The 144,179-nt window shown below is 44.5% G+C and overlaps 1 long non-coding RNA gene across 4 annotated transcripts; it reads right to left on the bottom strand.

Moving 5' to 3' along the window:
- Positions 1-54,951: 54,951 nt before the first annotated feature.
- Positions 54,952-129,162, bottom strand: LOC137378461 (uncharacterized). Of its 4 annotated transcripts, none has more exons than XR_010976612.1 (3): positions 129,087-129,162; positions 68,404-68,498; positions 54,952-56,742 (listed from the first exon to the last, which is right to left on the bottom strand). It is a non-coding gene; the product is annotated as an uncharacterized lncRNA (long non-coding RNA). The 4 variants fall into 4 exon arrangements; XR_010976613.1 differs by lacking the exon at positions 129,087-129,162 and adding an exon at positions 129,001-129,056; XR_010976614.1 differs by lacking the exon at positions 129,087-129,162 and adding an exon at positions 73,782-73,830 and having other exon boundaries at positions 54,952-58,108.
- Between the last annotated feature and the right edge of the window lie 15,017 nt (positions 129,163-144,179).

Raw genomic sequence — 144,179 nt, 5'->3', positions numbered from 1 at the left:
GTACTTACTCTGTTTACAGTCCTTGGTCTGATGACCTTCCTTCTTGCAGTTCTTGCAGACGACTGTGCTGCAGTTGGCTGCCACGTGACCAGATTTGCCACAGGTACAACAAACTCTGGGCTGCACCGCATAGACCAAGAAGCCTCGACTTCCCCCGATAGCAAAGCTGAAGGGGGGATAAATGATGGCTCCATTGGCATTGATCTTCAAGGTCACCTTTATCTACCGCTTGCTGGTCCAATCCCAAATGGGTCCTTGACATCAGTGCTGCTGCCGGCCCCCTCGACGTACCTGGCGAGGAAGGTGAGTACATCCACGACAGGAACATGGGGGTTGTAGAGGTGGATTGTCAACACCCGGCCGCATTGCGACGGCAGCAGGAAGAGTGGCTCCACTGTGAGGATCGACAGTGGCACCTGGCTTCCCCTCTCTTTAAACATCTTCAGGAACCTGATGCATCCCGCCACATTCTTGAACGTCACGTCGAAATATCCACTGCTGGGGAAGTCCTGCAGGCAGAAGATGTCTGCAGATTGGAATCCACAGCAATCAATAAGGATTTTCTTAAGACCGCAATTGTTGACAACGCGATCGGTAGGTGGCGCTGTTTTGGCACATGCGCAAATACAGCATGTGCCACGAAAACGTCACAGCTTGCGACTGCAGCAGCTGCCAGGACTAAAGATGGTGCTGCTCAAAGAATCACAGAGATGAAACCTAACAAACACGTGGCAGAATACAATGGCCGGAGTGAGAGAGTGGAGCGGGCCAGGGAGAGCAGCGCGGGGGCCGGGGAGAGCAGCGCGGGGGGCGGGGAGAGCAGCGCGGGGAGACCTGCGGTAGCGGTGCCGGGGGTGGGGAGAAAGGGGGAGAGAAAGGGGGGTGGAGAAAGGGGGAGAGAAAGAGGGGGGGAAGAAAGGGGGTGAGAAAGAGGGGGAGAAAGGGGGAGAGAAAGAGGGGGAGAGAAAGAGGGGGAGAGAAAGAGGGGGGGAGAAAGAGGGGGGAGAAAGGGGGAGAGAAAGAGGGGGGAGAAAGGGGGAGAGAAAGAGGGGGGAGAAAGGGGGAGAGAAAGAGGGAGGGGGAGAAAGGGGGAGAGGGAGAGGGAGGGGGGGAGAAAGGGGGAGAGGGAGAGGGAGGGGGGAGAAAGGGGGAGAGGGAGGGGGGGAGAAAGGGGGAGAGGGAGGGGAGGAGAAAGAGGGAGAGGGAGGGGGGGAGAAAGGGGGAGAGGGAGAGGGAGGGGGGAGAAAGGGGGAGAGGGAGGGGGGGAGAAAGGGGGAGAGGGAGGGGAGGAGAAAGAGGGAGAGGGGGGGGGAGAAAGAGGGTGGGGGGGAGAAAGAGGGAGAGGGAGGGGGGGAGAAAGAGGGAGAGGGGGAGAAAGAGGGAGGGGGGAGAAAGAGGGAGGGGGAAGGAGGGAGGGGTAAAGAAGCACATGCGGTGCCCCAGACAATGTAAATATGTTCAGAACAACTTACCTTGGAACAATCTCCTCTGTCTAATAAAAATGAAGCAAATGTCCAAAATGACTAAATAATTGAGATAAAATGCCCGACGAAACCTCTCCTCCTTCCATTTTCAAAAACTCGCGCCGAAGCTTTCGGAAGATTGACGCACATGCGCACACAGTCTCAGGCCCTCTGCGCATGCGCTGCGGTCCGGATTGCCAGGACCAGTTCCCCGAGGAAGATGACGTTACGCGATGACGTCATCTGCGCATGCGCAAACTGGTCCTGGCAATCCGGACCGCAGCGCATGCGCAGAGGGCCTGAGACCGTGTGCGCATGTGCGCACCGCGGCGCATCCTGATGACGTAGCGTTGTCATCAATCACTTTGTTTTCTTAATGAAAAAGGTACGGTCAACAGGTGCACCTCCTTCATTATCCTTCACCAACACCCGAACGGTGTTACACACTCCCTGGCCTGAAGCTCTAGAATTGGTTACAGCCATTTTTCTCAAAACTTACGTGGAACAGGATCAAAAGCCACTAATCATGGTCTCTCCCTTGCCAGGTAAGTAGTTGCTGATAAAAAAAAATTTCCCCCAAAATATACTTTATTCAGAAAAATCTGTAATGCATTACAAAACAGTTCCAAACAGCACCAAGTCAAACAATACAAAGAGTGCAAAGGAGATCACTTTCCTTCAATACAGGAGTGAGTTGCCTCACAACCCTTCCATTTCATTTTTCATGCCATGTACATTTTATAGCAAACAAATATTTCCCGGATACAGTTTGAGGGGTTTACCATGGATCCAGCCCCTCAATTCACCTTGGTGGGGGGACCTTACACAGTGGTCTTTCCCCATTGAGCCTTTGCTGTGGCTGCCCCAAGCTTTAATGTGTCCCTCAGCACGTAGTCCTGGACCTTGGAATGTGCCAGTCTGCAACATTCGGTCGTGGACAACTCTTTGCTCTGGAAGACCAGCAAGTTTCGGGCAGACCAAAGGGGCATCTTTCACTGAATTGATAGTCCTCCAGCAGCAGTTGATGTTTATCGCGGTGTGCGTCCCTGGGAACAGCCCATAGAGCACAGACTCCTATGTTATAGAGCTGCTTGGGATGAACCTCGATAAAAACCACTGCATCTCTTTCCACATCTGCTTTGCAAAGACACATTCCAGGAGGAGGTGGGCGACTGTCTCTTCCCCACCACAGCCAACGCGGGGGCACTGTGCGGAGGGGGCGAGACTTAGGGTGTGCAGGAAGGATCTGACAGGAAGGGCTCTTCTCACCACCAGCCAAGCTACATCTTGGTGCTTGTTTGAAAGTTCTGGTGATGAGGCATTCCGCCAAATGACTTTGGCAGTCTGCTTGGGGAACCATCTGACAGGATCCACCGTCTCCTTTTCCCGTAGGGCCTTGAGGACATTCCATGCAGACCACTGCCTGATGGATTGGTAGTCCAAGGTATTTTTCTGGAGAAACTTTTCCACGGTCCAACTGGATGGAGCGTTCCGCGGCAATGTGACCAGGCCCATCCTTCACAACACCGGGAACAGATAGAACCTCAGCACGTAGTGACACTTGGAGTTTACATACTGGAGGTCTACACACAGCTTCATGCAGCCGCACACAAAGGCAGTCATCAGCATGAGGGCGATGTTGGGTACATTTTTCCTGCCCTTATCCAGAGGTTTGAACATCGTGTCCCTCCGGACCCAGTCCATTTTGGATCCCCAGATGAAGCGGAAAAAGGCTCGGGTGACCGCCACAGCGCAGGAGTGGGGTATGGGCCAGACCTGCACCACGTACAGCAACAACGTGAGCGCCTCGCACCTGATGACCAGGTTCTTTCCCATCATGGAGAGAGATTGCTGCTCCCACTTGCTCAGCTTATGTTGTACCCTGGCTACCTGCTCCTTCCAGGATTTGGTGCACGCCCCGGCCCTTCCGAACCATATCCCTCGCACCTTCAGGTAGTCTGACCTAACGGTGAAGGGGACAAAGGATCGGTCAGCCAGTTCCCAAAGAACATGGCCTCGCTCTTGCCGTGGTTGACTTTGGCTCCCGCGGCCAGTTCGAACTGGTCGCAGATGCTCATCAGTCTGCGCACAGACAGTGCATCCGAGCAGAAGACGGCGACGTCATCCATGTTTTAACCTGAATGCCTCCACTGCCTGGGATTGTCACCCCTCTTATGCTCGCATCCTTCCTAATCGACTCAGCAAAGAGTTCAATACAGCAAACAAACAAGACAGGGGAGAGAGGACAGCCCTGTCTGACTCCAGATTGGATCGGGAAACTTTCTGATTCCCACCCATTGATTGAGACTGCGCTACTGATGTTTGTGTAGAGCAGTTTGATCCAATTGCAGATTCCCTCCCCAAACCTCATTTTGGAGAGCACATCCATCATGTAGGTGTGTGATATCCTGTCAAAAGCCTTCTCTTGGTCCAGGCTGATGAGGCAGGTGTCCACCCTCCTGTCCCGTACATAGGTGATCGTATTCCTGAGTAGCGCAAGACTATCAAAGATCTTCCTGCCGGGTACAGTACAGGTCTGATCAGGGTGGATCACCAACTCCAGAGCAGACTTGACTCGACTGGCTATGACTTTTGACCGAATCTTGTAGTCAACATTAAGCAGTGAGGTGGGCCGCCAATTTCTGATTTCTGCCCTCTCCCCCTTCCGCTTGTAGATGAGGGTGATGATGCCTTTCCTCATGGATTCTGACATGCTGCCGGCCAGGACCATACTCTCGTATACTTCCAGCAGGTCCAGGCTGACCCAGTCCCACAGGGCTGAATACAACTCAAACGGCAAGCCATCGCTTCTGGAAGTTTTACTCGTTGCGAAGGACTTGGCAGCCTTTGTCAGCTCGTCCAGGGTTAACAGCTTGTCCAGTCTCTCTCTCATGCTGTCATCTAAGACCTCTGTGATAGATGACAGGAAGGACTGGAAGGCTCTGCTGTCTGTGGGCTTCGCGTCATACAGCCCAGCATAAAAAGGTTTGCTGATACATTAGTACGTCAGACTGCGAAGACGTTACCGAGCCATCCTCTTCCTTCAGGCTGCTGATAACAGAGCTCTCTCTGCGTACCTTTTGGAAGAAGTAACGCGAGCACGTCTCATCCTGCTCAATGGAGCGGACTCTGGACTCTGGAAGATGAACTTGGAGGCCTCCATGGCAAAGAGCGAGGCCTGCTGACTCTTCACCTCATGGAGGTCCTCCTTGACCTCAACCCCCATTGACGGCAGCCGGAGCAGATTTTGCATACTTTTCTGGAGTCGGGACATTTCTCTCTCACCCTCTGAACACCTTTGAACATAAAGAACCTCTTGATGTTCTCCTTGATCGCCTCCCACCAGTGAACTGGAGACTCAAAGAGAGGTTTCACGGACCTCCGACCTTTGTAATCCCTTTTGAATTCCTCAACGTTCTCTGGGGTTAGCAGTGTAGCATTGAGGTTCCATATCCCCCTGCCAACCCGCTGGTTGTCCTGTAAGTGACAGTCAGCCAGTAAGAGGCAATGGTCGGAGAAGAACACCAGCTTGACGTCTGTGGATCCGACCGTGACAGCACGGGACACAAACAGGAAGTCAATCCTGGAACGGGCAGACCCGTCCGATCTTGACCATGTGTATCTTCGCTGTGCTCCGTCTGCAGGTTTGCTGAAGGCGTCCTGCAGTTTGGCATCTTTTACTGTTTCTATGAGGAATCTGGACGTAGCGTCCAGTTTGCTGTCGTCACTGCTGGATCATCCAGCTGCATCGATGATGCAGTTGAAGTCACCGCCTGGAATGACCAGCCTGGACGTCGCCAGCAGCAGTGGGAGCTGCTGGACGATGGTCAGCCGCTCGCTGCATTGAACCAGGGCGTACACATTGATCAGCCAGAGCAGAGCATTGTTATACATTACATCTGCTACGAGGAGGCGACCGCCCACCACCTCCTTAACCTCGGAGATGGTGAAGTTACCTCCCCGCAGCAGAATACCCAGGCCGGAGGAACGGGAATCATTACCCCCTGACCAGATCGATGGCCCGTGGGACCACCATCGCAACCATTGCCTGTAGGTGCTGAGGTGTGGTATTTCACACTCCTGCAGAAACAGTAGTTCGTTTTTGACCTTGGTGAGGTAATCCAAGGTTGAAACACATTGCGTAGTGGATTTAATGCTACGCACGTTAATTGAAGCAATCCTTATACCCATTTTTAAGTTAGTTGTTGCTTCCCATACCATTTGTCCTTGCTAGTCCCAGTCCTTTGGTATGTTCCTGCATACCCATAGTGTACATAAGCTGTTTCACGATCGTTGGGCTCACAAACCCCTTCTGTTTTTCATGCAGGGTTTGTTCCGCTGGGGTGACATCGGTGGGGGGGGGGGGTGGGGGGCGGTCTTGTAGGCAGCAAGGATTGAGCTGTCCTCTGCTGTTCCTCCTCAAAAACATCACTGCTCCTGGATTCCCAAAGCTGGAGTGCGCCAGACGTGACGTTGCTCTCGGTGTCCTGGAGCTGGGATGTGCTGGGCATTTTGCTAGGCTCGGCGCTTGGGGTTTGGGGTCTGCTGTGCCCATCACAGCTTCCAGTGCCCGGGGGCTGGGGGGTTTTATCTTCCAGCTCCTTTGAGTTCTGCTGCCTCTTTTGCAGGTACCATCGTTCTGGCACTTCCTCGTCCAGTGAGGAGGAGCTGCTGTAGTCTGTCTCAGACGGTAGCCTCCTCTTGCCACTGGTTTGGGTGGTGGCCTGTTCCGCTTTTGGAGGCTTTTTCTTTGTGGTTTTCCTTTGTACTACTTGCCACTGACCAGTTTGTTCATCTGCTGCCTCCTCTTCCAGTGATTCTGTCTGTGGAGGATGGGTAGGTGCTGGGACGCTAGTTTCAGCTGACTTCCCTTTCTTCTCCTTCTCAGGTAGACTTTCCTTACTGCGGAAAGGGTTGTTTATCTCCTTCCCAGCACCAAACGCATTCGTCGTTCCTTCTCCCGGCCTTTTCTTGGACCTTGCCGCCTGAGCATAACTGAGGCAGCGTTTGGGGCAGGTTTTGTAGAGATGGCCTGCCGTACCGTACAATGGCCTTCCTTCTTGCAGTTCTTGCAGACAACCGTGCTGCAGTTGGCTGCCACGTGACCAGATTTGCCACAGGTGCGACAAACTCTGGGCTGCCCAACGTAGACCAAGAAGCCTCGACCTCCCCCTATAGCGAAGCTGGAGGGAGGATGGATGATGGCTCCATTGGCATTGACCTTCAAGGTCACCTTTACCTGCCGCTTGCTGCTCCAAATCACAAATGGGTCCTTGACATCAGTGCTGCTGCCGGCCACCTCGAAGTACCTGGCGAGAAAGGTGAGTACATCTGCCACAGGAACATGGGGGTTATAGAGGTGAATTGTCACCACCCGGTCACGTTGTGACGGCAGCGTGAAGAGTGGCTCCACTTTGAGGATGGACAGCGGCGCCAGGTTCCCTTTCCCCTTGAACACCTTCAGGAACTTGATGCATCCCGCCACATTCTTAATTGTCACGTCGAAATATCCACTGCTGGGGAAGTCCTGCAGGCAGACGATGTCCGTAGCTTGGAATCCACAGCAATCGATGAGGATTTTCTTGATGAAGAAGGTATGATCAACCGGTGCATCGCCTTCCTTGTCCTTCACCACCACCCGAATGGTGTTACACACTCCCTGGCCTGAAGCTCAAAGATTGGTTATAGCCATTTTACTTAAAGCATACACAGGACAAGATCAAAGGCCACTGATCATGGTTTCTCCAAAATATACTTTATTCATAAAAATCTGTAAAAATTACATTGCCAAACAGTTTCCAAACAGCACCAAAAAATACAAACATTGCAAGGGAGATCAGTTTCCTTCAATACTGTCATGAGTTTCTTCCCAACCCTTCCGTTTCACAATTGTCATGTCAATTACAGTTTTACATTTACAGCAATTGAGAATATTAACGATACAGTTCGAGGGGTTTCCCATGGATCCAGCCCCTCAGTCTAGCTTGGTGGGGGAACCTTACACTGTGGTCTTTCCCCATTGAGCCTTTGCTGCGGCTGCCCCAAGCTTTAGTGCGTCCCTCAGCACGTAGTCCTGGACCTTGGAATGTGCCAGTCTGCAACATTCGGTGGTGGATAACTCTTTGCGCTGGAAGACCAGCAAGTTTCGGGCAGACCAAAGGGCGTCTTTCACCGAATTGATAGCCCTCCAGCAGCAGTTGATGTTTGTCTCGGTGTGCGTCCCTGGGAACAGCCCGTAGAGCACAGACTCCTGTGTTACAGAGCTGCTTGGGATGAACCTTGACAAAAACCACTGCATCTCTTTCCACACCTGCTTTGCAAAGGCACATTCCAGGAGGAGGTGGGCGGCCGTCTCTTCCCCACCACAGCCAACGCGGGGGCACTGTGCGGAGGGGGCGAGACTTCGGGTGTGCATGAAGGATCTGACGGGGAGGGCCATTCTCACCATCAGCCAGGTAATATTACTTTACTTTGGGGTAAATGCACCACAGTGCACTTGTTCTGTATTGGATTAAACTACATGTAAATCTTTACTCAAGTCCCTTTACAGGGTGTCTAGTTCAGTAAGTAAGGAATGTCATTCAATATATTTATCTAATTATTGTCCTGGACTTTCCTAATGGCCGACTGGGTAGAAGCAACAACGAGTGTAGCATTCAGTCATGCACACATAAATGGCAGGGTTTATATTTAAATGAGAGGGCGGGAATTGGGGTAGTTAGTCACTTAAACCAGCCTCTTGGGTTAACATTCTGGTTTCCCAATGTAAAACCAGCAGGCTCAAAGTTAAAAAGGCTCTGCTGAGAGCCGGAGGAGGCAACCCACCTGAGATCGATAAATGGCCAGTTAAGCCACTTAACACACTTGTTGTCAGCTTGTTAAGGGCCAGTTTTGAATTCTCTTTCTGACACTTGGCATCCACGCAGAGTCTCAACCACAACAGGGAGGAGGTGGTGCAAACATAGTGGGCAGCCAGTCCGAACGGCAGGATAGCAGCAAGACTCTCCATTAAAGAGGAAAGGCTCAGAAAAGGCCCTCGTATACAGGTAACCCCTCCCACAGATTCAGGAGAATTATCTGTCATATCTCTTCACTCTTGACAAGGGCACCTTGTGGGTGGAGGGCTTTGGTGGGGAGTGGAGGAGGGGGGTTGGTGTTGATGGGTTAGTCTGCTTACAGGCCTCGTGGGTTCATAGGGTGGGGGGGGGGGGCGGGTGTTCAGGAAGACTGTACATTCTAATAGAAAGGAAGAAAGTACATAACAGGAAATGGGATTCAGCTGCTCCCAGATTGTGAAGTTCCACCTAGAATGAACATAGGAACAGAAGGAGGCTATTCAGCCCCTCAGGCCTGATACGCAATTCAGTCAGATCTTGGTGCTCTGTACCTCAACTCCATTTACCTGCCTTTATTCCACATGCACTCACCAAACAAAAATCTATTGATCACAGTTTCGAAAATTTCAATTAACCCAGCATCGACAGCCTTTTGGGAGAGTTCCATATTTCCACTCACCTTTGCATGAACAAGTCCTTTCTGATTTCATTCCTAAATGTCCTAAAATTGAGCAGGTTGTGCCTATACTTATTAGAGTTTTGAAGAATGATTTGAAGAATTATTGAAACATATAATATTCTGAGGGAGCTTGATGGGATAGTTGCTGAGAGGATGTTTCTCCTGGTGGAGGAATCTAGAACTAGGGGACCCCATAATTTTAAGATCATGTCAGTTTGTTCTGAAGTCTCCCAGCACAGGACATAGCTTCACTATACCTATCTTATCAAATCATTTTATCATTTTAAATCCCTTGATTAAATTACCCCGCAATCTTCCAAACTCAATTTTATGCAACCTGTCCTTATAATTCAACCATTTAAGCTTGGGAATCATTCTGGTGAATCTGTGCTGTACTCGTTCCCAAGTATGTTTCCCGAAGTGCAGTGCCCAAAACTGAATGTACTTCTCTAAGCTCTGTACAAACGAAACATCACTTCCTCACTTTAGTATTCCAAACCCCTTGAAATGAAGGATAATATTCCATTAGCCTTTTTGATTACTTTTTGTACCTGCGTGCTAACTTTTAGTTATCAGTGTACATGGATACATAAGTCCATTTGCTCTGCCACAGCTTCTAGTCTCTCACCATTAAGAAAATATTTTGATTTGTCTTTCTTGGATCCAAAGTGGATGACCTCACATTTCCCTACATTGAATACCATCTGCATAGTTTGGCCAATCAGATAGTCTGTCTGCATCCCTTTGCTGCTTTTCACACAACTTACTGTGCTTCTTAGCTTGGCGTCTCCTGCAAGCTTGGATATATAACTCTCTATTCCTTTATCTAAGTCATTGATGTATACAATGGAAAGCTGAGGCCTGAGTACAGATCCTGCCTATTAGAGAACATAGCCTTTATCCCCTGCTCTCTGCCTCCTACCTCCCATCTAATTACCAACCCATGTCTTAGTCATAAGATATCATAAGAAATAGGAGCAGGAGCCCCTCAAGCCTGCTCCACCATTCAATAATATCATGGCTGATCTGATTGTAGCCTTAACTCCACTTTCCTGCTGGGCCCCCATTAACACTTGACTCCCTTGTAGATCAAAAACCTGTTCAACTCAGCCTTGAATATATTCAATAACCCAGCCTCCATTGCTTTCTGTGGAAGAGAATTCCAAAGATTAACGACCCTCTGAGAGAAGAAATTCCGCCTCATCTCCATGTTAAATGGGAGACCCCTTATTTTGAAACGGTGTCCCTAGTTCCAGATTCCTCCACCAGGGGAAACATCCTCTCAGCATCCACCCTGGCAAGCTCCCTCAGAATCTTATATGTTTCAATAAGATCACCTCTCATTCTTCTAAACTCCAATGAGTATAGGCAAAACCTGCTCAATCTTTCCTCATAAGGGGTTGGCATCCTTCCATCTATGAAAGATGATGGACGTGCAGCAAACCATCCATTTAGGTGGTGTGTCTTCTCTTGGTGCACCTTTGCTGATGACTGTGAAGGTCAAGCCTTGAGAGACAGGTTCTGCCACAAGTACTGCACGTGAAGCTGCCAAGTGATGCTATGAGTTGCTGTTTTTGACATTAGTGCTTGTTGTCATTGTGGTAGTGCACACCAGTCCAACAGAACGTGTCGCCATTTCCCTCTTTCGCCAGCTAGTGACTCCCAAGTGCGATAGTCGACATTTAGGGCCTTCATGTCACACTTGCAAGCATCCTTGAAGTGGAGTTTTGGGCACTCCACTGGTCATCTGACCCCAGCTACCTCACCATACAGAAGATCCTAAGGTATGCAACCGTCTTCCAACCTGCAGATGTGTCCGATCCACTGAAGCTGCCTCTATTTGATTAGTGCCAACAGACTGGGAGCTCTGCCTTTGAGAGGACTGCCACATTTGTGATTTTGTCTTGCCACGATATAGCCATAATGCGCCGCAGACAGATGGAAATTATAAGACAAAATAAATCGTAAGACAAGCCCTTTATTCCAGTTATCAGCCTAGTGAACCTTCTCTGAACCGCTTTCAATGCAAGTATATCCCTGCTTAAGTACGGAGACCAAAACTGTACACAGTACCCTAGAAGTGGTCTCACCAATGCCTTGTACAGTTGTAGCAAGACTTCCCTACTTTTATACTCCATCCCCCTTGCATTAAATGCTAACATTCCATTTGCCTTCCTAATTACTTGCTGTACCTGCATGCTAACATTTTGTGATTCATGTACAAGGCTGTCTCCAATCCCATGTGCTCCCATTTTAGCAAATAAACTCTTGTGCAAACCTTATCCAATGCCTTTTGATCAATAGAACACAGGGAATAATTGAACAGAGAGAAACTCTCCATAAATAATGCAATATAAAAGATAAACAAAAAGATGTTAGAAATGAATGACTGGTTGGTCAGCATCTGAAAGAGAAAGCATCTGAAAGGACGATCTTCTGGTGCTTCCTTTCAACATACTTTCCCAAAGCATTCCTAAAAGGCCGTCACTAGATTGTGATTCACCCAGTTCATAACAACAAATAGCATTTGTACCCACCCTTTAGTTTAGAAACCATGCCCTGTAGTACAATGGGCAGCTATGGTGCTTGCTCTGCTTTTGTTGTCTACATAAATAAGTTGCCTCTGCCAGTCACACTTGGTTACCAAAGGTACTTGGGATACGATAGTATCAAATAACCCAGAGTTTCAAGCAATTTAGGAATATTTAAAACTACAAATCCTTTCTTTCGAGAGCTAGTCCAGGAAGAGATTTCAACATGGATCATAAATTTTCTTGGAAGCTTTCAGCACATTACAGGCTTCCATGTGGTAACAACAATAGATGGGGGAAGGAAGGCTGTTAGCAGCTCATTAAGGCTGCTTTTTACAAAATGCAAATGCAAAAAGGAATCATAAAGGTTTCACTCATCTTTATTCAAACTATAGAATATAAAAAAGACACCATAAAAAGGAAATGCCTTAAAAAACCCATTTTGCAGGAATTGGATCCTTTAATAAGTATTGTATTGGTTCAACACCACAGGGTGGTTTATGGATTCTCCCCCCAAGGGTTGTGCACATTGTTCTTCAGTGAGAACTGCATTTGCTTTAAAAACTTAAGCATCTGATGAAAAGAGAGTTTTCAGCAGCCAGTCTACCAGGTTATAATAGGACATTCAGCACCCATGCTGATTGAATAGACTAATGATTTTCAGCTCTATTAATGCATTATACATTAATGCAGCTTAATTGAAGCAACAAATTACAATATAAAATCTCAAGTATAATTGCAGCTGATGAGGAGCTGAGTACATTTATTAAAAGCTTATGAACCTATCAACTTGTTTAGAAGTCTCTTCCAAAGAGCAAAGAGATTACATCTCAACTTTTTAAATCTATTTCTCTTTTGTCTTTGGCAGTCCCTTGGGAACGAGGATGACTTTCTTCCACTCCAGGGTTATGGGTCCTTAGGAGACTGAATTCTGGATCCGCACACACTGCCACAGGTGGGGCAGATGGTGTTTGGTGAGGCGAGTGAATGGGATGCTTGAATTTCCGCTGTTTACACTTGCTCACTGCCTGGGCATGTTGACATTGTTCTAACTGGCTGGCACCTTCGCGGATGCTTCTTCTCTATTTTGGGTGGTCTCGGGCAAGAGATTCCTACAATAGTGGAGATGTCACATCTTTTCAGGGAGTCTTTAAGGACATCTTTGTAGCATTTTTAAAACTATATATTTACAGCTCCAAAGACATGCAATTTTAGGAATTGATGTAAGCCTCCAAGTTATTCTTGTCAGCTGTTCAGATGGCTGAATAAGTTTATCCAGTGAGTATTTGAGCCATACATGTCCCAGGAAAGTCCCAAGTTCATTTCTGTGCCAATCTCAGATGGAATAGCATGGAGATTTTTTAATATTCTTTAATGGGATGTGAGCATTGCTGGCAAGGCCAGCATTTGTTGCCCATCCCTAATTATCCTTGAGAAGGTGGTGGTTTGGTGTAGGTACACCCACAGTGCAGTTAGGAAGGGAGTTCCAGGTTTTTGACCAAGCAACAATGAAGGAACGGTGGTGATATTATATTGGACGGTGTGTGGCTTTGAGGGGAATTCACAGTTGGTGGCATTCCCATGCCTCCGCTGCCTTTGTCCTTCTAGGTGGGAGAGGTTGTGGGTTTGGAAGGTGCTTCCCTCTGGTGGTACCAATTCACCTCTGTCTTCATCATCATACAGCTCACTGATGTACTCCACCTATCATTTCTCTACCCTTTCTTTTTTGAAGAGGAAGCACCTTCCTTGCTCCTTATACAGCCACTATTTGTGGCTATTTTCTTCTTGTCTGTCAGTGCTTTAACATTCTCATGCAATGCTCTTATATTATGCTTTTCTCCAGTTCTTCTATTTCTTTGCAACGATCTTCATACCACTTTTCCTTGGCCTCCCTACATGCTTTTCTTATCTGTCTTTCTATTTTGTCATATTTTTCTTTATTGTTCTTACTCTGTCTCCTTTCCTCCATCATATCTAGCATTTCATCAGTCATCCAGTCTTGATGTTTCCTCCTCTCTTTCTTAGGGACCATCTCAGTTACTGAGTATTTCATGCTCTGTTTCAACCAGCTTTCTCAATGCCTTTCCTCTTTTAAGGCACTTCTTAAAACCTACCTCTTTGACCAAGCTTTTGGTCATTGGCCCTAGTGTTGCCTTATTGAGTCATATAGTCATTATGGCACAGAAGGAGGTCATTCAACCCATCAAGTCCATGCTGGTTCTCTGCAGAGCAATCCAATCAGTCCCATTCCCCTGCTATATCCCAATAGTCCTGCAAGTTTCTTTTGAAATCTTTCATCATCTCTGCTTCCACCACTCTCCTAAGCAGCGAGTTCCATGTCATTATCATTCACTGTGTAAGTACTTCTTCTTCACATCCCCCCTGCATCTCTTGCCCAAAATTTTAAATCTGTGACCCCCAGTCCTTATATCATCAGTTAATGTGAACATTTCTTTGTTTACCTTACCTAAACCTGTCATAATCTTGTACACATCTATCAAATCTCCTTTGCTCCAAGGAGAACAACTCCTGCTTCACCAACCTAACCTTGTAGCTAAAATCCCTCATCCCTCCAACCATTCTGGCAAATCTGCTCTGCACTTCCTCAAGGACCCTCACATCCTTCCTAAAGTGTGGTGATCAGAACTGGATGCAGTACTCTAGTTGGGGCCTATCCAGGGCTTTACACAGGTTCAGCATAACTTCCCTGCTTTTGTACTCAATACCTCTATTTATGAAGCCCAAGATGCCATAAGCTTTGCCAACTTCTCTCTCAATATGTCCTGACACTTTCAAAGATCTATCCATATGCACCCCCAGGTCCCTCTGTTCCTGTAAACTCTTCAGAACGTTGCAATTAATCTATGTTTTTCCCTATCCCTTCTGCCAAAATGCATCATCACATACTTCTCTCTATTAAATTCCATCTGGCACTTGTTCACCCATTCTGCTAGCCTATCTATGTCCTGTTGCAGCCGATTGGTATCATCCTTGCTGTCTGCCATTCCAACATGTTTGGTATCATCTGCAAATTTTGAAATTTTACTCTGTATTCCAATGCCCAAGTCATATATCAAAAAAGAAGTGGTTCTAGTACTGAAGCTTGGGGAACACCACTGTCTACCATCCTCCATTCCGAAAAACAGTCATTTACCAAGACTCACTATTTTCAGTCCTTAAGTCAATTTTTTATCCAAACTAACACTGACCCTCCTATTCCGTGAGCCTCAGTTTTGTTAATTAGCCATTTATGGGATACTTTGTCAAATACTTCCTTAAAATCCATACATTCAACATCCATTGCTTTCCCTTCATCAACCTTCTGTTACTTCATCAAAAAATTCAATTAGATTAGTCAAGCACGATCTGCCTTTTACAAATCTGTGCTGCCTCTCCTTAATTAACTCAAACCTCTCCAGATGTCTGTTGACTTTTTCCCTGATTATTGTTTCTAAAACTTTACCCACCACTGATGTTAAACTGACTGGCTTGTAGTTACTAGGAATGTCCTTAAATTCTCTCTTGAATAAGGTTGTCACATTTGCCACTCTCCAATCCTCTGGGACCTTCCCCATATCTAGGGAATGTTGGAAGGTTATGACAAGCCCTTCCGCTATCTTCATTCCCAATTCCTTTGGCAACCTGGGATGCAAGCCATCCAGACCAGGTGACTTATCCACTCTAAGCATAGCCAGACTCTCCAGTACATCCTCCTTATCAATTTTCGCTTCATCCATTACCTCTACCCATCTCTGCTTCTACCGATATTTTGTCAGCATCCTCTTCCATTGTAAACACTGATACAAAGTACCCATTAAGTATTCTCGCCTTGCCCTGTGCCTCTAAACATATATCATCCTCTTTGTCCCTCATAGGCCCAACCCCACCTCTTAATAGTCGCTTACAAATTACATGCTGGTAGAAGATTTTTGGGTTCCCTTTTATGTTAACTGCCATTCTATTCTCATAGTCTCTCTTTGCCAGTCTTATTTTCCTCTTCACCACCCCTCTCGATTTATTGTATTTGGCTTGGCTCTTGCTTGAATTCACCTGACATGCATCATTATTTCTTTTCTCTTTCTTCTTTTTTGTTTCATCATATTCTCTATCTCCCTCATCATCCAAGAAGCCCTGGTTTTGGTTCCCTTACCTTTCGCCCTTGTTGGAATATGCCGAGTCCGTCCCTGAAACATTTCCTTCTTAAAGATTACCAATTGTTCTGTTACAGTTTTTTCCATCAATCTTTGGTTCCATTTTGCCCTGGCTAGATCCTCTCTCATCCCATTTTAGTTGCCTTCTTCCAGTTTAGAAATTCTGCTTTAGATCGTTCCTTGCTCTTCTCCTTTGCTAACCTTGTGATACAATGATCATTCTGACTCAACTGCTCCCCGCAGCGACTTGGTCCTATTGGCCCATCTCATTCGCCAGCATCAGATCCAGCAATGCCTCCTTCCTAGTTGGATCAAGAACATACTGGTCAAGGCAGTTCTCCTGAACACACTTTAGAAATTCCTCCTCTCCTTACCCTTTACTCTAAAATTATCCCAATTGATATTTGAGTAATTAAAGACCTGAATGTCTCCACTCTATAGTTCTTGCACATCACTCTGATTTGCCTGCAGATTTTCTCCTCTATTTCTCTTTCACCGTATTGGTGGCCTATAGAACACCCCGAGTAGCATGATCATACCCTTTTTGCTTTTCAACTCAAACCAAATGGAGTCTGTCTTTGTCCCCCTCAAGGACATCCTCCCTTTCCAACCCTACAATGTCTTCCCTAATCAGTACTGCCACCCCACCTTCCTTTTCTCCTTCCCTATCTTTTCTGAACACTCTGTATCCTTGAATATTAAGTGCCCAGTCCTCATTATTTTTAAGCTACATTTTCGTTATTCCCACATGGCTATTTGTGCTTGTAGTTCATCAACCTTATTCACCACACTTTATGTGTTTATATACAGGCATTATAAGCCTCTTTGTATTCCTTTCTGTCCTTCTTAGTCTACTCCTACATAATATGATACTAGTTCCTTCTCTAGTACTATCCAACACTCTCACTCTTTTGTGCACCTTATTCCACTCTTCTACTTCTATATGCTGCTGCCCATACCTCTGCCAATTTAGTTTAAACACTCCCCACCTACACTCCCCATGAGGATATTGGTCTCAGTCCTGTTGAGGTGCAACCCGTCCCTTTTGAATAGGTGCCCCCTGCTCTAGAACTGGTCCCAATTTCCCAAGAATCTGAAGCCCTTCCTCCTGCACCATGCCTCAAGCCATGCATTGATCCTTCCTATAGTCCTATTTCTACTCTCGCTGGTATGTGGCACTGGGAGTAATCCAGAGATAACTACCTTTGAGATCCTACTTTTTAACTTCCTCTCCAGCTCCTGAAAATCTGACCACAAGACCTCAATACCTGCCCTCCTATGTCATTGGTACCAACGTGTACCACAACCTCTGGCTCACTCTGTTTCCCCTGCCGAATATTCTGGACAGTCTGCATGATGTCCTTTACCCTGGCACCAGAGAGGAAACACACCATGCGGGACTCATGATGATAGTTACAGAAATGCCTGTCCCTTTAACTATGGAATCTCCTATAATGACTGCATTTCTACCTTAGCTGTTCCCTCCTGGGCAGTCCCTTGCCCATCAGTCCTTGTTCTGGACTGCACTCCTTCAAGGGGACATCACTTCCAGTAGTCTCCAAAGCTGAGTTTCGGTTTGAGAGTGGCACACATCCGGAAGACTCTTGTACCTCTTGCCTCTTCCTAATCTTCCAGATGGCCACCTGTCCACTATCTTAAACTCTCACTGCCTGTGTGCTGACCACCTCCTGGAATGTACAATCCAGGAAAATCTCATCCTCCCTGATGTTCCACAGTGACTCCAGCTGCTCCTCAAGATCAGAAATCCTGAACTTGAGCTCAAGCAGCTGGAGACACTTCCTACACACATGGCCCCCAAGAGACATGATGTGCCCCATTGTCAAATTTTCTTTGATAACACTGCTGTGAAGCACCTTGGGATGATTTACCATCTTAAAGGCACTTTGGAAATACAAGTTGTTGTTATTCGCTGAGATATTGGAAGGCCACCCATATCCTTCCAGGAGTGAACACCTTCAGGAAAGGAGACTGGAGAAAGATTGACAAGGAAAATATATGAGAAAAATATTTTCACTGACCAACTAAGTCGTGACTGTGATATATAACATCACCAGCTACTGCTGCTTCTACAAATTCATAGAATTTGAACTTTAATTTTAATGGAAAATGATTTTTAAAAGATTGAATGGTACTGAAATAAATACATGAATTATAAAATTCCACAATCTATGATCACAAAGCATTCATTCCCCACCACCCTCCACCCCCCCCCCCCCCCCGCCGCCACCCAACCACCACCCCCAATAGACATGTTTAACTTCCACCCCCTGCCACAAAGCACCATGAAGACAGCATCCCCTGACCCCACAAAAGACACAGAACCCCATGATCAGATGTTAAAGTAATTGACCCCTACACCCTCCTGAAGAAGAAAAATCACAGCACCTTTCTAAAATGGAGATACAACCCATCCCACTCAGTAAAGATGTCAAACACCCCCTCCGAGAAGGCATCTCCTACACTACCCGCACCCTACCCCACCCTCAATGAGCAAAGTATGAAGCAGGCCCCAAATCTCTTAAATAAAGTGCAGATCTGTTGGTCTGCAACTGAGCAAAAATAACCCCTTACAGTGCACGCTATTTAAGCCCCCACTCCACCCTGACCAGATATTTAATTCAACCCCCAAAATGAGCAGCAATTTAGACACAGGTCAGATGCCCAAGTGTGTACACCAAAAAAGTGGAAGCAAGCAGACAGGAGCCTTCTCCACGCACTAAGGTCAGAACCTGGACGGCCATGGGCAGACAAAGTGAAAGTGAAATCCTCCACACCTCCCCTCCAATTCATCAGAGATTGCTGTGCCCTTCAAACACAATCCTTCCCACTGAACAACATTTAAAAAAAAAATTCTTTCTTGGGATGAGGTAGTCACTAGCAAAGACAGTATTTATTGTACATCCCTAGTTGCCCTTGCGAAGGTGGTGGTGAGCTGCCTTCTTGCGCCGCAGCAGTCCGTGTGGTGAAAGTACCTCCACTGTGCAGATAGGCAGGGACCTCCAGGAATTTGGCCCAGCGGTGAGGAAGGAATGCTGATGTATGTCCACATCAGGATGGTGTGTAATGTGGAGAAGAGATTGGAAGTGCTGCCGTTCCCATGCCTCTGCTGTCCTTGCCCTTCTAGGTGGTGGAGGTCACTGGCTTGTGAAGTGCTGTCAAAGAAGCCTTGGCGAGTTGCTGTGGTGCATATTGTAGATAGTGTGGCACAATCGATCCCCTGAATTGAGCTGAAATCAGAAAAACCTTACGCTCCTTGAGCCCTTCATCAAAAAACAACTCTGCATTAACCCCCACCCTGAATTAAAAACCGATGAGAAGAAAAATGCTTCCACCATCACCACATTGAGGGAATTAGGCCATGGTCCAGTACAGATCCCTTTCCACTGAGAGAACAATTGGCCTTCATCCATACCATCCAAGTTTTCCCCATCATTGTTGCTCTCCCGTCAATTCTTCCTCTACTTGATCCCCTCTCCATTTCCCCACTTCCCGTGAAGAAATGGGCCCCGGCCTAGTGCCATGTAGGCCATTACTGTCTTATATTGCTCCGTCTCCTGCGCCCTCTCAACATGCCCTGCCCTCCTCTACCCCTCTCTGCCTCTCCCTATCCCCACCTCTTTCCACTTTCCCCCATTCCACTCTCCTCTTCTCCCTCTGTTCTTTCTCTTTTCTCCTTCCTTTTCTCTCTTCCACCATCTGATCCAGTCCTGTCTTCCTCTACAGCAAACAAAAAAAACTTGCATTTATATAGCACCTTTAACATAGTAAAACATTCAAAGTATCATTATTAATAATAATTTGACACAGAACCACAGAAGGGGATATTAGGGCAGATGAGGTAATTTTTAAGGCATGTCTTAAAGGATGAAAGAGAGGTAGTGGGTGGAAAAGTTGAGGGAAGAAATTCCGGAGCTTAGGGCCTCGACAGCTGGAGGCATGGCCACCAATGGCGCAGCGAATAAAATCAGGGATTTGCAAGAAGCTAGAATTGGAGGAGTGCAGATATCTCCGAACGTTGTAGGTCTGGAAGAGGTTACAGAGATTGGGAGGGATGAGGCCACAGAGCAATTTGAAAACAAGGATGAGAATTTTAAAATCAAGGTTTTGTTGAACTGGAAGCCAATGTAGGTCACTGAGCACAGGGGTGAATGGGACTTGGTACAAGTTAGGATACAGTTAGGATATTTGGATCAGCTTGAGTTTATTGGGGGTGGAAGATGGGATACTGGCCAGGATGCATTGGAATAATCAAGTGTAGAGGTAACAAAGGCATGGCTGAGGGTTTTAGTGGCAGATAAGCTGAGGCAGAGGCATAGTTAGGTGAGGCTACAAGGTGGAAATAGGCAGTGTTAGTGATGGCGCGGATATGTGGTTGGAAGCACATCTTGGGGTCAAATACCAAGATTGCAAACAGTCTGGTTCTACCTCAGACAATTGCCAGGGAGTTGGTGGCTAAGGAATGGAGTTTCTGACAGGGACAGCAGACAACGGCTCTGCCCTCTATTCATACTCTCCCCATCTCCCTCTGTCCTCTCCCCTATCTCCCTCACTCTATTCCCCCAATCTCCTTCCTCTATCCTCCTCTAGTTCCTCCTACTTCACGAGAGTCCAGTTATCCTACCATTTTCTAACCTCCTTCTGCATTGCCATGGGAAATTGACTGTGGTCTTCGTTTGCTGAGAAGATGCCAAATTTCTAACTTTTATTTTTTTTGGTAATTGCAATGTGGCTGATTCAATGAAATAAAAGCTACTGGGGCTGAAATTTGTCTTGGGGAGGAAGTGCAAATAGGTGACAGCGAATCCATAGCGATTAAACACAGTCCGATTTCCCATTGATGTCAAGATCAATTTCACCCCCATTATTATAATCACACACAGCAGACTGCACTTCCTGATTGAGGTAGAGAGAGTGAGAAAGGAAGAGAGGAAGAGAACAACAACAACTTTTATTTATATAGCCCATTTGACATAATAAAACATCCCAAGGCGCCTCACAGGACCATTATAAAACAAAGTATGCCACTTTAGGTCAGATGACCAAAAGCTTGGTCAAAGAGGTAGGTTTTAAGGAGTGTCTTAAAGGAGGAAAGCGAGGTCGAGGGGCAGAGAGGAAAAGATAACAAATGTAGAAACATGACACAGTATCTTGTAGAACTGGCCAGATTTACAGTGGAAAGCAGAAGTACCATTTCCCCCCTTGGACACATAACCAATCACAAGACAAGATCTTCAGCAAGGAGGGAATAAAGTTTAAAAAGTTAAAAGCAACAGATGTTTATACACTCACAGAAACCCAACATATTTCAAATAAGTCAGTCATATCTTACAAATATTATTGAAAATTTTCACATGTACATTTTCTATTGCAACAGATCTTTGCACATTGGTCCTCCTGACTCAGTAGAATGTGAGACAGTAGCAGGATTTTCCAATTTGTACTCATGCATTGCAACCATTGAAAGATAATTGATCTGTTTAGTTTAGAGATACAGCACTGAAACAGGCCCTTCGGCCCACCGAGTCTGTGCCGACCATCAACCACCCATTTATACTAATCCTACACGAATCCCATATTCCAATAACATCCCCACCGGTCCCTATATATTTCTTTACCACCTACCTATACTAGGGGCAATTTATAATGGCCAATTAACCTATCAACCTGCAAGTCTTTGGCATGTGGGAGGAAACCGGAGCACCCGGAGGAAACCCACGCAGACACAGGGAGAACTTGCAAACTCCGCACAGGCAGTACCCAGAATCGAACCCGGGTCCCTGGAGCTGTGAGGCTGCAGTGCTAACCACTGCGCCACTGTGCCTCCCTCTGACACAAACCAAAACCTAATCAAAAATACTTCAATGCTTAAACTAAAATACATTATTGAATTAAAAAACTAATTGTTGAAAAAAGATAGGAGCATCAATCTATACCATAGGGTGGCACAGTGGCGCAGTGGTTAGCACCGCAGCCTCACAGCTCCAGCGACCCGGGTTTAATTCTGGGTACTGCCTGTGTGGAGTTTGCAAGTTCTCCTTGTGTCCGCGTGGGTTTCCTCCGGGTACTCTGATTTCCTCCCACATGCCAAAGACTTGCGGGTTGATAGGTAAATTGGCCATTATAAATTGTCCCTAGTATAGGTAGGTGGTAGGGAAATATAAGGACAGGTGGGCATGTGGTAGGAATATGGAATTAGTGCAGGATTAGTATATAAATGGGTGGTAGATGGTCGGCACAGACTCGGTGGGCCGAAGGGCCTGTTTCAGTGCTGTATCTCTAAAAAACTAAAAAAAAACATAACAATGGTGGAATGTAGGTTTGATACCAAATGTCATAAATGGGTGAAATCCTTCTGTGCATTGTTAATAATAAATGTATTAAGATATTTCTAACAAGATTCTCCATCCACTATTTTAATAAAGGCACTAGTTTCTTCAAAATAAGCTAAAATTGCGGAGTGCAATTTCAAGCTATAAGCTCCCCGTCCCATCCATGTTACTGTGGGAGTAAAATGCAATTGTTCTGTAGCTAATCTCTCATCCCATCTGGGCTACAACCATAGAACAGCAATAGTGGAGATCCATCCCTAGATGGTGCATAATCTGAGACCAGAACGTCAGGGAATTAAGCAGAGGAACTTCATATGCCACTCAAAAAGAAACAATTACAATTCATAAATCATAGATTTTAATGCATGCATAAAACATGCAAAGGGAGTAGTTTTAATGATCTTGATCACACTGTAAAAGTTGTTTTCTTCTGGTCGATTGTATTTTATCCCCTCTGTGTGTTGCCTGAGATTTTTTTGCCTTTTTTTTCTATTTGCCCCATTTTGTTCTTTTCTCCCCTCTTCCTCTCCTGGAGACATTGACTCCTGATGGGTACAGTTCAACAGCCACAGAAGTAATCTGACAACTTCCCAAGCAGCCATTCTTCATGCGTTATCCTTTATTGACTATCAGAAGGTTATTTGGCTGTAGGAAAAATCAGTACCAATCCCAGTTCTGTACTTACATGACATCTCAGCATGCATGTATAACAGTTGACAATGAGAGCAGTAACAGATTTTCTCCTGCCAGCTGAGGGACATTGAGGCCAATTTTTTTTTGATTCATTCATGGGTTGTGGATGTCACTGGCAAGGCCAACATTTAATGCCCACCCCTAATTGCCCTTAATAAGATGGTGGTGAGCCACTGTATTGAACTACTGCAGTCCATATGGTGTAGGTACACACACTCTACTGTGAGGGGGGGAATTCCATGATTTTGACTCAGTGACGATGAAGAAATGGTGATATATTTCTAAGTTGGGATGGTGTGTGATGTGGAGGGGAACTTGCAGGTGGTGGAATTCCCATGTACTTGCTGCCCTTGTTCTTCTAGGTAGTAGAGGCTGTGGTTTTGTTAGGTGCTATCAAAGGAGTCTTGGCAAGTTGTTGCAGTCTATTTTGTAGGTGGCACACACTGCTGCCACGATGCGCCAGTGGTAGAGGGAATGAATGTTTATGGTGATGGATGGGTTGCTGATCAAGCAGGCTGTACTGAATGGTGTCGAGCTTCTTGAGTATTGTTGGAGCTGCACTTTTCTGGGCCACTCCTGACTTGAGTCTTGTCGATGGTGGAAATGCTTTGGGGAATCAGGAGGTGAGTTACTCGCCACAGAATTCCCAGCCTCTGACCTGCTTTTGTAGCCACAGTTTTTATGTGGCTGGTCCAGTTAAGTTTCTTGTCAATGGTGACCCCCAGGATGTTGATGGTGGGGGATTTAGTGATGGTCATGCCATTGAATGCCAAGAGAGGGTGGTTAGATTTGTTCTTGTTGGATCTGGTCATTGCCTGGCACTTGTGTGGCACAAATGTTACTTGCCACTCATCAGTCCAAGCCTGAATGTTGTCCAGGTCTGGCTGTATGCAGGCATGCATGGATTCTTTATTTGAGGAATTGTGAATGAAACTGAACACTGTGCAATCATCAGCAAACTTCCCCACTACTGCCCTTATGATGGAGGGTAGGTCATTGATGAAGCAGCTGAAGATGATTGGTTCTAGGATACTGGCTGAGGAAATCCTTCAGTGATGTCCTGATGTTGAGATGATTTGCTTCCAACAACCATAACCATCTTCTTTAGTGCTAGGCATGACTCCAATCAGTGGACAGATTTTCCCCGGATTCGCATTGACTTCAATTTTACTGGGGTTCCTTACATAAGAACATAAGACATAGGAGCAGGAGTAGACCATTTGGCCCCTTGAGCCTGCTGTGTCATTGAATAAGATCATGGCTGATCTGATTATGGCCTGAACTCCACTTTCCTGCTTGCCCCATAACCCTTGACTCCCTCGTAGATCAAAAATCCGTCTAGCTCAGACCTGAATATATTCAATGACCACTGCTCTCTGGGGAAGAGAATTCCAAAGATTAACATACCTCTGAGAGAAGAAATTCCGCCTCATCTCTGTCTTAAAAGTGAGCCCCCTTATTTTGAAACTGTGCCCCCTAGTTCTAGATTCCTCCACCAGGGGAAGCATCCTCTCAGCATCTACCCTGTCAAGCCCCCTCAGTATTTTCTATGTTTCAATAAGATCACCTCTCATTCTTCTAAACTCCAATGAGTAGAAGCCCAACCTGCTCAATATTTCCTCATAAGACAACCCCTTCCTCCCAGGTATCAGTCTAGTGAACCCTCTCTGAACTGCCTCCAATGCAAGTATATCCCTCCTTAAATAAGGAGACTAAAACTGTACGCAGTACTCTGGGTGCGGTCTCACCAACACCATGTACAGTTGTAGCAAGATTTCTCTACTTTTATACTCCATCTCCCTTGCAATAAAGGCCAAAATTCCATTTGCCTTCCTAATTACTTGCTGTACTTGCATTCTAACTTTTTGTGATTCATGTATAAGGACTCCCAGATCCCTCTGTACTGCAACATTCTGCAGTCTGCTTGACTTGACTCAGTCAAATGCTGTTTTGATGTCAAGGACAGTCACTCTCACCTCACCCAATTGTTGCTCCAGCTCACATTAGGTATATTAGCACAGACCACAGATTAAATTTGGGATCATCTTGTTTGTATGGTTCAGATATTTATCACTAACTGAACCATTGTTGGAGCTTATTATCCAATATCATCTCCATTTTTGTTATGGACAATTCAACTGCATTTGGCATTGTGGAAATGTTTAAAGGTCACATATATATTGTTTTATCATAAACCTGCTTGTATTAGAAATTGCAGACAAATCACTTGGTTGTTAAAAGCGCGAATAATGCCCTTTTATCTTTTATCCATCATTGGAGAGAGAATATGTGACAATAGTTATTCAATTTAATTGCAAATGTCCTTTAAATTTAAGGATCAAATTCCCCATTAAAGACTGAATCAATTTAAAATAGATTTTTGTTGGCTTTTACACAGGTTTATTTTTTTTCTTCCCTCTATGTTAAAACATCCATGTTACAGAGCTATGCTCCCCCTTGAAATACATCATGAATCCATTTTAGAGTCATACTCACCTTTAAAATCAATCATTATCCATTAACAGCTGACTTTTTCCTCTTTTATCAGGCAAATTGATTATCCAAGGTTTATAGATTTTTCATTGTCAGTCATAAAACAAACAAATGAGAACATTTATTACTCAGATTTAAAAATAAATTGACCCAGTGGTACAATTCATTAACGCGTCATGAACTGAGGCCTATCTTTGATCATGTCTCTGACTGACATTCACACTCAAGCCAAGTGTCCCCTAAATGTTACCTTCCTAATTTTGGCTAGGTCATCAAAGGCAATGCACCATCTGAAGACTCCTTCACTCATTCAAGGTGATAAATCTGCATCTCACTACTTAGGTTGGATGTTTTCCTGGTGGTTTCATCACATGACCACCCCTCCCCCGCCCCCCCCCCCCCCAACCGCCACCAATTACCCCGTCCAGTCAACCTTGCCCCCCATCTCCAATATTTTTATAAGTAATAAACAAAAGTGTTCTAAGAAAATTACATAAGATGCACAATGTTTTTAATTCCCTTATGATTTTTCACTCAGCTGCTTACAGCAAAGTTCTGAAAATTAAACTTCAACTCCTGGAGACTCAAGGACAATTCAAGAAATAAAAACAGAAAATGCTGGAAATACTCATCAGGTCTTGCAGGTTGATGACCTTTCATCAGAAATAGGAGTGTTTAGAGATATAATAGATTTTAAGTGAGGCAAGGAAAGGGGGGAGGTGAGGAAAGAACAAACGGGAAGATCTGTGATAGGATGGAAGGCAGTAGAGATTAAATGGCTAAAGGGATAATAGTGAAAGGTAAAAAGAGATGGCAATAGGACAAGCAAAGAAACAAAAGACGTAACTAGAGGAGGTGTAAGGAGGGTAGAATCAACACCAACAGTTGCGGTCCACAAAAAAAAGGTTATGATCTGAAATTGTTGAGCTAAATGTTGATTCTGGAAGGCTGTAAAGTGCCTAATAGAAAGATGAGGTGCTGTTCCTCGAGCTTATGCTGAACTTCATTCTAACAGTGTAGAAGGCCAAGATCAGAATGGTCAGAGTCGGAGTGGAATGGAGAATTTAAATGACAGATGACCGGAAGCTCAGGGTCACCCTTGTGGACTGAACAGAGGTGTTACTCAAAGTGATCATCCAACCTGAATTTGGTCTCCCCAATGTTGAGGTTACCGCATTGTGAGCAGTGAATACAGTATACCAAATTGAAAGAAGTACAAGTAAATTGATGTTTAACCTTGAAGGAGTGACAATCCAATAGGGTTAGCAACTCTAATCCCAATCTACAATTGAGCTTCACAGACCAGGAGGTCTCATGCCAATCATTAGCCTGTGCTGTCTTAGCTGATCTCAACCAGGCTGCAGGTGGGGCTTCATAAAGTGCTTTCAACATTTCAGGGCAAAAGAAGGAAAAGTCAACGAGAATTTCCATTCTGATTGCGATCAAATGACTCCTACTGAAAAGTATATATGCATAGAAATTCCCTCCACTCAAATATTGGAAAGACAGAATTATCTTTGGTCCCCGTCACAAACTCCAGTTCTTAGCCAGTGACTCCATCCTGACTCCCTGATCACTATCTGACCATGAACCAGTCTGTTCTCAACCTAAGTGACCTTATTTACCCTGCACTGAGCTTCTGACCCCATATACTCTCCATCAACAAGACCACCTATTTCCACTTCTGTAACATTGCCCATCTGCACCCTCTCTCTGCTGATCTGCTGCTGAAACCCTCATCCATACCTTTGTTATCTCTAGACTCAACTATACGAATGCACTCATGGCTAGCCTTCCACCTTGCAACCTGTGTAAACTTGAGCTCATCCAAAAAATTGCTGCCCATCACCCCTGTTCTTGCTGACTTACAATGACTCCCGGTCCATCAAAACTTCAATATTAAAATTCTCACCCTTGTTTTCAAATCCCTCTATGGCCTTACCCTTTCTTAACACTGTAACCTCCTTCAGCCCCACAACCCTCTGTGATCTCTGCACTCCTCCAATTCTGCCCTCTTATGCATCCCCAATATTAATCATTCCACCATTAGCAGCCATGCCTTCAGCTGCTTAAGTCCTAAGCTCTGGAATTCCCTCCCCAAACCTCTTCAACTCTCTCCCTCTCTCTCCTTTGAGAAGCTCCTTAAAGCCTAGCTGTTTGTTCAAGATTTTGGTCACCTATTCTATCTCCTTATGTGGGTCAGTGTCAAATTTTATTTGATGTTACTCCTGTGAAGTGTCTTGGGACATTCTGCTCTATAGGGGCATTATATAAATGAAAGTTTTTGTTGTATGGACATTGACTGAAAATGGTGCATTTATATAGTTGTCTATTTCTCCAGGGGTTCCGCTGATCTGCTAAAATTATTGAAGAAGATAGGGAGAACATAGGAACATTCAGGGCCAGTATGTCTCATGTCCTCAAAATGCTACACAGCCAATTAATTACTTGTGAAATGTACTCACTTTTGTTGTTTAGGCAACACAACAGTCAAGTCCAACTAACAGCAAAGAGTTAAATCTCTTTTGGTAGTGTTGACTGAGAGATGAATCTTGGCCAGGATAAGGGGAATATTTACCCTGTTCTTCTTCAACTATTGCCAAGGGATCTTTTACATCCATCTGAACAGGTGAAGGGATTTCTGATTTAAAATCTCATCTCAAAGATGGCACGAACTACAATGCTCTACTCCATATATACTGCAAAGTGCCTGCCTAGATTATATGCTTAAGTCCTGGAGATGGGCTGCAATGCATCAACCTCAAAATGAGAAGCAAGAGTGCCAAGCTGATACGGACACTAGAATGAGGTTCAACTGTAATGTTGCCAATAATTCACTAGCATATACCAGTGCCATGTGTTAGTGAGCATAGCAATAGGAGGATTGATCAATTGAACATGTGGCTGGAGAATTGGTGTAGGAGGGAGGGCATCAGATTTCTGAGGCATTGGGACTGTTTCTGGGGCAGGTAAGACCTGTACATGATGGACGGGCTACCCCTTAACAGGACTGGAACTAATATCCTTGTAGGGAGATTTGCTAATGCTGTTGGAGGGGGTTTAAACTAGCTTGTCAGTGGGATGGGAATCTGAGGGGTAGCTCAAAGTGGAAGGAAGTGAAGCTGGTAACTGGAGGTAGAAAAGTAGCAAGCGACATTAGAAGACAAGCAAAACAAAGGCAAGCATCAACTAAGTTTAGAATGCAGAATAATGTCATGGAGACAAGGTTAAGAACACTCTTCCTGAATGCATGTAGCATTCGCAACAAGGTAGATGATTAAAAGGCACAGATAGAGGTAAATGGGTATGATCTAATTGCCATGGCTATAGGGTAACCAAAACTAGGAAGTGAATATTCAAGGATATTCAAAATTTAGGAAGGACAGGTAAAAAGGAACATGTGGTGGTGTTGCGCTGATAATAAGGGCTGGAATCAGTACATTAGTAAGGGAGGATCTCAGTTCCGAAGAACAAAATGTGGAATCTGTTTGGGTGGAGCTAAGAAACAGAAAGGGGCAGCAAACCTTGATAGGAGTTGTTTAGAGGCCACCAAACAGTAGTGGTAGTGTTGGGCATGGCATTAATCAGGAGATTAGAGAAGCATGTAGCATGGGTAATATGGGTAGACATAATGAGCACTAATGCTGTGGAGGATAAGTTTCTGGAGTGTGTGAGGATTGGTTTTCTGGAACAGTATGTTGAGGAAACGACTAGTGAACAGGCTATTTTAGATCTAGGATTATGTAATGAGAAAGGGCTAATTAATAATCTTGTTGTAAATGAACCTTTAGGGAAGAGTGACCATAATATGATAGTATTTTACATTATGTTTGAAAGTGAGGTAGTTCAATCTGAGGCCAGGGTGTTAAATTTAAACAAAGGAAATTATGAAGGTACGAGGGGCAAATTGGCTGAGGTGGATTGGGAAAATATATTAAAAGGTAAGACAGTGCATAGACCATGGATAGTTTTCAAAGAATTATTACATAGTTTACAGCAACTATACATTCCTTCAAGGTACAAAAACCGCATAAGTAAAGGCAGTCAACTGTGGCTAACAAAGCAAGTTAAGGATTGCATAAGATTAAAAGAAAAGGCCTATAAAGTTGCCGGAAATAGTAGTAAACCTGAGGATTGGGGGGATTTTAGAATAAAGAAAAGGAGGAGCAAGAAACTGAAGAGATTCAGAACAGATCTAGCACCTCAAAACTGGGCATCGATGAGGCGCTGTGGACCATCAGCAGCAGCAGAATTATATTCAGCCACAATCTGTGACCTCATACCCCGTCATATCCCTCACTCTACCATTACCAACAAGCCAGGGATCAACTCTGATTCAATGAAGAGTGTTGGAAAGCAGAACCAGCCGTACCCAAAAAAAAATGAGGTACCAACCTGGTGAAGCTACGAAACAGGATTACATGCATACTTTATTCAAAAAGGGAGGGAGACAGAAAGCAGGAAACTACAGTTAGCTTAATATCTGTCTTAGGGAAAATGTTAGCTGTTATTAAAGATGTTATAGCAGGGCGCTTAGAAAAATTCAAGGTAATCAGGTAGCGTCAACAAGGTTTTATGAATGGGAAAGCATGTTTAACCAATTTATTGGAGTTGTTTGAAGAAGTAACACGTGCTGCGGATAAAGGGGAACTGGTGGATGTACTATACTTAGGTTTCCAGAAGGTATTTGATAAGGTGCCACATCAAAGGATATTGTGGAAAATAAAAGCCCATGGTGCAGGGGGTAACATATTGGCATGGATAGAAGATTGGCTAGCTAACAGGAAACAGAGAGTAGGCATAAATAGGTCATTTTCTGGTTGGCAAGAGGTAACGAGTGGTGTGCTGCCGGGATCTGTGCTGGGGCCTCAACTTCTTACGATTTATATAAATGACTTTGATGAAGGGGCTGACGGTATGGTTGCTAAATTTGCTTGTGACATAAAGGTAGTTAGGAAAGTAAATTGTCAAGAGGACAATAAGGGCGGCACAGTGGTGCAGTGATTAGCATCACAGCCTCACAGCTCCAGCGACCGAGGTTCGGTTCTGGGTACTGCCTGTGCAGAGTTTGTAAGTTCTCCCTGTGACTGCATGGGTTTCCTCCCACATGCCAAAGACTTGCAGGTTGATAGGTAAATTGGCCATTGTAAAAATTGCCCCTAGTGTAGGTAGGTGGTAGGAGAATTGAGGGAAGGTGGGGATGAGAGAGGGAAAATGGGATTCGTGTTGGATTAGTATAAATGGGTGGTTGCTGGTCGGCGCGGACTCCTTGCCCCGAAGGGCGTGTTTCGGTGCTGCATCTCTCTATGACTCTAAAGGGAGAATAGAATATGAATGTAAACTGACAAAAAATGTAAAAGCTTCTATAGGTATGTAAAAAAAGAAATGTTTGGTTAGGACAAATGTGGGCCCATTATAGGCAAAGTCAGAAGAGAATTTATAACAGGCAATAGAGAAATGGCAGAGAAGCGAAATGAATACCTTGTGTCTGTCTTCACTGAGGAAGATACAAGAAATCTCCCAGAATTAGAGATCTAAAGGATTAGGGAGAATGAGGAATTGAAGGAAATTAGTATTAGTAAGAAGATTGCATTGGACAAGTTAATGGGGCTGAAGGTTGATAAGTCCCCAGGACCTGATATTCTACATCACAGAGTGTTGAAAGAGGTAGCTGTGGAGACAGTGGATGTATTGGTGATCATCTTCCAAAATTTTATAGATTCTGGAATGGTTCCTGCAGATTGGAAGGTAGCAAATGTCACCCCACTATTTAAGAATGGGAGGGAGAGAGAAAACAGGGAACAACAGACCTGTTAGCCTTACATCAGTAGTAGGGAAAATATTAGAATCTATTCTAAAGGATATGATAAATGGACACTTGAATAATAATGATCTGATTGGGCATAGTCAACATGGATTAATGAATGGGAAATCATGTTTGATGAACCTGTTGGAATTTTTTGAGGATGTTACTAACAGAATTGATAAAAGGGAGTCGGTGGACGTAGTATACTTGGATTTTCAGAAGGCTTTTGATAAAGTCCCCCACAGGAAGTTGGTTTGCAAAATTAAAGCACACGGGATAGGAGGTAATATACTGGCATGGATTAAGGATTGGTTAACAGGCAGAAAACAGAGGAGGAATAAACGGGTTATTCTTGCGTGCAGGCTGTGACTAGTGGGGTACCGCAAGGATCAATACTTGGGCCCAGCTGTTCACAATATATATCAATGATTTGGATGTGGGGACCAAATGTAATATTTCCAAGTTCACAGATGACACAAAGTTAGGTGGGAATGTGTGTTGTGAGGAAGATGTAAAGCAGCTTCAAGGGGATTTGGAGAGAATTAGTTAGTCGGCAAGAACGTAGCAGATGGCACGTAATGTGGAAAAATGTGAGGTTATCCACTTTGGTAGGAGGAATAGATGTGTAGAATATTTCTTAAATGGTAAGAGATTAGAAAGCGTAGATGTACAAAGGGACCTGGGCGTCCTTGTCAATAAGTCACTGAAAGCTAACATGCAGGTGTAGCATGCAATTAAGAAGGCTCATGGTATGTTAGTCTTTATCGCAAGAGGATTTAATGTACAGGAGCAGTGAAGTCTTGTTTCAATTGCATAGAACCTTGGTTAGACTGCATTTGGAGTACTGTGTGCAGTTTTTGGTCTCCTTACCTTAGATAAGATATTATTACCATAGAGGGAGTGCAATGAAGGTTCACCAAACTTGTTCTCGGGATGGCGAGATTGTCCTATGAAGAGAGATTGGGGAAACTGGGCCTGTATTCTCGAGAGTTTCGAAGAATGAGAGATGATCTCATTGAAATCTGCAAAATACTTAAAGGGATAGACAGGGTAGATACAGGTAAGATGTTTCCCCTGATTGGGGAGTCTAGAACCAGGGGATATGAGTTCAAAATAAGGGGGAAGCCACTTAGGACAGAGATGAGGAGCAATTTCTTTATTCAGAGGGTTGTGAATCTTTAGAATTCTTTACCCAAGAGAGCTGTGGAAGCTCAGTCATTGAGTATGTTGAAAGTAGAGAGTGACAGATTTCTAAATACCAATGACATAAAGGGATATGGAGATAGTGTGGGAAAAAGGCATTGAAGTGGATGATCAGCCATGATCATATTGAATGGCAGAGCAGGCTCTATGGGCTGAACACAGACTCCTGTGTTACTGAGCTGCTCGGGATGAACCTTGACGAGAAACACTGCATCTCTTTCCACACCTGCTTTGCAAATGCACATTCCAGAAGGAGGTGGGCAACAGTCTGAGTGCCTGCTGAGAGCTGCCAGCCAATCAGAGACCAGCAGCTCTGAACTGCTGCTGGTACAGGACTCACCTGAAGTCTTGGAATCAAGTCACACGTAAGTCACAGTGGGAGAGGATTCATGAGGTGGCGGTTGCAGGGGAGCGGGTATAGGGGGATGGCGGCAAGGGCAGGGGGGGGGGGGTGGCTCTCAGCGGGCTCCCCCCTTCCCAATCCCAGGTCCCTCGTTCAGGCACTAACTCGTTCAGGCACTGTGCCTTTTAATGAGGGACCCATCCCACCCCCCCCACCAACCCTGGAGTCAGCAAGTAACCCGCACGGGTTTGCTTGCGGTGTTCCCCCTGCAGTGACAGGCCCGCCCACCGCTGGGCTAATTCTGGCAGCAGTGGGATGAGGCCCTTAATTGGGCATTAATTGCTCACTTATGGATCTCAATTGGCGGTGGGATGGAAAGTCTGTTATCAGGCTTTCCCGCCCCAGAATTATTCTGGGTGGAGGTGGGATGGTAGTAGGGTCCCCTCTCACCACCATCCTGCCCGATTATATGCTCTCCACGCCTCCAACCCCAGCATGGGGGAGAGCATAAAAGTCCCCCCTTTGTGTCCTCCTCACAACTTGCTCACCTACCTATCTTTGTATCGTCCGCTAATTTAGCTACAATACACTCAGTTGCATGTCAATAATAATGGTTGTTTAATTGCAGTGAAGTTACAGCATTTTATAAATACAAAACTGTCAGTCAACATGGCTACCTGACATTAAGGACAGTGCTCTGCAATCTGCTTATACCTTCATGTCTTTCATAGCGTCCTAATTGTTTAAATTAACCCACCCAGTCAACTCAATCATAAGCCAGCTTTATGAATACTTTGTGCTTGTCATAAAGTTACCAACCAAGATTTTTGAGCAACTGGACACCACTCCCTCTATTGTTCACTTATTTCTGAATATCAACTCACTCAATAATACTTTGCCACTCATTTCTACACATGCACAATTTTATGATAGATATGTTTAGTTTTATAAGCCACATATTATGCTCATCCTCCCTTACTTCTTCTATTGCTGCATCTCTCCATGCCCTTGACTCCACATTCAGTGCCAGTAACTTCACTGCTTTCGACAACTTGTTGGAAAAAAGCTGGCAGGATTCTCAGAATTGATTCCGAATCATTGATTCGAGAAACTTTTCTTGGGAGCAGCTTTATGAATTGAATCCAATTGGAAATAGTGGGACAGTTCAAACCAGGCAGTGTGGCTGGGAGGCAGGATTGCTTGTGTTTTGCTTCTAATATTTATTTGAGCAAACATTGGAATTATAACTTCTTCGGCAACTGTATTATAATCTCCATGGAGTCTTTTGTGTATTTCACATTCAAAAGGTTTCTTGTGCCAGTTCTCTTAAGGGAAATAAAGGTATACTTCTTGTTCAAGGAAGCCTGCGGGATTCCCTTTCTTGACTGGGGCTTTTCCTGGGAAAGAAAGTTACTGTTGTGGGTGCTTAAATAGGCTTAGTGTAGCCAACAGTCAAATGGGCCAAGTTAGCAGCTGAGCAGGTTTTTGGGAAGGAAGAGAGACTTCAAGAAAGAAAAAGAGGACAGAAGAAAATGTTTTTTATGGAAGTTTAAAAAAAAAATAGGACGTGTAAGTCAGTGGTGGGTTCTCCAGGTGGTCCGCAGTCTGGTTCAAAATGCAAGTCACTGACGCGCAATGGCACAGCCGAGGTCATATGGGAGAACAGGCCAGACCCCTCATCTCCACCACTTGCATGAGGTCACACAACCAGACCGGCTCTGGTATGCATGGCTTGAGTCATCATAAGCACGAGCAACGACAATATAGCTTTATAAGCAAGATATATATTATTGTTGATTTTGTTTGATTAATATAGATATAAGATAAGTACTAGTTTCTCAGAAAAAGGTGATGATTTTATAATGCATATAAGAACATTTCAAATAAATGTGTTCTCTTGTAGTAGTAATGTTTATAATATGCAAATTTCTATATTTTTGTTTCTGGCATGAATTAATAATTTACTTATGATATTTAGTTTTAAAAATGCACATAAATTCATTGTTTTATAGCTTCCAGTGACGTTCCCCATCATGTGATGTTTATAAATAATTAATATGGTTTCACATAATGTTAAAATCATTTCAATAATGAAATAAAACCTCAACGTAATTGAAATAAATGTTTCCAGGGCCCTCGTGAGAACTAGTTTCTGAAATCTTGAAAATTCATTTTTACTGAAATCAGTAGTAGAAGTTTCATGTACTTTCCATGTCTTTGTGTGAAATCATCGCACTGCTGGGTTAACGCTGCCATGTAGCTTCCAGCTGGTTTGCAGTTTATCCACTGGGCTCAAGGCCCATCAGTGCAGCAACACTAGGTACTTAATGGCTTCAATGGTCTTACAAGTATTCAAAAAATGTCTTGGATGAATATTCAATTTTGAGTTGGTTGCTCCGATATTGAATTAGATTAGGATTCCATATACTGTGAACAAAATAAGTATTAAAAAAGTTTTTTAAAAATCTTGTGTTAGTAAGAGCCTCACAATTAAGGGATGAAGTACAGTATTATGCTATTAGTTTGCAGCACCTCACAGGTTACTGTGTGGTGAATGTAATGTCTCGTTCTCAGCATTGAAAAGGTTTACAAGTAGTGTTTTGAAGTTTTTCTCTTTTTTTATGGTTGCTCGGGTGATTAATCACTAAGGAGCCAATGCTGCAAGGAGGCTTTCAGTTCCTGAGTTATTTGATTTTCTTCTTTTGTCCGAGTGATTCGGGCTTTCAAAGAATTCTTCCCGCATCCACCATAAATAAGACCATTAAGGCCACACAAAGAAAATGCTACAGTTCTCAGGCACTAGTTGTTCCTCAATCAGAGTGCTGAAGCTTTTAGTTTCTATGGATCTGAAAAAACATTTCTATGTCATTATTTCATATTAAAATAAAAGAGCAAACTCTTATTAGAGGGAAAAATAATGAGCTTTGTTACAATATTCCCTGATACTGAGAACCATTTTTAAAATAGATATCTTTCAAAGTCAGCAACAATTAGCCAGAAGCTAGAATTATTTTATAGTGGTAGCAGTATTATGATTTTTAGCATTCCTTATGGCACATTATGGGCTGAATTTTATCGACCCCCGACGTCAGGGGTTGTGGTGGTGGGGGGGGGGGCCATAAAATGGCTGCGGGAGAGGCCCACCACAGCCCTTGGCGCTGGGAAGGCTTGGCCCCATATTGCCAGTGGCGGTGAGGCCTCGTGGCGCTCCCCCTCCTTCCCCCGCTCCTGGCTGCTCCACGATGGAAGCCACATTTAAATATGTTAATTAATGTTAATTAAGGAATTAATGACTTATCTGGTTCTGCTGGCCATCCCGTTCCGACATTACGATCGGTGGCCGGCACTCCCACGCCATTGGTTCTATGATCAGTGTTGCAAGGCAGAACACTGGTGGGGAGGGATCAGGAGGTAAGTATGTCAGTGCGGGACGTGGGGAGTGGGGTCAAACTTATCTGATTGGTCTAGAGGGTGATGGGAAGAGGTAAAGTTAAAAGTTTCGGAATTTTGGGTTGGGCGGGGGGTGGGGAAGTCAGGTAGATGAGATAAATATTTTGAGGGGGGAGGGCAAAGAATGAAATGTAAGGTTATTGGTGGGGAGAGAGGGGCTGGGAACATTTATTTGATCATTTTTAATAAATTTTGAGGCAATGTGTCTTTAAAAATTTAAATTAAATGTAAGGGGTGGAAGCATTTTAAAAATGGTGCCGGTGCCTGTGCAGTGGCGCCAGACGTCATTGCCTGGGATAGATCGCCCACCCCCTCCAGGTCATTGGTGGGGAGTGGGGGGCAGTCCGCCATGGCCATGTAAATGAGCTGCTATGTATAATATCACGGCGGCTCCACAGAGTAAAACCCGCGTGTGCGGGCCACCATCTTATACAGCGTCAAAATAAAATCCAGGCCAGTCAGTTGGATTTTATGGGCCTCCCTGAGGAGGGGTCAGAGGCAGGGGAGCATGGAGAATCACAACAAGTGGTGAGGGGCAGAGGACCTGTTGCCTCCCCATCGCCAAGTGATCTTACTAGAGGCAGGATAGGCCAACGATGGCCTTCCCACCCAGTGGCCAATTCCGCCACCGCTGGGATCTAACTAAGACATACGGGAAAGGTGCCTTGTAACACAAGGACCCTCACTGGGAACCACTTTACCAACCCCCATGACCCTCTCTCTCCTTGGACTGCACGACCACCCACCCAGCACCCCTCACCAGGTCCTTCCAGACTTTTGTACAAGGTGCCCTCCCCGCAAGGCGGAGGCACCCTCCCGCTGCTTGTTAGATCCCAGAGGCAGCAGGAAGAAAACCTCAAGTGGCCTTTAATAGGCCATTTAAAGCCCTCAATTGGCCTCTGGGCGGGAAGGCTCTTGTCGGCCTATTCTACCCCCTGCAAGATCGCTTGGCGATAGGGCGGCAATTGGCCCTCTGCCCCCCGCCACCTGTCACGAGTCCATGGGCTCCCCCCCACCTCTGACCTCACCTCAGGGTGGCCCATAAAATCTAGCCCTGTGAAACTTAGATTTAAAAAGACTGGAGGATCACTCCAGGGGGGCACGAAAAGGCAGAGGCACAAAAGCAGAGGGGCTTTCCCCCAACTTTTCAGCCTGGCGCCAGCAGCCCTGCCTTTAACGCAAAATCCCAACCTATAAATTAATGTTTATGCAAATGTGCATTCACATCTTGCTGTAGTGCTACATGACAGTCTCCGTTTGCCAATAACATGCATTCACCTACTAGGAATAAATCGAGTCAAAAATATTTTTATTTATGTCACGTAGAAAAATGCCAGGGACATTTTTTTTGTCAGAATTTTTCCTACAGATTATCTTCTCCTCTACTTATGAATGTTGTACTTGTTCAGTGAAAGGACACAGACCATAGTCCAACCCCAGTGGATATCTCTGTATCACTGTCAACTCTTGGTTAATCTGCCAAAATTCAAACTTGAATGGGATGGGAAGAAACTCTCCCTCCTCCTTTCCCCTGGAAAATCCAGCTGAGACTTAACTTTTCTCTTTGGGACTACCTGGATACATTGAACATCCACATCACTTGCATTTAACCTAGATCAGATTGCTGACAGCCTACTCCCTAAAGCTGCATTTATGTTGGTCTTTGGCTGTTGGCACCCTTAGCCAGGGTGTCACACAATTGTTGACCATGTCAACTATTCCATCTCCTCTCCATCCACCCTCTTCCCCCGTCTCTCTACTCTCCTTCCATCCACTCTTCTGCTATCCCTTTCTATTCCCCCTCTTCCTCCCTCCACTCTCCCCCACCTCAGTCTATATATGCCCTGCTTGACCATGGTGTGACTCCTTATGACATATTGAAGTCAACTGGGCGGGTGCAAAATGGGCTGCTGATTCATTATCACCCATTTTACGCTACCGCTGAAGACCAAGTTCAGTCTGTGCGCCTTAAAGCTGATGCAGATCCCACTTAGCAGCAGAATAATACAATGTGCATTACATGATATAACACTCCTACCTTTATAAAACAACATATCATTCACGTTAGTGTGGACAATGGCACAGTAGTTACACTAGTATATGTTTATCAAGACAACTCCCACAGCATTATCCAGGAGTTTAAGGTACTATTATTGGGTACACTGATTTGTCAGCATTGGGCTATCATTAGATTGGGAGAAATGTGAAGGGGCCCATCAACTACTGGGATAGAGGGTCCCATGGTCTAGCAGTGCTTTTAAGATCCCAGGGTGTGGGGGCACTGAGAAGAGGGGCCTGGGAACACTGTGGCAAGTCCTGTGATCTTAGATCACAAGGAGACAGATTCTAGTCCCTGGAAGTATTGGGAAAAGAGGTCCCAGGATATGGGAGCTTTGGGGATGAGCTTGGGATGTGGAAGTACTGGGAATGTAGGAGCACTGGCAATGTAGTCTAGGAATTTGTGAACACTGTAGGGGGATTCTGATATCTGAAAGTGGAGGAGGAAAACCAAAGTAGGGAGGTCCTAAGGCCTAGCAGCCCTGTGGAGAAGGGGTTCAAGAGAATTAGGTTCCTTTCTGACCATTCACTGCCATCCACACCTCCTCCCTCACCCACTACCATTGCCACCCATCATCTCATCCCCTAACCCATCTTTAGCCCCTTCTGTGCCATTGGGCTTTCTTTCTTCCTCACTGTTATCACCTAAAGATTCCTGCCTTAAAGAATTTTGTTATTATTAATGAGTTTGCCAACCCAACTTGCACTGTCTTTAATATAAAAATAAATTTCCATAAATAGACATCTTACCTCAATAACATATGAAGTTAATCATTTACAAAGTTTTTATGTTTCAAAATAATATTCGTAAACTACAAAAATTGGTTCAGAAGAGAAATACTTTCAATAAAATTTAACTAAAATCGGAATTTTTAACTAAAGTGAAGAAGGAAGAAGCTTGAAAATGATTGACATGAATAGTAGCCAATCAGGAGGAACACATTAGTTCAAACTTATCTTCCATCTGTATTTAATTCACATGAAAAAAACAAGCTGAATTTTTTTTCGCTTTGTTCTCTCAACAAAGAAACTGCGGGTACCGACATAACACAGGAATTACCTAAGTGAGCAGTTTATAATAGAACAGGAGCAGTTGTTTAATATTTTAAATGAGGCAGCCTTGAGGTTTGAGAATTTAATCTCCAGTTTGTTTCAAAGTCTTTTGGAAGAAACAAAGAAACTCCTAAATCCTCGCAGAATGAGGGGAAACACCTTTTGCTTCAACTCAGAAACCTACTGAGATATGATGGGAAATTCAGCAAACTATACATGATCAGAATGCACAGAAGTGGTTGAGAAATCTCTTTAACTCCACGAAGAAAACATATCCAGTTGTAGCCCTGGCTCTTGAGGCAGCTAAGGCTTTGAAATAAAACTTTAAGGAAGGAACTGAAAGATATGAACGACAATTCAACTTTACACTATTATTGTGAAATATGTATTTTTTTGAAATGTTATTTTGTTGAAAACCTTTATTTGGGTACCAATAATTTTAGTTACTTGCTTCATTTTTAATACTTACATTCCGGCTCTCTTCTATTCTAATTTATTGCTGCTTTACTGTCAGCCAATCAGCAAAGTGTGATGACAAAATGTTGATTTATTGTTTTCCCATTGTCCAAAATGTTATTCAAAGATAATCGTACAAGAAGTAAGGTTAATGTGGACAGTAAATGCATGCTATTGTGTCCGCCTTACATTTTGTCTATAACATCATGCTTGCAAATTTTACACTAGTGAACGTGATTCTTGTTTAGTTACTACCCTGTTTATACCTAAAAATGGGACAGTAACAGGACCAAAGTCACATGGAGAAATAAGCTGCCAATTTACCACTAGCTGTTCACCTGTTCTAATTTTTGGATAGTTCTTGATTTAGGCGGCCAGTGGCTTCATTAATAGGAACAACGCAGGGTCAAATGATACAGTTAAAACCCAAACACTACTTTTCTGTCTACCTGAAGACACGGGGTCAGGTTACAGATGTACACTGACAACACCAAGCTCTACCTCTCTATCAGCATTCTCAACCTCGCTGCCTGCCCAACATCCTTTCCTACATGAGTAGCAATTTCCTCCAGTTGGACACTGCGAAGGCTGAAGCCATTATCTTTGGCCCCTAACTACAAACGCCATATCCATGCCACTGATTCCATTTCCCAGTCACTGGGCTGCATTTTAAGACTTTGCCGCCAAAATAGGCAGCGGACGTGAGAAAATGCAGCCCGCACGCACGGGAACCATGTCGCTGAACCTCTGCGATTTCAAATGTGGCGGTTCATTTGGCGGTTCATTAGCATGGCTGTGGTGCCTGCTGCACCCCCCCCCCCCCAATCATGTGGAATGGGCAGGAGAGCCATTGCCAGCAACGGCGTCTGGTGCCAGTGCCATTTTGACATGGTTTGCAGCCCTAAATGAGCATTTCCATTTTTAAAGGGCCCATTCCTTTAAAGTGTAAAGAATTAATGGACAGGTCTTCCCATGCATTCTCCCACCCTCCCAATGGCATATCACAACATTCCTGCCCTTTGCCCCCACCTTGAAAATTTGACCTTTTCCCTCCGCCACCAAAGTTCATCACCTTTGTCCTTTACCCCTTCCCATCACCCCCCCGACCAATCCGAGGTGTTCTAACACTGCTTCCCCCTTCCCGCACACAGAACAAAACCTCCCTCACAGATGTCATGCCATGTTGCCTGAACCGAGATTCGAAGGTGCGGCATTGTCGGCCACCAGAATAAAGATTACAACATGCTGGAGGAATCACTGCGGCCTGCATGGTAAGTAATAATCAACATATTTTAATGCGGGTCCCGTCACCGAGCGGCGAGGTGGCCACAACGAGGCCTCGCCGCCGCCGCCAAGAACGGTACGGGGCCTGTGGCGTCTGAGTTGGTGGCGGGCCTCCGCCATACCAATCTTCATTGCCCCCCTGCCACTGTTCCCAGCGGTGGAGGGTCTTTAAAATCCAACCCACTGTCTCAGGTTGAACCAGACTGTCGACAACCTTGTCATCGTAGTTGGCCCTGAACTGAGCTTTTAGCCCCATATTCTCTCCATTACAAAGATCACTGACTTTCGCCTCTGAAACACAGTCCACTTCTGCCCTTGCATCAACCCATCTGCTGCTGAAACTATTATTTACGTTTTTGTGACTTCCAGTTTCAACTATTGCAATACTCTCCTGGCCAGTCTCCCATCCTACACCCTCTATAAACTTTCAACATATCAAAACCCTCCTACCCATAGCCTATGCTGCCCTAAGTATCATACATTCATCACCCCTGTGCTCACTGACCAACATTGGCATTTAGTACCCCAACAACTCAAATTTTAAATTCTCACTCTCAAATTTAAATTTTTTCATGTCCTTGCTCTCCCTATCTCTGTAACCACCTCCAGCCCTATAACCCTCCGAGATCTCTGCATTCCTCCAACTCCAGCCTATTATGCATCCCTCTTCTCTTTGTCTCATCATCGGTGGCCATGCTTGCAGTCATCTAGGCCCTAAGCTCTGGAATTCCTTACTTAAATTTCTTTGTCTCTCCAACTCCTTCTCTTCCTTTAAGACTCTCTTTAAAACCCACTTCTTCCACCATTCTTTTATTCAACCTTGCTAATATCTCCTTCTTTGGTTTGGCATCTGATTCTGTGAAGTGCGCTTTGTTGCTGGTGTTGTACCAATGTTGCTACAGCCAGTTCCACAAACTATGGGCAGTACAAGGCATGTAGCAGCCATTTCCAGGGAAAGCTGGAAGCTGGTCTGGCACACACTTTTACAGCTTGTATATTTTGAACTTCCAATATTTGATCTCCTTGGCATTGCGAAGATTTTCCCTGTGCCTTACCACTGTACCATTTCACTTTCAATTCTTCCCTTTGAGGTGCTGCTGATGATTACCAGATTTCCAAATTGGTGAACCATATAGGATTTACGCATGATTAGTGTTGGCAACTTACTGATTCAATGCTAATGAGACCCGATCATGAAAACTGATCAGGCCTCTCTCTTGACTGCATCAGATAAATGGAGCAGATGCCCCACCCATCCCCCTTGCAAAATATGCCTGAAATAAAAATTAACCTAATATACCCCCAATGCACCAGCTCCACAGCACTTCCACATCCTACTCTTTGGCCGTCAACCTTCTGGAAGTCAATTGGTAACAATTGATTCTAAAGAGGTAGAAAATATATGAATTAGAAAAACAGCGCTACCATAGAGGAGTCAGTGAGTAGTAGAAAACTAGAAATCGAACTATAGTTAATCACGAACACTTCTCTCAAGCACCCATCTAAAAAGCCTCTTCAAATGTGCCTTCTCTGTTGCATCTTTTCCCAACTGTGTTGTGCTTTCATAACTGTCATCACCTCCCTATCACACTACATCATCTTTCCATTCCTGAACCTTGGCCAGGAATTGAGACTTCGACCTATGTACAGGGCACAATTGTATATCTTGAACTGCTTTCAGCCACAAATCTTCTGTGATCTAGCCTCCATTTTGCCTCTTTTTGGTTCCAGACCCTTTTTCCTCTCTCAGTACTCCAAGACCTTTCTCGTGCTTTCTCTCCCATCCTAACAGTGCTCGTAGAACCTAACTTCCTCCCTACCTCAGCGCTCCTACATTCAGTTCAATGCATCTAGAACCCCCATCATTGTTTGCTGACCCATCTCACCTTCTGACACTTCTCCCTGTGCTCCCACAACCTAATATACCCCCAATGCACCAGCTCCACAGCACTTCCACATCCTACTTATAACTTACCTTCTTCCACACATTCCCGGCCTGTCGCCCTCCATCTGCTCCTTTACATACTCCGGCTTCAACTCTTACTTCCTGCCAGCCACAAACCCCTCCCATCCTCACACCTCTCCCAACTATCTCTCTATGTTACCTCTCATCTTCCTATGCAAGTGTTCCTTAAAAAAGGTAAGACATTGGGGTAGATTTTGACTTTGTGTGATCGTGTAAAATGGCAGACAGCGAATCAGCAGCTCATTTTATATCTCTCCCAATTTTTATTTCCATTGACTCTTTTCCTACCTCCTATTGCCAATTGCAGGTGGAAAAAATAACTAAGCAAAGGGGAGATTCACTGCTGAGGCCAACATCTGGATCCGTGCTGACTACTTGTGGAGCAGGAATTGGACAAGTACTGTTGCTGCAAAAGTAAGGGTCACTAAATTTAAATGTGTGAAAAAGCAGCTAAGTCTTAGCTTGACCTGTATTGTTGTTTCCATCCAGGGGGTTAATGAGAATTTCTGTTGAATGTATGTTGCTTGCTCATACATTAGTTTTGATTCGGGGAGTGCACACACTCACAGCAGTATGCACAGTGTGCTTTAGTCTTGTTTCCTCTAATGTTTTGCACAAATTTGCCTTTATGCTCAATACAGCTCACATCAGGAACTGGATGGATTTGTAGAATTGAATCGATAGCCTCTTGCTCCATGGCACCAGTTCATGTCTAACCATGTCAACATCACTGTTATACTGTTTATAAAATGAACTGGCAGAAACAGAGAATAAACAATGAAATTAATGTAAGTCCAGCAAAACATAGAATGCCATGTGACATTAGTAAATATATAACTCATGTTTATGTACTTCCCAATGCCACACAGAGTTCTACGTTTTGGTGAACGGCCCTTTTTCATACATTATTTGTGTCAAAAAAGGTTTTTTTTAAAACTGTAATTTGTAAATCATGTAGCTTCTCCCTGTAGAGCAGTGCAAATCCATATGATGCAAAGTCTAACACAGTCAGCCTCAAATTGGCAGTAAAGCTTATGACCCCAAGTGACCCAAGGTTACTTGACATCACAGAAATTACTTCTGAAGGGAAACCAAACTGCAAATAAGGCACTGGTCCATTGCTGCTTCCAAGCAGTGCTACATTAACCACAAGTCAGGATTCAGATCGTTACACTATTCAGTTGGGTTATAGTGCTTTAGTACAGATCTATTAAAGGCACCTTTGATCATGTAAAGTGAAATGTAGGTAATAAAGCACTTTAGCCCAGCATGAGCAACTTTATCATGTAGTAATCTGATTAACGTAGTTTAAGGAAAACCAGTGTACTAGTTTGAAACAAAAATGATATGGGAAAATTAGAGGTGTAGGAAAAAGTATGAGCAAAATCACGTGACTGATGGCAGTTTGAAGATTTTCATATTCAGCCAATATTTCCTGATACAATCTTTACATTTTGGCTGCACAGCCAGAAAAAAACCTCCTGTATTTGCACTTGCGGACAATGGATGAGGATAGGACCAGACTTGGTTTTGAGTGATGGGGGTGCCACAAGAATTTAATGGTTGTCGCTAAGGGGCAGCATGTAGATGAGATATAGGAGGGTGACAAGAATAGATCAATGATACATCAATGGACAGCAAACTGAGATGTCGCAGTTGTCACCTGCGACAACCTGGAAGGAGCTTGTGGCGCATCTTCCAGCTGCTCCTCTTCTCTCACTTCTCAACCATTTTTTTACCAAACAAGAATAATTAAGTTGTGACAGTACAATTTCTGATCAAACAAGAGCAACACATTTCACAAAGCTGTAATAATTTTTCTATGTCACGCACTTCTGCTCTCACCCTTCCCCTCACTCCCAGAACCACAATAGGGTTCCCCTTGTCAACACCTTACACCCACCAGCCTCCATATATACAAAGGATTATCTATCATAATTTCTGCCACCTCCAGTGTGATGCTAATACTAAACACATCTTCCCCTCCCCTTTCAGCATTCCGAAGGGACTGTTCCCTTCGTGACACCCTGGTCCACTCTTCATTTACCCCCAACACCTTTTCTCTTTCCTACGGCACCATTCCATGCAAGTGCAGGAGTTGCAACACGTGCCCTTTTACCTCCTCCCTTCTCAAAGTCCAAGGCCCCAAACAGTCCTTCCAAGTGATTTACTTGTACTTCTTACAATTTAGTATACTGTATTCGCTGCTCACGATGCAGTCTCCTGTAAACTGGGCAGACCAAACGTAGACTGGATCACCGCTTTGCAGAACACCTCCATTCAGTCTGCAGACATGACCCTGAACTTCCTGTCTCCTGTCATTTTAATCCTTCACCTTGCTCCCACTCTGACCTTTGTGTCCTTGGCCTGGTGCAGTGTTCTAATGAAGCTCAACCCAAGCTCGAGGAACAGCACCTCATCTGGGCACTTTATTGCCTTCTGGACTGAACATTGAGTTCAACAATTTTAGATCATAACCTCTGCTTCCATTTTGTTTCTTTTTCTTGCTGGTTTGTTTTCTTTCTCTTGTTTCTTTTCATTTACTTTGCGTTTGGATGATTGCCGTTTTGTCATTCAAACCTCATCTGGACACATCTTTTGTTCCTTTACTTGTCCCATAGGCTTTGTACCATGAAACCTTTTGTCATTTAATATCTCCTGCCCTCCAATCTACAGACCTTCCCTTTTGTTCTTCTTCCCACCCTCCCCCCTTTTGCTTGCTCAAAACATATTACATTTCTAACTTTTCTCAGTTCTGACGAAAGATGACAGACCTGAAATGTTAGCTATTTCTCTCTCCACAGATGCTGCCAGACCTTCTGCGTGTTTCCAGCTTTTTCTATTTTTATTTCAGATTCCCAGCATCCACAGTACCATGCTTTTGTAATCATTTCTCTTATTTGTTCTTCTAATATTTTTGATTGCCTCACAGTTGATTTTTAAAACCATTTAACAGGTTCCTGCTTCTCTATTAACAAGTTAACTTCCCCTCATTGATTGGTTATCTGTTGTCTCTTTTCCCTCTTCACTTTTTTCCTCTTCCACGCTACAAAGTGACTTGCATTATCTTTCAGTTTTCAGTTCTGAAGAAGAATGCACACTGGAGATATTAACCTTTCCTTTCTCATTACAAATACTGATTTGACACATTGTAATTGCAGAATTTTCTGTTTTTATATCTAATACAGCTGCTTGCTCATATACCCCTGGCTTGGAGATAGACCTTAGATTTGAAAATTCTGAATTTTATCAGCCCTAACTATTTGGCCGGAATTTTACAGTGGCTGGAAGGGAGACGTCCACCGACTGAAAAGTTGTTGGTGGCGATCCCGCCTCCGGCAGGCCTGGGGAACCAGACTGCATTTTGCAGTCACTAGATCCTTAAATGGTCTTGGGTGGAACTTTCACCTCATTGAGGCAGGAAGTCCTGCCTAATGTAGCTGCCAACTAATCAGCGGGCCGGCAGCTCATAGTCCCAGCAGCGCCACTGAGAGCGGTGGCCACTGCTGGGACTGCAACCCGACTGAAGATGTTGGGGAGCCCCAGAGAATGGGCAAGTTTTTAGGGCCTTGCTTGGGACGATTGGTCAGGTCCCAGCAAGGCAAGTGGGTCGATTGAGGGGGGGGGGCGAGATCGTGTTGGGTGTTGGGAGCAGTTGGGGCATCGGGGGCAGCCCTCCATCGGGCACAGTGTGCCCAATCAGGAGGTCCCCCCCACCCCCCCCCAAGGCCGTCAGAAGGCTGACTACTTTTATCAAGCGGCTTTTCAGGGGCTGCGGCCACCCACCTGTCAATGGTAAAATCCCCTTGGCGGTGGGCGGAGGCCCTAAAGTGGCTCTTAATTGGCTACTTAAGGGCCTTGATTGGCCTGGGTCATTTCTTGCCGCCATTGCCCCGCATAAAATGGTGGCAGGAGCGGGTCGAGAAGGGTCCCCTGAGCCTCCCACTCCATATTATGCCACCCACCAGCCCGCTCTTTGGGGGGGTGGGGGAGGGTGTAAAATTCTGGCCTTTATTTAATTATTTCACTAAGTTGGATCTTCTGTCCACTGAATCATGGGTTTCAGGCAACTTCCAGGAAATCTGGCAGCAACATGAAGGATTCTTTTGCACTTGGTCACATCAATCTGGACCTTTAGCAAAGAAAGTTACGGGAGTTAACTCTAGGAGCTTGGAATCCTATGTTCATGCCAGCAATTGCACCTCACACTTTGAGAAACACTGCAACATGATAAAACTGTGTGGCCTTGTCATACATGGTGCTGCCTTACTAACATGCCAATCTAGAAAAATGTCCCAGCTCTCCTAAGAATTAGGCCAGTTACCTGGTGGATGCCGGCCTGGGCTGTATCTCAAAACCTTCAACTTGGAGCACTTATTTTATTTGGTTTTAATTTACCCATGGTGCATTGGAGGCACAAGTCATGGATTTTAACCACTGCTACCTCTGTCATCTTTATTTGCATTGATTACAATGAGTTCCCTTTTTAGATGTGTTGAGGATGGACATTTTGAGGAGTGGTTGATGATGGTGCTTTTGAAAGAGAGAAGGAACATTCCTACAACAAAAGAGTCACTAATATTATCATCAACATTGGAAACCCCAGAGGAATAGTTGACTAGCCAGTTGACTGGGGTGAGAATTTAGGAAACAGGAGATGGGTCTTATGGAAGAGATGAACTTGAAGAAGGGTAGATTGAAGAGAAACTTCAGACTAACATAGGTATAGTGGTTAAGGGACGAGAGGGAAATCTATTGGAGGTGAGGTTTGACGATGCAGAGTTAGAAGGGGAGAGTCCAAGGTAGCACTTGCTAATAAGAGCTATGTCAGTGATGCAGTAAATGATGAAGTTGATAACCTGTAAGCTAGGTTTCCATCAGGACCAAGATATCTACAGATTAATCCTTGAAGAGGATAATCACAAGGGAGTGGACATTCGTGGGTTAAGTTTCCACATCGGGTGCAATCAGGTGGTTGAGTACCAGATTGCACTGGTTAGTTTACAAACAGGTTTCCGCCAAAAATAATTTGCATAATCACAAAACAATAACAATTTAAATTTATGGGCTGGATTTTGTAGCCCCACTGCTGGGAGTGGCAGTGGGCACGGAGCATGATGACTGTCCCCCATGGGACCCACAGCACCATGATTACGTGAGGGGTGGCCACTTAGCAGATTCACGAATGCCAACCCCCCCCCCCCCCCCTCACCCACTTAATCACGTGGCGGGTTGGCATTGGCGACGCCGTTCATGGTGTCACCTGATGCGGAAGCAGCCGCTGGCGCATTTTTAAAAGGCTGCCAACCCTGCAGGCAGTTCAGTGAAATGCTGAGTTGACCTCTTCTCCCGCTTCCTTATACAAATACTGCAGAGATCACCCCTTCCCCACCTCAGTGGTGCCAGCTTTCCCTGGATGGGAAAGTGAAGACGCGTGACCGCCACATGTCATGCTGAAGATTGGAAACTGAAGGTTACATTTAAGTTAATGCAAACATCTAATTAGCATATGGAAAGCAGGATCCTGTTGCAGAGTGGGCGGAGTGGCCACCACGGAGTCTCCCCGCCGCCAGAAAGATCGGGCCCAGCAATCCCGGCGCCAATTTCCATGGCGGCTGCTGCTGCTCTGATTCTCCAGCCCCCCACCACAGAACCCAACATCAAGCTGGGAACAGAATTCAGCCCATCTAGTGCCTTTACCATAATAAAACGTCCCAAGGCCACAGGAGCATTTAAAACAAAATATAATACCAAACCACATTAAGGAGATATAAGTCAAGATTTTACCAGCCCTCTGGAGATGATCTCGGAGGTGGGAGGGCCAGTAAAATGGTGGGGGAATGTGTCGGGAGGGAAGCCAATGTCTTCTTGCCGCTACAGGATATTGTGAACTGCGGGACTGGCAACAGCTCAGCTGCCCGCCGACCAGAAGCTGGCAGCCAATTAGCTGGCTTGTTTCTGAATGCTTGATGGCCTATGGAGGGCACCCCCCCCCCACCTCACCCACACATCGAATGCTGCCACTGGAAGGTTCACCCCTTCAATCGACAGGGCCTGCCTGTTTGGCCCCAGAACATTACTTCTTTTTCTCCCAGCCCTTTGAGGGCAGATCAATATGGGGGTGCCCTCTTCTTCCCCTTGTGGCCTCAGCAGCGGCCACATCTATTGGTGTTGCTGCCGAGGCTGCCAAGCTCCAGCCCTCTGATTGGGCTGGCAACTCGAAGAGGCAGACCACCATCCTTAATGGAATGGTGGTAAACCACCCTGGCAAAATCCCCTCCACAATCCCACGCGATGCGCATTTGGTCCCAGCGGCAGGACCCACAACGTGCTGTTAAAATTCTGGCCATTAGGTCAAATGACCAAAAGCTTGGTCAAAGAAGTAGGTTTTAAGGAGTGTTTTGAAGAAGGAAAGTGAGGTAGAGAGGCGGAGAGGTTAAGGGAGGGAATTCCAGACCTTAGGGCCTCGGCAGCTGAAGGCACAGCCACCAATGGTGGAGTGATTAAAATCAGGGTGTTCAAAGCGCCAGAATTAGATGGGCTCAGATATGTTGGATTGTTGTGAGGCTGGAGGAGATTACAGAGATAGGGAGGGGCGAGGCCATGCAGGGATTTGAAAACAAGGATCAGAATTTTAAAATCAAGGTGGAAATAGGCAGTCTCAGTGATGGCACAGGTATGAGGTTGGAAGCTCATCTTGGGTTAAATATGACACCAAGATTGCGAACAGACTGGTTTAGTCTTAGAGTGTTGCCAGGGAGAGGGATGGAGTCAATAGCTAGGGAACGGAGCTTGGAGTGGAGACTGAAAACAATGGTTTGAGTCTTCCCAATGTTTAGTTGGAGGAAATTTCTGCTCATCCAGTACAGGATGTTGGATAATCAGTCTGATGATTTAGCAACAGTGGAGGAGTTGAGAGAAGTGATGATGAGATAGACCTGCATGTTGTCAGCATAAATACCAAAACAAAGGTAAAATCTTCTATGAACCATCGCAATCAGTGTTAATAGTTTTAAAATTGTTCATTGATATGTTTGAGTAGTAGCCTAGTGCAGTTTTATTATTCCTGCTGAAAATGGGTTTAACACAAAAAATAAGCTTTTTTATTAAGAGTGTCTAGTCCTCCATTTGTGAGTAACTTGATTTTACTGAACCATTTGCTAGTTTTGTTGGCATATGCTAGTCAGTTTCTTAATAAATTAAGTATGTTTTAAGATGTAAAAACTTTTAAAACATGCTTTCTTATGCCTGTGCGTCTATGAAAATGAGCTCAATTTGAAGAGCCTCCTTGAACAGTCACAAATGGGCAGAAACTCAACTTCCTCATTATTTCCATCTGGGAGCATGGCCTGTTTTGTGAGTGGGACGAGCTTTGGGCAAAATAATTCTTAAACCAGCGATAAAGATCGCACAACTCTTATTCTTCATGTAAGGTTTAAAATTCCCCGATTTTGCACTTGTTTGGCCAGTTTTGCTCAGATTGTGCTAGCCCAAACCACTGGAAACTCGATCCAATAGTGTTTGGTGATCTACAAATAGCATCAGAAAGCCTCAAACTAAATGTGAGACAGTTGGTGTTGCTGCTGTTGGATAACTAGTAAGGTACCACAAGGAGTGTGGTGGATAAATATCACAGGAGGCACAAATGTAGTCTATAGGTGCATTCAAGAGGGACTCGAGCCTCAGAGGAAGGCTGGAGAGAAGGTAGGCTGAAGAGGAAAGGGATAGAGGGAAGCATAGTGCTGGAATGGGAGGAGTGAATAAGAGCATGAGATGAAGAGGAGAGAACAGAGCAGGGAAAATAGAGTCCAGAACCTTATATTACAGAAAATTAAGGACAAAAATCACTGAGAAAATACGTGGAAACAAAAGACAAATACTCAACAAGCCCAACTGAAACATCTGTAGCCCAGGTATAATTTGTAAACTCTGCATTTATCGTGAGTGCCATGATATGACTTCACCATGTAGCCCATAGAAAAGAAAATTGGCTCTGAATTAAAGATTGCAGGCTTAAAAATGTACACTTAAAAAACTGATTTATTGTTACTGGCAGCAAGTTTAAAATCTGCTCCCACTGTCACTGACAATAAATTACTCTTTTATAGGGACACTTTCATGCCAGCAGTCTTTATTTCAGCATCAGATTTTCCCTTCCTACAAAGAAGTTGAATTAGTTTAGATGCGCCTGACTTAAAAAAAAATAAACGGTGCTGTGCATGCACAGTCCAAATTGGCCCAATTTAGAGTCATACCAAATAGTCCTGAAATGCCCCAAAACAGGCTCACATATACTGACAGATCCCCTGAACTCAGTTGAGTGTTTATTATAGTGGTTATTATCGATATGTGAGCTATTCTCACCAAAAGTCCACATCCCAGCAGGAACTTCTGGATAGTGATCTGGAGTAGGCATTTTAACTAGCCTAAATATAAACAGAAAATGCTGGAAATACTCAGCAGGTCTGGAAGCATCTGTGGAGAGACAAACAGAGTTAATATTTCACATCTGTGACCTTTCATCAGAACTGAGAAAAATTAGAAACGTAATAGGTTTTGAGCAAGTGAGGGGGCTGGGGGTTGGGGGGAGGATGGGAAGAACAACAAAAGGGAAGGTCTGTGATAGGATGGAGGCAGCACAGATTAAATGACAAAATGTTTCATGGTACAAAGTCAAAGGGAGTGGCAATTCGAAAAGTAAAGAAACAAAAGATGAGTCTAGATGAGCTGTGAATGGCCGGACAGCAGCCGCCCAAATGCAAAGTAAACGGATTAAGAAAGAAGCAAGTGATAAAACCAAACCGACAAAAAACTAGCACCTTAGCATTTTAAGTAACATCTTAGCCAGAGGACAGACACTTGGGCCAACTATAGCATTGTCATCAGTGTTCTGGCTTGGAATAGTAAGCTCAACACAGACCAGAGATTGAATTAAGGACCTTCTTTATCTACATTGTACATTTACATTATCTCAGTACTACATTGGGGTTGCATTACTATAACCATTAATAAGAGCAACTGACATTAGTTAAAAGTGTACCAGTGAGAACATTTCTGCAGGAAATCCCATGGATCAGCACCTGAGACTGGCTAGGATAATGATTCAGAGATGTCAAAGCTGGGAAAAGTCATAGATTGGATCAAATCACTGGCATGGTTTTTTATTGTCTATCCTTTGTTGCCCTGAGAAGCTGCTGGTGGGCCCTCTTCCTGGTGATGGTGCTTCCAAAATGCTATTTTGTAGTGGTTTGATACACCTGAAAGGCTTACTAGACCACTTCAGACAGCAGTTGAGAGTTGACTACGTTGGTGTGGACTGGAGTCACATTTAGTCCAGATCAGGTAATGGCAGCAGGCTGTAGAGGTTCTGGGCAGTTCTGAACCTTATTTGGGGTTTCTTGAACAAGGCAAAACAATTGCAGACAATAAAATCGATGCAACAAATTAGAGGATTTATTAAATAATAAAATTACACTTAACAACCAGACCATAGTTAGCAAGTTGCTCCCCACGGCGCTTGGATGCAGGTCGATGCTAGTTCTGGCCTCTTCTTACTTCTTTCTTGTTTTCTTTCTCCAGTAAAACTGTGTGCATTGACTTTTAACTCTTTCTCGGAGGTTTACACCCCTAACTGAATGACCCTCCCTCGTTCTTTTGATTGGTCTCAGGTGCATGTCTTTCTTATTGTTTTTTTAAAGTGACGGACACCCAAAGCAGCACTATCCATTTCACAGTCTCTTCATTCTCTAGAGATAAGTGACCACGTGTTTTACAGGTATTAGGGTCATGTGGTTTCCAAGAATTCTGTTTCATCACTGCAGTCTGAGGAAACCACATGATTTCCAAGAACATTGGGGAAGTCACATGGTTTTCAGGAATGGGTCTGTACTTCTTATATTGTCTTATAAGTGAAATTATTAAGGGCGAATAATGTTTTTAACCATGGCAAAAGTAAGAGAGTACATAATCTCAAAACTAATACAACTAAAAGCTAGTCCATGTGATAAGTATGATTTATAACAATATACATAAACATATAACCGGAGTGTATAAAATACTAATGCATAAAAATATGGTGTATAAAGTATGGCCACAAGATTTCAAAATACACTTGATTGATACATGTGCATGGATAAATGAATTGGAACATAGTTTTCAAACCATGAAACGACATATGGAGTCTTAAGCATCTGCACTCGTAAATTTCACAATCCTTATAGAATCATAGAAAGTTTAAGGCACAGAAAGAGGCCCATTGTGTCTGAGCCGGCCGATAAACGGTCCACCTATTCTAATCCCACCTTCCAGCAGTTGATCTGTAGCCCTGCAGATTACGGCACTTGAGGTGCATATCCAGACTCCATTTGAATGAGTTGAGGGTTTCTGCCTCAACTACCCTTTCAGGCAGTGAGTGCCAGACCCCCACCACCCTCTGGGTGAAAAAGCTTTTCCTCATCTCCCCTCTAATTTTTCTACCAATCACTTTAAATCTATGCGCCCTCGTCACTGACCTCTCTGCTAAGGTGAATAGGCCCTTCACCTCCACTCTATCCAGGCCCCTCAAAATTTTGTACGTTTCGATCAAATCTCTCCTCTGCCTTCTCTGTTCCAAGGAGAACAACTCCAGCCTATCCAATCTTTCCTCATAGCTGCATTTTTCCAGTACTGGCAACATCCTCGTAAATCTCCTCTGTACCCTCTCTAGTGTAATTACATCCTTTCTGTAATGTAACTGCACACAGTACTCAAGTTGTGGCCTAACCAATGAGTTATGCAGTTCCAGCATAACCTCCCTGCTCTTATATTCTATACCTCAGCTAATAAAGGGAAGGATTCCATATGGCTTCTTAACCACCTTATCGACCTGCCCTGCTACTTTCAGGGATCTGTGGACATTCACTCCAAGGTCCCTCACTTCCTCTACACTTCTCAGTGTTTTCCCATTTATCGTGCATTCCTTTGCCTTGTTTGACCTCCCCAAATGCATCACCTCACACTTCTCCAGGTTGAATTCCATTTGCCACTTTGCTACCCATCTGACCAGACCATCAATATCTTCCTGCAGCCTACAGCTATCCTCCTCACTATCTACTACACGGCCAATCTTTGTGTCGTCTGCAAACTTCTTGATCATGCCCCCTACATTTATGTCCATATTGTTAATATATACCATAAAAAGCAGGGGACCCCGTTCTGAGCCCTGTGGAATGCCACTGGGAACAGCCTTCCATTCGCTAAAACCCCTGTCAACAATTACCTTTTGTTTCCTGCCACTGAGCCAATCTTGTATCCACCTTGCTGCATTTCCCTGGATCCCATGGGATTTTATTTTTTTAACCAGTCTGCCATGTGAGACCTTGTCAAAAGCCTTGCTAAAATCCATGTAAACCACATCAACTACACTACCCTCATCTATCTTCCTTATTACTTCTTCAAAAAATTAAATCAAGTTGGTCAAACAAGATCTTCCCTTAACAAATCCATGCTGACTATCCTTGATTAACCTGAGCCTTTCTGAGTGACAGTTTATCCTATCTCTCAGAATAGATTCCAATAATTTTCCCACTACTGAGGTTGGACTGACTGACCTGTAATTATTCAGTCTATCCCTCACTCCCTTTTTAACCAGAGGTACAACGTTAGCAGTTCTCCAATCCTCTGGCACCACACCTTTATCCAGTGAGGACTGGAAAATGATGGTCAAACCTTCTACTATTTCCTCTCTTGCTTCTTTTAACAGCCTAAAGTACATTTCATCTTGATACTTTTAAATCTTATAATCGCTATCCCTGTATAGGTAATTTTGATATTATCCAATTTTGTGTGTTTTTACTTGTTGTGTACAAGACTTACCTTTGGAAAAATAGGGGATTGGATGATTGCTTTAAAAGTGATGTCCATTTAAGAACTCAGAATGCTAATGAGCTAAGTACCAGGATGTAGTCATGTGACTAGAAGCCATGGTTTCTGCACTGGAACACCCTAAATAGAGGTTCTGTATATAGTTTGCTCTGTATTGTATATACTAGTTTAGCTGTTAATAAACCCTCCAGAGATCTTCAAGGAACTGGAATCGACATACCTCATTGTGTTGCTTAAGATAACAGAAAGAAACTCATGACACAATCTAGTCCTGTTAATTCAATAAGTTTTTATTCAAAAAACTCAAGTTAAAGAAACAGCACAGGAGATGCTCTGTGATTTCAAATTAAAATAACAGATAATTTAAAATAAGCAACTATGAATAAAGAGGAGCAAATGTTTCCAAACATTTTGACTGACAGTCATGCTTTCCCAAGCAATAATCAAAACATCAACTTAACCTGACATTGATACTTGTCAACATAATAAATATACTTAGAGAAATATATAAATCTGTAATATCATTTTCACATTTCTTTTGGATGACACATTAAACTGGGGCATGATCTTCCTGTCAAAGTGGGTGCTTTAGGTTAAAGAAGAGCAGGCAGTTGTCCTGATGCCTTGGCCAAGATTCCTACTTCAACCAACAGCACCAAACCTAGTTCATTCAGCTCATAGCTGTGCACAAGGAGTTGCTGCATTTGTGAATGATCAAAGCACTTCTAACTGATTCATTTACATCAGCACATCGTGACATCTCTGAGATATAAAATACTTTCTTTTATAAACCAGCCTATTGGCATTGTTGCTCCTAGTTTACTCCCCTCCTTACCTCTCCTGAAAATGTTGACTCATTGCTGGTGTACAGTTCCATAGCCACCAATTATAATATCTGATCCAATGTGCATTATTCATGTGTAAGCCTTGACAATATGTGTCAGCAGGCTACTTGGTTGCAGAAGTCATCATAGGTGAACCTGATCATATCCTCATGTGATGTCGACAAATGTTGTTTAAGGACAGGATTAGGAATGAGCAGTAAAAATCTTGGCAGGTTTTTCATCTTTCTAGCCCAACAGCGCTGTGATTAATTGTAGCCCACTGCAGCCAGAGGGTCAGCTAATGCCACACAGAGCAGGTGTCGATGCTAGATCAATACGTTCTTCGCTTTCTTATATTGAAAGTGCCTTTTCGATCGCCTGAGGGGGTTGAAGAGGAATTTTCCACATTTATTTTTCTCTTATTGGCCCTGGTTTATGCCTCTCCTAGGAGATTACATTGCTGCAGGGTGGAGTGAAGGCATCATGAGTATGAGGAAGGCTTGATGGGCAGATTAGGGGTAAAGGGTGTATCCATTTCTCATACAGTTATGCACAGTGACATCACAAATACATTCATAAAGATTTCCTTTATTCAATATTTCTAACAAAATCGTAAACACTTTTTTCTCAGAAGTACCAAACATAACAATGCTTCACAAATTCATTTAGAATGTTGCTACAATTAATTGTGATCAGAAGAATTCATACTTATTGTTCTTAACTCTATTTTCCAATTCGCATAATTTCCATTGCAGATTAGTTCTAATTCACATAATGTGTTTTACATTACCATTGGACTACAAGAATATGTACTCAAAATGATTTAAATGGTATAAGTCTTGTTAAAAAGTTGGAACATTTAAGTCACCACTGATGCAATTTCTCTATCCTTCCAACCTGAATACACAGCTGTCATAATAATGAAATCAAATGTGCCAAATTAGCAACTTAAACACAAACAATATAAAACTACTACAATTACACTACAGTGAAGAACTCAATTTATACAAGAAAACAACATTTCCAATTAAAAAGATATCAGTTTACCTAAGAACATAAAAAAGTCCTTGATTAAAACAACTTGTTTAGCTGATCGAGGTTGTACCTCCTCTTCTATCTGGCCAATTTTTCTCTGTCAATTTTGTACCCCGTTCTTCCTGAAGGCGTTGATCCCTTAATGTTGTATGGATGCTGGTCGCTTGCCAATACCTTATCCAAGGAGCTATTCTTCATGCAAGAACCTATGGATATCAGCATGCTATTTGAGTATGGGAGGCAACAGGAGCAAGTCAATCCTTCATACTTCTAGGAGTCACTGGATAGCAACCAGAAGCATGAACCCAAGAGTGCTGACACCACTTATAGCACTTACACTGCAATTCTAGCTAACTCTCAGATGGACCAAAAAGATCCCCTGGCAGTATTTTGCAGAAGAGCAGGGGAATCCTGGCCAATATTTATCCCTCAGCCAATACCTAAAAACAGATAAATTAAAAGCAAAATACTGCGGATGCTGGAAATCTGAAATAAAAACAAGAAATGCTGGAACCACTCAGCAGGTCTGGCAGCATTTGTGAAAAGAAAAGCAGAGTTAACGTTTCGGGTCAGTGATTCCTAAAAACAGATTATCTGCTCATTTATCTCATTGCTGTTTTTGGGACCTTGCTGTGTGCAAATTGGCTGCCTTGTTTCCTGCATTACAATGGTAACTACATTTCAAAAGTACTTCATTGTCTGTACAGCAATTTGGGAAGTCCTGAGGTAGTGGAAAGCATTATATAAATGACAGTCTTTTTTTTCTTTCTCAGGACAGACCACAAAATAAAACATGGGACTTTTCTGATCTGTAGGCTTCATGACACGGTTACGGCCAGACAAGGAAGGGGTCAAGACTCCCCTCTTGCCATTCCCCTTATTTGACCATAACAGGGTTTATTTCTTCTTAAACAGCGGTTGTGATTACCACCTCAGTAAGTGTTTTACCTTTAATGTGATCATGAAAGAATCAATCGGACAGGTTTTCTTAAGTTTAACCAAGAAAAAGGGGAGTCTATTATACTAAACAATCTAAACCCGATGTAAAAAAAAATATGCTACACATTCATGCACCTACTCACACGAGACTCACACACACAAACAAATAGATTACTGAGTGAAAAGTAGATTTTGTGGTTGGATTAGAGTCCAGAATAAATGGAAATTAAATACACAGTCTGTAAGGTTGGATGATTTGGTGGTCTTCCGGCAGAAGTTGTATTCTTGAAGCCTTTGGCTGGTCAAAGTGCACTTTGTGGTGGCCTGCTTGGTTCAGGGCTTTCTTGGAGGCAGACATGTAGGTGGATCTCTTCCCCTGGTTTCTGTCTGCAGCAATCTGTAGGCTTGGAGGATCCACAGTTACAGACGGTTTTCAAACTTGTGGTGTTATCTGGGAGAGAGAGAGAGGGATGCACACAGCCTTTCTGCTGCTGCACAGTCTGAGTTACTGGCTTGACTGTCTTTGTTCAAGGAAATTCCCAGCTTTCACAGAGATGGACATGTCACATGACTCAGTGTATTCTCTGGCGCCTTCTAATGAAATTCTAGGTTCAGAATTGGCTGAGGCTATACCTATCAAGAGAAAATGAACAGGTTGGGTCTTTTTCCCCTTGAAAAGAGAAGACTCGGGGTGACCTAATAGAGGTCTTTAAAATTATGAAAGATTTTGATAGGGTGGAAACAGAGAGTATGGTTCCACTTGTGGGGAAGAGCAAAGCTACAGGCCATCAATATAAGATAGTCACCAAGAAATCAAATAGAGAATTCAGAAGGAACTTCTTCACCCATAGATGCATTTAAGGGGAAGTTAGATATGCATATGTGGGAGAAGGGAATTGACAGTTATGCTGATACAGTTAGATAAGGAAGGATGGGAGGATAAATGAAAGCATGGACTTGTTGTGTCAAATGGCCTGTTTCTGTGCTGTATATTGTCTGTAATTCTAACCATTGGATAAGCCATTGGGAGGTACATGATTCTAACTCAGTGACAATCATCTAACTTTCCCTCCCACCTACCAGGTGACCCTCACCCAGCACCTCTGCACTTTTTACAATTTAGGATGTGTTTACACTACAAGATTGCCAAAAGCAGATACATGGTTCCCCCTTCTCTTTGCTGCATTCTATGGTGTCAATTCCTGAACATTTGGAATACCAATACTATGCTAGACTCATGAAAATCTGGGTCCATGAATGTGTGATCAGGAATAAGGCCTGCAGCTTCAACAGAGTAAACAATGGGAGGTGGTCCTGTCGGAGAGATAGTATAATTAATATATTAACTGCCAAACAGAAGTTATTCTGTCATGGTGAGATTTTAATTGCAACTGTCATGCTCATGCACTACGAACTTTTGAACTGTAAAAATAAACTTATGAATTAATAACCCAGAACGGACACTATCCTGTAAAACAAAATAGAGTTGAGAGGTCAGGTGACCTTTTCTTTCCTGCCAATACACATGGAACTGCAAGAATCCCGAACTAATTGTCATATCTGGACAAGTCTTGGCGAAGTCATAAAAATGCAAATGACCTATCTGCACATATCTTTAAAAAATTATTAAAATGCGGTAACGGACGCATTTCTCCAACTAATTAAAAAACAACTGGGTTCACAATACTGTTGCAGACTCTTCGACTCCAAACTTAAAATCTGGAAAATGGGTGTGAAAAGCTCTATTTTATCAAGGTGGTATGTGGATGATTGATATCCAGTCTGACAATGGACTAACCCTCAGAAACCATTTATGAGGACAATGGGAAGAGATGCTCTGGTCATGACAAAACTAGCCTTAGAATTATCAGAATATTTATTATATGGTGGCAATGGTAAACTGAAGAAAAGATGGAGAATTCATTGCCTTTACCAGAGAACTTCAAAAAAGTAGCTGGACTGAACCAAGCTGAGGCATGGCCAAAATGGGCCCGGAGGTTTGCAAGGTGTTGTACTGCATCGGATCTCGTGCTGAAGTCAGACAAGGAGCAGGTTATTGTATGCAATGGGGGATTGTGCAGATGACATCCTCATTACACAAGGCGTAGGCGAAGAGAAGGCTAGTTATGAAGAAGTCATTAAGGCACTCGAGACTTACTTTAATGTAAGAAAAAACATCATCTTGGAGTGCGCCAAATTTAAATCGCGTACTCAGCAGAAAGGGGAAAGCATTGATTCATTTAGCAATGATTTATATAAACTCACTGAAGATTGCAAATACAGCAGTTTATGGGAAGAGCTGATTAGAGACAGGATTGTGATCGGTGTAGTAAAGACACCCTTTCGGATCATCTACAGTCGAGGAATGAACTTATGTTAACAAAAGTGATTCCGTTGAGCAGGCAAGCAGAGGTTAGAAAATTTAACCGATTCATTGTTGGAGGGGACAAGGAGAGTCCGTTTGTGAAAGTAGCAGATTCCATTGAATACCTAAAGAAAACAAAAGTAAAAAATGGCAAAGACAGGAAAGGCGGGAAGAGCATCAGGAGGCAGCAGCATGTAATTGCAGGCCAAGTGAGGCACTGGCGGGAAAACTGCCCAGCCAGGAAAGCAGAGTGTTTCTTATGTAAAAAGAGGGAACATTTTCAGTCAGTCTGTTGTAGTAAAAAAAAGCACTGCAAATAATTGAAGTGAAATCCAAAGAAAATAAAAAAGTTAATGAAGTACTGGATGTACAATATGTTGAAATTCCATTCTTAGGGGAAATCCAAGGTACAAATGAGAGTTGCTGGACAGCAGAAATTCTTGTAGAAGGCAACACGACTAAATTTAAACTGGACACAAGAGGAGCAGTTTCAGTGCTAACAGACACAGACCCGTGGCTGAAGATGAAAAGTCAAAAACCATCAGGTAAAAAATTATATGGGCCTGGAGGCATCGAGTTGAAGATAATAGGAGAGGTGAAAACAATTTTGAGTTACTGGGGAAAATAAATTCTTAAGGCCTTATATGCAATCAAGAATCAAAGTTGTTCACTCCTGAGCAGAATGGCTTGCATTGACCTACAACTAATATGTAGAGTTGAAGAGCATAAAAGTTCAGAAGAGCAGCCTAGGAATTTTAGGTCTGAATTTCTCAATTGTTCAAAGGATTGGGAAAATGAAAAACAGCATACTACATCGCTCTGAGAAAGGAAGCAGAGCCAGTGTGCTTGTATACACCTAGGAAAGTTCCACATCTACTCTTACAGAAAGTTAAAAATGAGATCCCGTTAATGATAAGAGAGGGAGTCATTTCACCTGTAACAAAATCTACAAGATGGTGCTCAGGTATGGTTCCAGTGAAGAAACCTAATAAGGGGAATTTTATGCTGGCGGTGGGGGTCTCGATATTGGGGGAAACTGACGCTGAGATTCCCATGTCCCCTCTTCCATGGGAGGCCCGTCGAATTTACTGCCAATCAATTGTTCGAGGGGACAGGGAGAGTCCGATCTCAAAAGTAGCAGATTCCATTGAATACGTAAAGAAAATGAAACTAAAACATGGCGGTCAAAGACAGGAAAAGCGGGAAGAGCATCTAGAGGCAGCAGCATGTAATTGCAGGTCGAGTGGGGCACTGGCAGGAAAACTGCCCAGCCAGAGAAGCAGAGTTAATAAAAACAAGAAATGCTGGAAATACTCAGCAGGTCTGGCAGCAACTGTGGACACAGAAACAGAGTTAACGTTTCAGGTCAGTGACCCTTCATCAGAACTTCATCAGAGAAGCAGAGTGTTTCTTATGTAAAAAGAGGGATACTTTCAGTCAGTTTTTTGTCGTAAAAAAAAAAGGTGGGCCTTCCACAGGTTTTAGGACCCCGTCGCCGGAAGCCCCGGCCTTGCAGATGCGGATGCGATGGCTGCTGCTGTAGCTGCAGTGGCCAGACACCGAGGAGTGGCGCTGGAACCAGGCTTAAGGTAGGTCAGGGCGGGAGGGTTCTCGTGGGGTGGGGTTCACGGCGAGGGGGGGGGGCCGCAGCAAGGGCGAGGGGGTACAATCAGTGTCTTTGAACGAGGGACCGCCCCCCCTCCCCCCGACCCACAGAGCCGGGAAGCAGTCCGCACGGTTTTTTGTGCTGTGCTTCCCATGTGACGGGCAACCCTTAATTGGGGGTTAATTACCCAGTTGAGGGCCTCAATTGGTGGCAGGGCAGGAAGGCTATTCCTGCCTAAACTAAACTTTGGCGGAAGCGGCATGGTGGCAGGGCACCCCTGTCACCATCCTACCCAATTTTATGCACTCCCCACCCTCAAACCCGCCGCAGGGAAGAGCATAAAATTCCACCCAATGGGTCGATTCAAATTTGTGTTGACCTCACACAATTGAATAAGGCAGTGGAAAGAGAAATACATCTAATTGTATCAGTAGATGACAGTTTGGCAAAGCCAGGGAAAAGCACAATTTTTACCAAGTTAGATGCTAACAGTGGATTTTGGCAATTACTATTGGATGAGGAATCTAAACATTTGACAACATTTATAAGTCCATTTGGAAGATTCTGTTTTAACAGATTACCATTCGGAATTATAACAGCCCCGGAGATCTTTCAAAGGATGCTGTTGAGAATCCTGGATTAGATTAAATGATATTTTAATCTATGGAGCGAATCAGCAGGAAGAGGATACAAGAGTAAGAGCAGAAGTATAGAAATTGGAAGAAGCAGGTCTCATAATGAATGAAAAATGTGCTTTCTTTTCACAATCAAGGGTGAGATTTCTTGGACATATAATTGTTTTCTGGTAGAGCAGATTCACAAACGGCAAACGTGATAAAGGACTTCCAAGAGGCAAAAATCATTAGAGTATTACGATGAGGTGAGAAAGAGGTCTAGAGTTCCCTTTCAGCCTTCACCTGGTCTGACTGTAACAGGGTTTAATTTTAAACACACTGTGTTCACCACTTTCCAATTATAAGGCTAAGAACCAGCACAAACAGGTTTTCTTAGGTTAGAAGAAGAAAAGTTGAAATTTATTAAACTTAAACTCTAATTCCGTTAACGCCTATGGATGCATGCCATGCCCCATGCTAGCATGCATATGCGATACACATGCAGATAGAGACAGAACAGAGCAGAAGAAATAAAGGTTTGAGGCAATATCTGAAGAGCCTTTGTTCTGGCTCTTTGAGCTCACTGTAGAGTCCTTGATTGTAGGTAGATCTTGCTTTTTGTTGGGGCCCAGTATTCTTCTTAAACCTTGTTCGCTGTAGGAGACTTTTCTCTCTTGGGGTTCATGTGTCTTCAGTGGATTCTGAGGCTTTTGAGAAACAGATGGGAACAGACAGGCGAGAGATCTTCTCAGTCCAGGAGCAAACAGCTTTCTGCCAGTTCAAATACCGTCTCTCCAATTTAAAAACTCTCAGTTGAAACTCTGCCGTAGCCAGTTAGCCATGTGACTAACTGGTCTGACCATGTCTGTTTGTGGATTGAATTGGAGCTCCTTTGTCTACAAACCTGTCTATTAATATGCAAAAATGGCAACCCCTTGTATCAGGCCTTCTCTTCCCAGCAACAATTTGAAATGTAATGTCCAAATGGTGAAATTAATATGCCTCACTCTTGGCGGGTGGGAGGCCTGCATGACATCTCCCCACCCAGGGGAATGAAATGCGATCTGGAAAAAAAGGCGCATTTCATTAAAAGAGTTGAGAGAATATATATAAGATGCAGAAAAAAACATGCATTTCTCTCATTAATTTCCATTCATTCATAAATTCTAAAACTTATTAAAAATTGCCTGTCTTTTCTTGGTGTCCAAGTACTGCTTTAATTGCCCCCTTTTTGGCATCTCAATAAACATGTGGTTCTTTGGGGAAGTTTTACTTAAGTTTGCCCATTGCCATTACTCCCTAGGGTCTTTGTTCCTGTGCGGAGGCCTACCAAGGCGGGGGTGGGTGGGCAGGGGGAATGGGGGTTAAATTTAATTAGCCCAAAGTTGGAGTTTTTTCCAAGAGAGTCAGTCATGGGCAGGTCTATCCTGAACTCTCTTTCACTGCTTTGCTGAATCATGCAAAGGCTTTTGACTTCAGAGGATGGGTGGTTCCCTTTTTCTCTGACTGTGGGGAAGGATTCTTTGTTAATCTCTCCTTTGTTCATTGGGACACTCCTGCCTGCAGGTATTTGTGCAAAGGCTACTGCACGCCCCTGTGGCACTTCGACTAGGTGAGACATCACCCTCACGGATTCTGTGTCCCATAGAGGTTATTCTTTGTTTCTGCAGGTTCCTGTAAATGCTATTAGCAACTCTGGTGGGGTGCCTCTAGAGTTTGCATTTACGTAGGAGGATGTGGAGTCTAACTTTTCAAATTTTTTGGGTTTAGCTGACTGGACAGTAGGGGTTTTCATCCGGGATTCCTCCCAGACCTCCTTTAACCTGACCTCTTGGTCACTTTTCCCCTTCCCTGTCTGACCTTTCTGCAGCCTTGTGCCTGCCTGACCCCTTTTGTTCTTGGTGGGGTTCCTTTACAGTTCACCAGCCCTCTGCTGGAGGGTCCTCCTAACACCAGTATAGGACTTAGGGGTGCAGGTTTAACTGTAGGTTGGGGTTTCCCCTCAACCTGGCACATGTGGCATCTTTGTGGAGTTTTGGCCTGTCAAACCGCTGTCTTATGCGGGCTTTGGTCATTTATATACCTGCATGTACAGGCACTGTAGTCTTGTGGGCCCTTCTTAATATTTTTCTCCGGTACCTCTGTGGCACCAATAACTGGTGAACTACTGTCCACTCCTTGCTCTCAGGTCTGTGAGGAGAACACCATTTCCTAATCAGTTCCTCATTCTTTAAATAGTAGCAATCAGGGACTCCCTCTGCTTCACTTTCAGACTGGGTAGCCTGTGCTAACTCTCACAATACTGGGTCGGCTCGCTGAGCCTCAGCTAGGGAAAATCCATTTAATTTATTCCCTGGGTCTCCAAACTTTCCAAAGAAATCCTCGGACAGGCAGACCTCATGGTCATCTGCCTGCAGTGTCAATGCAGTCTCCTCTGGGGGAGTTGGTTTGAGCATGGCCTGATCCACTACATATTCAGGGAAACTGCAGGGACCGTCTCTTGCCACTGCCCTGTCTCTCTGACCTCCTGTGGTCTTTCTTTCACTACTGGGGGTGGGGGGTTCTACCATGTTCTTCCCCGCCAGATCATTACCTAGGAGCTGGTCAACCCTGTCCCCAAGCAAACTAGGGGCAATCCATATAGTCACTGGTCCCAAAACTAGGTCGCACTCCAGGTGCACCCGGTGTACAGGCATACACTGCCCTCCAATACCATTCATCACCATTCTGGTGTTCACTGCACTCGCCGGGGGGAAAGGTCAGACTTTTTCCCAGTAAAAGGGATCTAGTGGCCCCTGTGTCCCTGAGAATTACTATGGGCTTGCTTGCCTCACTTGAGGGGTATGGGGTTACTTTCCCTTCAAACACAAAACCTGATAACCCTCAGGAATCCTATTAAATTTTCCTGCACTTGCAGCGTAAGATTCCTGGGTCTCATTCTTACTGCAGTTAAAGCCGCAGCTTGTTCTGCTGTGCTTTCCATCAGGTTCCATTCTTCACCGAGCGGGTGTGCCCTGATTAACCTTCAGGTTTTCCCTTTAGTTTCCAGCAGTCAGCTTTTAAATGCCCTGCTTTATTACAATGGAAGCACACAGGTCTCCGGGTCTCACTCTTGCTCACAGCACCTTCCTTTTTGGCTGGAGCAGGGCCCCCATGTCTTCTACTTTCTTTTCTCTCCCAGGACTGCCTGGGTGGATATCACCTTCCCATCCTTTGTCCTTTTTGGATTTGTGGGGGTGATGAAGAGAGGTTCTCCCCTGGCAAACCGACTTATAAATTAAAGCAAACTCATTGACCATAACGGCCGCTTGTCAGGCTCTCTGAACCCGCTGCTCCTCTACATGGGCCTTTATGGAGAGTGGGAGAGAGTGTTTAAATTACTTCTCTGAGATTCTCATAGCTGAGTTGTATTTTAAGAGCCCTCAGTCACTGGTCAAAAGCCAGCTGCTTACTTCTTTCAAACTCCAAGTAAGTTTGATTGGCTTGCTTCTTGAGGGTTCTAAACTTGTTGCGATAGGCTTCGGGTACTAATTCATATGCCCCGAGGATAACATTTTTGGTCAGTTCATAATTTGATGAACTCTCATCTGGTAACAGGGAATAAACCTCATGGGCTTTTCCAGTTAGTTTGCTTTGCAGTAAAAGAGACCAGGTCTCAGCTGGTCATTTTAGCTTCCTTGCCAGTTTCTCAAAAGACACAAAAAATGCCTCCACAGCTTCACTGAATTTTAATTATTATTAGTTTTAACAATTTTGTACCTAGCCCTGAATTATGCTCCTCCATATTGGCCATGCCTTCACTGGGGTTACTCTGTTGCTCCCTACTTAACTCACACCGCTGCAACTCTCTTTGCATTCCTTCCGAAATATTCTTTCACTCTTCCTCTCCTCAAATGCAAGTTTCCTCTATTCCAATTGTGCCTTTGCTAACAATACCCTGTCTGGGTCTGCTTCTAACCCCTGTTTCTGCTTCTTCAAATTCAAGGGAAAAATGGTTGGCCACTCGCCTTAGGAGCTCAGACCTCCTAGCCTTGCCACGTACACGCTGCTCAGCCATTTTCCTCAACTCCTCCACAGACAGTGCTTTTAACTTATCCCAAGTTACTTCATCCTGGCTTGGAGAGCTACTAGCTTCAGTGGCAGACATGTTAGTATTCAAGCACTCACAACCACAAGAAAACCTGTATTAATCTTGCTTTTTTTGATTGGGAACAATTTGGCTTCCCACTTCCAATTTCTCTCGTTTGTCTGTGGGTAAATTCCGAATGCTCGCTCCCAAATTTCTGTTATGACCAGGTGAGGAAGAGGTCTAGGGTTGCCTTTCATCTTTCACCTGGTCTGACTGTAACAGGGTTTAATTTTAAACACATTGTTTTTAGCTCCCCCTTGGTGAATCCTTATTCATCGCTTTCCAATTATAAGGCAAGAAACCAGCACAAACAGGTTTTCTTAGGTTTAAAGAAGAAAAGTTTAAATTTATTAAACTTAATATCTAATTCGGTTAATGCCTATGGATATATGCCGTGCCCCATGCGATACACATGCAAATAGAGACAGAAAAGAGAAGAAAAATAAAATGGAAATGTGTGAGGCAATATCTGAAGAGTTTTTGTTACAGTTCTTTGGGCTCACCGTTGAGTCCTTGATTGTAGGTAGATCTTGCTTTTCGTTGGGGCCCAGTATTCTTCTTAAACCTTATTCGCTGTAAGAGACTTTTCTCTCTTGGGGTTCATGTGTCTTCAGTGGATTCAGAGGCTTGTAAGAAACAGATACGAGCAGACAGGAGAAAGATCTTCTCAGTCCAGGAGCAAACAGCTTTCTGCCAGTTCAAACACGAACTGGTCTGACTGTGTCTGTTTGTGGATTGAATTGGAGCAGGGAGTGGCTCCTTTGTCTACAAGCCTGTCTGTTAATATGCAAAAATGTCTTTCTAGCCAGGGGGCTGACAACCCCTTGTATCAGGCCTTCTCTTCTTCCCAGCAACAATTTGAAATTTAATGTCCATGTGGCAAAATTAATATGCCTCACTGTTGGCAGGTGAGGGCCTGCATGACAAGAGCTTCAAAGGTTTATGGGAATGGTGAATCAAGTAGGGAAAGCATGATCAATAAACCATTACAACAGTTGTTAAAAAATGACAATGTTTGGTGTTGGAGAAAAGCCCAACAAGAATCCTTTGAGAAAATCAAGAACATCCTACTATCATCAGAAATGTTATCACTTTATGACCCAAATCCAGCAACCATCATAGGAGCGGATTCATCATCAACTGGATTAGAGCAGTCTTATTTCAGGTGCAGACAGATGGGAGATGCAGATCTGTATATTTTGATTCACGTCTGTTAACAGAAACAGAGCAGATACACAGTCATAGAAAAGGAAGCTTTGGCAGCAACTTGGGCATGTGAAAAATTTTAGGATTATGTCTTAGGTCTTCAATTTAAAATTGAAACAGATTATAAACCTTTGGTTACTCTATTAAACACCAAGGAGCTGGTGAAATTACGCCCAAGAGTATAGAGGTTTAGATTAAGGTTAATGAGATTTGATGCAAAAACTGAATGCATTCCAGGGAAACAGCAGATCACAGCAGATGCTTTATCATGTATTTCATCAACAGGACATGAAGAAGGCAATATTTTATTTCTTGAAGAAGTAGACGTTTTTGCTTTGATAACAACAACAACAACTTTAACTGCTACAGCTCAGAATGTGCGTGAGATCAGGAATGCTCAAAAAGCAGATCAAGTATGTACAGCAATCAAGGAATATTGCTTGCATGGATGGCCATTTCAACACCCCCCACCCACCCCCACCCCCCCCCACCCCGCCCGCTCTTATGCCCACATCTCTGTCCTGGGCTTGCTGCAGCGTTTCAGTGAACATCAACGCAAGCTCGAGGAACAGCACCTCATTTATCGATTAGGCACGCTACAGCCAACCGGACTGAACATTGAGTTCAATCATTTCAGAGCATGACTGGTTCCCCCGTTTTTTTTTAGTTTAACTTTTTAAAACATTTTTATTTCATTTTATTTTAGTTGTTTCATCATTCAATTTTTTTTTTAACCATATGCCTGCCCACTTTTTTTCACGTTTGTGCTTTTGGCTAGGGCATTCATTATTCTGTCATTTAACACCCTCTCTGCACTAACTGTCTTTCACCACACCATCAACAAACTTTGCCTTTGCCTTTGCCCCATGAGCTCCTTGGCAGTTATTCTCTGTGACCCTCTGTCCTATCAATACCTTCCCTTTTGTTCTCTTTGTCCCACACCCACTTTATTTGCTTAAAACCTATTACATTTCTAATCTTTGCCAGTTTTGATGAAAGGTCACTGACCTGAAACGTGAACTTTGCTTCTCTCTCCACAGATGTTGCCAGACCTGCTGAGTATTTTCCAGCATTTTTGTTTTCATTTCAATCAGTATGGTGGCCTGGTATATTGAAAGAAATTGAAGAGATGATATTGAGTTGAATCACATGTGCTATTGATCATCATGAGATAAAACAACCACTTCAGAATGGTTCAGCCCCATGCGAATTGTTAATAGGAAGAAGGTTGAAGACCCAACTTCCTACACATGCAGGAACACTGAACTCACAAGGCAGTGCAGAAGACTTGGAAAAAGTGAGGGAGAGAGAGGATAGAGGGATTGAATCAATCATAAAATTATGACATCACAGAACCAGAAACTTGTCAGACATCCAACCTGGGGAATCAGTTTGAGTTAGAGACCAAAATAAGTGATAGAATAATCACCATATCCGCGATCATACACTGTCCAAACTGACAAAGGGATGTTAAGAAGAAAGAGTAGGTCATTGGTGATGATACCAAAGAAGCAGCAAATGCAAGAGGACCAATCATCTCAAACGTTTGATGAACCAGTAATGGTGCAATCACCAAGTAACCCAGAGGTCAACCAGAATGAAGAACTTGAGTTATCCAATAGCTTTACTGAAGAACAGCAGAGTCAGAAGGAGGAACTTGAAGACTCAAAACCTCAAACCCCTTTGAAAGAAAGAAGAACACGTTATGGCAGACTTGTGAAAATGCCACACCAGTTATCAGTCTGAAAAGAGAGGCCAGAGACTTGAAGGGAGATGTAGTATAATGCAATATAGGGTTGTTACTGGGCAGAATGTGTAAATAGTCTGTGAGCATCATCACAGGAGGTGATGTAATAGAATCTGTATAGAATCTCGTGTAAAGTGTAAGTGGAAACCGTAGATGCAAGACGTGTGTAAATAAATTCCTGTTACTCCAAGCAAGTCCCTTAAATATTTGGTAATAAACCTTAAAATTACCAGAATATTAGATTATCCATGACTCATGTTGAAGACTTTTACATTTTGTACTCAAGCCTAAGAGTGAGTGACAATTCCAAAATCATAGATGAGAATAAAAAGAAACATTTTCTTTCATTTGAGCAGTAAAGACCAATTTAGATATCATTCTCCATCTGAGAAACAAGCAAGTGAATATAATCTTTGCTCCTCCCTCAAGATACAGAATCGTAGAATCATAGGACGGAATCTTATGATTGCTGCGTTACAGACGGCCACAAATCCCGTTTCCCACGTCATACTGTATTTAAATTAGCCATGTGGCGATGGGCACAGGGAACACGTGGGATCATGCAGTGGGACCTGCCTTTCATTGGTGGAACCTGCCGTCACTGCCCCAAGCAACATGATTGCCACAAATATAAAACATTCTGTGCTTGCAGCCTCAAGGATCAGCAGCCTTCCTTTCATGTAAGTATCCTCAGACTAACTTAAATTTAAGTTTTTACTTAAATCAAACTGTTTTGCCTCCCTTATTTTGTGAAAGTCATCACCAATTTAATATCATTTATTTCCCCTATAGCCAAAGTGAATGACATGGCAGCCAGCAGGCAGCATCCTACCCCACAGTTCAGTGATGCTGCCCTGCAGGTTCTCTTCCAGGCCACCAGAGAAAGGTGGGAGGTCCTCTTCCCTGCAGATGGAAACTTTCCCACCTTACCAAGGTGGCCTGACTGGAGGTAGTGGAGGAGCTCACGAATCGTGGGGGAACTCTTAGAACATGGCTCAGTGCCCCAAGCAAATCAATGACTTGCTCAGATCAGTGAGGGTAAGTGGTCCTGGCAAGGATTTTTTCTTCTTCCATGGCTCTATGTCTTTAAGGCAGGAATGCAGTTGAATGTGTGAGCAGCCTTGGTGCCATTTACTAAATGATGACGATTGGTATTGTTTATGTGATTGGATGTGTTGTGTGGAAGCCAATGCAGAATGAGTGATATTGATGCATGTATGCAATGGTTGTGATGCATCATTTGCCATGTCATTAACTCTGCACTGTCTGTTGCAGGATAAAGAAAGCCACAACCAGCACAAGTGTGCAAAGATGGGAGGAAGGGTCCCTGACATCAGGCTGCTGACCACAGCTGAGGAGGAAGCTTCAGAGATCGTGAGAGAGGAGGGAGGTAGGGTGAGCGGAGATGGCGAGGCAGAGCCACAAGGCGTAAGGATGAAGTGTCATCTCTGCTCTTGCAGCCATATGTGAAAACTCAAGGAAATGGTTTGAACTTAGGTGAAGCACATGCTTAATGTGCCTCTGTTTGTGTCTCCACTGCAGGTGCCTACACTCGAGTCGCAGAACGTCATGTGGCCCAAGAATCCTCCTCTTGGGAGGAAGAAGAAGCCAATGCCCCAGAGGGTGCACCGTCATCTGCCTCTTCTTCCACCTCCAACAGTGCAGATACATCCACACGGTCTGCGGAGGGTTTAAGATTAGAATCAGGGTCCCAAGCTGGTGCACACAACACAAACACATCGCAGCAGCTGAGGGAGCATGTGCCAGCTGGGTCTCCTGACAGTTGGAGGACTGTTGAGGAAGTGGAGACCTCCCCACAGACCTGCGAATGAAGAATGGACAGTGGTTCACCAGGTAGTGGTGATGTCGAGGTACCTTAGGAAAATATTGAGGATAGCCCACGAAATTCCAATGGCTGGACATGTCAGAATCCGAAAAATCCAAGCCTGCATAAGGCAGCACTTTGACTGGCCAAAATTCCACAAGGATGTGATGGAGTTCTGTAAAACCTTCCACATGTCACAGAGTCATAGAGTCGTACAGCATAGAAAGAGACCCTTTGGCCCACCGCGTCCATGCCGACCATAATGCCCATCTATACTAATCCCACCTGCCTGCATTAATTCCATATCCCTCTATGCCTTTCTCATTCAAGTACCTGTCCAGATGCCTCTTAAATGTCGCTACTGTTCCTGCCTCCACCACTTCCTCAGGCCGCTCATTCCAGATACCCACTATTCTTTGTGTGAAAAATTTACCCCTTTGATCCCCTTCAAACCTCCTCCCTCTCACCTTAAATCTATGCCCTCTAGTTTTAGTCACCCCTACCATGGGAAACAGACTCTGGCTATCTACCCTATCTATGCCTCTCATAATTTTATATACCTCTATGATGTACCCTCTCAGCCTCCTTCGCTCCAGGGAAAGCAGACCCAGCCTATCCAATCTCTCTTTATAACTCAAGCCCTCCAAACCAGGCAGCATCCTTGTGAATCTTTTCTGCACCCTCTCTAGCTTAATCACATCTTTCCTGTAGTGCGGTGACCAGAGCTGCACACAGTTCTCCAAATGCAGCCTAACCAACATTATGTACAACTGTAACATGATGTCCCAACTCTTGTACTCAATGCCTCAGCCAATGAAGACAAGCATGCCATATGCCTTCTTCACCACCCTGTGTTGCCACTTTCAGGGAACTATATACTTGAACCCCAAGGTCTCTCTGCTCAACAACACAACCCAGGGCCCTGCCATTCACTGTATATGTCCTGCCCTGATTTAACTTTCCAAAATGCATCACTTCGCACTTGTCTGCATTAAATTCCATTTGCCAATCCCTTGCCCTCTTTCCCAGTTTATCTATATCCTGTTGTAACCTTAGACAACCTTCTCACTGTCCACTATACCACCAATTTTGGTGTCATCTGCAAACATACTAATCATGCCCCCTACATTCACATCCAAGTCATTAATATATATGACAAACAACAGAGGACCCAGCACCGATCCCTGCGGCACACCACTGGTCACCGGCCTCCAATCTGAAAAACAACCCTCCACTACCACCCTCTGCCTCCTATCACCAAGCCAATTTTGTATCCAATTGGCTAGCTCACCCTGGATCCCATGTGTTTGTACCTTCTGGACCAGCCTACCATGCGCGACCTTGTCAAAGGCCTTGCTAAAGTCCATTTAGATAACGTCCATCGCCCTGCCCTCGTCAATCCTCTTGGTCACCTCCTCGAAAAACTCAATCAAATTCGTGAGACATGATTTCCCACGCACAAAGCCATGCTGACTATCCCTAATCAGACCATGCCTTTCCAAATGCATGTAAATCCTGTCTCTCAGAATCCCTTCCAATAACTTTCCCACCACTGATGTAAGGCTCACTGGCCTGTAGTTCCCTGGCTTATCCCTGCTGCCCTTCTTAAATAAAGGCACAACATTAGCTATCCTCCAGTCTTCCGGTACCTCACCTGTGGCTAACGATGATACAAAAATCTCTGCCAGGGCCCCAGCAATCTCCTCCCTTGCTTCCCATAGCATCCTAGGATATACCTGGTCAGGCCCTGGGGATTTATCCACCCTAATGCGATTCAAAACCTCCAACAGCTCCTCCTTTGTAATGTTGATATGCTCCAGGATATCGCTGTTCCCTCCCCTGAACTCATTAGCTTCCATGACCTTCTCCACGGTAAATACAGACGAGAAGTATTCACTTAAGACCTCGCCCATTTCCCATGGCTCCACACATAGATTACCACACTGATCCTTAAGGGGACCTACTCTCTCCCTAGCTACCCTTTTACTCTTAATATACTTATAGAATCTTTTAGGATTCTCCTTTATCTTATCTGCCAGGGAAATCTCATGGCCTCTTTTCGCCCTCCTAATTTCCCCTTTACTCCACGAGGGACTTGCTTGATCCCAGCTGCCGATACCTGACATATGCCTCCTTCTTTGTCCTGACCAGACCCTCAATATCCCTCGTCAGCCAAGGTTCCCTAAACTTGCCAGTCTTGCCCTTCCATCTAACAGGAACATGCCGGCCCTGAACTCTTCCTATCTCACTTTTAAAAGCCTCCCACTTGCCAGACGTCCCTTTACCTGTAAACAGCCTCTCCCATTCAACTTTTGAGAGTTCCTGTCTGATGCCATCGAAATTAGCCTTCCCGCAATTTCGGACTTCAAACTGAGGACCAGTCCTATCCTTTTCCATAATTATCTTGAAGCTAATAGAGTTATGGTCACTGGTCCCAAAGTGCTCCCCCACTGACACATCAACCACCTGCCCAGCCTCATTTCCTAAGAGGAGGTCGAGTGTAGCCCCTTCTCTAGTAGGGCCATCCACATACTGCTTCAGAAAACTATCCTGGACACACTTAACAAATTCTTCCCCATCAGATCCCTTTGCACTAAGGCAGTCCCAGTCAATATTAGTCACCTACTATTACAACCCTATAATTCCTATACCTATCTGTGATTTTCCTACATATATGCTCCTACATATATGTTGGGGAAGCCCCAACCTGCAATAATACCTGAACCCCTAATTCCCATACCAGCTTTTGGGGAACCCTTCAGCAGAGTGCTGGTGGATTATATGGGACCCCTGCCAAAAACAAAAGGGACCTACCAGTATCTTCTCACCATTATGGATGTGGCTACCCGATTTCCAGAGGCCATTCCCCTAAGAACTATTTCTGCCAATAAAAACATGAAATGCTGGAACCACTCAGCAGGTCTGGCAGCATCTGTGGAAAGAGAAGCAGAGTTAACGTTTCGGGTCAGTGACCCTTCTTCGGAACTATTTCTGCCAAGGTAGTGGTGGAGGGGCTAACCCAATTTTTCACGCAATTAGGGCTGCCTGCTGAGATCCAGTCAGATCAGGACTCCAATTTTATATCCAGAATATTTTTAAAAGGTCATGGTAATCTGGGCATAAACTAGCTAAAGTCCTCAGCCTACCACCCACAGTCACAAGGTACCACCAGGCCCTAAAGACGATGATCAGGGCAGACTGCTATGTGTACCCCCATGACTGGGACAAAGGGCTGGGATTTCTTCTGTTTGCTACCAAGGACTCACCCAATGAGTCCACTGGCTTTAGTCCCTTTGAATTCGTTTATGGACATGAGGTGAGAGGTCCTCTAAAACTAATCAAGGAGAGGTTTGTAGGACCCAGGGATGAACTTTCCATGTTAGACTACATCTCCATGTTCCATGAGCAGCTCACGAGAGCTTAAAAACCCCCCAAACAGCTATGAAAAGGCAGGCGGATAAACATGCCAAGGCCAGAACATTTCAATCTGAAGGCCATGTGTTAGTGCTACTACCCAGTACAGAGTGAAATACTGAAAGCCTGGTTCAGTGGCCCATCCAGAGTAGCTAGGAGGATTAGTAAGGTAAATTATTTAATTGACACCCTAGATCATAGAAAAAAGTAAAGGCTGTGCCAAATCAATATGTTAAAATGGTATCACAGCCAGGACGAGGACAAACTAGAACAGGCAGTCAGGAAAGAGGAGGGTGAAAGGGACAGTGAGGATGAGATAGAGGGAGGCCGGGAGAATTCCCAAATCGAACTCCTACCGTCCGGTTAGCTAACGCAGAAATGTTAGGGTGATTAGACACTGTACTCTCCCATTTAAACACAGAACAGACAGGAGACCTAACTCGGCTGCTCATAGTATTTAAGGAGAGACAAACCAGGGTGCACAATCCTAGCCCTACACAATGTGGATGTAGGAGAGACCCCTCCCATAAAGCAAAGTCCCTATAGGCTAGGTTCCAGGAAATTGACCCAGGTTCGGGAGGAAATTCAGTATATACTGGAGCACAAGCTGATTGAGCCCAGTCAGAGTAGTTGGAGTTCCCTAGTTGTGTTAATGCCCAAACCCAATGGCGCAACAAGGCTCTGCATTGATTACAGAAACGTTAATGCAGTGACCAGAGCTGACTGCTACCCAACTTCTCACCTGGAAGACTGCATTATTAGAGTAGGAAACACCACCTACATAATAAAAATAGTCTTGTTAAAAGAGTACCGGCAGGTTCCCTTAACCACCTGAGCTGAAGAGATCTCAGCTTTTGTCACTCCAGATGGCTTATTCCAGTGCCGGGTGATGTCCTTTGGATTAAGAAATGCCCCAACCATCTTCCAAAGGCTGATGAACCAGGTAGTGGCTGACCTGCTCAACTGTGTAGTGCACCTGGATGATCTGTTAGCGTACAGTGACACCTGGGGGGATCACCTAGACCAGTTAGAAGCCCTCTTCCGAAGGTTATAGTCGGCTGACCTAGTGGTAAATCTCGCAAAGAGCGAGTTTGCTAAAGCTCAGGTAACCTACCTAGGGCATGTTGTGGGTCAGGGGCGAGTGCTGCCCAGCACAGCGAAGGTACAAGCGTTCATGAATTTACCATCTCCACGACCAAACGGGAAATATTGCGATTTTTGGGATCGTGGGTTTTACCGCAAGCTTGTCCCAAACTTTAGCACTATAGCTGCCCCATTGACAGACTTATTACAGAAAAGAGTGAAGGTAGTTTAGTCAGAGGTACCAAACAGTTTTTGAGAGGCTGAAAGCCATCTTAACCAACGAACCGGTACTGGCAGCTCCAAACTTTAATAAACCATTTAAAGTAGCAATTGATGCTAGTGACCTAGGGGTAGGTGTTGTCCTGCTCCAAGATGATGAGTTAGGCATTGAGAGACCAGTTAGGTATTTCTCCAAGAAATTAAACAAACATCAAAAGAAATACTTTACCATGGAGAAGGAAACCCTGGGACTGTTACTGGCTCTCAAGCACTTTGAAATATATGTCTGAAATGGATATAAAGCTGATACCGACCACAATCCTTTGATATTTGTGGAGAAATTCAAAACCTAGAATGCAAGGCTATTCTGACGGAACCTGCTTTTGCAATTTTATTACATAAAGATTACCATATTGCAGGGAAAAGCAATGTGATAGCTGATGCTTTATCCAGAGTCTAACTCAGCACAAAATCATCCCGGATGAAAACTAGACCAGAGCACAGTTATGGCAGTGTGAGATGATAAGTGAGTGTTTGAGGATGAATGTGTGTATACAGTTTCTTTTTTTTATTTTACTGTCATCGCATTTCATTTCACGGGGTGTGGGGGTGTGACAAAAATGTGCTAAGTCGAATGATGTTTTATTTTAATCGACCAGCTGGAGACCTGAATATTAAACTGGTGGAGATGAACCACTCAAATCTTATAAGTTTCAAACTCTGCCTGCTGACCGTGAGCACCGAGGCATATTCCCTGCTGTAGACGGTAATATTCAGTGGTTTATTGATCTGTGTTTGATTGTGTTAGTCTGTTCACCAATCGATGCTCACTGTGCTTCATGACTTAAGCCTGACGGGGGAGCTAAAGAGTAGAGAACTTTCCGAAAAGAACAGACAAAGATCTTCGTTGAAGGAATTCAGTCACATTGCTGTCTCCCAGGGAACCACTGAATCAACATCCATATCTTCAAACCAGAAGCCTCAGGACCATCAAAGGAAAGTCATGCGACCACCGAATTCAGCCTGAAGCCAACTGAGTCACCAACCTCCACAGACTGTATATCTCTTTTATTTCGCTGGACTCTAATTCGACCAAACTATCCTTCCCCACTCTGTAACTGATTTGTGTGAAAGTTGGTGAGTAATTTATTATTTTTACTTAGATCGGTTTAAGTACGATAAAGTTAATCGCTTTCTTTCTGGGCAACCACCTGACTTCGAGCTCAATAAACAACAGAGAACTTTGGACAACTGGGAAAGTTGCTTACAAAATGACAGGTCAAGATTGATGGAGGTCAAAAAGTTGACCTCCTGTTGTCAGTTTTGCTTTTGAATTGCTTTGAGTTGGGGTTGAACGGTACAAAAAGGGAGAGAACTTCCAAGGAGAGAAAAGAACTTCCAAGGAAACCTGTCTGATTGGCTCATTTTATGATCATGGCACGTAAACAAGTAAACACTCACTGAATTGACAAATATATCCACTTAAAAAAATAAATAAATCTGTTGTGGTCAAACAAGGAGAGGGAAATGAGGGGACCCTTCAACCCCTCCTTACCTGATCGTAACACTCTATTTATAAAGCTGACAGTCCCATATGCTTTATTACGCACTTTCTCAACCTGCCCTGCCACCTTCAATGATTTGTGCACATATACCCCCAGGTCTCTCTGCTCCTGTACCCCCTTCAGATTTTATCCTTTATTTTATATTGCCTCTCCTCACTCTTCCTACCAAAATGTATCACTTCACACTTCTCTGCATTAAATTTTATCTGCTACATGTATGTCCATTACATTAGACTGTGTCTATGTCCTCTTGAAGATTATCACCATCCTCCTCACAGTTCACAATACTTCCAAATTTTTTATCATCTGTAAATTTTGAAATTGTACTCTGTACACCCAAGTCTAGGTCACTGAAATATATCAAGAAAAACAGTGGTCCTAACACCGACCTCTGGGGAGCCCCACTATATATCGTCATCCAGTCCGAAAAACAACCACTACTCTCTGTTTCCTGTCACTCAGTCAATTTTGCATCCACACTGTTACAGTCCGTTTTATTCCATGGACTCTAACTTTGCTGATAAGTCTGTTATGTGGCACTTTATCAAATGCCTTTTGGAAGTCCATGTACATTACCTCAACCGCACTATCCTCATCAACCCTCTCAGTTAGCTCAGCAAAATATTCAAGCAATAAAAGCAAAATACTGCGGATGCTGGAAATCTGAAACAAAAACAAGAAATGCTGGATTCACTCAGCAGGTCTGGCAGCATCTGTGGAAAGAGAAGCAGAGTTAACCTTTCGGGTCAGTGACCCTTCTTCGGAACTGACAAATATTAGAAAAGTCACAGATTATAAACAAGTGAGGTGGGGGTTGGGCAAGAGATAACAAAGGAGAAGGTGCAGATTGGACCAGGCCACATAGCTGACCAAAAGGTCACGGAGCAAAGGCAAACAATATGTTAATGGTGTTTTGAAAGACAAAGCATTAGTACAGATTAGGTGTGAATATCTTTTGGGCCTCCTTATCTCGAGAGACAATGGATACGCGCCTGGAGGTGGTCAGTGGTTTGTGAAGCAGCGCCTGGAGTGGCTATAAAGGCCAATTCTGGAGTGACAGGCTCTTCCACAGGTGCTGCAGAGAAATTTGTTTGTTGGGGCTGTTGCACAGTTGGCTCTCCCCTTGCGCCTCTGTCTTTTTTCCTGCCAACTACTAAGTCTCTTCGACTCGCCACAATTTAGCCCTGTCTTTATGGCTGCCCGCCAGCTCTGGCGAATGCTGGCAACTGACTCCCACGACTTGTGATCAATGTCACACGATTTCATGTCGCGTTTGCAGACGTCTTTATAACGGAGACATGGACGGCCGGTGGGTCTGATACCAGTGGCGAGCTCGCTGTACAATGTGTCTTTGGGGATCCTGCCATCTTCCATGCGGCTCACATGGCCAAGCCATCTCAAGCGCCGCTGACTCAGTAGTGTGTATAAGCTGGGGGTGTTGGCCGCTTCAAGGACTTCTGTGTTGGAGATATTGTCCTGCCACCTGATGCCAAGTATTCTCCGAAGGCAGCGAAGATGGAATGAATTGAGACGTCGCTCTTGGCTGGCATACGTTGTCCAGGCCTCGCTGCCGTAGAGCAAGGTACTGAGGACACAGGCCTGATACACTCGGACTTTTGTGTTCCGTGTCAGTGCGCCATTTTCCCACACTCTCTTGGCCAGTCTGGACATAGCAGTGGAAGCCTTACCCATGCGCTTGTTGATTTCTGCATCTAGAGACAGGTTACTGGTGATAGTTGAGCCTAGGTAGGTGAACTCTTGAACCACTTCCAGAGCGTGGTCGCCAATATTGATGGATGGAGCATTTCTGACATCCTGCCCCATGATGTTCGTTTTCTTGAGGCTGATGGTAAGGCCAAATTCATTGCAGGCAGACGCAAACCTGTCGATGAGACTCTGCAGGCATTCTTCAGTGTGAGATGTTAAAGCAGCATCGTCAGCAAAGAGGAGTTCTCTGATGAGGACTTTCCGTACTTTGGACTTCGCTCTTAGACGGGCAAGGTTGAACAACCTGCCCCCTGATCTTGTGTGGAGGAAAATTCCTTCTTCAGAGGATTTGAACGCATGTGAAAGCAGCAGGGAGAAGAAAATCCCAAAAAGTGTGGGTGCGAGAACACAGCCCTGTTTCACACCACTCAGGATAGGAAAGGGCTCTGATGAGGAGCCACCATGTTGAATTGTGCCTTTCATATTGTCATGGAATGAGGTGATGATACTTAGTAGCTTTGGTGGACATCCGATCTTTTCTAGTAGTCTGAAGAGACCACGTAAAGCATTAGTACAGATTAGGTGTGAATATACTGAATATAGAACATCAGCAAGTGCAAACCTGAAGAAAAACAACCTGAAAAAAACAGTGGGTAAGCAAACTGAACAAACTAAGATGAAATGAAATAAATGCAAAAAATGTAAAAAGGAATGCAAAAAAAAAAGGAAGAAAAAATAACTAAAAATGACTAAAAATGAAAGTAAAGTGGGGGGCTGTCATGCTCTGAAATTATTGAACTCAATGTTCAGTCCGGCAGGCTGTAGTGTGCCTAATCGGTAGATGAGATGCTGTTCCTCGAGCTTGCGTTGATGTTCACTGGAACACTGCAGCAATCCCAGGACAGAGATGTGAGCATGAGAGCAGGGGGGAGTGTTGAAATGGCAAGCAACCGGAAGCTCAGGGTCCTGCTTGCCAGTTCGAACTGCTCGCAGATGCTCATCAGTCTGCGCACGGACAGCGGATCCGAGCAGAAGACGGCGACGTCATCCATGTACAGGGAGGTTTTAACCTGAGTGCCTCCACTGCCTGGGATTGTCACCCCTCTTATGCTCGCATCCTTCCTAATAGACTCAGCAAAGGGTTCAATACAGCAAACAAACAAGACCGGGGACAGAGGACAGCCCTGTCTGACTCCAGATTTGATCGGGAAACTTTCAGATTCCCACCTGTTGATTGAGACTGCGCTACTGATGTTTGTGTAGAGCAGTTGGATCCAATTGCAGATTCCCTCCCCAAACCAATTGTAGCACCCTTACTATAATGCTGGCTGTGATCAGTTAAGTCAATGCAGATAGCAGATCAAGTCTAAGACCATCCTGATTTAGTACTGCAACCACCTCATTGCTCATGTCGACTCCCAAGCTCAGCAAACTGGAATGATTGTTTCAGTACGAAGTGGAGACCCGAACAATTTGCCAACAATATGCATACACATTGGAAAATTGTAATCTTGGTTATGAAAGAGTAAACTATTTCTGAAAATGATTAAGCTGCAAATTAAATTTGTAGTAACATTGTCTTGCAATAATAAACTGTAAAAGGATCAAGCAATTTAGTTGTAGGGCATTGAAGTTTTATTGTGTTAGCTGAGTTTAAATATTTGTAACTGGCAAGTTAAATCTGACAAATATAACATTAAGAAGATAATACTGAAGCTTTTAACATTCATTTATTCTTCATAGGGGAAAAATAAAGGGTGATTATGCAAATATATGCAATGCACTCAATATGTAATTGTATAAAGAGTATAAATTTGTATAAATTGTATATTGATGCAATAGTGGTCCTGTCTGATGAAAATTAAAGAGCAGATACAAAGGTGCAGTTGGAGCCTCTAAAAATTCTTATGCCCCTCCCCAGTCTACTCATTGAATTCCACACATGGCTGTAATTTTATGCAGATTGCTCATCAGTTCCTCCGGAGGTAAACAGAGTAAATGGCTGGGTTTTGTTATTACATGACTATGACAACTGCTTGCATCAACAAACAATGGGCTGTGAATCCCACAAGATAAGTCAAAGAAAGACATCTGTGAATGTTGCTCTTTTGAAATTCAAGATAGCTCAAATTCTGATGAGAGGCAATTTTTCACTGCACATTGCTATGGAAAATCTATCTCTATTATACTAGGATTCTGGTCTTTATGAACATGTCACATATGTTCAAATAAAAACAAACATTTGTTTATTTTATTTAAGTCAATTTATTAAGAGCAATCAATCTTCACAGTAGTTCCCATTAACACATTTTCACTTTAAAGCATTACACACTTTTTCTTAAATGTGAAACTTTGCTTATTGCTGAGAATTCTCCAATAACCCATTTAGTTTGCTGCTTTGGCTCCAAAAGGAACTCTGAAGCCAACAGTAAAATGGCAGAGCAGATAATGATATTTATATAATGCATCGAATAGCAACAAGCATTGATTTCCAGGATTGTTATGTTTTGTCCAGCTGGCAAATGGGTCAACCACATGTTTTGTTAATGACTCAACCAGTTGAAACCAGTTTTACAGTTGCAAAGTTTTAGTCTGCGTGTTTTGTGAAGCTTCATTCAAAAAATAATGAGGCACCGAGCATTACTGAAGCTACTGTGAGTGCTGTGAATAAGAGACATCATTACAGGATTTATCAAAATTATATACCCGATTCTACAATCTGTAAAAAAAAACTATTGATTCTTGCAGTGCTTCATTTTATTTGAGTTGCTAAACTTATTCTAATTGAGTACCAATTGTAATAGACATGATTATAACATGCATGTTGGTAGGTAAATTGGCCATTATAAATTGTCACTAGTATAGGTAGGTGGTAGGGACAGATGGGGATGTTTGGTAGGAATATGGGATTAGTGTAGGATTAGTATAAATGGGTGGTTGATGGTCGGCACAGACTCGGTGGGCCGAAGGGCCTGTTTCAGTGCTGTATCTCTAATCTAATCTAATCTAATCTAACTATGATGAATAACTATAATTGATTGGCAAGCACTTTTGATGAGCAATCCCCCCTGATTGGTAAGGTCTGGCAAGGGTTTTTCAATGTGAGCGCACATTGCAGCATATCAACATATTAAACAGACATGTTCATGATAGGTAGTTTATTATCATCTTAATCCTCATGAGCACAGCCATTACTCAAATTCAATTCACTTTCTGATTGTATCTAATTCAGTCGAAGGAGAACAGATGAAAGGTGCAGTTAATTTGATCATCAGAGAAAGAGCAACAGAAACGATAGTGTACATTCTACATTTCATATAGGATCAAGAGGAACTCCTCCAAAGGATAATTTGGTAAATATTACTGCAGCAAATCATGCAGACTAGAAAAGTCCTAGATTTGATTCTCAGCCTGTGCTGATTTGGCTGATCTCAGCTGGGTTTATAGGCATTACTATTGGCTTCACTGACTTTAACTGAGTAGCAACAACTTATATTTCTATACCATCTTTAACATAATAAAATGTCCCAAGGTGCTTCACAGGAGCATTATAAAACAAACTATGACACCGAGCCACAGAAGGACGTATTAGGTCAGGTGACCAAAAGCTTGATCAAAGAAGTCAGTTTTAAGAAGTGTCTTAAAGGAGGAAAGCGAGGTGAGAGATTAAGGGAGGATATTCCAGAGTTTGGGGCCTAGGCAACTGAAGGCACAGCCACCAATGGTGGAGCGATTAAAATCAGAGATGCACAAGAAGCCAGAATTAGAACAGCGCAGATATCTTGGAGGGTTGTGTGGCTAGAGGTTATAGAGATGGGAGGGGCGAGGCCGTGGAGGGATTTTGAAAACAAGGATGAGAATTTTAAAATCAAGATGTTGCTTGACCAGGAGCCATTGTAGGTCAGAGAGCACTGGGTGATAGGTGAATGGTATTTTCTCCAAAAATATACTTTATTCATAAAAATCTGTAAAACAAAAGGGCTGAATTTTACCGGCCCCTTGACACCGTGGGCCGTGGCGCGGGGGATGGTAAAATTCTGCAGGGAGAGGCCCGCCTTGACCCGCAACTTTGAGAAGGGTCCACCGCATTTTACCGGTGGTGGGGGTCCTCGGTGCAGCCCCCACGCCGCCTGGCGGTGAGCTCTTCATCTGCATATTTAAATTGACATCAATTACATTCAAATTAACTTACCTGCCGTCCTACGCTGAATTTACGGGTTCTGTTCGGCCTTCGCGCACCTTCAGAACTCCGCACAGAGTTCTGAGGAGAGAACCTCAAGGAATATAAAAACAGTCAGAGCTTCTACAAGCATGTAAAAAAAGACAAGAATAGCTAAAGTAAAAGTTGGTCCCTTAGAGGATGAGACTGGGGAATTAATGTGGGAAACAAGGAAATGGCAGAGACTTTGAACAAATATTTATGGGCGGCACAGTGGCGCAGTGGTTAGCACCGCAGTCTCACAGCTCCAGTGACCCAGGTTCAATTCCAGGTACTGCCTGTGTGGAGTTTGCAAGTTCTCCCTGTGTCTGCGTGGGTTTTCTCCGGGTGCTCCGGTTTCCTCCCACAAGCCAAAAGACTTGCAGGTTGGTAGGTAAATTAGCCATTATAAATTGCCACTAATATAGGTAGGTGGTAGGGAAATATAGGGACAGGTGGGGATGTGGTAGGAATATGGGATTAGTGTAGATTAGTGTAAAATGGGTGGTTGATGGTCGGCACAGACTCGGTGGGCCGAAGGGTCTGTTTCAGTGCTGTATCTCTAAACTAAACTAAACCTGGTGGGGAGGGGGAGGAATAAAATTTTCAGGGCAAGAGGGGTGGAGGAGCAGAGAAATCAATGTTTATTGGATGCGGGGATGGTGGGAAGGGATTGAAGGGCAAAGATTGAAGGTTGGGGGGAAAGTTCGTGTATTTGAAAAATCAATTGATGGTCATTTCAGGCAATGAAATGACAGGCAATGAAATGACCATTGGGGTGGTTGTGGAAGGGCCTCCATCACTTAGTTTTATATTTAATAAAAATCAATTATATTTTCCCTTTAAAAATTATACTTATTTGTAAACATAGAAAATAGGAGCAGGAGTAGGCCCTTCGGGCCTGCTCTGCCATTCAAAAAAGATCATGGCTGATTGTCTAATTCGGTACCCTGTTCCTGCTTTCTCCCCATATCCCTTGCTCCCTTTGGCATGAAGAAATATATCTATCTCTTTCTTGAATATATTTAATGACTTGGCCTCCATTGCCTTCTGCAGTAGAGAATTCCACAGATTCACCACCCTCTGAGTGAAGAAATTTCTCCTCATCTTGGTTCTAAATAGCATACCCGTGCGTGAAATATTGCGGGGACTCCTTGGTGGCCGCTGAATGTTGGCCCCCTGCTGAGTTTTAAGGGCGCCGCCATTACAGCTCTACGTTACAGAGCAGTTCCAATTTGACATTCCAGAAAGTGCAAAATAAATCAGTTTTCTTCAATACAGAACATGAGTTGAAGGGAAGTGAAGGTTCCTGTTCCTGATTGGTATCCTGTGACTTTCACTGGATGAAGAGATCAAGGGCAGCTGTGGTCCCCTTTCTGGTCAAGTAATGCAATGCCATTGATGGTCTTGCCTCAGACAGTTTCATCCATTTGGAATGAGATTCATTTATTGGACTAGGACAATGAGTAAATGGGCAGAGGTGATGGGTGAGCATGTTGCCACGATAATGAGGCAAACAATGCAAAGGTGTTCCAGACAGGGGCTGAGACAGGGTCTTCCAGGGCATTAGCTGGCCTCCCCCACATAAAAAATCTTCTCACTTCTGGGATGAGCTTTTTTTTTTAGTCCAGCTTCGACTCTGATATTTTATTTAATCTCCTGGCTCACGTTTCTGTTTCTCTAAACAGTGGCATCTTAATATATGCAAAAGGCTGAGCTTTCTTTTCATGCTCAAATTCTGCTTTGGATGTTTGTGGGGCTTTTCTTTTTTACTTACATGCTGCTACTGTGCTGTTTTGCTTTTAACTTGTTCCTGGTGCTTTCATAAAAATTCTCCCACCTTGAAACCTCCCCAGCCCTGAACCTCAAAAACCACTTCCTTTTTTTAAACAAATTAACTTCTCCTCATACCTTTTCCCTCACTAGTCTCTTCATTGTGACAGCTGTAACTCCCTCTCATATCTTATCCCACTAATCTCTTCTGTGCTCACGACTTGCCACCACCTTTCTGGCACTTGTCCTTTCCTAAACATTTGTGACCTTTAAAATTATGAAGGGGTTTGATAGGGTAGATGTAGACAAGTTATTTCCACTTGTGGCTGAATCCAAAACTAGAGGTGAGATGAAGTGAAATGGCAGAGGCTCATGCGGAGCTAGACTAGCTTAGACCTGTTGGGCCAAATGGCCTGTTTCTGTGCTGTAAATTCTGTGTAATTCACAACCTTTACCACATGCTCACCAGCAACTCCTCTGCAGCCCTATTGTTTCCTCCTTTAACATTTCACATCTCCCCATCAATCAGCTGAAACTCCCCAGTGCTCTCCCATCTTAGCAGGTCTCGCAGCATCTGTGGAGAGAGAAACAGAGTTAACCAGGTCGATGACCGTCTTGATGAAAGGTCATCGAGCTGAAACGTTGGCCAGAATTTTAAGCCCCCACAAAGAGCGGATTGGCCGGGGGCGGGGGTGGGGGGGGGCGGAGCCCTTCCTGACCCTGTCCCACCTCCACCGCCATTTTATGCGGGGCATAAAACCAGCAAAAACCAGCCCGCCCACCCCAGGCCAATCATGGCCCTTTAAGTGACAGCCAACAGCCACTTAAGGGCCTCCGCCCGCTGCTACGGGGATTTTACCCTTGGCCAGTCGGGCGGGCCAGGCCTGAGAAAAGCAGCCTGGGGGGGGTGGTCGGAGGGCCGCCCCCAATGATCCAACCACCCCCAACACGCCCCCCCCATTTCCCCAATCGACTACCCTTGCCTTGCCAGGGCCCGACCGATCACCCCCAGCGAGGCCTCAAATACTTACCTTTACCCGGGGTCGTCCTTCCTCTTCTTCTCGAAGCTGGGTTGCAGTCCCTGTAGTGGCCACCGCTCCCAGTGGCGCTGCTGGGACTAAGAGCTGCCAGCCCGCTGATTAGCCAGCAGCTCCATTAGGCGGGACCTCCTGCCTCAATGAGGTAGAAGTCCTGCCTCAGACCAATTAATGGCCTGGGGCCTGTAAAGTGCGGTCTGGATCCCCAGGCCAGGCGGAGGTGGGTTCGCCACTGACTTTTCAGTTGGTGGACAGCTCCCGTCCGACGAGGGTAAAATCCAGCCTGTTAACTCTATTTTTCTCTCCACAGATGCTGCCAGATATGCTGAGTATCTCCAGCACTTTCAGTTGTTATTTCAGATTTTCAGCATCCACAGTATTTTGCTTTTATTCTTCCATCTTAGTTGCTAAATATATTGATGAAGTCTAAATTTATTTTTGGTGAGTGTGTACTTTTTTGTGGATTGGAAAGTGATTGGCAATAAGATGTATGGTGGGGACAGAATGTGGTGGAATCTTTTTTGTTGGGTTCTGATGAAATGTCATCGAGCTGAAACATTAACTCTGTTTCTCGCTCCACAGATACTGCCAGACCTGCTGAATATTTCCAACACTTTCTGGTACTATTTCTTTTTTTTTGGTGTCTCTAATTTATGGATGGCCCCAAGCTAATTCACTCTGTCCATACTTGCAGATTTATACACGAGTCTGGATTCAAGGGCTCACCATAATGTACTAGTCTGTAGACTATTTGGGGCAATGAATTTATTTCAATTCCAAAACACAAACAGCTTAGCAACAGAGACGAGATAATGGCAGCACTTAATGAGATTTATGCACTGTAAATTGTTTCCCCATGATCAAAACTATTTTATCCTTCAGGCAAATTGTTAGAATCTTGTTTGACAGCTTTTCATAATGCAGCCTGCTAATGATAAAACACTGTGTGAACATGGGACCTGTGAGAGTAGCTGTAATTATTACCTATCATATGGACCAATACAGCCCAGAAACCTTCCTAATCCCCCCTGCTGGTTTACCACTTATAGATGGCAGGTTGATTGATTGCACAACATGCTGCAAATTGTAACAGCTTTATACCATTCCAAATATGAAAAAGATTCATTTTCTCCAATTTGTAACTTCAAAGACTTTTTAGTAGGAAAAGTCCAGCTACAAGGTAGGCATCTATGACTCTATCGTAATGAGCTGGAGTAATAATAGTGAAGAATAATTAGCCATCAAGAACTTTAATTTTTGCATATTTGCTCTCATCTCCTAAAGGCTCTGAGTCTTGCTGGGATACAGTTCCAGCAACACTTATGGTACCTTGCCTAAGTGGCCACTTTCCTTGTGAAAACTTGGACTGTGAATGTCGTCAGACCATCAAGGTACCAGAGCTGAGCCTGAAGCTTTCATCGCCCAATATCCTCACAAATGCATGCTTCAGGAACGGTCAGTGGATAACAATCCAAGTAGGGACCTTAGCCTATATTTTCACATATTCATCTTCGTAGTCCTCGGTTGCTGAAGGCAATAGTAGTTAAATCAGAACACAACAGAAATTGAGCTGGGGCCTGCTGGGCAGTGTGGCTTTATGTCATTCCAGGCAGTGCATTTACTCATTGGACCATTTGGGGAACTTGTACTTATTTTTCTATGGGACAAGGTTTCTGTAGTGCCACTAAAATCCAATGGAATGAGCCTTGGCTAAGTGGCAGCATTACTGCCTCTCAGTTAGAAGCTTATGGCTTCAAGTCCCATTCCAGACATCTGATGCTGAGCAGCAGATCAGAGCTATGGTTTCTGAATACAGGGCTGACATCCAGTGGAGTGCTAATGTCTGTTGGGAATGGAGGGAACATGCCTGCACCCACCCCCACCCCACCACTACATCACCCAAATGGCTGGTCCTCCAGGTAAGGAGTTGTGAGTCAGGCTAATGACCCATCTACATAAAATTGGGTCTTTGTCACAGAAGCAACCCACAACATGATCTGCTGGATGTAAAACAGTGAAAGAAAAAGCCTCATGTGCAACTAGGCACTGAGAGATAGAAGAATGGGACACTGCTAGTTTACAGAAATGTGTCATAAACTTGCCTCTGAGTCAGCAGTTTGCGGGTTCAAGTCACATGCCAAAGGCTTAGATAAGAAATTGGAGCATGAGTAGACCATTTGGCCCCTTGAGCATGCTCCACCATTCAATACCATGGCAGATCTTCAACTCCACATTACCCCACATATATTGAGTATTTCCAGCATTTCTTGTTTTTATTAACACACCATTAACATATTGTTTGCCTTTGCTCCATGACCTACTGGTCAGCTATTCTGTGACCTGGTCCTATTTACACCTTCTCCTTTGTTATCTCTTGCCCCACCCCCCACTTTACTTGCTTATAACCTTTTACATTTCTAATATTTGCTAGTTCTGAAGAAGGGTCACTGACCTGAAACGTTAACTCTGCTTCTCTCTCCGCAGATGCTGCCAGACCTGCTGAGTATTTCCAGCATTTCTTGTTTTTATTTCAGATTTCCAGCATCCGCAGTATTTTGCTTTTATCAAACAGTTCCGAGTTGACATTCCAGAAAATGCAAAAGAAATCAGTTTCCTTCAATACAGAATGTGAGTTGCCTCACAACCCTTCCATTCCATTTTACATGCAATGTAAATGCATGCAATGCATTACATAGCAAAACCATATTTTGGTGCATACAGCCCTAGGGGATTTACACAGGTTCCAGCCCCTCGGTTCACTATGGCGGGAGGACCTTACACAGTGGTCTTTCCCCATTGAGTCTTTGCGGTGACTGCCCCAAGCTTTAGTGCGTCCCTCAGCACATAGTCCTGGATCTTGGAATGTGCCAGTCTGCAACACTCAGTTGTGGACAAATCTTTGCACTGGAAGACCAGCAAGTTTCAGGAGGACCAAAGAGAATCTTTCACCAACTTGATGGTCCTCCAGCAGCAGTTGATGTTTATCTCGGTATACATCCCAGAGAACAGACCATAGAGCACAGACTCCTGTGTTACCAAGCTGCTCGGGATGAATCTCGACAAAAACCACTACATCTCTTTCCACATCTGCTTTGCAAAGGCACATTCCAGAAGGAGGGGGGGTAGCAGTCTGTTCCCTACAACAGCCACTTCGAGGGCAGCGTGCAGAGGTGGTGACATTCCGGGCCTGCAGGAAGGATCTGATGGGGAGAGCTCTTCTCACCAGCAGCCAAGCAAATTCTTGGTGGTTGTTTGAAAGTTCTGGTGATGAGGCATTCTGCAAAATGACTTTGGCAGTCTACTCGGGGAACCATCTGACAGGATCTACCATCTCCTTTTCCCAAATGGCCTGGACTACATTCCATGCAGACTACTGCCTGATGGATTGGTGGTCAAAGGTGTCTTTCTGCATAAACTTTTCCACAAAGGACAGGTTGTATGGCACGGTCCAACTGGATGGAGCGTTCCGCGGCAATGTGGCTAGACGCATCCTTCGCAACACCGGGGACAGATAGAACCTCAGCACATAGTGACACTTGGTGTTCGTGTACTGGGGTTCTATGCACAGCTTGATGCAGCTGCACACAAAGGTGGCCATCAGGACAAGGGTGACGTTGGGTACGTTTCCCCCCCTTTATCTAGAGGTTTGAACATCATGTCCCTGTGGACATGGTCCATTTTGGATCTCCAGATAAAGCAGAAGATGGATCTGGTGACCACCACAGCGCAGGACTGGGGAATGGGCCAGACCTGCGCCACGTGCAGTAACAACGTGAGCGTCTCGCACCTAATGACCAGTTCTTACCCACAATGGGGAGAGAACGCTGCTCCCACATGCTCAGTTTATGGTTTACCATGGTTTGTCACTCCTTCCAGGTTTTGGCGCACACACCGGCCCCTCCGAACCATATCCCCAGCACCTTCAGGTAGTCTGACCTGATGGTGAAGGGGACAAAGGATCGGTTGGCCCAGTTCCCAAAGAACATGGCCTCGCTCTTTCCGCTATTTACTTGGCTCCCAAGGCCAGTTCGAACTGGTCGCAAAGGCTCATCAGCCTGCGAACGGACAGCGGATCCGAGCAGAAGACGGTGATGTTGTCCATGTACAGGGAGGCTTTGACCTGAGTGCCTCCACTGCCTGGGATTGTCACCCCTCTTATGCTCGCATCCTTCCTAATGGACTCAGCAAAAGGTTTGATACAGCAAACAAACAAGACAGGGGAGAGAGGATAGCCCTGTCTGACTCCAGATTGGATCGAGAAACTTTCTGATTCCCACCCATTGATTGAGACTGCGCTACTGATGTTTGTGTAAAGCAGTTGGATCCAATTGCAGATTCTCTCCACAAACCCCATTTTGGAGTGCACATCCATCATGTATGTGTGCGATATTCTGTCAAAAGCATTCTCCTGGTCCAAGCTGATGAGGCAGGTGTCGACCCCCCCTATCCTGCATAAAGGCGATTGTATCCCTGAGTAATGCGCGGCTATCAGAGGTCTTCCTGCCGGGTACAGTACAAGTCTGATCCGGGTGAATCACCAACTCCAGAGCAGACTTGGCCCGACTGGTGATGGCTTTGGACAGAATCTTGTAGTCAACATTAAGCAGTGAGATGGGCCGCCAATTTCTGATTTCCGCCCTCTCCCCCTTCCGCTTGTAGATGAGGGTGATGATGCCACTCCTCGTGGATTCTGACATGATTTTGGCCAGAAGCATACTCTTGTATACTTCCAGCAGGTCTGGACCAATCCAGTCCCACAGAGTCGATTACAACTCAACCGGTAAGCTGACGCTTCCAGGAATTTTACACGTCTCGAAGAACCTGACGGCCTTTGTCAGCTCTTCCAGAGTTAGTGGTTTGTCCAGATTCTCCTGACTGCTGTCATCTAAGATCTCAGTGTTAGATGACAGGAAAGACTGGGAGGCTGTGCTGTTCGTGGGCTGCCCGACCCTTTGAGTTAAGAAATTTCTTTCCATCTCAGTCCTCAATGATCAACCCTTTATTCTGAGACTGTTACCGCTGGTTCTAGACTCCCCAGTCAGGTGAAGCATCTTCTAGCATCTGTCCTGTCAAGTCCCTTAAGAATTTTATATGTTTCAATGAGATCGTTATGTTTCATACCCCAAGCATGAAGAAATTAGACTCACCTTTTCTCTCTGTGTTGGCTATATTCAAGTTGACTGCTTCAAGCTGCCTTAGTTTCACTTTTGGAACCACGCCCTCCTCCTCAGGGTTGATTGACAGCAGAGTCAGCAGTCATACAAACACAGCACAGAGCAATCAATCATTGAGCAATCAAACACAACATATTTGACCTCTTATAGACTAAGGAGCTTATTTTGAACTAAACCTTCAAAAGCATAAAACAGTTACATATTGAGTCATTTCTTAGAGTCCATTTTGAGATTGATGAAGATGTGGTTGTGGTTCAGCGTGATCATCTTGATGAGGTAGATGATCAACATCACGATCGCGAATCAGAAAGGGAAATGTGTCCTCACAGTCACGATCGTCAAAATCTCCAGGTATGATCTCAAACAAGCATCTCGCGTTCCACTTGGTGTTGTCATCCAAGAGATAGGTGTTGGTACCGAGTATCCGCTTGACCTGCTTAGGTCGAGATAGAGATGACACGAGCTTGTGGTTGCGATTTGGACATTTGATGTGAACCCAGTCTCCGACTGCAAGTCGTGTTTCCTTGCACATGGCCACTTATCAGAGTACACTTTTACTTTGCCTTGTCGCTTTGCAATTTCTTCTGCTTTCGCTCTGACAATTGCATTGGATGGCAGTAATGACTGAAAAAACATCAGCAGTAGTGAATGTTGCGACCAATCACAAGTTTGGCTGGTGTTATTCCAGTCAGAGAGTGTGGGCTGGATCGATATGTGCAAAGTAGGATATGAATGGATTGTTCAAATTTTTTCCCCTCTGACATGCTAGCTCTCAAACTGTCCTTGATCATCCTGCTGTAACGTTTGATGCTACCATTTGATTGCAGGTTGTATTGTGATGTCAGATGGTGGCGAATTCTGTAGCTTGCCAAGAACTCGTAGGTTCATGCGACTGATTAGCAGACATGTTTAGCTGCACTATTATCTCAGACAGTGTTAGCGATAGCAAAGCGACTTGTGACATCGAAGTCTACATGATTTCGCACACAGCCGCACATCTTGTGATGCGAGAGGAGTTGAAGGCAGAGTTGGTGGCAGACAGCGTACTGCAGAAAGTAAGCCAGTACCTAAAAACCGACTGGCCTCGTGAAATAGAGGAAGAACTGGTCCCGTATTACAGAGTACGCAATGAGCTTGCATGGTTTGATGACAACTGTATCAGGTATGAAACTCGAATGGTTATCCCGAAAGCACTACAGCAACGGGTGTTGTATCTTTCCTATGCAGGATATCCGGTCTCACAGACCCGAAACATTAACTCTGTTTCTCTCAACACTGATGCTGCCAGACCTGCTGAGTATTTGCGGCACTTTATGTTCTCATTTCAGAGTTCCAGCATCCACAATATTCTGCTCTTAACTGATTGGTATATTCTTGTTACTTACCAAACTGCCATTTGTTACAAAAGTGTTTCTATGTTTTGTTAAGTATATTTTTTGAGAAGTCATTTTTGAAAGATTGAAGATATGTTAAACTTTGGGGTTTTCAAATGGGGTCATGTAAAGACGACTTGACTTTGAAAAATGGTCCCTGGAAATGTTTTTTAAAGGGGGCACTGAGAGGTCTTCTGATGAAAACAAGCCTTTCTGAGAAACCACCTGACTTCCAGCTCAATAAACAACAGAGAACTTTGGACACCTGGAGAAGTTGTTTACAAAGAAGTGACTGATTAAGATTTATGGAGGTCAAAAGGTTGACCTCCTGTTGGCAGTTTCACTTTTGAATTGTTTTGAGTTGGGGTTGAACTGTATAAAAAGGGAGAGAACTTCCCAGTAGAGAAGAGAACTTCCAAGGGGAGAAGAGAATTCCCAAGGCAGGAGAGAAGACCACAACCCAGTTCAGCTTTCCAGCACCTCTCTAAAAGACCCTGAGAAGTTCACTGTGTCAACTCATCTTGACTCATGCCTTTGAGAAAAGCCTGCTAAATTAATTCTCAATGCCGCCTGAAAAGAACTGTTCTAAAAGATCCCAGTGATCCATCTACGTGTACTCAGAGGCCAGACTCTGTGCCAGTTTTGGAACACAACATATCTCATCTGCTGTTTCTTCAAGAATGAGCAAGTATTCAACCCAAGTGTTTTTTTGTTGTTGTTTGTTTTAGAGCTCAAAAATCTTTTTATTTTTCTGGTTAACCGGTGTATGTGTGTGTGTGTGTGAGTGTGAGGCAGCAAAGGTAAAAAGGGAACTTTAATATTTCAATCTGTGTGTTTATGCTTTACTTCATTACTGGTTAAGACTTGTTTTATAATAAACTGATAATTTTGTTGTTTATTAAAGAAACCTGGTTGGTGTGTTTTACTCTGGGATAAAAAGAGAGTCTATGATTGACCATATTGGTAAGTGGGAAAAATTTAAATCTATGTTGTGACCCATGGAGAAGTGGAACCAGAATAAACAGTGCACTCCTCCCACCTCGGTCCTAACACAGCAATTGCATTATTTTTGTACTTTTCAAACTCATTCAGGAAAATCACAGGAAAAATAAGGTATTAAAAGCCTAAGGACATTGATTAATTGGCATTAAAGTATAGAAGCCTAAGTTAACATATGGGAGTTGAGTTTCCATGGAGGAGATCTCCCAATCATTCAACTGAATCTCAGAGCAAGATCCATGGAAACTCCACGTCTCAGCCAAGGTGCCTGGATCTGATCATTATGCGAAAATTGCCCACTAAAATTGCAAGTCAACAAAACTGACAAACTGTATCATTTTTTAGTGTAGTATCAGCTCCTTTTTAAAATGAGAGTAACAGCAGACCCCATAATCCCCTTTTCCTTACTGACTTTTCAAGATCCCCTTTTTTCTTCTCTATGACTCTAAGAGCATTTTCCTCTCTCCTTTTTATGTTGCTATTTACTCAGTATGTCTGAGATTTCCCCGTCATTTACTGCCACTTATTTTAATGCTCAAGTTGAGGGAACCTGAGGAATGGAGCACTCAGTCATTGATCAGAATCTCAAGTCAAGTGCAACATGTGCAGAGTAAAATTCCCTTTACTCTCTCAATGAGCTCCACTGCCAATTTGGTATTGGTGCAATGCGCATCTATTTCGCACAGCAACTAGTGCGAATTAGTGCCAGTTTTTTCCTGTGAGTCCATGTACATTTGGAATTGAATTGAAATTGTCTAAACCCATTTCTTCTTCTTCTTCTTCTTTGGCCTCCTTGTCTCGAGAGACAATGGGTAAGCACCTGGAGGGGGTCAGTGGTTTGTGGAGCAGCGCCTGGAGTGGCTATAAAGGCCAATTCTAGAGTGACAGGCTCTTCCACAGGTGCTGCAGAGAAATTTGTTTGTCGGGGCTGTTACACAGTTGGCTCTCCCCTTGCGCTTCTGTCTTTTTTCCTGCCAACTGCTAAGTCTCTTCGACTCGCCACACTTTAGCCCCACCTTTATGGCTGCCCGCCAGCTCTGGCGATCACTGGCAACTGACTCCCACGACTTATGATCAATGTCACAGGACTTCTTGTCGCATTTGCAGACGTCTTTAAAGCGGAGACATGGACGGCCAGTGGGTCTGATACCAGTAGCGAGCTCGCTGTACAATGTGTCCTGAGGGATCCTGCCATCTTCCATGTGGCTCACATGGCCAAGCCATCTCAAGTGCCGCTGACTCAGTAGTGCGTATAAGCTGGGGATGTTGGCCGCCTCGAGGACTTCTGTGTTGGAGATACGGTCCTGCCACCTGATGCCAAGGATTCTCCGGAGGCAGCGAAGATGGAATGAATTGAGACGTCACTCTTGGCTGACATACGCTGTCCAGGCCTCGCTGCCATAGAGCAAGGTACTGAGGACACAGACTTGATACACTCGGACCTTTGTGTTCCGTGTCAGTGCGCCATTTTCCCACAGTCTCTTGGCCAGTCTGGACATAGCAGTGGAAGCCTTTCCCATGCGCTTGTTGATTTCTGCATCTAGAGACAGGTTACTGGTGATAGTTGAGACTAGGTAGGTGAACTCTTGAACCACTTCCAGAGCGTGGTCGCCGATATTGATGGATGGAGCATTTCTGACGTCCTGCCCCATGATGTTCGTTTTCTTGAGGCTGATGGTTAGGCCAAATTCGTTGCAGGCAGCCGCAAACCTGTCGATGAGACTCTGCAGACACTCTTCAGTGTGAGATGTTAAAGCAGCATCATCAGCAAAGAGGAGTTCCCTGATGAGGAGTTTCCGTACTCTTATGCAATCAGCAAAATAAGAAGGCTTTCATCTCACTTGTCTGGGCTGGATTTGAATTATTATCTCAGAGAAGACCTACTGCACTTGTAAGTGTGTGTATGTGTGTGTCCCTGCTCCATCCTTTCTATTTTCCTCAAAGTATAATGACTTGTTTGTTCTATCTGGATTTCTTAAGAGGAATTTTGTCCAATTTTCTCATCACCTGTCCTGAATATGATAGTGCTATCCAGGGTACAGGTTCTATTGGTGCTGCAGCCCTCTGGTACCTCTCCTAAGTGATGCTTTTCATGTGTGACCCCAATGAATATTGGTTGGCTATTCAAGCACAGAGTGCATCGTGTTTTGACTAGGTGCTGCATTCACTCACGAGGCTGACAGGGAGCAGAACAAACAGATTCTGCAAAAACCTGATAGTGGATGAGAGTTTATGGCTACTTTATACAACCTATAAAGTCCTATGATATAGGTACTGAAAGCTCATGACGTCACAGCCCATTGACAGAAAGAACATTTGGAGTAATCAAAATATGTTTCATTTGCCGAGATGAATGGGGAGGTTCCCTGTAATACGTCTCACTAAAGCCAAACAGTACATTCACAGCATGTGCCATCAGAACCTTGCAATGGAGGGTGTTAAGTTACAGGAGTCTACTTTGCAAATGACACCATTGCAGTGGACAAGGACATTTTTCTTTGAAAAAATTGAATTTGCACATGATCATCAAAAAAATTACTTTCTCTATTGAAATAATTTTGGAAGGGAATTAACACCATTGCCAGACCAAATGCCCAGGAATCGGATACCTGTAAGGCAGCGTTTACCTCAGCTTCTACCAGCCTCACCTCAGAAAAATAGGAGAGAATCAGAAAGTGGGTTCGTGAGTTGATGCCTTGCTCCTTGTTGACTGGTTTGAAACCTTCTTTGAGCTCCAGTGGTAGCCTCCTACCATTGCCCACACGAGGTATGGTTGGTTGATTGGCATCAAAAGATGATGGACATGCAGCAAACAATCCATTTAGGTGAAGTATTTTCTCTTGGTGCACCTTTACTGATTGCTGTGAAGGCTAATCCTGGACAGGCAGGTTCTGCCACTAATGCCACATGTGAAGCTGCCAAGCGACGCTGTGAGTTTTCAGCGTTGGCGCCTGTGCCAAACTGCTATAGCTACTGGTCATCGTGATAATGCATGCCAGTCCACAGGATGTGTCGCCATTTCCCTCTTTCGCCAGTTAGTGACTCCCAGGTGCAATAGTCGACATTGACAGCCTTCATGTCATGCTTGCAAGCATCCTTGAAGCAGTGCTTTGGGCCCTCACTTGTTGTCTGGCCCCAGCTACCTCACCATACAGAACGTCCTTGGGTATGTGACCATTTTCCATCCTATGGACGTGTCTGATCCACCGAAACCTGCCTCTGTTTGGTTACTGCCAACACACTTGGGAACTCTGCCTTTGAGAGGACAGTCACATTTGCGATTTTGTCCTGCCAAGATATACCCATAATGCACTGCAAACAGTGAAGATGGAAATTATTGAGCTTCTTTTCCTGGTAACTGTAAGTCACCCATGTTTCACAGCCATACAGCAAGGTGCTGAGAACAAAGGCCTTAAAAACCATCAGCTTGGTTGTAAGGGTCAGCTTGGTGTTATCCCATGCGCATTTTGCTACTCAGCTGCTTTCCCTATGCGTGTATTGAGGTCTGCATCAAGGGACAGATTATCTGTCTCCTTGGACCGAAGGTAGCAGAACTGCTAACCACTGCCAGTGGGGTGTTATGTAGTGTGATCGGGGGCAGAGATGCAACACCTTGTCCTATGACTATGGTTTTCTTGGCACTTATAATCAAGGAGGTATTCATATATTTAAGATCAGAAGTGGAGATGTTTTCTAATGATTAGACAGTGTTCAGTTCCATTCGCAACTCCTCAGATAATGAAGCAGTCCATAATCGCATGCAACAAGACCTAGACAACATTCAGGCTTGGGCTGATACGTGGCAAGTAACATTTGCGCTACATGAGTGTCAAGTAATGACTATCTCCAACAAGAGAGAGAGTCTAACCATCTCCCCTTGATATCCAGTAGGATTACCATCCCTGAATTCCCCACCATCAATATTCTGGGGGTCATCATTTACCAGAAACTTAACTGGGCCAGCTATATAAATACTGTGGCTACAAGACCAGGTCAGAGGCTGGGTACTCTGTGGCAAGTAACTTACCTCCTGACTCCACAAAGTTGGTCCACCATCTACAAGCCACAAGTCACAGGATTGTAATGGAATAATCTCTACTTGCCTGGTTCAGTCCATCTCCAACAATACTCATGAAGCTCAACACCATCCAGGACAAAGCAGCTTGACTGATCGGCACCCCATCCACCACCTCAAACATTCCCTCCCTCCACGACCCACGCACTGTAGTATCTATCTATAGTACCATCTATAAGTTGCATTGCAACAACTCATCAAGGCATCTTCAACAGCACCTCCTGAAACTGCAACCTCTACTACTTAGAAGAACAAGATGAGCAGGTGCATGGGAACACCACCACCTTTTGTATATCTCTGTCACTATGTTGTATGTTGTTAGTAGCGTAGTGATAATGTTCTTCACTAAAGTCTTGGAGTCTTTGGATGGCTGAACATCAACTCTTTTTATTTACACTCTCCATGAGGTTCTCTAGCTAGCACTTTTCTCATGATGCTTCTAGCTCCTTCCAAGTCTAATGCCCATGTGACTATTACCACATCATCACTACAGTAGGAGGGGTTACATTCACTGTCTAAAACATTAACCCTTTCAGACCCTTATACTACACCATCTACAAATTATCCTTCAAATCACACACCATTCTGACTTGAAAATATATCGCCGTTCCTTCATTGTCGCTGGGTCAAAATCCTGGAACTCTTTACTTAGCAGCCCTGTGGCTGCAACTCCACCACACAGACTGCAGTGGTTCAAGAAGGCGGTAAACCACTACCTTCTCAAGGGCAATTAAGGCTGGGCAATAAATGCTGGCCTTGCCAGCGATGCTCACATCCCATGTAAGAATAAACAAAAATATTGCAAACCTATTTTGCTGCCAATGTGCTGCTGCAGGTATTCCTGACATAGAATCTTAGAATCGTAGAAAGTTTAAGGCACAGAAAGAGGCCACTTGGCCCATCGTGTCTGTGTCAGCCCAAAAACGATCCACCCATTCTAATCCCACCTTCCAGCATTTGGTCCGTAGCCCTGCAGATTACAGCACTTGAGCTGCATGTCCAGACTCCTTTTGAATGAGGTGAGGGTTCCTGCCTCAACTACTCTTTCAGGCAGTGAGTTCCAGACCCCCACCACCCTCTGGGTGAAAAGGCTTTTCCTCATCTCCCCTCTAATTTTTCTACCAATCACTTTAAATCTATGCCCCTCGTCACTGACCTCTTTGCTAAGGTGAATATACACTTCACCTCCACTCTATCCAGGCCCCTCAAAATGTTGTACATTTCAATCAAACCTCCCCTCAGCCTTCTCTGTGCCAAGGAGAACAACTCCAGCCAATCCAATCTTTCCTCATAGCTGCATTTTTCCAGTCCTGGCAACATCCTTGTAAATCTCCTCTGTACCCTCTCTAATGCAATTACATCCTTTCTGTATGGGGTGACCAGAACTGCACACAGTACTCAAGTTGTGGCCTCACCAATGATTTATACAGTTGCAGCATAACCTCCCTGCTCTTATATTCTATACCTCAGCTAATAAAGGAAAGGATTCCATATGCCTTCTTAACCACCTTATCAATCTGTCCTGCTACCTTCAGGGATCTGTGGACATTCACTCCAAGGTCCCTCACTTCCTCTACACTTCTCAGCATTTTCCCATTTATCATGTATTCCTTTGCCTTGTTTGACCTCCCCAAATGCATCACCTCACACTTCTCCAGGTTGAATTCCATTTGCCACTTTTCTACCCATTTGACCAGACCATCAATATCTTCCTGCAGCCTACAGCTATCCTCCTCGCTACCACATGGCCAATCTTTGTGTTGTCTGCAAACTTCTTGATCATGCCCCCTATATTTACATCCAAATTGTTAGTATATACCACAAAAACCAGGGGACCCAGTGCTGAGCCCTGTGAACACCACTGGAAACAGCCCTGCAGTCGTTAAAACATCCGCCAACAATTACCCTTTGTTTCCTGCCACTGAGCCAATTTTGTATCCACCTTACTGCATTTCCCTGGATTCCATGAGATTTTATTTTTTTAACCAGTCTGCCATGTGGGACCTTGTCAAAAGTTTTGCTAAAATCCATGTAGACCACATCAACTGCACTACCCTCATCTATCTTCCTCGTTAGTTCTTCAAAAAATTTGATCAAGTTGGTCAAACAAGATCCATGCTGACTATCCTTGATTAACCTGTGCCTTTCTAAGTGACAGCTTATCCTGTCTCTCAGAATAGATTCCAATAATTTTCCCACTACTGTGGTTTTACTGAGGTTAGACTGACTGGCCTGTAATTATTTGGTCTATCCTTCGCTCCCTTTTTAAACAGAGTTACAACGTTAGCAGTTTTCCAATCCTCCGGCACCACACCTGTATCCAGTGAGGACTGGAAAATGATGGTCAGACCTTCTGCTATTTCCTCTCTTGCTTTTTTTAACAGTCTAGAGTACATTTCATCTAGCCCTAGTGATCTATCAACTTTGAAGGACGCTGGTCCCATTAATAGTTCCTCTCTCCTTATGTTTATCACATCCAATACTTCACACTCCTCCTCCTTAACTACAATATCTGCATTGTCCCCCTCTTTTGTGAAGACAGACGCAAAGTGTTCATTAAGAACCATACCAATATCTTCTACCCCTACACATAGGTTACCGTTTTGGTCTTTTATGGGCCCTACTCTCTCCTTAGTTATCTTTTTACACTTAACGTATTGATAAAATATCTTTGGCTTCACTTTGATTTTGCTTGCCAATATTCTTTCATGCCCTCTCTTTGCTTTCCTAATTTCCTTTTTGATTTCAGACCTCCACTTTCTATACTCCTCTCAGCTTTCTGTAGTATTAAGTTCTTGGTGTTGGACATAAGCTTTCCTTTTCTGCCTTATCTTACCCTGCAGGCTCCTTGATATCCAGGTTCTAGATATGGCCGTCTCACCCTTTTTTTTGCGGGAACATGTTTACACTGAACCCCTTGAATCTCCCCTTTGAATGCCTCCCACTGTTCTCACACTGATTCATCTTCAATTAGCTGTTTCCAGTCCACTTTCGCTAAATCACTCCTCAGTTTAGTAAAATTGGCCTTGCCCCAATTGAGAACTCTAACTCCTGTTCTATCTCTGTCCTTTTCCATAATTATGTTAAAACTGACTGAATTATGATCACTACCACCAAAATGCTCTCCCACTGCCACTCCTTACACTTGCCCATCTTCATTTCCTTAAACTAAGTCTAACTGCACCCTCTCTTGTTGGACATGCTACATACTGGACATGTCTAAGCCTAGCAGCTGTCTTGTCTTCTGTCCATCTTGATGTACTGCATATAGCGTAGTGAAATTGTTAATAAAGTGCAAATATAGAGGTCCATCATGTTATGTTATGATCTGTTCTATTTTTTATATCTGAGACTGCCACAAGCTGATTGAGGGCTCAAATGACATGGTAGAGACAAAAAGAATGTGAATGCTGTCAGTATAAGAGATCAGTGCAAAGAACGTCCTTGGCAGTTCTCCTGATTGGCTTCTCTAACGTTGACAGAAGATGGTGCAAATCTTGGATAGAGGCATAGATTTTCTGCCAACTTATAGGAGCAAATTGGGAAAACTCCCAAAGAAATTCCTGATGCAAAAATGTAGTAGACTTTCAGTAGCCTGTTCGTACATATTGGCGTGGGTGAAGGCTGTTCTCAATAATCTCTTCAAGCTGTCCTGAACTACACAACTTTATTTATTTAGAGATACAGCACTGAAACAGGCCCTTCGGCCCACCGAGTCTGTGCCAACCAACAACCGCCCATTTATACTAACCCGACAGTAATCCCATATTCCCGACCTATATTAGGGGCAATTTACAATGGCCAATTTACCTATCACCTGCAAGTCTTTGGCTGTGGGAGGAAACCGGAGCACCCGGCGAAAACCCATGCGGTCACAGGGAGAACTTGCAAACTCCGCACAGGCAATACCCAGAATTGAACCCGGGTCCCTGAGGCTGCGGTGCTAACCACTGCGCCACTGTGCCGCCCTAAACTTGAAACTTCAATCACTACAGTTTCTCTTTCCAGTTCTCAATTTTTTTCCCCAGTTTTTCAGTTTCTTACTCATGGTGAATTCTGCTGATCCACACAGGTAAATAAGTGAATGAAGTGAGCTAGCTAATCGCTATTGGGGACCGTATGGTGATTGCAACCCTGGACAAATGAAGGGAAAATCAGCTATTGTTCCTACTCCAGGTTATTATCGGGTGACGGCACTTAGAAAATGCTTAGGCAGGGATGGTGGGCATGGACACAATCGGAGTCATCTGTGAAGCATTCCTTAGTTCAATAGCCTGTCTATACTTACAACTGGAGAATGATCATTTGTCTAAGTATCAGAGAGTGGTTGGCATCCAAAGAACCATACCTCAGTGTGAGCCTTCAGGAGGATAGAAAATTTGAGAAAAAGGAAACCTATTCAGTTATAAAATTTAAAAAACCCTCATCTTCCAATGGCTCAGCTGGTTCATGCATTGAATGGCTGAGGTAAATGTACAAATCATGGGCCAGTACATATTATAGGCCTCTTGAGCGTGGCTGACTGCAGCATCATGCACTCAGGCAAACACCAGCTACACCAACGATCTTTAAACAGACTGCTGGAGGTTGCGACCAAAAAAGTAAGTGTTTTTTTACTTACCTGTATATGGAACCAGGAGCAGCAGGAATCCTCCTCCTGGCTCCACATTAAAACTACAGATCACTGCCGGCCAATGCTTGCTCCCCCCCCCACGAGCTCCACCCCCCACCCCCCCCGCCAACCCCGGACCTTCGTCGTGATGAGCCGCCTCAACTTGCCAGTTGTTTCCCGATCACACAAGAGGACCAACCTGCCGTGGTCGTCATGCTATTCAATTTCAATGTGCTATTCGTAGCTGCCAAATGTATTCTTGCCCCCGAGTGGACACAAACCAATTTGTAAACCAGTGTCTTTAGGAAAGGAAACCTGTGGGAAAAAAGTGCCCTCTATTTTTACTGTGATGATTATGATAATGATAAAAATTACTGGCATAACTTGTGAATTCAAATTGTAAACAAACCTGCCTGAATAGCAATGTTAAAGGGTAACCAAATCTAAATTGTAACTGTGTGTGGGCTGAAAGGTCACTTGCCACCTTGTTTTGTGTTTGTTTTTATCCGGCTGAGTGCTGCTGGTGCTGGAAACTGCCCACAGCCCACCCAGGTTTCTGAAAATCAGCCTTTTTTGAGTCTGTTGGTAAGTTGCGAGGTAGATGATATCAGGAGATGCTTATTCTCTTCACATTACCCTCTGATTTTCTCTCCCTGTTCTCATTTTTTGAGAGAGCTAAGTCATTCCTGTGTGTTCAAATCTCAGCAACTTTCCCCAGTAAATAAGTGCAGTTGAGGCTGGTCTTGTGTTCAGTCTGTGCTGGGTGCTGAGTAAGCTGATCTCAGCCAGTATGGCAGTGGGGTCACCAGCGTTGGCCTCAGTATCCCTGAGAGAAAAAGCAGCAGGTTCCCAATCCTTATTGTTGTTCAGTGACACTGGCTGGTAAGTTTGTTGTTATGATCTGGAATGCACTGCCTGAAAAAGTGGTGAAACCAAATTCAGTAGTAACTTTCAAAAGGGAATTGGATAAATAATTAAAAAGGAAAAATTTAATTGGGATAACTCTTTCAAAAAGCCAGCAAGGCATGATGGGCTGAATGGCCTCCTTCTGTGCTGTATGGCTGTAAGTGCTGGACTTAGTCATGCTGACAGGGCTCCTGGGGCCAGGGAAACCCACCTGAGCCTTTCGGAGCCCCCCCCCCCGCACAATTCACTGGCACTCAGGCACTCAAGTGGATCCTGCTTCCTAGAGCTGTTGGCCAATCAGAGAGCCAGCAGCTCAGTAGTGTTGGCAGTACCACTGGGAGTAGTGGCCACTGCTGGTACTGCACCAGCCCTGGGAGCAGGCCCAGTGCTGGAGTCTCGGTCTAGAGGTATGTGAGGTTGGGTCACCGGCAGGCCCCAGCAATGGGGGTGGGTGGAGGGTGGATGATGAGGGGAGGGTGGGGGTACTAGCAAAGGGGCAGACTTTGTCACTGGGGGACCTCCGTTGCCACAAATCCGCAGGGAGGTTGCCTTGTTTTACAGGGTGACTTCCTGTGTCGCGGAGGACGCCCCCCCCCCCCCGCCGCCAATGGTTTATTTCCAGTGGCGGCTGGAAGAGGCCCTTAATTGGCTATTAAACGGCCTCATTTAGCCTCAATTGCCATCTTCGGCATTTTCTGCCCCCAACTTAATCACGGTGTGACAGGAAGGCGCTGGACCCTCCGTACCCCTCCCCTGACCTCCTAGTCCATCTCCTGGGGGTCCATTAAATTCCACCCCAAGTGTTGACATTGGGTAAGGACACAATCTGATCTGCTGTGATGTCTTTCATGAAAGAATAGCCACTCAAGATTTTTTTATTCTTTCATGGGATATAGATGTCACTGGCAAGACCAGCATTTGTTGACCATCCCAAATTGCCCTGATGGTGGTGAACCATCTTCTCAACAACTGATTAGCTTACTAGACCATTTCAGAGAGCAGTTAAGAGTCAACCCCATTGCTGTGGCCCTGGAGTCACATATAGGCCAGACTGTGTCAGGATAGCATATTTCCTTCCCTAAAGGGCATCAGTGAACTAGGAGGGTTTTTACAACAATCCAGTAGTTACATGGTCAGCATTATTGATACTAGCTTTTTGTAAATTTCCAATTTATTTAATTAATTGAACTTAAGTTTCCCAGCTGCCATGGTGGGATTTGAATTCATGTCCCGAGATCATTAATCCAGGCATCTGGATTATTAGACCAGTAACATAAGCACAATATTACCATTCCCATGAGTTGTTGTGATCTGGAAGGCACTGCCTGAAAGAGTGATGGAAACAGATTCAATGGGCTGAATTTTTCCGATGAGGGTCTTGTCCTGCCGCTGGGCCTGAAAGCGGGAGCCAACCCGTGCCGGGGGGAGGTGGGACCTTGGGGTGGCATTTTGCAAGCAGCAGCCAAAATAAGAGACTACCACCGTGACCACCATCAATTAGAGGATGTCGGTCAGCCTCCCAGAGCTACTGGCCCTTCAGAAGACTGGCACCTCGGCAGCGCCACAGCTAGTGGTGGCCAGTGCTGCGGGTGCAACACGAAGAATTCCGAGGTGCTCTCGAAGATGGGTGTGTTTTCGAGGAAGCCGAGGCCAGGCAGTCTCTGGTGGTTGGGGGCAGTTGTTAGGGTTATTCCAGCAGTGGTACCTTGGGTGCGGGGGCGACCATTGCCATTGGGGGTGCCCCCTGTGTGGGCCGTGGATTGCCCATCAAGCAGGGACCCCCTCCGGCAAGCCACGATCTCCCCATACGGTGGCGGTGGCTGCTGCCAATGCTGGCAAAGTGCTGGCGGGGGAGAGAGGCGAGGGCTTAATTGGACATTTAATTGCCTCAATTTGGCCCACCTGGTGGGTAAACGCGCCACTGAGGTTCCTGTTGCTGGCAATATATCACGGCGGTGAAAAGAGGTCGGGCTTCCCTCCCAACGCCTTCCCTCACTGTGGGCTGGATTTTAAGAGCGCGCCGTGAGCTCAAGAAATGACGGCCCACACGTGGGGGCCGTACGTCGAAGAGCTGCTGTGATCTCCCGCATGGCAGTTCATTTAAATAGCCTGGATGAGCACTTTCCCCCACAATCACATGGAGGGGGCGTGCTGTCCGTCCCTGGCAATGGTGTCAGCTGCCTGGGCGCAGGCGTGAGCACCATTTTTAAAGGGCAGCCAGCCCTGCCGGCAAATTTGAATTTTTAAAGTGAAACCCCTAAATTTACAAAATAACGTAGTAATGCCCCTTTCCAACCCGCCAGTAAAAATTAAAGTAAGTATTTACCCTTTCCCCTCAAAAACACATACCTTTGAATGCTGACCTTCTCCCCCCACTCTCAAACTGCACAAAGTTGAAAGTTCACCCCTTCCCACCATCCCCTACACTGATGATGCTTATTTGACCTTATCCCCTCCGCACTGAAAATCTTAGCTCTTCTCCCCTCCCCACCAGTGTCACGCCTGCTTTCCCCAGACCAGGAATTATAGAATTATAGAATGGTTAAAGCACAGAAGGAGGCCATTCAGCCCATCATGTCCATGCTAGCTCTCTGCAAGAGCAATTCACCAGGTCCCACTCCCCTACCTTTTTCCTGTAGCCATTCTAATGAAGGCGCTGGAGTATGGTCGCCATGCTGAAGATCGTGGGGGAACCAGAAGATTGCTGGTACGTATATTTAAATGAATTCGTATGAATGATTTAAGTATTGCCCAGCGGTGGGGGGCTGCCACGGAGTCTTTCTGCTGCTGGGAGGCTCGGGCCATGCCCTCGTGGCAGCGGCCTCCGAGGCAGGCCTCTGCTGGAACAATTTTCCGGCCCCCCCTCACCCCTGCCCCACCATGGAACCCGACATCGTGGGCTTAATAAAATCCAACCCTCGAACTTCCCAGTCCATCGCCATACAGTTGGGAAAATTCAGCCCAATGGATTTAGTTGAAAGTGGGAACTTTCACAAGGAAATTAGAAAAACATTTAGGGTCATAGGGCTGAATTTAGTCAAGTTGGCAGGGATCCCACCTCGCAGAGCCACCAGTCAATCTGAGGACCGGCATCTCAGTAGTACAGGCAGCGCCACCAGACGTGGTAGCTACTGCCAGTAATACACCAGGCCTGGGACCATGTCCAGTGCTGGAGCCCCGGACGTAAGGTTAGTGTGGTGGTCACCGGGGCCAGTCCGGCAGGCCCCAGCAGGGTCCAGGGTGGGAGGTGGGGGGAGGGTGGGCGTTCAGAGCAGTGGGGAGGTGGTGTTCATGGAGGTGCGGCCTTTTCTACCAGGGGCCCTCCGTGGGCCACTGATTGCCCGCAGAAGAGGACCCCCTCCCCAGCCCGCAGGGAGGTCGCTTTGTTTTATTGGGCAACCTCCATGAACCCCTGATGAAAGGTCACCGACCTAAAACATTAACTCTGCTTCCCTCTCCACAGATGCTGCCTGACCCGCTGAGTACTTCCAGCACTTTTTGTTTTTATTTCAGATTTACAGCATCTGCAGTATTTTGCTTTTATTCCCTGCTTTTGTACTCAATACTTCTACTTTTGAAGCCCAAGATCCCATATACATTGCTAACTACTCTCTCAATATGTCCTGTTACCTTCAAAGATCTATGCACATGCACCCCCAGGTTCCTCTGTCCCTGCACACTCTTTATAACTGTGCCATTAAGTCTATATGTCCTCTCCCCATCCCTTCTGCCAAAAGGTATCACCTCACATTTCTACATTTCTCTGTATTAAATTCCATTTGCCACTTGTCTTCCCATTCTGTTAGCCTATTGATGTCCTGTTGCAGTCAATTTGTATCATCCTCACTATTTGCCACTCCTCCAAGTTTGGTAAAATCGGCAAACTTTGAAATATTACTCTCTGTTCCACTATCCAATCATTTATATATATATATATATATATATATATATATATATATATAAAGCAGTGGTCCTAGCACTGACCCTAGGGAAACACCACTGTCTACCATCCTCCCATCTGAAAAGTAACTATTTACCACGACTCGCTGTTTTCTGTCCTTAAGCCAATTTTTTTATCCAAGTTGACACTGACCCTCTTATTCCATGAGCCTCAATTTTATTAACCAGCCTTTTAAATGGTACTTTGTCAAAAGCTTTCTTAAATCCATATAGACAACATCCATTGTATTCCCTTCATCAACCTTTTTCTGTTACTTCATCAAAAAATTCAACTAGTCAAGTACAATCTGCCTTTCACAAATCTTTGCCGGCTCTCTTAAATGAACTCAAACCTCTCCAAGTGCCTGTTGATTTTTTCCCTGATTATTGTTTCTTAAACCTTACTCACCAGTGATGTTAAACTGACTGGCCCGTAGTTACTAGGACTGTCCTTACACCCTTTCTTGAATAAGGGTGTCACATTTACCAATCTCCAATCCTCTGGGACCTCACCTGTACCTAGGGAAGATTGGAAGGTTAGGGTAGCCCTTCTACTATCTCCACCCCCATTTCCTTTAGCAACCTTGGATGCAAGTCATCTGGACCAGACGACTTATCCTCTCTAAATAGAGGCAGCTTTTCCAGTACATCCTGCCTATCAATTTTTACCCCATCCATTACCTCTACTATCTCTGCATCTACTGATATTTTGTCAGCATCCTCTTCCTTAGTAAACACCGATACAAAGTACTCAATAAGTATTCTAGCATTGCCTTGTGCCTCTAAGCGTCTATCACCCTTTTTGTCCCTAATAAGCCCCACACTGCCTCTAACTACATGCTTGTTATTTACATGCCAGTAGAAGATTTTTGGGTTCCCTTTTATGTTAACTACCATTCTATTCTTATATTCTCTCTTTGCCAGTCTTATTTTCTTCTTCACTTCGCCTCTCAACTTATTGTATTTGGCTTGGTTCTCGTTTGAAGAATTCACCTGACATGCATCATAAGCCTGTGTTTTTTTGTTTTTTCATATGCCCTATCTCCCTTGTCATCCAAGGAGCCCTGGCTTTGGTTCCCTTACTATTCACCTTTGTTGGAACATACCTAACCTGTACTTGATGCATCTCCTCCTTAAAGATCACCCACTGTTCCATTACAGATTTTCCTGTCAATCTTTGGTTCCATTTTACCCTGGCTAGATCCTTTCTGAACACTTTATATCCTTGTATATTAAGTGCACAGTCCTCACCATTTTTAAGCCATGTTTCTGTTATGATGACTACATCATATTCCCTTACTGCTGTTTGTGCTTGTAGCTCACTAACCTTATTCACCACACTTTGTGTGTTTGCATACATGCATGTAAACCTGTCTTTGTATTCCGAGAAGTCCTTTTGAGTCTGCTGCTTTCTAATATGGTACTACTCCCTTCTCTAGTCCTATCCAACACTCATTTTGTGCACCTTTTTCCTCTTTTCTACTTCTATATGCCGGTAACCATTCCCCTGCCAATTTAGTTTAAAACCTACCCAACCACACTAGTGAACCTCCCTGCGAGAACATTGGTCTCAGTCCTGTTGAGGTTCAACCCATCCTTTTTGAATAAGTGCCTCCTGCCCCAGAACTGGTCCCAATGCCCAAGAATGTGAAGCCCTCCCTCCTGCACCATGCCTCAAACCACGCATTGATCCTCCCTATCTTTCTATTGTTACAACTGAGGTGGGAGGAGTGTACTGTTAATTCACTCCCACTTCTCCACAGGTCACAACATATCAATAAATTTTCCCACTTACCGAAACAGCCAATTAGATACTCTATTTGTCCCCAGAATAAAGTACACCAACCAGGTTTCTTTAACTTACACAAAATTATCCTTTTATTATAAGTCAAATCTTAATCAATATTGAAGTAAATATATACACAAATTGAGATATTAAAGCCATGTATTTTTATCCTAGCCCTCACGCACATGCACATTTATCCAATAACCGCTTAAATGGGAAAAAAAAGGATTTTTTTAAACAGCTGTTACAAGGGAATAGAAGGAATAAAAAAAACTTAGACTGCAAAGATCTGGAAGGAATTCCTTTGTTTTGGCGAGGTGTCCCAAAGTCAAAAAGTTGGCTGCCACTAGGAATTTTCCAGGTGAGGTAGATGAACAGTCTGATTGGGTCGGCATTCAAAGAAATTCAACTGCAGAAGACTTCACACAAGTCTTACAGCAGGTGTTCAGCAACAGAGGTTTCAGTACTCACACATTCGATGCAAAGTCCTTTTTAAAGATGCAAGGTTTCTGCAACCATTCAGGGTTTCTTCAAAATGCAGGAGGCAACAGTACAATTTCATACAGGTTTTTGCTTTTCAATAGCAGGGATTCTTCAAAGAGAGGTAACAATGTCCTGGCTGTTTTTCTGATCTCCAACAACTCCCTTTAGTCCAAAAAGAAGTTGGCTTTTAACAGTTCAAAGGGAAACCAAAAAGTTCCCAGGTTCAGTCCCATGATAATCATAAATTCTGTCTTGTCACAACTCAGAAATAGCTCTTAAGTCAACCCTCCCCCTGGCGTTTACCTGAAATCACCTGCTTTCCAGTAAAAACTTGTTTACTGGCCAAATTTTGTTGAACCTCCTTTTAAAAAAACAACCCAAGGGTCAGCCTCTTCAGTTTAAAAGTATAGGCTCCAAGTTTTAAAAAAAATATGGAAATTCCATAATACTATTTCTACTCTCGCTAGCGCATGGTACTGTGAGTTTTTAAAATTTGTTTCATGGGCTGTGGGCATCACTGGCCAGGCCAGCATTTATTGCCCATCCCTAATTGTCCATGCGAAGGTGATGGTGAGCTAACTGAGTGGTTTGCTGGGCCATTTCAGAGGGCATTTTAAGAGTCAGCCACATTGTTGTGGGTCTGGAGTCACATGTAGGCCAGACCACATAAAGACAGCAGATTTTTTTTACAACAATGTTCGCATGGCAATCATTAGACTAGCTTTTTAATTCCAGTTTTTTAAAAATTAATTGAATTCAAATTCCACCTTCTGCCATGGTGGGATTCAAACCCATCATCCCCAGGGAATACACTGGGTTACTAATCCAGTGACAATACCACTACGCCACCATCTCCAGTGTAATCCAGAGATTACTATCTTTGAGGTCCTACTTTTTAACTTCCTCCCTAGCTCCTGAAAATCTGACTGTAGGACCCCGTACCTGCTCTCCCTATGTCATTGCTACCAACGTGTACCACAAAGTCTGGCTCATTCCTTTTCCTCTGCAGAATATGCTGCACCCTCTCTGATATCCTCTACCCTGGCACCAGGGAGGCAACTCACCATGTGGGACTCATGATGACAGTTACAGAAATGCCTGTCTGTCCCCCTAACTATGGAATCCTCTATAACGACTGCATTTCTGCTCTTTGCTGTTCCCTTCTGTGCAGTCCCTTATAGAGCTATGGGGAATGAGATTAATTGCTAGCCCTTTCAAAGAACCAGCACAGGCACAATGGGCTGAATAGTCTCCTTCAGTGCTGTGTTATTCTATGGCTCTATCACTAGCAGCTGAGAGTTGCAATTTTGAGGTTTGTCATAAAACAGAGTGAGGGCTACCCAGTAAACAGGAAGACATTTTTTATCACCTTCCATGAAAGATTTTATGGATTGTTTCCCCCTCCCCCAACCAACCCACACACCTCCTCAATCCAAAATCAACAACTTTTTGAAGTTCTGCTAAGGTTTTCCTGTGGGGTTTCAACATTGCTAATGAATGACAAAACTCTGTAATATTCCTGATGACTATCATAAAATTGCCGAAATGTTTCAGGTGGTCTGAAACAATGTCAATACTATCACAAAATAAATCTACAGAAAAAAACAAGGACTATTTGCTGGAGGCTCTGTAATCTATTACCCCAGGTTTGGAATAATTCATACCAAGCCCTTGTACTTATGAAAAAATGTCAATAAATCAGGGAGCAACGCAAAACAGATTTTTTTTCTGGTTCTTTGTCATTTAAAAGAATTCTATTTCTGCATGTTTTAAATTCATGGAATTCTAAGAGATTCTAAGACACACTCCCACTGGTATATTTTCAAAAAATTGATGACGTTTATAGGTTTCTATAATTTGTGCTCCTTTGCTCTCAAAGTCGATGATGCAGAAGTATTTGTTTCTTCTCCACTAGCACTATAATGGAGAGCCAGATCCATGTCACAGTAATGTACCTCATCCATCATCTTCAATAAACTTGTCCCATCCAGAATTAAGGAGAAGGCTTTTGACAGGATATCGCACATATACATGACGGACGTGCTCTCCAAAATGGGGTTCGGGGATGGAATCCGCAATTGGATCAAACTGCCCTACACAAACATAAGTAACGCAGTCTCAATCAATGGGTGGGAATCAGAAAGTTTCCCGATCAAATCTGGAGTCAACAGGGCTGTCCTCTCTTCCCTGTCTTGTTTGTTTGCTGTATCGAACCCTTTGCTGAGTCCATTAGGAAGGATGTGGGCACAAGAAGGGTGACAATCCCAGGCAGTGGAGGCACACAGGTCAAAGCCTCCCTGTACATGGACGACGTTGCCGCCCTCTGCTTGGATCCACTGTCCGTTCGCAAACTGATGAACATCTGCGACCAGTTTGAACTGGCCTCGGGAGCCAAAGTAAATTGTGGCAAGAGCAAGGCCATGTTCTTTGGGAACAGGGCTGACCGATCCTTTGTCCCCTTCACCGTCAGGTCAGATTACCTGAAGGTGCTGGGGATATGGCTTGGAAGGGCTGGGGCATGCGCCAAAATTTGGAAGCGGAGGGTAGCCATGGTACACCAGAAACCAAGCATGTGGGAGCAGTGTTCTCTCTCCATTGTGGGTAACAACCTGGTCGTCAAGTGCAAGGCGCTCACATTGTTGCTGTATGTGGCGCAGGTCTGGCCCATACCCCACTCTTGCGCCGTGATGGTCACCTGAGCCGTTTTCCACTTTATCTGGAGATGCAAAATGGGCTGGGTCCAGAGGGACATGATGTTCAAGCCTCTGGATAAGGGCTGAAAAAGTGTACCCAACGTCGCCCTCATCCTGATGACCGCCTTCATGTGTGGCTGCATCAAGCTGTGTGTAGAACCCAGTACGTAAACATCAAGTGTCACTATGTGCTGAGGTTCTATCTGTCCCTGGTGTTGCGAAGGATGAGTCTGGCTACATTGTCTTGGAATGCTCCATCCAGTTGGACCGTGCCATACCACCTATCCTTCGTGGAAAAGTTTGTGCAGAAAAACACCTTTGACCACCCATCCATCAGGCAGTGGTCTACACGGAATGTCCTCAAGGCCCTATGGGAAAAGGAGATGGTGGATCCTGTCGGATGGTTCCCCAAGCAGACTGCCAAAGTCATTTTGCAGAATACCTTGTCACCAGAACTTTCCAACAAGCACCAAGACGTTGCTTGGCTGGTGGCGAGAAAGGCCCTCCCCGTCAGATCCTTCCTGCCCGCCCGGAATCTCACCACCTCCGCACACTGCCCTCGAGGTGGCTGTGGTGGGGACAGGACTGTTGCCCACCTCCTTCTGGAATGTGCCAGGTGTGGAAAGAGATGCAGTGGTTTTCGTTGAGGTTCATCCCAAGCAGCTCTGTAACACAGAAGTCTGTGCTCTACGGTCTGTTCCCAGGGACGCACACTGAGATAAACATCAACTGCTGCTGGAGTACCATCAACTCGGTGAAAGACGCACTTTGGTCTGCCCGAAACTTGCTGGTCTTCCTGTGCAAAGAGTTGGCCATGACCGAGTGTTGCAGACTGGCACATTCCAAAGTCCAGGACTATGTGCTGAGGGACGCACTAAAGCTTGGGACAGCTGCCGCAAAGGCTCAATGGGGAAAGACCACTGTGTAAGGTCCTCCTGCCAAAGTGAACCAACAGGCTGGATCAATGTAAAACCCCTCTGCTGTGTAATGCTAATGTACATTGCATATAATATGGAATGGAAGGGTTGTGAGGCAACTCACGTTCTGTCTTGAAGAAAACTGATTTCTTTTGCACTTTCTGGAATGTCAACTTGGAACTGTTTGAACTGTTTTGTAATGTATTTTTAAACAGATTTTTATGAATAAAGTATATTTTTGGAAAAAAAAATTCTCCAATGAGCACACCGAGACAAACATCAACTGTTGCTGGAGGACCATCAGCTTGGTGAAGAATGCTCTTTGGTCTGCCCGAAACTTGCTGGTCTTCCAGCACAAAGAGTTGTCCAGGACTGAGTGTTGCAGACTGGCACATTCCAAGGTCCAGGACTACATGCTGAGGGACGCACTAAAGCTTGGGGCAGCCACCGCAAAGGCTCAAATGGGAAAAACCATTGTGTAAGGTCCTCCTGCCATAGTATACTAAGGAGCTGCAACCCGTGTAAAACCCCTCAGGCTGTATGCAGCAAAATATGGCTTTGCTGTGTAATGCAAATATACATTGCATGTAAAATTGAATGGAAGGGGTGTGAGGCAACTCACGTCCTGTATCGAAGGAAATTAATTTCTTTGCACTTTCTGGAATGTTAAATTGGCACTGTTTTGTAATGCATTTTTTACAGATTTTTATGAATAAAGTATATTTTTGGAAAAAAAAATTCTCCAATGAGTCTTCCTGTTGAGAAGTTATGATGCAGATAATATTAGGAAATATTTCTAGTCTTCTCCACTTTTCAATCCGATTTTCTTCTCTTTCTCCTTTCCTGAGGGTGCTAAGTCATTCTGGGCTGCTCAAGTTTCAACGACTCAGGAAATTTATGGTTTCCTCTCATTAGGCCCTGTCAGCTTTCCTTTCAAAACCACAATCATCATCCACCTCCTCAAAAGACCCAAACTTGACCCACTGACCTTGTACCTACCACTCCACCTCCAATCTCCCTTCCTTCTGCAATATTCTTGTCCATGCTGTCACCTCTGAAAACTGCTCACCTTTTCTGCAACTTCATGTTTGAAACACTCCAGTCAGGTTTCCGCCTCTGCCACAGCACTGAAACAGCCTGAACCAAAGTCATAAATGACACCACTAACAACAAAAACAACTTCATTTATATCACAGCTTCAATGTAGTAAAACATCACAAGGCACTTCACATAAGGGCGGCACAGTGGCGCAGTGGTTAGCACCGCAGTCTCACAGCTCCAGGGACCCAGGTTCAATTCCGGGTACTGCCTGTGTGGAGTTTGCAAGTTCTCCCTGTGTCTGTGTGGGTTTTCTCCGGGTGCTCCGGTTTCCTCCCACAAGCCAAAAGACTTGCAGGTTGATAGGTAAATTGGCCATTATAAATTGTCACTAGTATAGGTAGGTGGTAGGGAAATATAGGGACAGGTGGGGATGTTTGGTAGGAATATGGGATTAGTGTTCTTCTTCTTTTGGGCCTCCTTATCTCGAGAGACAATGGATACGCGCCTGGAGGTGGTCAGTGGTTTGTGAAGCAGCGCCTGGAGTGGCTATAAAGGCCAATTCTGGAGTGACAGGCTCTTCCACAGGTGCTGCAGAGAAATTTGTTTGTTGGGGCTGTTGCACAGTTGGCTCTCCCCTTGCGCCTCTGTCTTTTTTCCTGCCAACTACTAAGTCTCTTCGACTCGCCACAATTTAGCCCTGTCTTTATGGCTGCCCGCCAGCTCTGGCGAATGCTGGCAACTGACTCCCACGACTTGTGATCAATGTCACACGATTTCATGTCACGTTTGCAGACGTCTTTATAACGGAGACATGGACGGCCGGTGGGTCTGATACCAGTGGCGAGCTCGCTGTACAATGTGTCTTTGGGGATCCTGCCATCTTCCATGCGGCTCACATGGCCAAGCCATCTCAAGCGCCGCTGACTCAGTAGTGTGTATAAGCTGGGGGTGTTGGCCGCTTCAAGGACTTCTGTGTTGGAGATATAGTCCTGCCACCTGATGCCAAGTATTCTCCGAAGGCAGCGAAGATGGAATGAATTGAGACGTCGCTCTTGGCTGGCATACGTTGTCCAGGCCTCGCTGCCGTAGAGCAAGGTACTGAGGACACAGGCCTGATACACTCGGACTTTTGTGTTCCGTGTCAGTGCGCCATTTTCCCACACTCTCTTGGCCAGTCTGGACATAGCAGTGGAAGCCTTACCCATGCGCTTGTTGATTTCTGCATCTAGAGACAGGTTACTGGTGATAGTTGAGCCTAGGTAGGTGAACTCTTGAACCACTTCCAGAGCGTGGTCGCCAATATTGATGGATGGAGCATTTCTGACATCCTGCCCCATGATGTTCGTTTTCTTGAGGCTGATGGTTAGGCCAAATTCATTGCAGGCAGACGCAAACCTGTCGATGAGACTCTGCAGGCATTCTTCAGTGTGAGATGTTAAAGCAGCATCGTCAGCAAAGAGGAGTTCTCTGATGAGGACTTTCCGTACTTTGGACTTCGCTCTTAGACGGGCAAGGTTGAACAACCTGCCCCCTGATCTTGTGTGGAGGAAAATTCCTTCTTCAGAGGATTTGAACGCATGTGAAAGCAGCAGGGAGAAGAAAATCCCAAAAAGTGTGGGTGCGAGAACACAGCCCTGTTTCACACCACTCAGGATAGGAAAGGGCTCTGATGAGGAGCCACCATGTTGAATTGTGCCTTTCATATTGTCATGGAATGAGGTGATGATACTTAGTAGCTTTGGTGGACATCCGATCTTTTCTAGTAGTCTGAAGAGACCACGTCTGCTGACGAGGTCAAAGGCTTTGGTGAGATCAATGAAAGCAATGTAGAGGGGCATCTGTTGTTCACGGCATTTCTCCTGTATCTGATGAAGGGAGAACAGCATGTCAATAGTCGATCTCTCTGCACGAAAGCCACACTTAGTATAAATGGGTGGTTGATGTTCGGCACAGACTCGGTGGGCCGAAGGGCCTGTTTCAGTGCTGTATCTCTAATCTAATCTAATGAGTGCTATCAAACACATTTGACACTAAGCCACATAAAAAGATATTAGGACAGATGACCAATAGCTTGGTCAAAGTAATGTGTTTTAAGGAGGATCTTAAAGGAGAGGGGGAGATGAAGAGGTGGAGAAGTTTAGGGAGGGAATTCCAGATCTTAGGGCCTAGGCAGCTGAAGGCATGGCTGCCAAAAGTGGAGTGAGTCAAATCGGGGACGTGCAGGAGGCTACAATTGGAAGAGCGCAGATATCTTGGAATGACACTGATGCATTATCCCTCATTGATATCTCGGTACTCTTTGACATAGTTGGCCACACCATCCTCCTCCAAAGCCTTACCTCTGTTTTCCAGCTCATTATGTTTCCAGCTCATTGCTTTCACTTGGTTGCCCTCTTAACTATCTGATTCTAGCCTGGGCATCTGGAGCAATGGCTTCAGCCATTTATCTCCCACACATTGGAATTCCCTTCCTAAACCTTTTCACCTTTGCACCTCGTAATGCTCCTTTAAAATCCTTTGTAAAACCTATTTGTTCGATCAAGTTTGTAGTTGCCTCACAAATATCTCTTTCTTTGGCTTGGCATAATTCCTGTTCGATTACACCACTGGGACATTTTTCTCTATTTTTCATATACATGCATGTTGTTATACTTTTAGATTCGTTTCTGTTTACAATTATCATTAACATGATAGCAATCATCACTTTTGTATGTTGCACAATTATTTTGGCATTGTCATAGAATCATAGAAACCATAGAATGATAAGAGGGAATTTTATGCGTCGGGTTTGGAGGTGGGGAAAGCATACAATTGGGCAGGTTGGTGGTGGGGGAGAACCTGCCACCTTCCTACCTCCACACAAATTAAGTCCAGGGTGGTGAGGCCTGTGAACGGCCCGCCACTAATTGAGGCCCTCAAGTGGGCAATTAATGCAGTTAATGCAATTAATGCAATTAATCCAGGCAGTGAGTTCCAGATCCCTACCACCCTCTGGGGGAGAAAAATTTCTCTTGAATCCCCTCGAAACTTCCTACCTCTTCCTCTAAATCTATGCCCCCTGGTTATGGACCCCTCAACTAAAGGGTATAAGGTCTTGCTATCTGCTATCCAATTTGTCACCTATGAAAGGTTTATACCAAAAGTATTAGCATCTTTGACCTCAGATCCTGCATTCAGACAATACATTCAAATACTTTTAACCACACCACTATATTAAAAATATACCAAGTTCAAGAAAAAGTGGTATGTTAAGAAACACAAATCAAACTGCGTCATGGCATTCCTAACATGTGGCATCTCTGTGGCAAAAATTACTCCTCTCCCTCCTCAAACAAAAAGGGTTTACATCAAGATGGTGCTTCCCATGTTTCAGATGAGATGATAAACAGAGGCATTGTCTGCTTATTCAGATGGTTGTAAAATATCCCATTGCACTATTCAAGGAAAAGTAATCAGTTCTCTTGATGTCCTGGCTAACACTCATTCCTTAACCAACACCATCAAAAAACCAGCTTAAGCAATCATTCATTCATTTGGTGTGTTTGGGACTTTGCTATCTACAAAATTGTTTGCCATGTTTGCATTTTAACAGCGATTGTACTAAATAATAATCCATTAGTAAAGCACTTCAGAATGTCTTTTATTCTGTTCAACCTTTGCGATATCCTGCACTGTGGACTTTGGCCTTTCAACTTTCTTTATCAATATGGAAAGAAATCCTTAAACAGTCCATGTTAGATCATTCAATAAAACTAATATAACATTTGTCATTCTTTCGACAGGGTTTTAAATATTTTTGACGAGTCAAAAATAAAATGAGGGCAGGGGATTGGATGATTGGGGTTGGAGTTCTTTGGTACTGATAAAAATTCTTTCATAACTGATGTCTCCACATCATAAAACATAGAAGTAAAATGGAAAAGGAAACAGATGGCTGATTCCCCAATCAGACAGTCCCAGGGAGTATGGTTCTCATAGGGAATGCAGCTTGGGACATCACAGACATACAGTCCCGGGTTTTCTGCCATTTAAACTATTGCTCCTTGTTGGAAGCAATCAAGGAAATCAGTCATTTAATTTTTCTTTATATCTTAGAAATTTCCAAACAGCCCCATCAAAGCTGGACTTTACACTCAAAAACAGGGCAGAATCTACCCAAGAGATTTATTTCGGTCTCAAATTCTAATACTGCTAATTTGCGTCCATTTTGAAAATGCCATTTTGAAATTGCCATTTTATACTCTTGCTCAGAAATCTGGTTTGTGATGTGCCAATCTGAGGCCCAAGTCCAATTTATTTTCAGACCTTATTTAAATGCCATCCATTGGGCACCAAATAGATACCCTGGTGCCTGTAAGAATGGTGGAAAATCATCTGGCTCCTACACTAAGCCATTGTCAGGGCTGGTCAGGGAGCAATCCCAGGGTGGAAGGAGGGCCCTCAGACAACCTGGAGGAGTTTGAATTATGTCTCCCTCGCCTCTGGATAGGCATCCAACCTTCCTCTATAAAAGCTACACCCGAAAACACAAGCAAGATCAGGAACTTACCACATGGGAAATTCTATCTAATCACACTACAGAACAGTATATTAAAGCATCAGTTTCCCACACCACCCAAGAGGGATTCTTATGAACACAAAGATGTAGAATTTTAAAAAATGTTTGAATGCTAAGGGCTTGAGTGGACTAAGATTGCAAGAGTTAGTGAGTCTGACAGTGTATCAGAACTGATCAAACCAATGGGGAGAAACCAAATTAATTTGACATTACATCTGAAGTTGCAGCTTCACATCGGTCAGTTCAATTTCCATCCATTCCCAAACGGTTTCTGTCAATTAGCATATCAGCTATTATTATTCATTAAAAAATTTAAGAGGCCCTCCTATAACTCAGTTAGTTAATGCACCACATAGCTCAGCCATACAGGCCAGGAAGTTCCCAAGTTCAAACCTTGGTGTTTGTTTGGTGATCTGAACCAGGCAGAGTAAGGTCTTCATAATCCCAGATTAGAGAGAGGGAAATTCGTCAGAGTTCCCACTCGTAATCATTAATCAATGGCCAATGTTGCAATTGAATGTGTCAATGTCAGGTGAGGAATAGATAAAGCTTGGCTATGATCCTCCTGTAAGAGTTTACTGATACCTAGTACCTAGGTTTGCAGATGAACAACAGAAACTTGCATGAGTGACTAGAGTCGGCTGCCTGTTGAACTGTACCTAAGCAACGAGTCAATGCCTCGTGGAAGGGAGAGGAGAAAAGAGAAAAAAAATTAGTGGAAAAACCATGGAAGAAGGACATGTCTAAAAATCAGTAGAGCCTTTAATGGCTTAGTCAAGTGAGTAAATGCCTCCTTGGGTTATGGTAATCTGTATGCACCAGGAAGGCCCCAGATTAGACCCCCAGGGCATTTTAGTTCAGATTGCTAGACAGCATAAGCAGAGACCGCAGTATCTACACTGTAGAATCCAACTTTCTTATCTCAGACAGAATTGTGGACTCATAAAAATACTGGGTCCCTGAATCTGCTACTGGGATAAGGGAAGCTGCATTTAGTACTGAAACAAAAGAACTTGCAGCTTTCTTGACCTCAGGATGTTCCAAAGTGCTATACAGCAAATGATTAATTAAAAATGATTAATTATTTCTGTAAGTGTAGTCACTGCTGTTTTATAGGAAAATCTGGCACCCACTTTGTGCACAGCCAAGTCCCAAATACAGCAATGAGACAAATAACCAATTAATCTGTTTTTGATGGAGTTAATTGAGGAATAAGTATTGGTCAGGACACCAGGGAAACTTCTCTGCTCTTCATCAAATAATAATTTACATTCATCACAGTTTAATGTCTCAAGGCTGTCATTGCAGTGCAATACTGAGGGAGTGCTGAGAGGTGCCGTCATTCAGATGAGACATTAAATTGAGGCCCCATCTGCCATCTCAGGTGGGCATAAAAGATTCCCCAGCACCATTTCGAAGTAGATCAGGGTAGTTATTCCCAGAGTTCTGGCCAATATTTATCCCTCAATCAACATCACAAAAACAGTTTATCTGGGCGTTACCACATTGCTGTTTGTGGGAGCTTGCTGTCTTCAAATTGGGTGCTGCCTTTCCTACCTTACAACAGTGACTACACTTCAAATGCACTTAATTGGCTGTAAAACGCTTTGGGACATTGTGCGTTTGTGAAAGGCAAAAGAGAATGCAAGGCTTTTTTTCATCTGTAAGACAGCACCTCCAACAATGCAACATTCCTTTAGTACTGTGCTAAGGTGTCAGCTAGACTGTGTGCTCAAATCTCTAGAGTGGAGCTTAACAGCACAATATCCTGACTCAGTGTAAAATAAAAATAAGACGTGCATTTATATAGCTGTTATGACCAGGCGACAAGGGGTCACAAGCTCCCCTCTTATCCTTCCTCGTATTTGACCGCAACAGGGTTTATTCCTTTTTTAAACCATGGATGTGCTTACAACTTCAGTGAGTATTTTACGTTTTATCCTTTGTTATGATTGCAAAAGAATCAAAAGAATCAAAAGAAAAAGGTGAGTTTATTATACTAATCAATCTAAACCTGATCTAAATAAAATAATATGCTACATATTCACGCACACACTCACACGAGAATCACACATACAAATAGATTACAGAGTGATTAGGAGTAGATTTGTGGTTGAATTAGTGTCCAAAACAAATAAAAATGAATACACCATCTGTGGGGTTGGGAGATTCTGTTGTCTTCTGGCTAAAGTTATGTTCCTGAAGTCTTTGGCTGGTAGAAGTGCACTTTGTGGCTGGCCCACCTGGTTCAGGGTTTTCTTGGAGGCAGAATAGTAGGTGGCTTTCTTCCCCTGGCGTCTTAGTCTTAGATCTAGCAACTGGCAGCTAGGATTCACACAACCCACCAGACCTTCAGGAGAGAGAGAGAGAGAAAGACAGCTCTTCTGGCTTCTGCACAGTTTGAGTCACTGGCTTGTCTGCTTTGTCCAAGGGAAACTCTCAGCTTTCAGGGATGGACAGATGGTCACATGACTATCTCAATGCATTCTCTGGTGACTTCTAATAAGATTCAAATTTAAGAATTTCAATCTCTCCCCTTTGCCCTTTCGATGTTAATGTCCCAGGATGACTTTGACTGTCTTGCTAAGGAAAGAAATCTCAGGTAGTTCAATCAATAGAGTAAGCCATTGTTTTGGATGCAGGCTCATCAAACATGTAGCTCCCCTTTGGTGTTTTGGAATGTGCAAGGTGTTCAAATGCAAATTGCGATGGCCATCTTGGCTGCCAGTTGTTTTTAAAAGGTAGGATTCCAGCTCTGTTTGTTTCATTAAAAATTTAATGTCAGTTTCTATTGATGAATTAAAAAATCCTCCTTTGACACAACAGGTTTTCTTGACACCTCCACACCACATGGAATGAAATATGACCACACATTCATTTTCAAACACTTCTCAAGTTCACACAGTAATCTTGGAATTGTTGCAGCTGGCATTGTCTGCACAGCTATTCTGGTTTAAATTTTTGGAGTTTTGTCATCATCCTTCCTTTGGATGAGGTACCATTAAGAAATTGCATTTCTTTTGAGTTATGTGTGGTCAAATATGATTAATGTTTCTCTAGCATCAATTTTTAATACCCTGGGAATGTGTATCTCAATAAAAATGTGGTTGTTGGTGAAGCTTGGGGTATGCAAATTTCCATTACTGCTTGTAGCGAGTCCTCCTGTATGTACAAGCTTTAACACATTGCTTTAACTATTCAGGTTCCAGCACCTTGATAATTTTCCTCTCTATAGTGACGGTGGGTAATAAATTGTTTATTAGCCCCTGCGAGGTGTCTGAGATTTCCTCCGGGCCCTTGTTCTTGCTGAGTTCTGAACTGAAATTGTTGGGTTAGATTATCTTTGGATTTGGAACCTGATCATTGGGTTCTTCAGTGGGTAGCTCCACACTGACCTTGCTTTTAGTCTTCCAGTGAGTTACACAAGTGTGCTTTACTTTAGGGCATTTTTTCTTCTCCTTTCCCTTTACAGTTGGGAGGTTCTTTTTCCTATGTCTGCTGGGACATTACTGTTTTCAGGTGTTTTTCCAGTTTTCACTGTACTCCCTTGAAGCACTTCAACTAGGTAAGGCATCTCCCTCACTTTTGGCTTGCCATTTTGGGAACTTTCCTTGTCCCCACAGATTTCTGTATATGCTGCTAGCAGCCTTTTTAGGGAGTCTCTTTGGCTTGCATTTAAGTAGGAGAGAGTCGGGTCTAATTTTCCGAACACTTCCGGGTTAGCTAACCAGACAGTAGGGGGTTCAATTTGAGAATCCTCCTGGCCCTCCTCTAACATGTCGTCACTGTCCTTTTGGTCCCCTTCCTTCCTGACTGTCTGTCAGACCGGTGCTTATCTGTCCTCTTCCCGGTTGTGATACTGTTTCAACATGTTAACGCAGCACAGCCTTTGTTTTTTCCCTTGGTCTGGGGTGTCAACTAAATAATTTACCTGGCTAATCATTTTTGTCACTCGTATGGGCCACTGAACCGGGCTTTCACGGGTTCACCCTGAATTGGGAGTAGTCCCAATACATGGTCTCCAGGCTGAAATGGTCTGGCCTTGGCAGGTTTGTCTTCCTGCCTTTTCATAGCTGGCTGGGAGGTTTTTATGTGCTCCTGAGCCACTGCACAGGCTTTTGTGAGCTGCTTCTGGAATATGGAAGTGTAGTCCAACATGGAAGACTTATCCCTGGGTCCCAAAAACCTCTCCTTGATGAGTTTAAGAGGACTTCTCACCTCATGTCCATCAACCAATTCAAAGGGACTAAAGCTGGTGGACTCATTGGATGAGTCCCTAGTGGCAAACAAGAGAAATCCCAGCCCTTTGTCCCAGTCATGGGAGTACTTTTAGCAGTATGTCCTTATCATTGTCTTTAGAGTCTGGTGGTACCGTTCCAAAGCCTCTTGTGAGTAGGCTGAGGACTTCAGCTAGGTTATGCCCAGATTACCCATGACTTTTTGAAAGATCCTAGACATGAAATTCATGCACTGATCCGACTGGACCTCAGCAAGCAGCCCCTATCTGGTAAAGAATTGGGTTAGCCCCTCCACTACTACTTTGGCAGAGATAGTTCTTAGAGGAATGGCCTCTGGGAATCAGGTAGACACATCCATAATGGTGAGAAGGTACTGGTGGCCCCCTTTTGTTTTCAGCAGGGGTCCCAGACAATCCACCAGCACTCTGCTGAACGGTTCCCCAAGAGCCGGTATAGGAATTAGGGGTATAATTATAGGATTGGGCATCCCCACAACCTGGCACATGTGGCAGGTTTTACAGAAGTCCACCACATCTTTGTGGAGTTTTGGCCAATCAAAGTGCTGTTTTATGCAGGCTTGGGTTTTTCAGATACCGACATGTCCAGCCATGGAAAGTTCATGGGCTGTTCTCAATATTTCCTTAGGGTACCTCGGTGGCACCACAACCTGGTGAACCACTGTCCACTGTTCATCCACAGGTCTGTGAGGAGGTCTCTGCTTCCTCATCAGCACCTCATCCTTTAAATAGTAGCACTCTAGAACTCCCTCTGCTCAACTTCAGTTTGTGTAATCTGTGCTTTTATAACCCTGGATTGGCTTGCTGAGCCTCGGCCAAGGGAAATCTGTTTAACCCATCCCTTGGGTCCTCTAACTTCCCAAAAAAGGTTTCAGATAACCAGATAGTAGGGTCATCTGTCTGCAGTGCCAGTTCAGCCTCCTCTGTTGGAGCTTGTTTGGCCCTGGACTAGGTCACCATGCAGTCAGGGACAATGCTGGGGACCTTTTCCTGCAACTGCTCTGTCTTCCTGACCTCTTTCAGTCTCCGTAAAACCACTGGGAAGCTACCAGCTTTGGCCCGCCAGATCATTGCCCAGGAGCAAGTCAACCCCATCCACTGGTAGACTAGGGACAATCTTCATGGTTACCGGTCCTGAAACAAGGTCTCACTCCAAGTCTTCTTCTTCTTCTTTGGCCTCCTTGTCTCGAGAGACAATGGGTAAGCGCCTGGAGGTGGTCAGTGAGGCAACTATGGAGTGACCTCTCCATGGCGCATGCCTGGGTGGATGTATGGAGGTTGTGAGTTGCCCAAGCGTCAAAACCCCCCTCTCGGCCTTCCTGGTGGGGTCCAAAGGAGTGCAGAGCACGACGTTTTGCACCGGTATGGCTGCAGGAACTGCCGGAAACATGCCAAAGGTGACACGACTGCCTTTGGGGTTCCGCTCTGGAAATTCTGTTAGGGTTTACTCCCTTAGCCTTGGTCTCTCCCGAGACGCCCACACGCTCACTCCAAGTACACCTGATATAAAGGTATGTGCATATACCACCCTCTGATACCATTCACTAACACTCTAGCATTCAAGGCACTCTCTGCAGGAAAGGTCATGCCTTTTCCCAGCAGAAGGGATTGGGTGGCCCCTGTATCCTTAAGTATGACCATGGGCTTGCTTGCCTCAATTGAGGGGTATAGGGTCACTTCTTCTTGGGATATAAAATCCTGGTAGCTTTCAGAGATTTTGTTAAATTTTTCCACACTCACAGCAGTGGGTATATTGGGTCTGACTGCCGCAGTTAAAGCCACAGCCTGATCTGCTGTGCCTTCCATCAGAGCCCCATCTCCTGCACTGGTCTGGTGTGCTCTAATTAATCCTACAAGTTTTCCCCATAATTTCTAGCAGTCAGCTCGAAGGTGACTTGCTTTTTTGCAATGGAAACTTACAGGTGCTCAGGTGTCACCCCTGCTCTCAGCACTGTCTTTTTTGGCCTGAGGAGAGCTCCCTGTGTGAACAGTTTGCCCTTCTTACCCATAGCTGTTCAGGCTCCTATTACCCTCCCACCTTTTATCCTTTTCAGGTTGGCGGGGGTGACTAGGGAAGGTTTTCCCTTGGATAAGGTTTTGTGTACAAGCGTAAATTCATCAGCCAGGATTGTGGCCTACCTGGCTCTTGGAACCTTTTGTTCCTCTATCTGGGTTTTAATAGGAAGGGGGAGCAAGTTTTTGAACTCCTCAAAAAGGATCACCTCTCTGAGGTTTTCATATATCGGCTGTATTTTGAGTGCCTGTATCCACTGGTCAAAAGCAAGCTGTTTAACTCTTTCAAACACAAAGTAAGTTTGGGCAGGTTGCTTTCAGAGGGTTCAGAATTTTTGGCAGTACGCATAGTTTGAGTCATTGGCTTGTCTGCTTTGACCAAGGGAAACTCTTAGCTTTTACAGAGATGATAGACAGTCACATGACTGGCTCAGTGTATTGTCTGGTGCCTTCTAATGATATTCAAGTTTAGGAATTTCAATCTCTCCTCTTCGCCCTTTCAATGATAATGTCCCAGGATGGCTTTGAACGTCTTGCTAATGAAAGCAATCTCGGGTAGTTCAATCAATAGAGCAAGCCAGTGTTTTGGGTACAGGCTCATCAGACATGTATCTCCTCTCTGCTGCCTTGGAATGTGCAGCAAATTACAGTGGCCATCTTGGCTGCCAGGTTTTTTTGCTTAAAAGTTTACTGCAGGATTCCAGCGCTTTTTGTTTCATTAAGAGATTAATGTAGGTTTCCAATCGATGAATTGAAAAAAATCCTCCTTTGGCATAGCAGGTTTTCTTGACATAACACTTTTCACAACCACCAAACATCTGAAAGCACTTTACAGACATTGAAGTACTTTTGAAGTGTAGTCACTGGTGCAATGCAGGAAACACAGCAGTCAATTTTCCCTCAGTACTGCACTGCAGCATCAGTCTTGGTACTTGAATCCAGAGCCTTATATTTCAAAGATAAGAGTGCCACCCACTGAGCCAAACTAAACAAGCACAAATGCACAAACAGCTCCAATCCATGTTAAGTTAGCTGATCTCAGCTGCAGTAGCAGCAGAGCAGTAGTCCTATTTTAAATAGCCGCTGCATCCTAGGATGAAGAGCAGAAAAGCAGATAATGTTCCCACTCCACAGGCTGAATGGATGCAGGATACAGGAGTAAGGAATTTTTTTGGGTCTCAAACCTGCCTTTGGTGGGAAACTGATTAAAGTCAAGATTTTCACATGGGTCAGCCCTTGATTGTCATGGAATCAGGCTTCCTGTCCAATTAAGGGCAGTGGGTGGGCTCTTGAAGCTAGAGGGCCAGAGACCTTTCAGCTTCAGAGAAGCACCTGTCTGCAGTACAAGGTAAGTAACTGGGAGAGCGCTTCAACAAGAAGGTGCCCTCGCAGCAACATTTTCAAAACATTAATTAAAAAATACAAAAAATTAACCAGGCCAATACTTGGGGTGCTGGAGAGCTCCTCTACAGGGTGGCCTTTGGCTGTACCATCATGCAGGCAGGCAGAGAGGGTATGTAGATCTTCCAGAGCTGCTGGCTCCCCAGCCTGCCACAAGGTTCCTACCTTCAGGCAGTTGATCTGTCCCCGTCTGGAAAATCGTAGTTGGCCCCCTTAATCCCTGCTCAATGGGCGGCACAGTGGCGCAGTGGTTAGCACCGCAGCCTCACAGCTCCAGCGACCCGGGTTCAATTCTGGGTACTGCCTGTGTGGAGTTTGCAAGTTCTCCCTGTGTCTGCGTGGGTTTTCTCCGGGTGCTCTGGTTTCCTCCCACAGCCAAAAGACTTGCAGGTTGGTAGGTAAATTGGCAATTATAAATTGCCCCTAGTATAGGTAGGTGGTAGGGAAATATAGGGACAGGTGGGATGTGATAGGAATATGGGATTAGCGTAGGATTAGTATAAAATGGGTGGTTGATGGTCGGCACAGACTCGATGGGCCGAAGGGCCTGTTTCAGTGCTGTATCTCTAAACTAAACTAAACAAGACTCTGAATGGGCCTAATTGTCTTTCCACCTTGTGGGGGCAGGCGGCTTTCCCGGGCCCCAAAATGGCTGATGTCAGGAACAGGGTCAGAAAGTTGGTTTTTGGCTGGCCTTGCAATTTCCGTCCCTGGTCTCCTCCATCCGCCTCTGTTCCCGATATCGGCGGGGTCCGAAATTCAGCCCACATGAATACCCAGTGACCTCCAGTATGTGTGTGTTGAGTGAGGATAGATTTGTTCTCAATTGTGATACTCTCTAACAGCAAAATACTTCACTAACACTCACTATCTGGGTTAGTATATTGCTACTGGAGACAGACCAATAGAGTGCTACTTGTCCATTTAAGTTCAATGGAAATAAAAATCAGGAGAGGTGCAAAGCAGGCTGCCAATTCACTTTCACCAGTTTTTCACGATTGCACAAAGTCAAAACCTACCCCAGTGTCTCTGAAATGGGTGGCAAAATGTGAGAGTTTCTCTGTGATGGGGACTGCTAGAGGTGGCAGTTTCTGTGAAAAGATGGGGCCATTTGTGTAGCTTTTAGTAAGTCAACGGAAAACCCAGATGTGATTTATTTTCCCATTTTTTAAAACTATAATTAAAATATAAAAAAGTGTTTAAAATAAGCAGAGTGTACTAATTTTTACATACAAATTAAAACTTCTGGTGCTGGGAAAACAAGCCATCTTAGAAAATAGATTTTGTGGGTTCAACACTTGTTTCTCCTCCAGACTTTTATGTACATTGTGACCTGCCAAATATAACATATTAATTTCGCCATATGGGACACTGCTTGAAATTTTTTACTGGACATTGCAAATAACTGCTTTAAAAAAGCATAACTGAACAGCTGAAAACTTAGTTGCACATTTGCATTCTGAGAAGACAAGGACTGGCTGAGAGACAGATGGAAAGAGAGACAATGGGGGTGCTCCTTGATTCAATTAGCAAGATTGGTTTTGGCAATAGTGGTGATCAACACCCTTTGACTTGTTGGAGTCAAACTCCAATCCCCACAGAGTATGTCTGAAAGACTTTGAAATCCAACAATCCTCCAAGAAGTTGCTGTTTCAAACAATGATATGGTCACATGATCTACTTGCTGGTAAGACAGGGATTTTGAATTGTACCTCACAGAAAGGAAACAAACTGCAATTCTGAACCTCAAGAGGAAGACACCTTTCTCTGTCTCCCTCTCCAGCAAAGTCCCAGGAAAACCACAGTGGCAGCTTTTATGCTTCAATACAACAGACAAAGCCTCTCTTTGGCCTTCTGGTACCAGAGAAGCAAGCCTGGAATTGTGCACGTGGCTCCAGCAAGGACTCCAAGACCTGAACTTCAATTGAGGACATTATACCAAGGACATTAAGAATCGTATCTGTATTCCATTTATTACAAATTCTACTTCAACCTCCCCTAACTCTTTCTTCCCCTCAGTATCTATTTGGTGTGTGTGCCTCTCATATGCCTGTGACCATGGATGCTTCGTGTATTTTAGTAATTTTAACCAGGTTAGAGTGATAAGGCTAATAAACTTACATCTTTCTTGTCTAAATTCAAGAAAACCTGTCTGATTGGTTCATTTGTAATTGCAATTAGAGTGCAGTGAACAAGTTCTCACTGAGGTGGTAAGCTACAATCACGGAGTTTAAAAAGATAAACCCTGTTACGGCCAAACCAGAGAAGGGGCGAGAGGGGAGCCTGAGACCCCTTCCTCACTTGGTCGTAACAACATGGTTTATTTTCTCCAATCTGAGTAAAGGAACATTAGGAGCACCTACAGCTTAAGTTACAAGCCCATTTCCCACTCCACTTTCAATAAAATTACTGGTTTTCAAATATCACAGGCTTATATATAAAGTATTTTTGTGTTGTCAGTTATTCGGGGGCTGAGCCAACTTTTTAAAAAAGCTATTGATCAGTTTTTGAGAAGCTTGCCAGAAGTTGGCACATACAATCGCAATGGCACATCTTACAATTTCTCCTTTTTATTTCAAATATTCCATTTCCAATATTCATTGTTATTCTTTTTATCTTCACAATCATAGTATTTGACATCACCAATACTGTCCAACATGTCAGAGAAATTTAGCAATTTAAAAAAAAAATCTGGGTTTCATGGTATATTTGATACAAACTTGGACCTGTAACTCATCCCATTATATTCACGGCATTATAAAATATTGCATAACAAGTGAACAAATGAATATTGACAATCTTTTTTACTTACAGTGTAAATGTACAGTTTAACATTTTGCAGTGGCACAATCACATTCAGCTTTGAATCACACAAGCACAGTTTATAAAGTAACTTACCATGCAATGATCTAGTCAAAAGAGTGTAACAGTACAAGGGTTACTTGCTTGGTACAGCCCAACTTGCATTCTTATGTCTGTCAACTGTTATTTTAGCGAGTTGGCTTGCTGCTGTCGCTCTTAGTTACTGGAATTGCCCTGACCTGTTAATGCTTTGCTAAAATTTTTAAAATATAATCTGTGTCTCTTAGGGTTGCCAAATCTTTAGGATTGCCCTGGAGTCTCCAGGAATTAAAGATTAATTTCTAGGAGATTGCAGCGAGCAACCCAGAAGGAGACTCAAAGAGGCATTTATAACAATCACTTTCTCTGAACATTTTTGTTTATTAGTTATAAAATACTGGAGACGGGGAAAAGAAGGTTGTTTGACTGGGCGGGGCCAGTTGCAGGCAGATGGTCACATACTGGGATTACTGTAGGGTTGGTATAAATGGGTGGTTGTTGGTCGGCACAGACTCGGTGGGCCGAAGGGCCTATTTCAGTGCTGTATCTCTAAATAAATAAATAAATAAATATTCAACCTGAGGTGGTAACACTAAGATCCATCAATGGCTCACTTAATAAAGGGAGCATGACTCAGAGCCACACAGGCCACAAGATCCCAGGTTTAATTTCTGATCTGTGCCGACTCAGTTGATCTCTGTCGAAGTCGCAGTAACTCAAGGCTCCCATGTTTAGTACTTACGGGGCAATGCCTGTAGTCACTGAGCCATTGGGGTGCAGCATTCATGTTTTAACCTGAAATAAGCAACACCATTTTTGGAAAAAAATAATGTGGAAATTGTAATTTTTGTCACCAATTTCTAAAATCAAGTTCCTGTTGACAATACATATTTTAACTTTAAAGAGGTACCAGCATGAAATTAAATCCACCAGCTCCACGTATCTGGAAATTGTCTCATGGTTTTCTATCCATTGCTATCCAACCAATGGATGGAAAATCATGGGGAATCATGTGCTGCCAATTTCCTCATATGCACAGCTGAAAAACAAGGCCCTCTGCTATGGCACACTTTTGGAAAACCATCCCTTACATTTCATCATGTATTAACTCGCTAACAATATACCTATCTCAAAAAACAATCACTAAATTTTGGAAGAAATGTGGCGTTCTGATGAAAGGTCACAGAACTGAAATGTTAACTCTGCTTCTCTCTCCCCAGGCACCGTCAGACCTGCTGAATATTTCTAGCACTTTATATTTTTATACTAAATTTGGGATGTAGCTCAGTCTAAGAACCATTTAGATAAAGGGCCACGTCCCAAAATGTTTAAACTATTAGAATTAGAATTAGAATTAGAATTAGAACATTACAGCGCAGTACAGGCCCTTCGGCCCTCGATGCTGCGCCGACCTGTGAAACCATCTGACCTACACTATTCCATTTTCATCCATATGTCTATCCAATGACCACTTAAATGCCCTTAAAGTTGGCGAGTCTACTACTGTTGCAGGCAGGGCGTTCCACGCCCCTACTACTCTCTGAGTAAAGAAACTACCTCTCACATCTGTCCTATATCTATCACCCCTCAACTTAAAGCTATGTCCCCTCGTGTTTGCCATCACCATCCGAGGAAAAAGACTCTCACTATCCACCCTATCTAACCCTCTGATTATCTTATGTCTCTATTAAGTCACCTCTCCTCCTCCTTCTCTCCAACGAAAACAACCTCAAGTCCCTCAGCCTTTCCTCGTAAGACCTTCCCTCCATACCAGGCAACATCCTAGTAAATCTCCTCTGCACCCTTTCCATAGCTTCCACATCCTTCCTATAATGTGGTGACCAGAACTGCACGCAATACTCCAGGTGCGGTCTCACCAGAGTTTTGTACAGCTGCAGCATGACATCGTGGCTCCGAAACTCGATCCCCCTACTAATAAAAGCTAACACACCATATGCCTTCTTAACAGCCCTATTAACCTGGGTAGCAACCTTCAGGGATTTATGCACCTGGACACCAAGATCTCTCTGTTCATCTACACTACCAAGAATCTTCCCATTAGCCCAGTACTCTGCATTCCTGTTACTCCTTCCAAAGTGAATCACCTCGCACTTTTCCGCATTAAACTCCATTTGCCATTTCTCAGCCCAGCTCTGCAGCCTATCTATGTCCCTCTGTACCCTACAACATCCTTCGGCACTATCCACAACTCCACCGACCTTAGTGTCATCCGCAAATTTACTAACCCACCCTTCTACACCCTCTTCCAGGTCATTTATAAAAACGACAAACAGCAGTGGCCCCAAAACAGATCCTTGTGGTACACCACTAGTAACTAAACTCCAGGATGAACATTTGCCATCAACCACCACCCTCTGTCTTCTTTCAGCTAGCCAATTTCTGATCCAAAGCTCTAAATCACCTTCAACCCCATACTTCCGTATTTTCTGCAATAGCCTACTGTGGGGAACCTTATCAAACGCCTTACTGAAATCCATATACACCACATCCACTGCTTTACCCTCATCCACCTGTTTGGTCACCTTCTCAATAAGGTTTGTGAGGCACGACCTACCCGTCACAAAACCGTGCTGACTATCGCTAATGAACTTATTCTTTTCAAGATGATTATAAATCCTGTCTCTTATAACCTTTTCCAACATTTTACCCACAACCGAAGTAAGGCTCACAGGTCTATAATTACCAGGGCTGTCTCTACTCCCCTTCTTGAACAAGGGGACAACATTTGCTATCCTCCAGTCTTCCGGCACTATTCCTGTCGACAATGACGTCATAAAGGTCAAGGACAAAGGCTCTGCAATCTCCTCCCTAGCTTCCCAGAGAATCCTAGGATAAATCCCATATTGCATGCATCTGACCTTTCAAGTTGAATCATTCAGGTCCATAGCAATGCGGAGACATTGTGTTTTCAATTTGCCTAGAGACAAGTTGTACAGATCAAAACTGAAAATGGGAGCAACACATTGAGTCCATAATATCACACGCACAGTGGTTTGAAATGCACAGGTAATTTTGGGTGCTGAGGGTTTGTTATATTCGTTCTAATTGCACCTTAATGCTCCAATGCTACACAAAAGAAATTTTAAAAGCTTTAAAAATGTATATCAAAGTACTTTATTCACTGGATATTGCATTTGAAGTGCAATCTATTTAGAAGATTTTTTTTCAAAGCCGATGCTTTGGAGTAATTGAGGTCTTGAGCTGTATGTTTCATTCACAAAGGGTGTTGACCTCTCTATGCTGCTAGTTCTTGCAAATCACAAAGCTGAAAAGCAATGATGCAGAGTAGAGAACAGGGCCATTCTGTCAACAAAACATGAGGTTCAAGATCCTGATCAGAAATGTACATATCTCAATACTTCAAAAACAATTTTTCGTGTATGAAGTAACCTTGAAAAGCCTGGCATTCATTTGTGGGCTGTGCAATTTACATGCCATTTGGCAAACACTTTCTTTTGCAGCTCGGCTTTCATAATCACAATGTAAATTAGCAAATGGGATCCATCAATACGAATATACAAATTAAGAGCAGAAGTAGGCCATTTGGCCCCTCAAGCCTGCTTCGCCATTCAATAAGATCATGGCTGATCTGTTTCTGACCTGAATTCCACATTCCCATCTACCCCGATAATCTTTGATTCCCTTGCCTAACAAGAATCTATCTACCTCCGCCTTAAAAATATTCAATGACCCTGCCTCCATCATCTTGAGGCAGAGAATTCCAAAGTCGCACAACACTCAGAGAAAAAAATTCTCCTCATCTCCGTCCTAAAAGGGCGACCCCTAATTTTAAAATAGTGCCCCCTAGTTCTGGACTCCCCCACAACAGGAAACATTCACCTTGTCAAGACCGTTCAGGATCTTATATACTTCAATCAAGTCTCCCCTCACTCTTCTAAAAGCCAATGAAAACAAGCCCAGTCTGTTCAACCTTTCCTCATAAGGCAACCCACTCATTCCAGGTATTAATTTAGTAAACCTCCTCTAAACTGCCTCCAATGCATTTACATCCTTCCTTAAATAAGGAGAGCAAAACTGCGCACAGTATTCGAGATGTGGTCTCACCAATGGCCTGTATAACTGAAGCATAACATCCTTAATTTTATTTTCAATTCCTCTCATAACAAAGGATAGTATTCCATTTGCCTTCTTTATTACTTGCTGTACCTGCATACTAACTTTTTGTGACTCATGCACTAGAACACCTAGATCCCTCTGCACCTTGGAATTCTGCAGTCATTCTCCATTTAAGTAATACTCTGCTTTTTTATTCTTCCTGCCAAAGTGAACAACTTCACATTTTCTCACATTATACTCCATCTGCCAGATTTTTGCCCACACACTCAACCTATCTATATCGGTTTGCAACCTCGTTATGTCCTCTTCACAATATACTTTCCTACCTATCTTTGTGTCATCTGCAAATTTAGCTACCATGCCATTGCTCCCTTCATCCAAGTCATTGATATAAATTGTAAAAAGTTGAGGCCCCAGCACAGACCCCTGCGGGACTCCACCCATCACATCCTGCCAATCAGAAAAGGACCCATTTATGCATACTCTCTGCTTTCTGCTAGCCAGCCAATGTTCTATCCATGCTAATATGTTACCCCCTACACCATGAGCTCCTACTTTGCACAATGACCTTTTATGTGGCACCTTGTCAAATGCCTTCTGGAAATCCAAGTACAGTACGTCAAAGGGCTCCCCTTTATCCACAGCGCATGTTACTCCTTCAAAGAACTCCAATAAATTGGTTAAACATGATTTCCCTTTCACAAAACCATGTTGACTATTCCCGATTACCTTGAGTTTTCTTAAGTGCCCAGCTATAGCCTCCTTAATGAACGATTCTAACACCTTCCCCACGACAGACGTCAAGCTAGCTGGCCTATGGTTACCCGTTTTCTGCCTCTCCTCCTTTCAGAATAGAGGGGTTATATTTGCTACTTTTCAGTCTGATGGAACCTTTCCAGAATCTAGTGAATTTTGAAAAATTAACACCAATGCATCTATTACCTCATTAGCCACATCTTTTAAGATGCGAGGATGAAGCCTATCAGGACCCAGGGACTCGTCAGCCCGCAGATCCATCAATTTGCTCAGTACTGCTTCCCTGGTGATTGTAATTTCACCAAGTTCCTCTTTTCCTTCCACCTCCTGCTTTACAGCAATAACTGGAATGTTTTTGTACCCTCTATTGTGAAGACAGAAGCAAAATATTTATTCATTTCATCTGCCATTTCCTTATTATGTATTACTAACTCCCCATTCTCACTCTCTAGAGGACTGACACTCACTTTACTTACTCTTTTCCTTTTTAAATACCTGTAGAAACTCTTGCTATCTGTTTTTACATTTCTAGCTAGCTTCCTCTCATACTGTAATTTATTTTCTCCTGATTAACCTGTTAGTCAAGTAGCACTGGAGGTGTCTGAAACATGTGCATTTATGGGGTACACTGTGTATATGCCAAAGTGACCAGAAGACGTTAGACATTCCTTTTTTTATAGTTCACTTCTTACTGTTTACTTTCCACTTCCATCAGTAACATTCAGTCACACTGATCAATGGGAGGAAGAAATCAATTTTATTAACAACAGTACATATGTTTATTTATGACTTTTGTGAAGTTACTATTTAAAGAAAAAAATATGTAAGTTGAGTTTGAAACACAGTATGCTGACTGAATGTAGTATATTGAAACTTAGTTGAACACCATGAGCAATCAATTCAAATACCCTCACGATGTTTTATTGCATAAAGGATCAACTAACTTTCCCCTTCAACATTCCATCAGCAGCAATATGTATTGAAGATACCAGTAATCTATCCAATTTTGTACTAATTTATTTCAATGTTAATTTGGCAGCACCAGGAAATGTGCTGATCCTAGTTTGGTTCTCAATCTTGATCCAGTGAATGAAAGTAACAGGTATGGAAATGTCTACAAGGTTGGTGTGTGGATTGGAGTTCCTAGACATTGGATTGAGCTTTGGGGACAGTTTACGTGGGTTTATGAATCTGCTGATATGTATGCAATTATGGTGCATGGAAGCGCTTTCCTTAACCAGGATGTGGGTTTGAGTGCAAAGTAAGAGAACCATGGCTGTTTTATCTTCTTCCAAAGTCAGAGACACTAAGACAAACCATGGTGCCTAAACTGCACCAGCTGCAATCAACTGACTCAGCATAGGCCACAAATTGAAGCAGGGCTGTGCAATGCTAAAAGATGTAATCTAACTTCGCAGATCAGATTACATTTGTAACGTTCATACTATGGCTGGAATCCCTCAGTTCGGAGCATTTGATAATATGTGGGAAATCGTCCTTTACCTGATGCAGAGAGAAAGATAGAAAGATAGAAAGCCCGCCCCCCCCCTCGCACCATCTTCACCCCGCACCCCCTTCCCCTGCACCCCCCCCCCACCCCCTCCCTCTACCCCTCCCCCTTGCATCCCCTCCTCCCACCGGCACCATCCTACACCTGTGTAGGGGCCCCAACAACCCCACTGCCTTGTGGGCGTCTCGGGAGAGACCAAGGCTAAGGGAGTAAACCCTAACAGAAAATCCGAGCGGAACCCCGTAGGCGGTCATGTGTCACCTTTGGCATGTTTCCGGCAGTTCCTGTAGCCATACTGGTGCCAAACGTCGTGTCCTGCACTCCTTTGGACCCCACCAGAAAGGCCGAGAGGGGGGTTTTGACGACTGGGCAACTCTCAACCCCCATAAATTTGCCCAGGCATGCGCCATGGAGAGGTCACTCCATAGTTGCCTCACAGCGACTAAAACAACACGGAAGGCAGCAGTTACGGGTTATAAGTCCAGATAAATTGGCGTAGAAACTGGGCGCCACGGGTTGCTTTTGTCGGTGGGAGAGGTCATTGCACCTCACTGGACAGCTACCGCCCGCCTCAAACCGGGCAGCCCCCGGTCAATAAGGTTCTGTCCCGCCACAGTCTGCCTGCTTCAATGGGTGCTTGGAGCTCAGGGTCATTGCCCGAAAGGTGGACTGATACACCGCACCAAACAACATGAAAAAAGGAACGAAGGTACCAGCCCTTCGCTTTGCAAGCTGGAACGTCAGAACTATGTGTCCTGGCCTGTCGGAAGACCTTACACAAATCATTACGCCATCATTAACAACGAGCTCAGTAGATTCAATGTGGACATTGCAGCACTTCAGGAGACTCGCCTCCCCGCGAGTGGCTCTCTAGCAGAGCAAGACTACACCTTCTTCTGGCAGGGCAGGGATCCTGAAGAACCAAGACAGCATGGAGTGGGCTTCGCCATCAGAAACTCCTTGCTCAGCATGATAGAGCCTCCCTCAAATGGCTCGGAACGCATACTGTCCATCCGACTGCTCACCACCTCTGGTCCAGTACACCTACTCAGCATCTATGCTCCAACACTCTGCTCCGCACCTGAAGCTAAAGACCAGTTCTATGAACAACTCCATAACATCATTAGCAGCATCCCCAACACCGAACACCTATTCCTGCTGGGGGACTTTAATGCCAGGGTTGGGGCCGACCATGACTCATGGCCCTCCTGCCTTGGGCGCGATGGCGTTGGAAGGATGAATGAGAACGGGCCGAGACTGCTTGAGTTGTGTACCTATCATAACCTCTGCATCACCAACTCGTTCTTTCACACTAAACCCTGTCACCAGGTTTCATGGAGGCACCCAAGATCACGTCGTTGGCACCAGCTAGACCTCATTATCACAAGGCGAGCCGCCTTAAACAGTGTTCAAATCACACGCAGCTTCCACAGTGCGGACTGCGACACCGACCACTCCCTGGTGTGCAGCAAGGTTAGACTCAGACCAAAGAAGTTGCATCATTCCAAGCAGAAGGGCCACCCGCGCATCAACTCGAGCAGAATTTCTCACCCACAGCTGTTACAAAAATTTCTAAATTCACTTGTAACAGCCCTTCAAAACACTCCCACAGGGGATGCTGAGACCAAGTGGGCCCACATCAGAGACGCCATCTATGAGTCAGCTTTGACCACCTACGGCAAAAGTGCGAAGAGAAATGCAGACTGGTTTCAATCTCATAATGAAGAGCTGGAACCTGTCATAGCCGCTAAGCGCATTGCACTTTTGAACTACAAGAAGGCCCCCAGCGATTTAACATCCGCAGCACTTAAAGCAGCCAGAAGTACTGCACAAAGAACAGCTAGGCGTTGCGCAAACGACTACTGGCAACACCTATGCAGTCATATTCAGCTGGCCTCAGACACCGGAAACATCAGAGGAATGTATGATGGCATGAAGAGAGCTCTTGGGCCAACCATCAAGAAGATCACCCCCCTCAAATCTAAATCGGGGGACATAATCACTGACCAACGCAAACAGATGGACCGCTGGGTTGAGCACTACCTAGAACTGTACTCCAGGGAGAATGCTGTCACTGAGACTGCCCTCAATGCAGCCCAGCCTCTACCAGTCATGGATGAGCTGGACATACAGCCAACCAAATCGGAACTCAGTGATGCCATTGATTCCCTAGCCAGCGGAAAAGCCCCTGGGAAGGACAGCATTACCCCTGAAATAATCAAGAGTGCCAAGCCTGCTATACTCTCAGCACTACATGAACTGCTATGCCTGTGCTGGGACGAGGGAGCAGTACCCCAGGACATGCGCGATGCCAACATCATCACCCTCTATAAAAACAAAGGTGACCGCGGTGACTGCAACAACTACCGTGGAATCTCCCTGCTCAGCATAGTGGGGAAAGTCTTTGCTCGAGTCGCTCTGAACAGGCTCCAGAAGCTGGCCGAGCGCGTCTACCCTGAGGCACAGTGTGGCTTTCGTGCAGAGAGATCGACTATTGACATGCTGTTCTCCCTTCGTCAGATACAGGAGAAATGCCGTGAACAACAGATGCCCCTCTACATTGCTTTCATTGATCTCACCAAAGCCTTTGACCTCGTCAGCAGACGTGGTCTCTTCAGACTACTAGAAAAGATCGGATGTCCACCAAAGCTACTAAGTATCATCACCTCATTCCATGACAATATGAAAGGCACAATTCAACATGGTGGCTCCTCATCAGAGCCCTTTCCTATCCTGAGTGGTGTGAAACAGGGCTGTGTTCTCGCACCCACACTTTTTGGGATTTTCTTCTCCCTGCTGCTTCCACATGCGTTCAAATCCTCTGAAGAAGGAATTTTCCTCCACACAAGATCAGGGGGCAGGTTGTTCAACCTTGCCCGTCTAAGAGCGAAGTCCAAAGTACGGAAAGTCCTCATCAGAGAACTCCTCTTTGCTGACGATGCTGCTTTAACATCTCACACTGAAGAATGCCTGCAGAGTCTCATCGACAGGTTTGCGTCTGCCTGCAATGAATTTGGCCTAACCATCAGCCTCAAGAAAACGAACATCATGGGGCAGGATGTCAGAAATGCTCCATCCATCAATATTGGCGACCACGCTCTGGAAGTGGTTCAAGAGTTCACCTACCTAGGCTCAACTATCACCAGTAACCTGTCTCTAGATGCAGAAATCAACAAGCGCATGGGTAAGGCTTCCACTGCTATGTCCAGACTGGCCAAGAGAGTGTGGGAAAATGGCGCACTGACACGGAACACAAAAGTCCGAGTGTATCAGGCCTGTGTCCTCAGTACCTTGCTCTACGGCAGCGAGGCCTGGACAACGTATGCCAGCCAAGAGCGACGTCTCAATTCATTCCATCTTCGCTGCCTTCGGAGAATACTTGGCATCAGGTGGCAGGACTATATCTCCAACACAGAAGTCCTTGAAGCGGCCAACACCCCCAGCTTATACACACTACTGAGTCGCGGCGCTTGAGATGGCTTGGCCATGTGAGCCGCATGGAAGATGGCAGGATCCCCAAAGACACATTGTACAGCGAGCTCGCCACTGGTATCAGACCCACCGGCCGTCCATGTCTCCGTTATAAAGACGTCTGCAAACGCGACATGAAATCGTGTGACATTGATCACAAGTCGTGGGAGTCAGTTGCCAGCATTCGCCAGAGCTGGCGGGCAGCCATAAAGACAGGGCTAAATTGTGGCGAGTCGAAGAGACTTAGTAGTTGGCAGGAAAAAAGACAGAGGCGCAAGGGGAGAGCCAACTGTGCAACAGCCCCAACAAACAAATTTCTCTGCAGCACCTGTGGAAGAGCCTGTCACTCCAGAATTGGCCTTTATAGCCACTCCAGGCGCTGCTTCACAAACCACTGACCACCTCCAGGCGCGTATCCATTGTCTCTCGAGATAAGGAGGCCCAAAAGAAAGAAAAAAGAAAGAAAAGCACCTTTCAACAATAACAACAATGACCCTGTATTTATGTAGTGACTTTAACATAGTAAAACATCCAAGGAGCTTCACAGGAGTATTCTCAAACAAAATTTGACACTGAGCCCCATAAGGAGATATTAGGGCAGATGACCAAAGGCTTGGTCAAAGAGGTAAGTTCTAAGGAGCATTTTAAAGGAGGAAAGAGAGGTACAGAGGCGGAGAACTGGGAACTCCAAAGCTTAGGGCCTCGGCAGCTGAAGACATGGCTGTCAGTGGGGATGCGCAAGAAGCTAGAATTGGAGGAGTGCAGATATCCCGGAAGGTTGTATACCTGGAGGAGGTTACAGAGATAAGGGACAGAATTTTAACTGTTAACAGGAGCGTTGAATCCCCGAAAAGTGGTGTCAGGTCGAGAACCCATCGTGATCCTGCCCACTTTCAGGTTTGACCCAGGCGGGTTTGTAAGTGAGTGGGGAACCTCCTCATACAGCTGTCAGGAAAGTAATTAAAATCGGCAAACAGGCAATTAATTTTGAGTTTAACTCAGCATTCTGGCTTTAATGGCCAGTGAAACTGGCAAGCTGGAAAGCCTTCAAGGAGTGAAACTGATTAGCTACAGCCACGCCTAGGTGAGAGGCTGCTGTTCAGCATCTCCACTGAGAGTGTGCTCTCACTGATTGACAGGTGATTGCCAACTTATTGGAAGTCCGTTCATCTGTCTTGGACGTAACTTACCTTGATCTGTACTTTCCAACTGTTGGCCTTCACCGCAGCATGGGAACAGCTTATGCAGCTCTACTTTGGACCTCTGATGAGGAACAAGAGGAGCATCACCAACACCAGCAGCAGCAGCAGCAGCAGCTGCCTTCTCCTCAGCCACATACCGCTCACAGAGATCCAGTGGAAGAGGTGAGACCCGGAGGATCAACTCTCTCAATATGTCTGAGCCTCAGGAGGCTCAGGCTTTCACGGCAGGTTATTGCTGACATTTGCAGCCTCCTGGAGCAAGACCTCCATCCCAGTGGACCAGGTGGGCGTGCATTGTCAGTAGCTGACAAGGTGCCTGTCACTGGGTGGCAACCACCCCAATCCAGTTCTCTGCCTCTTTCTGGAGTTCTCTGCTCTCTTGTCCTGAAAGGAGAGAAATCAGAGTTGTGAGTGTGAGAAATGGATTGTGTGGACAGAAGGGAAAGGTAACATTTGTGGAGAGTGACTGTGAGATATGGGTATAAGATGGCACAAAATGAGGGTGAGTGTGAGTGTTGGCTGATGAGATGGGGATGTGAGGAGGTGCCTGGAGAGAGAAGAATGAGTGGAACCGCAAGGTGTGCTTCTTTGAGGAGCGTTGTGCAGGAAAATGTTGGAAAAGCCAAAGTGTGGGGTTTGGCTGATGAAAATTATATGGCACTCACCTTTCCTGTCCTCTTTTTTTTTTGCTCTTGAGGTCCTGCATCCTTTGGGAGTACTTATCCAGGTGGGAGTGGCCACGCTCCTGCTGCTGGCTTCCTTGGCCTCTTCCATACATGTCTGCTTGGTTTGAGAAGCTGGTCTCTTCCTCCTGTCCTTGGGAAAGATCACCTCAATTCATTCCCTCAGATCCCGCAGCAGGATCTGCAGATGAGAGACATGTTAGGTGGGAGGGTTAAGCCTTCCTAGGTCTCCTCTCCATTCCCATGGTTGCTGAAGCCTCAGGAATCAATGTACAGATCAGTCACTCTGACCCCTGCCAGGGCCCCTTTAACCAGAAACCCTTTCTTTGACAGATTCAGTGCATCGTCCTGCCCACCCTTTTTGATTGGTCGGGAAACCTGGCAGTGGTATGCTCATGCCATGGCTGAGTTAAAGAGCCACGGCAAAGCTACTTCAACTGCAAACAGGTTCTCGATCCGGTACTGGCCTTCCTTCTGTCTGCAGGCCTATTCAGTTGAGATCCCGGCCAGGGATGGCGGAGTCATGGATGGATTTTAAAGCAAGGATGAGAAGTTTAAAATTGAGGCATTACTTAACTGGAAGTCAATGTAGATCAATGAACCAAGGGGTTATGTGTGAACGGGAATTGGTGAGAGTTCAGATATAAGCAGCAGAGCTTTGGATGAGCTTAAGTTAACAGAGGTGGAAGATGGGAGACCAGTCGGGAGTGCATTGGAATAGTCAAGTCAAGAGGTAATAAAGGCATTGAATGAGGGTTTCAGCAGCAGATGAGCTGAGGCAGGGGCCGAGTCGGACAATGTTACTTAGGTGGAAATAAGCCGTCTTAGTGATGTGTGGTTGGTAGCTCTCAAATATGACACCAAGGTTGCAAACAGGGTAAATCTTGGGCAGTACACTGGGTAGAATTCCTCTGCTCTTCATAAAATAGTGCCATGGGATCTTTTATAGCCACCTAAGAGGGCATTTGGGCCTTTTTTTAACATTTGATCCAAAAGACGGTAGCAGAAGTGCACTGTTCTCTCAGGACCGCACTAGTTTTTCAGTCTAAATCTTGTGCTCAAGTCTGTGGAGTGGGATGTGAACCCACAAAAGGTTTTGACTCAGTGACAAAAGCCATGGCTGACAGATTAGTAAAAACATACTTGTGTTGTGAAAACGATGACAACTTTAAGCGTGGAACTTGACCAAGTTGAGTTATGAAGTGCAAATCATGTTAGATCAGTTTGGGTTCTGCCAGGGCCACTTAGCTCCTGACCTCATTTCAGCCTTGGTTCAAACATGGACAAAAGAGCTGAACTCAAGAGGTGAGGGGAGAGTGACTGCCCTTGACATCAAGGCAGCATTTGACTGAGTATGGCATCAAGGAACCCCAGCAAAACTGAGGTCAATGGGAATCAGGGGGAAAACCCTCCGCTGGTTGGAGTCGTACCTCGCGCAAAGGAAGATGGTTGTGGTTGTTGGAGGTCAATCATCTGAGCTCCAGGACATCACTGCAGGAGTTCCTCAGGGTATCATCTTCAACTTCTTCATCAATGATTTTCCTTCAATCATAAGGTCAGAAGTGGGGATGTTCGCTGATGATTGCACAATGTTCGGCACCATTTGCGACTCCTCAGATACTGAAGCAGTCCGTGTAGAAATGCAACAAGACCTGGACAATATCCAGGCTTGGGCTGATAAGTGGCAAGCAACATTCACGCCACACAAGTGCCAGGCAATGACCATCTCCAACAAGAGAGAATATAACCATCTCCACTTGACATTCAATGGCATTACCATCACTGAATCCCCCACAATCAACATCCTGGGGGTTACCATTGACCAGAAACTGAACTGGAGTAGCCATATAAATACCGTGGATACAAGAGCAGGTCAGAGGCTAGAAATCCTGCGGCAAGTAACTCACCTCCTTAATCCTCAAAGACTGTCCACCATCTACAAGGCACAAATCAGGAATGTGATGGAATACTTTCTACTTGCCTGGATGGGTGCAGCTCCAACAACACTCAAGAAGCTCGACACCGTCCAGGACAAAGAAGCCCGCTTGATTGGCACCCCATCCACATATATTCACTCCCTCCACCACCGACGCAGTGACAGCAGTGTGTACCATCTACAAGATGCACTGCAACAATGCACCAAGGCTCCTTAGACAGCACCTTCCAAACCCACGACTTCTACCACCACAAGGGCAGCAGATGCATGGGAACACCGCCACCTGCAAGTTCCCCTCCAAGCCACACACCATCCTGACTTGGAACTATATTGCCGTTCCTTCACTGTCGCTGGGTCAAAATCCTGGAACTCCTTTCCTAACAGTACTGTGGGTGTAGCTACCCCACATGGACTGCAGCAGTTCGAGAAAGCAGCTCACCACCACCTTCTCAAGGGCAATTAGGAAAGGGCAATAAATCCTGGCCTAGCCAGAGACGCCCACATCCCAGGAATGAATAAAAAAAAGATTTTACCTCAACCTATGCAATGAGCATCTCTGAAAACTCCTAATTCTCATGGTCCAGGTAAAGCAGCATAGTGTTATCTTTAATGAAGGTCATTGTTCTCTCACTTTCTCCCATATTCTACCCTCTGGAAACTTGAGGTCATCCAAATCTCTGCTGTCCATGTCTTAACTCACACCACTCCCATTCACCTATCATCCCTGTGGTCGGTGCCCTACATTGGTTCTCAGTCAAGAAATGCCTTGATTTTAAAATTCTCATCCATGTTTTCAAATCTCTTCATGGCTTTGCCCCTTCCTATCTCTGTAACCTCCTCCAGCCCCGCAGTCCTCCAAGATATCTGTGCTCCTCCAATTCTGGCATCCTGAGCATCCATGATTTTAATCACTCCACCATTGGTGACTGCGCCTTCAGTTGCTTAGGCCCCAAGCTCTGGAATACCCCTCTTGCACCTCTTTGTCTCTCTACCTCACTTTTCTCCTTTAAGACAATCCTTAAAACCTACTTCTTTGTCAAGCTTTTGGTCATCTGACCCAATATCTCATGTGGCTCGTTGTCATATTTTGTTTTGTAATGCTCCAGTGGAACATTTTAATATGTTATAAATGTAAGATTTTGTTGTTGAACTTGAGAGAGTTACTCATGTTTGACAGCTTAACTAACAGTAAACTAACAGTAATATATTGTCAGTGACAGAAAACATTAATCATCTTTTACTATCAAAATTTCTCACTTTACTGACATTTAAAGAAAGAAAGGCTTGCATTCATATAGACCTTTCACGAATTTAGCAACACCCAAAGCAGTTTACAACATTTGAAATATGGTCAGTGTCGTGTAGAAAACGTGACAGGCAATTTGTGCACAACAAGACCCCACAAGCAGTAATGAAACAAACGACGAGATCATCAGTTTTAGATGCTGGTCGAGGTAAAAATGTTCGCCAAGAGACCAGGATAAGTTCACTGCT

This window comes from Heterodontus francisci, chromosome 16 (assembly GCF_036365525.1).
Source record: "Heterodontus francisci isolate sHetFra1 chromosome 16, sHetFra1.hap1, whole genome shotgun sequence".
NCBI classification, from domain to species: Eukaryota; Metazoa; Chordata; class Chondrichthyes; order Heterodontiformes; family Heterodontidae; genus Heterodontus; species Heterodontus francisci.
Note: the sequence above shows the minus strand (reverse complement) of the source record. Positions and strands in the feature narration are given on the sequence as shown.